The sequence below is a fragment of the Homo sapiens genome, chromosome 15, assembly GCF_000001405.40.
Source record: "Homo sapiens chromosome 15, GRCh38.p14 Primary Assembly".
NCBI lineage: Eukaryota > Metazoa > Chordata > Mammalia > Primates > Hominidae > Homo > Homo sapiens.
In genome coordinates, this window is record NC_000015.10 from 30,055,096 (window position 1) to 30,196,039 (window position 140,944).

A 140,944-nucleotide genomic window follows, 5' to 3' on the forward strand; every position below is an offset into this window, starting at 1 on the left:
TAAAATATACAACCACACTAACATTCACAAAAGTATTCTAAAATAAAATTATTCAGGAATGTTGAAAATTAAATGACAAAGGTAGTCACTTATTTACAAAATCTGTGAAAGATGAGAAATGTGAAATTAAAAAAATGGAATTTAAAGCCAAAAATATTCAATAGGACAGATTTTATATTTACACATAAGAATACGAAGACACTAGAAGAGCAATGAATCTTTATGCCTGAACAACATGCTATCAGAATATATAAAGAAAAATGAATTGATAAGTTAACAGTCAAAATGAGAGGATTTAGTAACTTTCTCAGGAAAGAACTGATTTAATAGACAAAAAGCAGTTTTAGATTTTGAGATCACAAGGCTGACTCTGTAGTAATATACAGAAATTTGAACTCAGTATAGAATATACACTCTTTGTAAGTACACGTATACTATCTACAAAAATTGACATAGTAATAAACCAAAAAGTCTCAATGAATTTCAAAAAGCGGAAAACATTTAGGCTAATTTTCTAACTACCATGCAATAAAACCAGAAATTAGAAATAACAAAGAAAAGAATATCCCCAATCAAAAAAAAAAAAAGAAAAAGAAAGAAAAAGTTATATGTATTTGGAGATAAAAACAAAGCAAAACAGAGAGGCTTTCTGTTATTTATGCGTAAACCAGGAAATCATGGTTGCGATTGCCAACAGTTTATGCTGGGACAAGGGCTCAGTGTAGTAAAGCCAGCAGGATGTGGCCAAAAAATGTAAGAAGACAAGGGAAAATAAATGAACTCTAAATATTAGGAGACAAAGCATAGAAAGTAGAAATTTTAAAATAAAAAAGCAGAAATTAATGAAACAAACAAACAGGGCAAACAACAAAATTTGTTAAGCCCCAAATCGAGTTCTTTGAAAAATAGCTAATACAACTGTGAAACTACTGGCAGACCTGACCCAGAAAAAAAAAAGGAAGAATTAGAAAAGAAATATAACTATAAATAGGGAAGAGATTTAAAACTTGTAATCAACTCTATAGAAATAAATTGGAAAATGTGTAAGAAATGAATATTTTTATAAAAATGTAAACTACCACAATTAACGAAAGAGTCAGAAGACCCAAATCCTTGCTGGTTCTGTTGAAGAAATGGAAAAGGTAGTCAGAGGTCCGGCCCTGAAACAGGCGGCAGATATAGGTAGTGTTATGGGGGATGCTAGTGAACCTTCAAGGAGCATGTGATTCCAGTTATTCAAACTGTCAGAGCACAGGAACAGATGGAAAGTTTTCCTTCTCCTTCCAAGTCTAGCAAAATCTTGATAACAAAACTCATTTGAACGATAAGTATATGAAGTAATGCATATGTTAATTAGCTTGATTTAGCCATTCCACAGTGTCTACATATATCAAAACATCATGTTGTACACCACAAATATATACAATTTTTATTTGTCAATTAAAAAAATAAAGTCAAAACAAAACAAATTTGCACTCAAGGGGTACAGAGGTTTGCATGGAAATGCTTCAAAAAGGCCTGGAAATAATCCAGATGCTAGCAGGCTACCTCCTAGTGGCTGGAGAAAGAGGGCTGTCACTTTTTACCCTACACACTTCTGTACAATTTTATCTTTTTTCTTTTTTTTTTTTTTTTTTTTTTTTTTTGAGACGGAGTCTCGCTCTGTCGCCCAGGCTGGAGTGCAGTGGCGGGATCTCGGCTCACTGCAAGCTCCGCCTCCCGGGTTCACGCCATTCTCCTGCCTCAGCCTCCCAAGTAGCTGGGACTACAGGCGCCCGACATCACGCCCGGCTAATTTTTTGTATTTTTAGTAGAGACAGGGTTTCACCGTGTTAGCCGGGATGGTCTCGATCTCCTGACCTCGTGATCCGCCCGCCTCGGCCTCCCAAAGTGCTGGGATTACAGGCTCTTTTTTCAATAAGTATGTATGAGTGGATTAACAATGGAATGATTGTTTAATGCATTCATTATTTTATTACTTTTTAAACCATAAGAAGAGGTAGGAAGTATTATCTACATAAGGGGTTGGCAAATTTTTTTCTGTAGAGAGCAAGATAGTAAATATTTTAGTCTTTGGGGGCCATGCGGTCTGTTGCAACTACTCAACCTTGGTGGCTAGCATGGAAGAAACCACAGACTATATGTAAATGAATGGATGTGGCTGTGTTCCGTTAAAATTTTATTTCAAAAACAGGCTGCAGGTTGGATTTGGTCCACTGCCATACTTTGCTAAATCTGATTTCTATATCAGTGGGGAAATTGGTATTTTGATATATTTTATTAAGCCTCAGTCCAATATTTTATTCATTTATTTAAAAATATTTACTAAAGACCTTTATGTTCCAGGCACTGCTGTAGGAACTAGGAGTACTGGGAACATACCAGTGAATAACACAAAGCCACTATCGTCATGGTGGTTGCATTCTATTCTGAGAAAACAGACAACAAGCACATGCAGAACAAAAACAACAAAACAAAACAAAACAAAAAACATGCTCAAGAGTGATCAATGCTATAAAGAAAACAAAGCAGGATAAGAGATAGAGGGCGCTGGAGTGGGGGTTGGTACAGTTTTAGAGGGGATGGTAAGAAAAGCCTCTGGGCCGGGCGCGGTGGCTCACGCCTGTAATCCCAGCACTCTGGGAGGCCGAGGCGGGCGGATCACAAGGTCAGGAGATGAGACCATTCTGGCTAACACGGCGAAACCCCGTCTTTACTAAAAATACAAAAAATTAGCCGGGCGTGGTGGCGCGAGCCTATAGTCCCAGCTACTCCGGAGGCTGAGGCAGGAAAATCGCTTGAACCTGGCATGCGGAGGTTGCAGTGAGCCGAGATCGCACCACTGCACTCCAGCCTGGGCGACAGAGCCAGACTCCGTCTCAAAAAAAGAAAAGAAAAGAAAAGTCTCTCTGAACGATATGTGACCATCAGGGAGTGTGAAGTCCTGAGCCAGAACCAGGAGAAGGCTGATGTGTCTACAGGGGGCTGAGAGGCGGGTGATGGGGTGACGGTGGTGCAGGGAATCCAGGGTCTGGGCAGTGACTCGGAGGAAGACAACATGGTGAGCAGTTGTAAGATCCTGAACACAGTTTGAAGGTGGAGCTGGCAGGAATACTGGTGGCTGGGATGTGGAGTGAGGGAAAGAGAAGGGCGGAGAATGATTCAAGTCTTTGGACAGAATGGCCATTTGCTAAGACCTGAGCAAGTAATGGGTTTGGTGGGGCGCTAGTTCTGAGTTGTTGTTGTTGTTGTTGTTGTTGTTTTGAAGACGGTGTCTCACTCTTGTTGCCCAGGCTGGAGTGCGATGGCGCTATCTCTGCTCACTGCAACCTCCGCCTTCCCGGTTCAAGCGATTCTCCTGCCTCACCCTTCCAAATAGCTGGAATTACAGGCGCCCACCACCACACCCGGCTAATTTTTTGTATTTTTTTAGGAGAGACGGGGTTTCGCCATGTTGGCCAGGCTGGTCTTGAACTCCTGACCTCAGGTGATCCACCCTCCTCGGCCTCCCAAAGTGCTGGGATTACAGGCGTGAGCCACCGCCTGGTTTTGCATGTGTTGTTGGGGCTGCCTGTTAGACTGCAAGTGGCTTCTGTGAATAAGCAGTGAATTGGAGGGTCTGGGGTTCAGGGAGGGGTCAGGCTGGAGAGGCAAATATGGTACTTATAGGGTAGAGGCCCATGAGATCATCAGGAAAACACTCGGAGAGTGTGCAATGAAGAAGACCTGGGGCCCCGGAGCAATATAAGGATACAGGATCCAGGATTCAGAAAAAGAGAGGAAAAGCTGGGCAAGAGAGCAAGGAGGAACAGGGGGAAGTGTGAGCCTCAGAACCCAAGAGAAATGTTAATGAAAGGCCAAAAGATGAGAACCAAGAAGGTTCTCACTGGCAACCTTAACGGAAGAGTGGGGTACAGAATAGGTTCAAGAAGGAATGTGATGTGAGGAAGTCAAATCCAGCGCTTGGAGGCCCCGGCTTTGGGACAGAGAATTGGTCCCTGCAGAGCACGGTCTGAGGCCAGTGTGACTTTCACCTCTGCTCACTGCAGGACAACCAGAGAGCTCCATCCCAGGCTGAGCTGGGCTCTGAAATTAAAAGGTGGATTGAAAAGGTTCCTTCCCCTTTTGTGTGTATGTCGGGGTAGGAGGGGGTGGAGGGTGAGGGCTGCTGGAAGAAGGTGAGGAATGAAACAAAAATGGGCAATACATTCTGATAAGCATGTAAACAGGGGCCAATGCAAGGGTGTATGGAAACAGAGGAGGCTCCCATCCCATTTGTCCAGGTCTGTTCAGTGGAGGACAAGGGGAGTTTGAAAATAAAATGCCCAAGGATTTAATCAACCAAAGAGCCAGGACCCTCCATACGTACGATGTTGCCATGATGACCATGCCCGTGTGGGTGGTAGTTTGGCCGTTTCCTATCCAAGGCGGACGCCCCGGTGGGCAGGGGTAGGTGGGAGGCCTGTGTTTCCATCCTGAAGCTTAAGAACCAGGCCGGCCCATCTCGGGTTTGTGTCTGGGCACATGCACCCTGTGGGTGAGATGCACCAGGTCATTGTAGGCCACAGGCTCTGGAAAGGGCACAGAACACGGGGCCTGAAGCAAGTCACTTCAGCTCAGAACCTCAGTTTCCAAGCCTGCCATTTTGGGGAACTGGGGTTCATGATACCAGGGAGTGAAAAATTCTAGGTATAATACATGACCAGCATTTCTTTCTACTTCTCCCACACGATTCCCTTTTCAGCAGATTAAATGTTTGTGAGCCAAAGCACAACGTGGGCTTCGCTTCTCTCTGCATGCTTCAGCCTTGTCCAGACATGGCGTGTCACCTGTGTCTCCGGCAGTCACCAGCTGTCCTCCAGGCTGCTGCTGTGGGCTTCTCATTGGTGGATCCGAGGTCCTGGATACTGTCGCCTTGGTGAATGCACAGTGATGCGTGTGGGGAGGTGCAGAAGCTCTTCCGAGTTATTCTCTGCACTTACAGATTGAGTTTATCCCGTGATGAAGCTCAAAATCAGTTATGCTTTTCTATCTCCTCTGTTGTATTTCTCCTCAACGTCCACTTCTGTGAGTGAGTAAGGTTGTCTGTTTTGACAGCTGAATGAACAGAAAAAGGAGGTTTTAAAAGCAAAAGTCTGCTGTGTCCCAGTTTCCCAGTTAACTCCATTCTCTCTAGCCATTCATGGCATGGAGACAGAAAAATCACAGAGCAATCAGAGTGCATTTTCTGAAATCAGTCTCAACTGCGGAGTGGGAACGTGCCACTCTGAGGAACTTCCTTCCGGCCCGGCTTTTGTGACATGTCGTGTGGTAGCGGTCGTATTCCATCCCACCTTGTCCTCCAATGCTGAGCTCAAGGATTTGGGAAAGCACATGGTCCCACCCCGAGGTCACAGGGAGGGCTTTCGCCACAGCAGATGTGTGTGCCGTTCACATGTCCTCGACAGCCAGCGGAGTCACAATTGATTTTGATGTTAATATGGCAAAATCCATTAGGGAGAAAAACTTTCCCCCATTCATTGACTCACAACCCAAGTAGAAATTGTTTTTTGACATTATCCACATTCCTGTTCTTCCCATGAGGCATATTTGAGGCGGGCAGATCACCTGAGGTCAGGAGTTCGAGACCAGCCTGGCCAAAATGCTGAAACACCGTCTCTATTACAAATACAAAAATTGGCTGGGTGTGGTGGTGCGTGCCTGTAATCCCAGCTACTTGGAGAAGCTGAGGCTGGAGAATTGCTTGAACCCAGGAGGCGGAGGTTGCAGTGAGCCGAGATCTCACCACTGCACTCCAGCCTGGGTGACAGAAAAAGACTGTCTCAAAAAAAAAAAAAAAAAAGAGCTGACATTCTAGGTGTTTAATAATACCATACTATCATATCTAGTGTGATAAAATAACAACATGCATTTTCCACAGGACTATATTTCAAAAGAGTATGAGATGATTATATTATATTTTTAGACCAAAGTTTCACTGATGCAGAAAAATCTGTAAGTTGCAGGTTTATTTTTAATAAACAAAATCGACTTTATGCACCTTGTAGGTTAACCTAACCGACATTATTGTAATTTATTCAGTAGGTAGGGAAGTTTGAACTCTACTCTTGAATTCATGGCGGGATATATTAATAGTAGGGAGCATGCGGGGAAGTACGCAGACATTGTTAGCAATAAGCAGTGAACACACAGGGAGTGGTGATATAAAGATAAACCAATACAGACAGAATGTCCAAATAAGGCCCCAGTAGGGCATGTTTTCCACGTTTCCTAGCAGGGTTGGGAATACCCTATTTAGATTTTCAGACCAGAAAAGGGTAATGAAGTCAGAGAGATTAGCCTGGGCAGAAAGGGAAGAATGGACCAGGGGCCATCCATTCTTCCCTGTGCTGGTGAGAGCACAGGTCACGGCTACAGAGAGGGGGGTCAACCTAAGGATGCAGGCAGGGTTGGCTATAACAGTTCCTTGGGAAATGGAAGTGTAGGAATATTGTTGGCTTAGTTTTAAACCCAGAAGAGGAAATAGCTCTGGAACTTAGGCTGGGGGATGGGGGCAGAAAGGACTCAGGTCTTTATTCCTAGACTACTCCAGTACATATCTTACCCCATGGGCACCTGTATCAACAGACTCTGAGGGAAAGGTTTGCAGCAGACATGGACCTTGAAAATGCTGGAAAAAGAGAAGGTGCTGATCCTCCCCAGGAATCAGAAGACCAAAAGCCTTAGAAACTCAAAGAAAGAAAGCTATAGCAGGGGGGCTACTTTGGCTCCCAGACTTCAGCTCTCAGGGCCAACATAGAGCTATGATTTGAGGACTGTTCTTTCCATCTGTATTAGTTAGAATTCCTCCAGAGAAAGAGAACCAACAGAATACAAACACACACACACACACACACACACACAAAGATATTGAGATAAACATCTCAGTATATATGTGTGTATATTTATATACACATATAAAATTTGATGAAATGTATTTTAATGAATTGGCTTAAGAGACTGTGAAGCAGTAGTAGATCCAAACTATGCAGGGTTGACCAGCAGACTGGAGACCCAAGGAAGAGTTACAGTTAGATTCCAAATGCAGTCTGTTGGCAGAATTCCTTCTTTCTCAGGAAGGGTTAGTCTCTGTTCTATTGTCTTTAACTGATTGAATGAGATCCCCCACATTTTGAATAGTAATCTGCTTTTACTCAAAGTTCACCAATTAATTTATTAAATTATTTATTTGAGATGGAGTTTTGCCCTGTCGCCCAGACTGGATTGCAGTGGCGTGATCTCAGCTCACTGCAACCTCCACCTCCCAGGTTCAAGAGATTCCCCTGCCTCAGCCTCCTGAGTAGCTGGGATTGCAGGCGTGCGCCACCACACCTGGATAATTTTTTTTTTGTATTTTTAGTAGAGACGGGATTTCACCATGTTGGCCAGGCTGGCCTTGAACTCCTGACCTCAGGCGATCCACCTGCCTCGGTCTCCCAAAGTGCTGGGATTACAGGCGTGAGCCACCGTGCCCAGCCCAAAGTTCACCAATTTAAATGTTAATTTCATCCAAAAAAAAAAAAAGAAACATCCAGAATAATGTTTGACCAAAGATCTGGGCACTGACCTGGCCAAACTGACACATAAAATTAATTATCACACCATCTTAACACTGTCCCTGGGTAAAGGACTAAAAAAGAAAAGACAGAAGGAAGAAGGAGCTAGGACCCAGGGATAGGTAGGATGTATCAAGGAATAAGAATCAGCATACTGTGTTTCCACAAAACACAAGAAAGAAAGTAAAAATCTAGAAAGATCTGCAGCACTGTTTAATTCAGTACATGTGCCTCAGGTATTTCTGGGGGCTGGTTGGGGGGCCAGTCCCAGGCAAACTGAAGGTGCGGAAGCGGTGGTGGGATTAGCTTAGTCAGCAGGCCTGGTACGCATGGACTAGTTGCATAAAGTACTGGAAGCCTTGGACCTGATGGTTGTCTTCAGAGTAAAAAAGGAGGTAAGCAGAAAAATGCAGTCTACAAGCTGCTGAGTCAGTTACCACTTAGCATGACTTGAGTGCCAAAGATATGACAGGCATAGAGTAGTTTGGGGCACAGAAGAACAGATCAGAGGAGGTTACAGGTTTTTGTGCATTTAATCCTTACGACAAATTTATGAGACAGGTGCTGTTCTTTATCCTCATTTTCCAGATGAGAATCTAAGGCATAGAAAGGTTTAGCAGTTTGCCCAAGGCTGCACAATACTTGTGATGCTTAATTTTGTCTTAACTTAGCCAAGCCGTGGTGCCCAGTTGTTTGGTCAAACATCAGCCTACATGTTGCTATGAAAGTATTTTTTTAGATGTGATGAACTTTTTTTTTTTTTTTATTGAGACAGAGTTTCACTCTTGTGACCCACACTGGACTGTAATGGCATGATCTTGGCTCACTGCAACCTCTGCCTCCTGAGTTCAAGCGATTCTCCTGCCTTAGCCTTCCGAGTAGCTAGGATCATAGGTGCCCACCACCACACCCAGCTAATTTTTTTGTATTTTTAGTAGGAACAGGGTTTCACCATGTTGGTCAGGCTGCTCTCAAACTCCTGACCTCAGGCGATCCACCCGCCTCGGCCTCCCAAAGTGCTGGGATTACAGGTGTGAGGAGTCATGCCTGGCCAGATGTGATGAACATTTATATCAGTAGACTTCGAGTAATACATATTTCCCTTCATAATGTGCATGGGCCTCATCCAATCAGTAGAAGGCCTTAAGAGCAAAGACTGAGGTTTCCTGAGGAAGAAGGAATTCTCTTTAAAACTGTCACATGGAAACTCTGCCTGAGTTTCTAGTCTCCTGCCCCATGGAATTCAGATTCAAGACTGACTGCAACATTGACTCTTACCTGAATTTCCAGCCTGTCAGTTTTCCCTACAGATTCTGGACTTGCCAGTCCCCATAGTTGTGTGAGCCAATTCCTTAAAATAGATCTCTTTCTCTCAGCATGTGTGCATATTACAGTTACATATAAATGAGGCTCTGTCTCTCTCTCCATACTGAAAGCAGGAAGTAGAAGAGGAAAAGAAACAGAAATCACATTTTTGTCAAATCCCAGAGGCACTTGCAGTCCAGAATCTTGTATTAGGAAGGGCAGTGGGTGATGGGGCAAACCTTACCTCCTGGATGGGGCTGTCAGGACTTCATGTCTCCATGGAGGGGGCCCACCCCAGAACCACCAGCTCAGCCCCAGCCAGCAAAAGCCTCCTGGCTCTTCAGGAGCCTGCTATCACAGGGAACCCAAGTCCACCCACGTCAGGCTCAGGGACCTTGGAGGGCTTTGTCCTGCGATTACATTGGTCTCTATCCAGCAAAAGAAAAGTTGGAAAGCAGTCTGTGTGCTTTCTAAATGAACACACTGTGATAATGGGGGCCCAAAGTACATATTTCTAATAACAAACCTGATTAGAGGTAAAATTAATTGTATATGCTATTTAAACATAGTATATGTTGAGTTGTATATTATATTTTTTTACAATACTTACTCATGGTTGTGCCTTGGATGCTTATATGCCATAAGCAAGTTAAAGAAAACATATGGCTTACATACCAACTATTGACATTCCATTCATGCCTTTATTTTTTATTGTTTATTTTTATTTTTTTTGAGACAGAGTCTTGCTGTGTTGCCCAGGCTGGAGTGCAGTGGTGCAATCTCAGCTCATTGCAACCTCTGCCTCTCAGGTTCAAGCAATTCTCCTGCCTCCACCTCCTAAGTAGCTGGGATTACAGACTCCCACCACCACACCCACCTAATTTTTGTATTTTTAGTAGAGATAGGGTTTCACCATGTTGGCCAGGCTGATCTCGAACTCCTGACCTCAACCGATCTGCCTGCCTTGGCCTCCCAAAGTGTTGGGATTACAGCATGAGCCACCATGCCCAGCCTCCATTCATGCCTCCAGAGGTGGGAAGGACACTGCATGGAGTAGGGACCATTTGGATCGTTGCTTTGTGTTCTCATTTTATGCAAATTCTTCCTATCAGACAGTCTGTACCTGCAAGGAATAGCCATGAAGGCTTACCGCAGTTCAAGTGTTACTCTAGCCCACAAAACACATAATTTATGAGCCAAAAGAGAAGCTGGAGGCCATTTATGTTGGAGCAACTTCAAAATGTCTCACCAGCAATTAAGACTATTTTTGTTTTCCTTTCGGAGAAGCATTAGCACACATTTTAGAGAATGACCGCTTAATTTATAACCTCTTACTCATATTTTAGAGGTTTACTACTGAAGGGCAGAGTTATTTGGAATGTTCGGAATGAGTTGCATCATCTTGTTTTAGGCTCCAGCAAAGAACAAAAACTAAGAACAGACACCAGGCACACACTTCAACGGCATCAAGTGCCCACAGTCAAATGGAGTCAAGTGCCCACAGTCAAATACCATTCTTCTCATACTGCGGAACAACCAAAAAAATCACACAGTGGCCTAAGTATGTCCTAGAAAATATTAGCATCAGCAAAACAACGTGTAAGTAGCCAAAGGACGCAGTGGAACAAGAACTATGAGGAGAGGAAGAAAATGAAAAGTAAAAAGACAGGCCTTTTTAAAGATTACAAACACACCGAGAATGTTAACATACTTGTTACATAATTGGAGACTTTGTTCTTGATCTTCAGTGTCAAAAGCACTGCTACGATCGGGTTGAGTTCCAACCCTTGCTTTTTCTTCTGCAGCAGATGCATTTTGTAAGGTCCTATGGGTTTATTCTGCATTATAACACAAATGGGTATCACATTTCTGGCAAGCTCACCCACTGGTTGCTTTTCTTTTTTAAAATTATAACAATATGTTGCTGGAGATTTAGCTATCCCAAATTGTATACAAAAGAACAAACATTATTCAGTTTACATTTCTCTAAACAAACATCCATTCATTCATTGAAAAATAAGTCATTACCAGTTGTTCAAAATAAATAAGTGCTTGTCTCGGCTAGGAATAGAGTGGCCCTTTTTCAAAAGTGCATGCTGCTATTTTTCTGAACATGCGGCTTTGAGAGGAAATACCCACATTCTTTTTTAATTTAATTTAATTTTATTTTATTATTATTATACTTTAAGTTTTAGGGTACATGTGCACAATGTGCAGGTTAGTTACATATGTAAACGTGCCATACTGCTGTACTGCACCCATTAACTCGTCATTTAGCATTAAGTATATCTCCTAATGCTATCCCTCCCCCCTCCCCCCACCCCACAACAGTCCCCAGAGTGTGATGTTCCCCTTCCTGTGTCCATGTGTTCTCATTGTTCAATTCCCACCTGTGAGTAAGAACATGCGGTGTTTGGTTTTTTGTCCTTGTGATAGTTTACTGAGAATGACGATTTCCAATTTCATCCATGTCCCTACAAAGGACATGAACTCATCATTTTTTATGGCTGCATAGTATTCCATGGTGTATATGTGCCACATTTTCTTAATCTAGTCTATCATTGTTGGACATTTGGGTTGGTTCCAAGACTTTGCTATTGTGAATAGTGCCGCAATGAACATACGTGTGCATGTGTCTTTATAGCAGCATGATTTATAGTCCTTTGGGTATATACCCAGTAATGGGATGGCTGGGTCAAATGGTATTTCTAGTTCTAGATCCCTGAGGAATTGCCACACTGTCTTCCACAAAATACCTAGGAATCCAACTTACAAGGGACGTGAAAGACCTCTTCAAGGAGAACTACAAACCACTGCTCAATGAAATAAAAGAGGATACAAACAAATGGAAGAACATTCCATGCTCATGGGTAGGAAGAATCAATATCGTGAAAATGGCCATACTGCCCAAGGTAATTTATAGATTCAATGCCATCCCCATCAAGCTACCAGTGACTTTCTTCACAGAATTGGAAAAAACTACTTTAAAGTTCATATGGAACCAAAAAAGAGCCCGCATCGCCAAATCAATCCTAAGCCAAAAGAACAAAGCTGGAGGCATCACACTACCTGACTTCAAACTATACTACAAGGCTACAGTAACCAAAACAGCATGGTACTGGTACCAAAATAGAGATATAGATCAATGGAACAGAACAGAGCCCTCAGAAATAATGCCGCATATCTACAACTATCTGATCTTTGACAAACCTGAGAAAAACAAGCAATAGGGAAAGGATTCCCTATTTAATAAATGGTGCTGGGAAAACTGGCTAGCCATATGTAGAAAGCTGAAGCTGGATCCCTTCCTTACACCTTATACAAAAATTAATTCAAGATGGATTAAAGACTTAAATGTTAGACCTAAAACCATAAAAACCCTAGAAGAAAACCTAGGCATTACCATTCAGGACATAGGCATGGGCAAGGACTTCATGTCTAAAACACCAAAAGCAATGGCAACAAAAGCCAAAATTGACAAATGGGATCTAATCAAACTAAAGAGCTTCTGCACAGCAAAAGAAACTACCATCAGAGTGACCAGGCAACCTACAAAATGGGAGAAAATTTTCACAACCTACTCATGTGACAAAGGGCTAATATCCAGAATCTACAATGAACTCAAACAAATTTACAAGAAAAAACCAAACAACCCCATCAAAAAGTGGACAAAGGACATGAACAGACACTTCTCAAAAGAAGACATTTATGCAGCCAAAAAACACATGAAAAAATGCTCACCATCACTGGCCATCAGAGAAATGCAAATCAAAACCACAATCAGATACCATCTCATACCAGTTAGAATGGCAATCATTAAAAAGTCAGAAAACAACAGGTGCTGGAGAGGATGTGGAGAAATAGGAACACTTTTACACTGCTGGTGGAAATACCCACATTCTTTGCAATATTTAAAAAAGGGCTTCATGGAATCAGGGGAGGAAGGAAAAGGAGGCACCAGAATCACTTTCAAATATGGCTTCTTCCTGAGCCTCTGACCGATGATGCGCACGACTTCCCCATCTTGGGCTTGGGTTTGGGCTTGGTCCCTCTTGAGCTTGGGAACCAGAATCAGAGGGGGTTCTGGCTGACTTCTAAGACTCACCAGTTGAACTCGTCTTGCTCTTCCTCGGGATCTGACCATGATTTCTGCCTCTGCCTGGACAGCACCTTCACAGCACACCTGGTTGAACGCTTCTGCCACTTGGTTCCCTCATAGGCCTTTCCACCCTGCTTCCCATCAGGCCCAAGAGGCAATGGTCCCCAGCAAAGAGCTGATAGCACATGGATTGAAACCTTCTGTGGGTCCCCTTTAACTCTCAAAGCCCGCCCCACGCACCTCTTCACCCACCCCTGCCCAAACCACCCTCCACCTTTGTTCACGTCTTCTGCTCCTCCAGCTCCTGAAGGCGGCGTCCATCCTCCCATCATCGTGTAGTCAGTGGCAGCCCTGTGCCTGCTGGTTGTAAACACATAAGCATGCAATCACACTGAATCACGTCACTGTGGAAAAGCCCATCCCAAGAGACAAGCTATGGGAAAGATGGTTTCGGGAACCACTTTCCCTGAGCTTTCCTGGTATGTTCACACTTCAATTGCCCTTCTAGCTCTAGCTCTTGCTCATCTTCCCAATGGGAGAAGGTCAGGAACAAAAGAAATGTGGTGGCCACTTTAAGAGGTGGGAAATGCTGTAGGGATGAGCCTCTTGCCCCTACTCCCCAGTCCCTGGGAGGTGGCTCTTCCCCTGTAATTAGAGGTGCCAGTCATTCTTTTTATGGTACAAGTGACCTGTTGCAACAACCAGTATTGTCCACAAACAACATTAAAATGTGGATATAAAACATGAAGAGACAGTATAGGACTTCCAGGCCCCATGAATATCACTAGCCATGATAGCGAAATACCGCAGGTTCTTGCCTTCAGCTTTGTGCTGAATTGATAATCCTGCCTTCTACGGAGCACTCTGCAGCCACACTGCTCACTTGGAGCTTTCTTGCTGTGCTACCCTAGGATGCAGTTATTTAATAGTCTGTGTTTCTAATCACGGCAGCTGATTGTTTTTGTATCACAAGAACTATAAGGCTTCCTCAGAATTTATATGAGCTGAGTCTACCCCATACAGTGAGAGGAAATGGATTTCCTTCTGAAGTTGGATGTCGTTATAACCGATCATAAATCACCCTCTTTGGGGGCACCCACAAAGGGTGAGCCCCATTGAACACAGATGGATCACCCAGTGCTGAGAGGGACTTGAGACTTTGCAAAGTACTTGCTTTATAGCCTGGGATTGATTATTACCCAGGGCATCACTTACAAACATTAGTCTGAAAGTCTACATTCTGACCACTGGTATGACATTCAGGTAGCAAAAGAACTTGAACATTTTCAGATTTTCTTTTTTCTCTCTTTCTTTTCTTCCTTCCTTCCTTTCTTTCTTTTCTTTTCTTTTTTTTTGAGACACAGGTATTATAAGGTATTATAATAATAATACATTATTATTATTATTTTTGAGACACAGCTTCGCTCTTATCACTCAGGCTGGAGTGCAATGGCATGATCTCGGCTCACTGCAACCTCCACCTCCTGGGTTCAAGTGATTCTCCTGCCTCAGCCTCTCGACTAGCTGGGATTACAGGCACCTGCCACCATGCCTGGCTAATTTTTGTATTTTTAGTAGAGATGGGGTTTCACCATGTTGGCCAGGCTGGTCTCGAACTCCTGACCTCAGGTGATCTGCCCGCCTCAGCCTCCCAGAGTGTTGGGATTACAGGCGTGAGCCACCACGCCCAGCTGAGAATTTTATTTTTCAAAAAAAAAAAAAAAAATCTCAAAAACAATCTCTCCAGTTAAACTCTGGTAATATAATTGCTATATCTTTTTTTAAAATACAACTTTTAAGTAGTTTTAGATTCTCATGGAAGTTGCAAAAACATGTAGCTTTCATTCAGCTACATAGATGAATAAATACTTCTCAGAAAAAAATTGTATTACATGACAGCCTAAAGTAACATAAGAAGCCATTCATAAGTATTCATTTTCACCAACTTGACTTTTTCAGGGGATTGATTATTTTATTCAATGTTATGGGGGCTGTGGAATGGAAGGGCTTGTAATTAACCCACAATTTGCCACAACTATCCTAAAAGCCAAGGGCAATTTTTCCAGAGACAAATCTTAAAATATATGATGTCAATATATTGTAAAATATAAAAGCTTAACTTTATTACAAAAGCTTAAAATATAAGCCTGGGCCCTTATGGTTCTGTCTTGGAGAAATGTAGGCAAATGAAGACCAGCAACCAAATGCTGCTTCAAAATAGTTCAAATCCTTTTCTTGCAATTCTCTAAAACCTGAATAGGTCCACATGCACACAGGCCATCGTATCACAAAATAGGAATTCCCTGTTCTTGCATCTGTCCCCGTTACTCCTGCAACTTTCCCAGAACATCCGCTGCAGTTACCTTCCCCAAACCCTTCTCTTCTGACCAGCCCTGTTCACCTTTTCTTTCTCACACTCTTCTTTCCCTCCCCCACTCTTCATTTCTTTATGACATTGGTCAACCCAAACCCTCTCCTAGCAAGAAAGAATCTTTTCTCTTGAGAAGGAAGGAGGTTGGGAAATTAGAATAGGCAATTATAGGTCTCTCTTTGGAAGGCTGGGAGAAGAGAAACAGTTGGGAAGACTTCCATGCCAGTTTTTTTTTTTTTTTGAGATGGAGTCTCACTCTGTTGCCCAGGCTGGAGTGCAGTGGCACCATCTTGGCTCACTGCAACCTCCGCCTCCCAGGCTCAAGCCATTCTACTGCCTCAGCCTCCCAGGTAGCTGGGGCTATAGGCATGTGCCACTACACCCAGATAATTTTTTTGTATTTTTAGCAGTGACAGGGTTTCACCTCAAATGATCCACCCGCCTCGGCCTCCCAAAGTGCTGGGATTACAGGCGTCAGCCACCTCACCCTGCCCCATGCCAATTTTTTTAAATGACAACTTTATTGAGATGTAATGTGCATACCACAGAAATCACCCTTTTAAATATATGTAACATATTTAATATATTTTAAAATATTTACTATATTAAATATTAACATATTTATATTTATATAGCATATTATATAACATATTTATTATATATTATATATTTATTATAATATATATAATATATAATATATTAATATAAAATATATACTATATATTATATTAATATATCATTATATATGATTACATATTATAATATATTAATACAATATATTATATTAATATATGATATTATATTATCATATATTATATAATATATGATATATCATATATTATATAATATATGATATATCATATATTAATATAATACTAATTATTATAATAATATATTATATAATGATATATAATAATAATATAATAATTATATTATATATTTATATATAATATTATATTATATTATTTTTATTATTTATTTTTTATTTTTTATTTTTTTATTTTTATTTTTTATTTTTATTTTATTTTATTTTATTTTTTAAATTTATTTTTATATTTTTATTTTATTTTATTTTATTTTTTTATTTTTTATTTTTATTATATATTATATTATATTATATTATAATATTATTATATAATAATAATGTAATATATTATATTATATATATTTATATCATATTATATAACATATTTATATTTATATAACATTATATAACATTTATATTTAATATTAACATATATTTAATATATTAAATATATATAACTATATATAAATATTTATATTAGTTCAGTAGTTTTTGGCATATTCACAGTTGTGTGCAAACATCATAATCTAATCTCAGAACATTTTCATTATCTCAAAAAGAAATACTGTATCTGTCAGCAGTCACTTCCCATTCCCCCACTACTTCTGCTCCTGGCAACCACTAATCTACTTTGTCTCTGTGGATTTTCCTATTATGGACATTTCATAGGAACGGAAACCTACAGATGTACGTTTTGTGATGGGCTTCTTTCTCTTAGCATAAAGTTTTAAAGGTTCATCTGTGTTGTAGCATGCATCAGTAATTCATTTCTTTTTACAAAATAATATTCTGTTGTGCAGAGAGACCATATTTTGTTTATCCATCTGGTTGATGGGCAATTGGGTTGTTTCTACTTTTTGGCTATTATGAATAATGCTGCTATGAACCTTCTTAGACCAGTTTTTCATGGACACATTTTCATTTATCTTGAGTTTAGGAACCAAGAATGGAGTTGGTAGATCATACGTCAACTCTAGCATTTTGAAGAACCATGATCATTTTTGTGCCTCTACGTGCAGAATGAAAGCTAAGTCCAGCTTCCTTAACCTATTAATATTTTATGTCTTGCACTTAAAAATCCTCATTAAAACAAGAAAGATATAAATATTTCTATAAGATGATTAGAAATCATCCCTCAGGTTGTGTCAGGAGCTGTGCACGGTTTTATTGGGCATCACAGATGCTTACTTCTATATCACGAGATTTTAGAGAGAAGCATTGGGTATTTTTATTAAAGTAAAAATCAATGCAGGGTTGAAACTCATGATTACATACTGTGGCTGGGTACCTGATATTTTGGTTAGATCATAATTAAGCTTACTACTTTTTAGAGCAAACTATGTCCTTACCTTTGTAATAAAGAAAAAAACAGGTGAGTAGGTAAGGGCAGAATTCCTCCAGATGAGAGCAGAAAGCACAGAAGGCACTTGCACCTTTGAAAAGGAGCTACAGGAGAAAAGCCTCCACTCTCTTGGGATAGCAATCCTGAGGGAGGATCTCTCGGTACTCCTTTAAGGAGAACAGCCATCAGACGCCAAGTGCGGGAGCGCCTGACTCACAGTGAATTCCTTCAGGATCTTCTCTTTATAACTCATCAGTATCCGAGAGCCACTTGTTCCTCTTCTCCTTTTCTCTCTGTGTTCTTGTCTCACTGTCATAAAACCAAGACTTGGCTCTTCTCTCAAACATCCTGGTGTGTGGAGAACTCGGGAAATATCTCCCTCCTGGGTCTTGCTGCTCTGTGCCCTCCGTGGGCAATGTCCACACCGCACCGACACCTACAACCAAAACCATACTGCCACCTGGAATTATTACAGATCTGCGGGAGGAAGGGAGGCTTCAGATTAAAGCCAGGAGCTGCCCAATGCTGACCGTCCTGTCCCAAGACAATTGTGCTGCACTAATCAACCCCTTGCCGCAGTAAACTTCAAAAGACGAAAAGAGATGCAGTCTGGCTAACCCCTGATCAATGTAAATCCCTCCTTTATCTCCAAATAATCATTTCCCCAGCTCCCCACACCCTCAAATGATGACTTTCAACACTTTGAATATAACAGGCTCACAGTCTGTATTCAATGGTCTCATCATAAGGCAGGAAGCCCTATCAGGAACTGCGCTGCTCTCCTATCCCTACACTTCCCACCACGTAGTTCGGGGTTAGGCAGGGAATTGCAGTAAAGCTATACACAGTAAAGAAAAGTTGGTTTGTGTGTGTGTGTGTGTGTTGTTTGTTTGTTTTTTGAGACCGAGTTTCGCTCTTTGCCCAGGCTGGAGTGCAGTGGGACAATCTCGGCTCACTGCAAACTCCGCCTCCCGGGTTCAAGTGATTCTCCTGCCTCAGCCTCCCGAGTAGCTGGGATTACAGGTGCATGCCGCCACAGCCAGCTAATTTTTGTATTATTAGTAGAGACGGGGTTTCACTATGTTGGCCAGGCTGGTCTCGAACTCCTGACCTCAGGTGATCCACCCACCTTGACCTCCCAAAGTGCTGGGATTACAGGCGTGAGCCATCTTGCCCGGCCGGCATTTCAGTTTTATTAAACTGTCTACTGCATGCCAGTTCTTAGTAGCACAGTCTCTTTTTTTGTTTTAGAAACTCAAAACCTTCTAAGTGATCACCTGGTTAAATAATGCAATCCCATAAATGACCCCTCTCTTCTGATCCATGCCTGGTGTCCATTTAATTAAACCAGATTAGAAAAAGGGATTATTGCTGGCTCAGGGAGGCTGCTGCCACAGACAATGCCTCACTTCGGATTGTGCAGATATAATATGATTGCTCCAAGCCAGCCTTCATGTTTACACCTGCCTGGAAGCTCTCAGGCCCTGGAGTAACCTCAGGACACTCCTGGCCCTGTCTGCGGGTAACCAGTTCTTCTCTCAGATGTGCGGTCTGTGCTGTTCCTCCCCATCTGCCAGTACAAGTAAGGTGTGGCACCTGGGCCCTTCTCCCACTCACATTGCCTGTGTCCTCTCTCTAAAAGTCACCTTAAGACCATGCGGGTAAAGAGGAGTGACTTAAAGGAGCTCAAATTCATCTTACTTTTTTCCAGTTGGGAAATTGGCAAAAAGTTCTGTAGTTATGGAAATATTCTTGCCAGTTTATAGAAGCAATTAGATCTTTTTCTATAGCATCTGTGTGGAAGATTTCCTTTTCAGGAAATCAAAACTCCTTTGAGTGGCCTGACAATAGTAACCATAAGAAAATAATTTTCCTGGAATTGCTTCTGAGCTCGTTTGTGAACTGGAGAGTATAACTTTGTGTCACTATACTCCATTTTACTAACCATGTGGTTCAGATGCTTTGTCATTTTGGAGCCTTGGTGACCCTGGAGAGACTGCGTCTTCCAGGGTTAGCCAGTTCCTAGAGATAGCAAAGAACTTGCCTGAAAGCCTGCCTTTCATACACAAATCAACCAATCCATTACAGACCAGCCTGGCCAACATGGTAAAACCCTGTCTCTGCTAAAAATACAAAAAATTAGCTGGACATGGTGGTACATGCCTGTAATCCCAGCTACTGGGGAAGCTGAGACAGGAGAATCTCTTGAACCTGGGAGGCGGAGCTTGCAGTGAGCCAAGGTCGCGCCACTGCACTCCAGCCTGGGCGACAGAGCGGGACTCCATCTCAAAAAAAAAAAAAAAAAAAAAAAAAAAAAAAAAATCAAGCAATCCAGTGCTCATACCCCAGCCCCCTCCTTTCTCAGACTCCTATACTCTGGGCCAGGATCCACCTGCCCTAGTCACCCCAGGGCCAGCTACCAGAATACTACGGACAGCCGTATGCCCCAGTCAATCATGCCCCAGAAATTATTCAAACCAGTCAGTGCTAAGTCTGCTTACCCTGCCTCACCTGTCCCTTCCCGTGGAAACCACAAGAAAGGCTCTTGCCCTCGTTTTCCTCCTGCTCTGTCTCCTGACCTACCTGGTGCCCCTTCCTCTTGGGAACAGTAAAAAACTCTCTTTCCAGCAGCAGTCATCTCCTGATCTGTTGGCCTCATCACACCTGAATCATAATAATACCTATCTTTAATAACAGCCATGGAAAGTATAAACCTGGGGTTGGGCTGGGACAACATTGTGAAGCTCTTTTAGCTTCATGAATAACGGGGCCGGGGGCAGTCACAATCCCTGCTACACTCTTCAGCAGTAGCAATTTCTGGAAATGCAGCCCTCATTGAAGCTTCCGAGAGAAAGAGTGCCATCTTGTGGTATTTTGTAGTTTCTTAGGCCATTTCCTTTCTCTCTCGCTCTCTTTTTTTTTTTTTTTTTGAGACTAAGTCTTCCTCTGTAGCCCAGGCTGGAGTGCAATGACACGATCTTGGCTTACTGCTCACTGCAGCCTTTGCCTCTTGGGTTCAAGCGATTCTCCTGCCTCAGCCTCCTGAGTAGCTGGCATTACAGGTGTGCGCCACCACACCTGGCTAATTTTTGTATTTTTAGTAGAGACGGGGTTTCACCATGATGGTCGGACTGGTCTTGAACTCCTGACCTCGTGATCCTCCCGCCTCGACCTCCCAAAGTACTGGGATTACAGGTGTGAGCCACCGCGCCTGGCCTCCTCTCTCTTTTAAATAGATCATTTTTAGAGCAGTTTTAGGTTCACAGCAAAGTTGAGCAGAAAGTACAGACAGTTCCCATATAGCTCCTGCCCCTACACATTCACAGCCTTCCCCACTACCAACATGGGCACCAGAGTGGTCCATTTGTTACAATCAATGAACCTATATTGATGCACCATTATTGCCCAAAGTCCATGGTTAACATTAGGGTTCGCTCTTGGTGTGTTGGATATTTTACGGATTTGGTTGAAAGTATAATAACATGTGTCTATAATTATTGTATCATAGAGAGTAGTTTCACTGCCCCCAAATCCTCTATGCTCTGCCTATTCATTCGTCCCTCCCTTCAACCCCTGGCAATGACTGATCTTTTCACTGTTTCCATAGTTTTGTTGCAGGCCATTTTTACTCCAAGATTTTCTTTGTTTGGCTGTCCACTTTGTGCTGGGTGTGTAATATAGACTCGTGATGAGTAAGAGAGACAGCCTGGAGCATCTTGGAGTCCATATTGGGATGGACTCATGAATTCCTGTATTTTCCTACTCCAGGAAAGAGGTGCAGGTAAGGATAGAAAAAAAAGTCAAGTAGACAAATAAAAATAATTAGGCTGGGAGCGGTGACTTACGCCTGTAATCCCAGCACTTTAGGAGGCTCAGGCAGGTGGATCACCTGAGGTCGGGAGTTTGAGACCAACCTGACCAACATGGTGAAACCCTGTCTCCACTAAATATACAAAAATTAGCCAGGCGTGGTGGTGGGCGCCTGTAATCCCAGCTACTCGGGAGGCTGAGGCAGGAGAATCACTTGAAGCTGGGAGGTGGAGGCTGCAGCAAGCTAAGATCACACCATTGCACTCCAGCCTGGGTGACAAGAGTGAAACTCTGTCTCAATAATAATAATAATAATAATAATAATAATAATAATAATAATAATAATGTATTATTTACAGGTAAAGTAAATTCTGTAGTGTTCAAGAGATAAAATAAATTGTCTCAAGCAAAAGTCAAACTAGGATGATTTTTTTTTGTTATTCAACTTATTTAGAAATTAGGTTTTTTTGTTCCTGTTGAATTGTTTTGTTCTGTCTTAGGTACTAAAAATAATCTTTCATTCTTTGGAGCTGCTGATATTTACTATGACAGGCAAACAATTGCCCTTCTCCATACCACCACATTTTTGTTGTTAATATTCCTGGTGTCCATAAATGTTTTTGCTTCTTTCTTTTTTTGTCTTTGCTTATTCAATTACCTTTACCTAGAAATGCCATCTCCTTACATCTGTCTATGCTTCTTAAGGACTCGCCCAAATGTTATCTCCTGCAAGCAACAGAAATCTCCACTAGCTCACCACCACCTCTAACTTCTTCCTGGATTTACCTATTTAGGCATCAGTTATTTACTTTTTACTAAAATACATGAGAATTTAGCTCTTATACCACCCACTTCCCCTTCCTCAAATATTATCTTTAGTCATATAAGTAATCTCTAATTATCATTAGGACTTTGTAGAATAAAGCCAAGTTTTCTAGAATATTTAGGATAGGATATTTCTTTTCTTGGCGCTGCTTTTTGTTTTGCAGGTCTTCCTCATAGTAGTAATTTTTAATTTAAAAAAATGCTGTTGTAGCCCTTTCTGTGAGATCTCCTTCTCTTTTGAAGCCTTTGGCTCCTCTGAGCCCATCTTGGCAGGTTGTTCTTTCGGTTGGCTGTGCAGATGCCATCTTGAGGTTTTTCACATCTCCTCTCCTAGAGTAGATCCATTGTTTCCTGGATCCCATGTCATCTTTCTTGGCTTAACCTTTCTCATTTTCCCTGACAACATCCTCAAATAAAACTCTAAGAAAGCATGCAGTGGTATCTTTTCTGAGCTCTAGCTTCCAAAAAAATATGACCCAGTGTTTGAGTTTTGGAGCCAGTCCGAGATAGGTTTGAATCTTGGTTCTCCTACTTATTAGCTGTATGTCCTTGGGCTGATTCCCTAATTGCCCTATGCATGAATTTTCCATTTGCAAAATGGGGGAACCAGTAATAGTAGTAGTACCTATGTTTTTAGGGAGCTATGAGGATTTATTGAACTGGTACATGTAAACCATTTAGAACAGTGCCTGCTGCATATCACATCCCCATCAGTATTCACGTCTCTCATATTCTACCCTCACACTTGATTGATAGTTTGGTTGATTATATATTTCTAGGTTGAGGATAATTTTACCTTAAAATTTCAAAGTCTGTGCTGTTGTCTTCTAACCAGTCGTGGTGGTGAAGCCTCATGCCATCCTGAGTTTCACTTATTTATGCATGACTTTCTCCCTGGAAGCTTTTAGGAGTTTGTCTTTTCCTTGTTGAGCTGAAATAGCACAACAGTGTACTTAGTGTGGGTCTTTTTTCATTCATTGTGCTGGGTACACCAAATGGACAGGCCTATGGATAGGCTCTTTCAAAGTTGGAGTCTTGAATCTTGTCATATTTTTGTTGTTAACTTTCTCTTTTCCATTTTATTTGTTCATTTTGAAGTGTCTGTTAATTGGATTTTAGACCTCTTGTCTTGAGTCTGGTATCTCACATTATTTCTAAATTTTTTTTAAATTTTAAGTTCTGGAATATTTTTCTTATCTTTCGACTTTCAGGAAATTTTATTTGGACTATCATAACTTTAAGTTTTGTTTTGGTTATTTATTGTTGCTTAACCAATTATCCCAAAACTTAATGGCGTAAAACTACACATATGTCTATCTGTCACTACTGTATGGATTAACTGGGGCTAGCTGGACAGTTTTCTTGCTGGTCTTATTTGGCAGCTCTCACTGTGCGGTCAGACAGTGTTAGGGACTGGTCATCTGGATGCTCAGCTGCAGTGGAATGTCTGAGACGGCTTCTTCACCCACAGGTCTGCTGCTTTGGTGTTTCTTCATGTGGCCTTTCTCTCTGCATAGCATCTCATCCTCTCGAATCTCTTCATGTGGCTTTTCTTTCTCCAAGAGGGTAGCCAATTCTTATTTTTGGCTTCCAGAAGCACAGAAATGGAGCTGCCAGGGGTTCTTAAGGCTTAGACCTGGAACAGGTCCAGTGTCATTTCTACCACATGCTATAGGTTAAAGTGAGTGTTGGGGCCAACCCAGATTGACTATGGGATGGGCCTGTCTAAGGACATGATGACAGGAGGTATGGCTCATTGGAGACCAACTCCCAAGATGGAGCATGAGTTCTAAGAACTTTTTCTTCTCTGATTATTTCTTATTCATATTGTTTTGTTTTATACATGTAATATATTCACAAGTGTCTTTATGAAGTGATTTTGATACTCTTTGTCTTCTCCCTGGCATCTCTTTGTTCTTTAATAATTTTTTTTCTTAGTTTATTTTGGTCTTATTTTTCTTTTTAAAGCCTTTCCTTAAATATCTATTCTATGTTGCTTATCATTTGTAGTCTTTTTTTTTTTTTTTTGAGACCCAGTTTCGCTCTTGTTGCCTAGGCTGGAGTACAATGATGTGATCTCGGCTCATCACAACCTCTGCCTCCCAGGTTCAAGCAGTTCTCCTGCCTCAGCCTCCCAAGTAGCTGGGATTACAGTCATGTGCTACCACGCCCAGCTAATTTGTGTATTTTTAGTAGAGATGGGATTTCTCCATGTTGGTCAGTCTGGTCTGGAACTCTCAACCTCAGGTGATCCACCCACCTTGGCCTCCCAAAGTGCTGGGATTACAGACATGAGCCACCGCGCCTGACCTGTAGTCTTTTTCTCATTCCTTTATTTGCTCATTCATATTTGAGAGAGGTACTAAAAGACTGGGAGCCGGGGTGTGGTGGCTCACACCTATAATCTCAGTGCTTTGGGAGACCGAAGTGGGAGGATCACTTGAGCCCAGGAGCTCAAGACTAGTTTGGGCAACATAGTGAGACCCCATCTTTACAAAAAAAAAAAAAATAGCTAGGTGTGGTGACACCCATCTGCAGTCCCAGCTACTTGGGAGGCTGAGGCAGGAGGATTGCTTGAGCCCAGGAGGTTGAGGCTGCAGTGAGCTCTGATCATGCCACTGCATTCCTGCATTCCAGCCTGGGCGAAAGAGCAAGACCCTGTCTCAAAAAAAATAAATAAATAAAAATAAAAATAAATCAAAATTGATTGGGAGTTCTTTGTGGCCAAGACTTGTCAACTGATAGCTTTTAGGGGGAATGTATGCTGATTCCTAATTGTTATCCTCCATCCCTCTATCTTATCTCCTGGTGCAATCATAAATGATGGCTGGATGACTACTCCATTCCTCTGGATGTAAAATCTACATTGTCTTGCCTGAGGTGGATACGTTTGCTTGGGTTCTGTTTAAGGAGATGGGGCCAGCAGTGTGTTTCAGGGCCTGTGAAATGTGTTCTCTATCCGGGCTTTTGCTTAATCTCTGTTTTCAGTCTTGCCTATCAGTCCCACTGTCGGGGGTACCTCGTGTCTGGGTCTAGAACCTTTCCAGGTTGCTGTGGGACAGATTAGCCTCCTTGTTCTCAGTATCCCCCTGACCTCCACCTTTGTTTGCTTTGCTCCATGAATTAACCATTTTCCATGTACTGTCATTGTCTAATGAAGATGAATTCTCTTCTGTTGGTAACCCCATTCCTTTTTTGTAATTGTGTGCTTATACAATGTTTATTCTTCACTGTATTTCTATTGGAGCCTCAGGACAAAGAGCAGATGGTAAGAATATGTGTTCAGTGTTAAGTTTTCCTTCTGTAAGACATCTGCAACTTGTGTTTTTCACTGAATAGATCATGGACTTAATGCATATAGAGCTACTTTGCTTTTCATGATTTTGCCTTCAATTATATGTAGAAATATAATTTGTGAATTGCCTAATGAATTTTTCCTAATTTTGAATCATCTTTGCATTCCTATAATAAACACTGTTAGAATGGCTGTGGTAATATTTTATTTTTGCATTTTTACTTCTGTATTAAATAAGATTATAGTTTTGTTTGTTTCCAATAAGGCTGTTATTTCATTTCAGTATCAAGGGTATGCAGGGCTGAGTTGGGAAGCTTTACATCTTTTTTCTAAGATCTAGGATGTAGATCTGGTTTACACAGTAATTTTCAACTGCAGGAGTATTTTGCCTCCTATGGGACGTTTCGAAATATCTGGAGACATTTTTGTGGTTACAACTGGTCAAGGTCGGGAGGTCTTATTGGCATTCTGTGGGTAGAGGGAATGTTACTAAATGTCCGACAACACACCAGGAGAACCCTCCACAAAGAATTATCTGGCCAAATATATCAGTATTGCTGAGGCTGACAAATTCTGGTTTAAATAAATATCCAATTTGGAGGATGAGTCTTTGTCTTTTTCCTTCTTCTGCGTATTGGTCTCCAGATTTTCCACTTCTTCAGTTAGTTTTTGTGACTGTAGAATCTTAAAAAAAAAAATGAAAACTTTGGCCGGGTGCAATGGCTCATGCCTGTAATCCCAGCACTTTGGGAGGCCGAGGCAGGTGGATCACGAGATCAGGAGATAAAGACCATCCTGGCTAACATGGTGAAACCCTGTCTCTACTAAGCCAAAATACAAAAAATTAGCCAGGCGTGGTGGCGGGCGCCTGTAGTCCCAGCTACTCAGGAGGTTGAGGCAGGAGAATGTTGTGAACCCGGGAGGCGGAGCTTGCAGTGAGCCAAGATCGCGCCACTGCACTCCAGCGTGGGTGACAGAGCGAGACTCCATCTCAAACAAAAAAAAAAAAAAAAAAAAATGAACATGTCATCCATACTTCTAAGGTGTTGTAAAGATGTGTAAAGTTTTCACTTTTTGCATCATATTCACATGTGGCTATATGCCCTTTTCTCTTCAAAGTTTTCTTTATCTTGATTACTTATCAGAGGCTTGACTGTTTTATTATCTCAGTCTTTTGAAAGAATCCTCCTTTAGTTTTATTTTTTAAATCTAGTGGTTTTTCTTTTTCCTTTTTCCTTAGGTCTTAATTATTTCCCCCTTTTTGTTTGCTTTGCTTTTCCTAGTTTAGTGGATCAATGTAATTTAAATTGCTTTTTAAACAAACATGTAAGGGTATACATTTTCGTTGGGTGCTGTTTGACTTTGTTGCACAAGTTTTAAAATCTTTTTTTTAATAGCTTGTATTTTCTAAATTATTTTATTGCATCTTTTGTTCACATTGCTCTTACTATTAATTTTTTATTTTTATTAATTAATTAATTTATTTATTTAATTATTAGATGGAGTCTTGCTCTGTAGCCAGGCTGGAGAGCAGCGGCATGATCTTGGCTCACTGCAAGCTCCACCTCAGAGGTTCATGTCATTCTCCTGCCTCAGCCTCCCAAGTAGCTGAGACTACAGGTGCCTGCCACCATGTCCGGCCTTTTTTGTATTTTTAGTAGAGATGGGGTTTCACCGTGTTAGCCAGGATGGTCTCGATTTCCTGACCTCATGATCCACCCACCTTGGGCTCTCAAAGTCCTGGAATTACAGGCATGAGCCACTGCACCCTGCCCAAAAAGCTTTGTGTTTTTACAGATATTAGACATGTTTCTTGTTTAAGAAAAAAAATCTTAACGAAAACGTAGGAGAATAAGAGAAACATTTTTCCAAAAAAGAGAAATCATTGTGATTATTTTATCTTATTAGAATGTTGGATAATATAGTCTGCTTCATTAATCATCAAGCATGCTATGCATTTTCCATTTTTATAGGATCTGTATCTCAGTTAAGGTAATACTGGTAATTTTTGTACTGTAATCAAAGATGAAAAATATAGGCCAAAATCATGGACCTTGCATAGAAGCTGGATAATGAAGACAGCTATGGAGAAAAACATAGATACACACACACGGACACACATATATATAAAGTATACACACATATATTTTTTAAAGTTTTAAAGCTTTTAAAGCAAAAGCCGGCCCCTCTTCTCTTCCAGAGTGGGAGGCCTCTCCCCTCTCTTAGAGTGGGTGGGGAGAGCAGTTGCCATGGGCAGCTTTCCTTGTGAGCCACAGGTCCCTCTGGACACACTGCTTTCTGGCCACGCCCCCTTTCCTTTTCATCTTTCTCATTGACCAATGGGCTTGGAGCATTAAGGCCACGCCCCTATTCCGCATTCTACTGGGGCCCTGGTTACGCCTCCTCTGGCTCAGTCACACAGCTGCCTGGTAGGTGACTGGAGGCCTTGATCGGTTCTCATTGAGATTTTGCTGCTGTGACCCCAACCCTGCCTCCCTCCCCACCCTGCGATGGCAGAAGAAACTCAACACAACAAATTGGCTGCAGCCAAGAAAAAGGTAAAAACGCACTAGGTCATAGCCCCTCAACCCAGCCACAGATCCCCTCTGATGACAAGACCCCTGCCAGAGTCTATACGACTCCTGAGGCACACTGGACTGGTCCCCCCTACCCCGGTGCCTCTGGGCTACCCCCACCAAAGTTTTGTCAGTCAGCCCCACCCCTTCAGCAAGCAGCCCAGTCCTTGCCCTCGCCAATCACCCCAGGGTGACTTTGGGTGGGTGAGTCCTGGGGCTTCCCGCTCCATTACTGGGCCCTCATCTCCTGCCGCCCCAAGCTTGATCTCCCTGGGCTCTTTGGGCTCTCATCTCCAAGGAGCCAGGCCCCACCCTCGCCAGTCATCCCTGGGTGACTTTGGACTGGTGACTCCTGGGACTCCCTGCTGCAGACTGTGCCCTCCCCTCCTGCTGCCTCAAGGTCGACCTCCCTGGGTTCTTTGTGCTGGCGTCTCCAAGGAGCTGGGTCCCAACCCTGTGCTTCCCTCCCCCATCGTGGAGCAGCGACTTGGACATGGTGCTGACATGGTCCCTCCCCCCGACCAGGAGGAGTGGAATGTTGTGATGTCACAGTCCACCTAGTAACTGCTGTTACTGCAAGACTGGCCTTTGATCTTACGACCCAGTCCCCTAAGCGTTCTCACCCCGTTTCTGGTTCCTCTGGTCACAGCACAAATTTCCAGCTGGAAGGGGAATGGAGACTATGGGACCTAGGAGCAAGAGGTTCCAGGCTGCCTCACTCCCTTACAGATGTTGACGGTGGGAAAAGCCTACACTTCCCCCATGAACTCAAAACGTTGACAGTATCTCTGGGTGGCAATGAGAGAATGCGTTTGGTTTGGTTTTCTCCCAGGCTTCTACTTTCCAGAGAGATTTTAACATTTTTTTCTGAGTTCTCCACCTCATATTCTAATTCTCCATGGTTCTGGGACCAGACTCTCCTTCAGTCAGTGGTCTCTGAAGTGACATTTGCTCATCTTCTGTGGAATAGATCTTGGGAAACTGAACTTGACACCTTGAATCTTCCTCATATTATCTCAACCTTGGGTACTTTGAGTGCCACAGGATAAATGTGGGACATCTTTCTGAAGCATCAGTTTCCCTTGATTCTCTTGAGATCAAGAGAAAAAACATGAATGTACTTAGGGATGACAGTCACATAGGTTTCTAAGAGTATACCAGACCTCTCTCTGAAATGAGGCTTGGGTTGTCCTCTTTCTGATAAATTCTGATTTAAGAGAAAGGCTGCCTTCTGCCATGAGGACACATTGATATAAGAGTTTGAGAGGTACTGGTGCACTTCTTCACACTAACAGACGTGTGAGGATGTATGACTCTAAACCACATGGCATACAGTTCCTGCCTACTTAATGTTTACTTTTCTACCTCTGCCTCTGGTTTTGGTCCCTGGCAGCTGCTGATTCTTGGCAAAACCTCAGAGCTTGGAGTCAGAAGACTGAGTTTCAAAGTTCCAGTATTGCCTTTTTCTTTTTTTTTTTCTAGCCATGATATCAATCCTTCTCAGTCACTAAATGAGTGTGACAACACCTTGTACAGTTGTTGGTGTCATTAAATCAGATGGTGTGTAAGTGTATTTTGTAAAAACTGTAAAGGAGGATGTGGCTGTAGGGGCTGACGGTTCTCATGAGTATTACTGCTCTTCTTTCCAACAGTTAAAAGAATATTGGCAGAAAAACAGCCCTAGAGTTCCAGCAGGAGCGAACAGGAACAGGAAAACAAATGGCAGTATCCCTGAGAAAGCCACTTCTGGTGGTTGCCAGCCACCTAGGGATGTGAGTCTTGGCTGACCAGGCTTCTGGGGACAGGGGGCCCAAGGGGCAGTAGAGGGTAATTGTTAAGATTGTGGATGGACTGCTGGGTACTGGTTAAGAATTCTGGCTTTAGCCGGGTGTGGTGGCCCACGCCTGTAATCCTAGCACTTTGGGAGGCCAAGGCAGGCGGATCATGAGGTCAGGAGATCGAGACCATCCTGGTTAACACGGTGAAACCCTGTCTCTACTAAAAATACAAAACATTAGCCAAGCGTGGTGGTGTGTGCCTGTAGTCCCAGCTACTCAGAAGGCTGAGGCAAGAGAATGGTGTGAACCTGGGAGGTGGAGCTTGCAGTAGCCAAGATTATGCCACTGCACTCCAGCCTGGTGACAGAGCAAGACTCTGTCTCAAAGAAAAAAAAAAAAAGGAATTCTGGGTTTGAATCCTGCCTCTCCATCTGCTCTGCTAGGGATATGATTTAGGGCAAGTTGCTAGACCTCATCGGGCCTCTCTTTTCACATCTGTATAATAGAGGTGTTATTGTTTCACTTCCATTTGTGAAGTTTAAATGAGATTTGTTATTGTTGTTTTTATGTTAATCCCTAGTACATGGCCTGCTGTAAACACTCAGGACACCCAGGATATGGTTTGATTTTCCTCATCCCCAGTCTCAGGGGGAAACCAGGACAATGAGAACAGCCACTTGCCATCAGGAGTCACTGAAGGGGCCCCAGGATGGGATGGTGGGGAGATAAGAACCATGAGAGAAGTTGGCACAAAGGAGTTATGGGACAAAAGGTCCAAGATAGGCAGAAAAGAAAATGTTGCCAGTTGATGGGGAAGAAAGGAAGTCAGAGGGCTCAGACACTGTGGGGGACAGAACATCTCCATGTGCACTCTCATCTCTTGTAGTCAGCAACAGGTTTCCACAGGGAAGGCCCTACATCATCTGCTACCCTGAAAGATCTGGAGGTAAGAGGCTCTGGGCGGAGGTGCAGTGACCCTTCGGGTCAACCCTCCAACCTCCTCCTCCAGGTGGGACTGGGTGCCCCTCTGCCAGCTGAGACAGCCCACACACCCCAGCCCTAATGATTGTTCTCTCTACCTCTCCCCCCACTCCTGCTCCACCTCCTCCTCTCTGCATGCACCTCAGAGCCCGTGCCAAGAACGAGCAGTAGTCCTGGATTCAAGGTCCGTAGAAATCAGTCAACTGAAGAACACCATCAAATCTCTGGTAAGAGTCCACTGGGGTCCCCTGATTCCACGCTGCCAATCCTGGGCTCCAGTTTCCCCTTGGGGCCCTGAAGAAAGGGGCTGGGGGTCCCTGGTGCCTGGGACAAATAGGGAGCTTGGGTGCCCAGGCCTCACCTGGAGGGACCCCAGAGCATGCAGCATGGCTCTTCTTTTGCTGCCCTCTTTGCCGACTCTCTCCTCTCCAGACACCCCTGCTCGAGTCCTTGCTACACACGCCCTGGGGTTGTTGCCTCTTGGGGAAGTGCTAGCCTGACTGGTTGTCAAGGGCCCCGTATTTCTGCCATGACTCAGTCCCTAATTTGCTCTTTGATTCTGGACAAGCCACCTCTCCTTTTTGGGCTCGTGTTTCCAGAGGAGGTAGTGAGTATCAAAGGTCTCTGTTAGCTCTCGAGTCTGAGATTTAAAGGCCCCCTAGAACGGAAACCTCAGGGCTAAGGGCTCCTGTCTGTCCTTTTCCATCCTATATCTGCTGTAAAGAACCGTACCTGGCCCATACATGCTCAGTAAATGTTTATTGAATGAACCCACTTCTCTAAATCACAAGCTGCCAGAAGGAGGGGCCTTTCTGAAACTCCATCTCTAGAGGTTTATATTGCTGTCCTCTCAAGAGATTCCAGATTCAGACTTTGAGTTCTGTGGCTGTGGGCAAAAGCCAACAAAGACCCAAATCCTCTGTCCTTGGGAGCTTGAGGAGAGTTTACCGGTTCGTGTTCCCATTATGTCTGAGAACTTTGCCTTTAAAATCCATTCCTGGCCCCTGCCTACCGCTTCCTGGTCTGGGGAATAGAGTTGAGGGGGCCACCCTCCATCACCTTATTTGACTCTCCCCACAGAAACAACAGAAGAAACAAGTGGAACATCAGCTGGAAGAAGTAACGTGATTTCGTTTCCTCGCAACATGACTGCTGGGTTTGGGGGGCACTCAGACATACAGGCCCCAGTCTCGTCTCACCCACTCCCAGCCTGGGGATGAAGGCTCACCCTTCAGATTCCACCCCATCCCCACAGGGCCCCTGATAACCTGGTCCCATGGGTGGGCCTGTCCTGGGGCATTGGTGGCATTCTGGGGGCATGTCTCTTGCTGTGCCATCTCTGCCTCCCCCTGGTAAGAGCTCTGTCTTCCTCTTCCTACAGGAAAAGAAAGCAAACAACAAGAAACAGAAAGCCAAAAGGGTGCTAGAGGTGAGTGGAGGGTGTGCAGTTTCCTCCTGTCCTCCGGAGAAGGTTTCTTTCCTTCTCTTTCAGCACTTGCTTGGCTTTTCTCCCAAAGGTTCAAATCCAGACATTGAACATACAGAAAGAGGAACTAAATACGGACCTGTACCACATGAAACGTTCTCTCAGATACTTTGAAGGTGGGAATCTGGGCACCCTGTCATCCTTCAACCTGGCACTTTGACAGGTCTTCAGGGGGAGTCCTTTGGGCCCCATCTCAACTCTCTCATTACAGAAAAGTCCAAGGATCTGGCTGTCCGCCTGCAACATTCATTGCAGCGTAAAGGAGAGTTAGAGAGTGTTCTCTCTAATGTCATGGCCACACAGAAGAAGAAGGCAAACCAGGTGAGTCCAACCACCTGCCCCATCCCCTGGGAGCCTGGCTTTGCAGATGGAGGAGTGAGCCTAAAGGTCCCTTCTGCAGGATGGAGTGTCCTGCCCAGAAGGCAGCATGGCCATTTCTTGCTACTTTTTTGTATGGTTTTTAATGGCAGCCTGGGGCTGAGTCAGCTGCTGTGGGTGAGTTGGGGGTCACTGTGTGGAGTGAGCACTGGACGCAGAGCTTGGAGGCCAAGTGCCTGCCCCGCCCTTACCTGTCTGTGGTCTTGGGCAAGTCCTAGTCCTAGGTGGGGTATTGGGTACTTGTACTGTGAAGGTACAGAAGAGTACCTTTAGTATGTTACCATTTCTGTAGAAAGAGGAAACGTGTGTGCGTGTGTGTGTGTGTGTGTGTGTGTGTGCATACTGTGATAATATACATAAAACATGTCTGCAAGGGTTCATAAAAAATTCAGGAGAGAGCAACAAGATGGCCGGGAGATACTTCCCTTCTGTACCTTCTGAGTTTTGGACTATGCAAATGTATCATCCTTTCAAAAAGTGAACAAAAGATTAATTTTCCCCTTCCTATCTGTGCCCCCATCCCCAGCAAGAAAAACGGGCTTAGAGAATTGGATAGACCTGGGTGTTTATATCCCAGCTCTGCCTAAGTGAACTTAGGCAAGCACTTAACCTCAAATACTCCATGTTTTTTCATCTCCACAATAGAGGGAATCATAGTAACTGTCTCCTATGGTGGTTGCGAGGATTAAATGGGATTGTTAGCACGGTACCTGGTGAAGCATTCCACAAAGGTTCAAACAGTGGTAATAATAACAGTAATAACAATAGCAATATTATCTGATCTCTCTGGGCCTCTGTTAGCCAGCTATAAACTCAGTCTCATTCCCTGTCCGTTCCAACTTTACTGAGTTCTTTTAAAAACCAGACCACGGGCTTGGAAATGCCTTGATCTTTACTGACCGAGTTGTATATTGGGCCTAGCCCTAGCCCTTTTAAGGGGCACTGTGTGGAAATGCCCAGGCTCTCCAGATTGAAACTTCTCACTCTTCACCATCCAGTTGTCCAGCCGCAGCAAAGCACGTACGGAGTGGAAGTTAGAGCAGTCCATGCGGGAGGAGGCACTACTGAAAGTGCAGCTGACACAGGTGAGGTTTTCTGAGGGAGTTATGTGGAAGGAAGATGACCCCAGGTGGCCAGGAGCAGGTGAGGACCAGTGACAGCCCTTCCTAAGTTCTGTGCCCATTCTTGCAGTTCAAGGAGTCATTTCAACAAGTCCAATTAGAAAGAGATGAGTATTCTGAACATCTAAAAGGAGAGAGGGCCCGGTGGCAGCAGAGGATGAGAAAAATGTCGCAGGAGGTGAGATCTGACCCTTCAGCCCCCCCACATTAGATAGGTCACTGGATCTTTCTGGTCATCTGTAAAATGGGAATAGTAGAGCCAGAGGTGGTCATGGGTCTGGGCTTTGTGGAGGTGGGGGCAGAGAGGGAGAGGGCAGCCTGTCCAGCCTCCAGCCCCTCTCTCCAAGGCCCTTTCCCCTTGTGCTTTGGGCAGATTTGCACATTAAAGAAAGAGAAGCAGCAAGATATGCGTCGGGTAGAGAAGCTGGAGAGGAGCTTGTCCAAACTCAAAAACCAGATGGGTAAGATGGGGCTGGCATGACCTGGGAGCAGGACTGGCATCAGAGGGCTGTGAGGGTGGCTTAGAGTGCCCCAGGGAGGTGGGTGGATGGAAGGGCTTTGAGGCAGAGGGAAAGAGATCTGTGCCAGGAGACGGCGAGTCTTGTCATCTCAATGAGTCTCAGTGTCTCAGTGTCCCCATCAGCAAAGAGGGCCCATTGTCAGCCACCCGCAGTGCTCTTTCTCTGAAAGTGCTTTGGAAGACTGGCTACCATCTGGGTGCGAGGAATCATTAGCAGTGAGGCCAAGTTTGAGGAGCCTGAGAGGAGCTGTGCGCCAAGAGGAGGGTTTTTCTTTTCCGAGAATCCAGAGGCCCTTATTATCTGCTTCCTTTGTCAGCTGAACCCTTGCCCCCGGAGCCCCCAGCAGTGCCCTCTGAGGTGGAGCTGCAGCACCTGAGGAAGGAACTAGAGAGAGTGGCAGGAGAGCTCCAGGCCCAGGTCAAAAACAATCAGCGCATAAGTCTCCTGAACCAGCGACAAGAAGAGAGGATTCGGGAGCAGGAAGAGAGGCTTCGGAAGCAGGAGGAGAGGATTCAGGAGCAGCACAAGAGCCTTCAGCAGCTGGCCAAGCCACAGAGCGTCTTCAAGGAGCCGGTGCGTTGCCCAAACTGGGGAGCTTGCCCTCCTCCCTAGACCTCCGGGCCTTTGTTTCCCCACCTCTAAAATGGGGCAGTGTAGCCCTCACATGAAATGTTACTTCTAAAGGCACCTGTGAGCCAGGTGGCTGTGGGAGAGAGGGGGTGATTTTTCTAACCTGCCTCCAGCCTTCCCAGTGCCATGGGAGGCAGACACCAAGTTCTGGGGTCTCCAGCTGCAGTGGGTGGCTGCTGATTGCTTCTCTCTGTCCAGAACAATGAGAACAAGAACGCACTGCAGTTGGAGCAGCAAGTAAAGGAGCTACAGGAGAAGCTTGGCGAGGTGAAGGAGACGGAAACCTCCACCCCATCCAAGAAGGGCTGGGAGGCGGGCAGCAGCCTCTTGGGAGGGGAGGTGCCAGGCCAGAGGCAGCTTCCAGCCTGGGGGCTGGTGACCACAGCACCCCCCAGGGCAGTCCTGTGACTGTTTCTTGCTTCCTGCCTCTGACTTTTAAAGGTGGGTAGCCCTGGGCTCCTCTAAGGTCTGGACATCATCATCCCAGCTAGAGGCATGGAGCCCCCAATCACAGGGGAAGAGACAGTGCTATAACAGGCTCCTTATACCAGGTGCAGTGGCTCATGCCTATAATCCCAGCACTTTGGGAGGCTGAGGCAGGAGAATCACTTGAGGTCGGGAGTTTGAGATCAGCCTGGCCAATGTGGTAAAACCTCATCTCTACTAAAATTACAAAAAAAAAAAAAAAAAAAAATTAGCAGGACATTGTGGCGCATGCCTGTAATTCCACCTACTCGGGAGGCTGAGGCACGAGAATTGCTTCAACCCAGGAGGTGGAGGTTGCAGTGAGCTGAGATTGCACCACTGCACTCCAGCCTGGGCCACAGAGTGACACTCTTGTCTGAAAACAAAACAAAAAGACTCCTTAGATTGAAACTGGATTCCAGCCTCGGTTCCACTGGTCACCATTCAAGTACTTTGCATCTCTAAGTCTCTGTTTCTTTAACTTCAAAGGGAAGTTAGCATTTTCCTTACAGAGGTGCTGAGGATTAAATGAGAAGAGGGTATGAGATTTGAGGCTGGGGAAGGAGGCATGGGGTTCTAGGAAAGGGAGGCAGTCACTTAGGCCTGGAGTAAGGGGACAGGGGCCTGGGCAGCTGACAGAGCCCCACAGTGCCCTCGCTACCCTATTAATGGGCCCAGAATCTGGAAACCAGCCACCACGTGCCCTCACACCCAGGGTCTTCCTGCAGGTGGAGCTGAAGAGCCAAGAGGCTCAGAGTCTGCAGCAGCAGCCAGACCATTACCTGGGTCACCTGCAGCAGTACGTGGCCACCTATCAGCAGCAGGTGGCCGCCTATCAGCAGCTGACCTGTGAGAAGGAGGCGCTGTACAGGCAGTGACTGCAGCAGACCCAGCTAATGAACCAGCTGCAGCAGCAGGAAGCTTGGGGCAAAGCGGTGGCTGAGATGGCCTGCCAAAAGTTGCAGGAGACCCAGGGGAGGGAGCTGCCGAGGATGGGGCTGTGAGGGGGATGACCTGGCAAACTCCACCCCTTCTCACTCTGTCCTGGCCCCTTAGGAGCACCTGGAAGCTGCCAGCCAGCAGAACCAGCAGCTAACGGCCCAGCTGAGCCTCATGGCTCTCCCTGGGGAAGGTACGGGAGACTGCTCAGAGGAAGAGGAGAGAGCCCCAGGAGGAAGGGGGGACTGCTAGCAGCATAGGATTGAGGAGTTGGAAGAGACCTTTAGAACAGCTGGTCATTATGCCGACCGGGTGCCTGCACTAAGTTCGGCATCAGTGTGGTGACCTCCTGTGAGCGGGGGGTCACCAAGTTGCCTAAGGATGGCTGAACTGGCCAAGGTCAGAAAGGGAGCAGGTCAGAACTCCCACATCGACCAGTAGTGGGAGTGTGCCTGGGCGGAATAGCAAGATCTTGATTCTTAAAAGTAAAAATAAAGAACAACAGCTCATTCCTCTCTGGGGAGGGGCAGGCTCAGGGTTACACAGTGAGGGTGGAGGTAGAGGTGGGCCCACAGTACCTCCCTTGTTGGGTTGTCTGAAGACCCGTCTGACCACCCCCCACAGGACACGGAGGAGAACATCTGGACAGTGAGGGGGAGGAGGCACCTCGGCCCATGCCGAGTGTCCCAGAGGACCCGGAGAGCAGGGAGGCCATGGTGAGCCTGACTCCCCCTGCACCCATTTTGCCACCTTTCTCTGTGGTCCCTCCAAGACCCCTTTATGCTCTTCGTTTCCCTGCCTTCTGATTTCTCTGGACCCTCACCCCTTCCGAGAGCCAGTGGTCAGACACCATTTCACCTGTGGCCAACAGGTGCACTCTCTGAGGCCCCAAGGGAAGGGGTTGCGCTCCACCTCTCTGCCCCATTTCTTCTGTGTATGCCCCTAGAAGAATGCTCACATCTTGCCCTCAGGTGGCATTTTTCAAGTCCGCTGGAGCTAGTGCCCAGGAGAAGCAGGCACAGTTACAAGAGCAGGTGAAAGAGCAGAGGGTGTCCTGCCAGCGCCTGGCTCACCCGGTGGCCTCGGCCCAGAAGGAGCCAGAGGCAGCCAGAGGCCCTGGAGCCCCAGGGCCTGGGGGCGAGTCTGTGAGTGGGGAGACCCACTGGGCCCTGCAGGAAGTCACGGAGAAGCTGGCCCATGCCAGGACTCACCTCCACCTTCTCCATGACTTGAAAATGCCACCTGAGGGCAGGTCGCTGCCGAGATGTGACTGCAATATTTTGGCTCCAGAGCAGCTTTATGGACCACCTGGAGGAGAAGGCAGACCTGAGTGAGCTGGTGAAGAAAAAAGAACTCTGCTTCATCCACCACTGGCGAGAGAGATGCCATCAGTGAGTGGGAGGCCAGGGCACGGCAGGGGGAGCTACAGGGCCGTCGGAGGGGCCCCAGCGTCTGAGCCCTGTCCTCCCGCAGGAAAACCCATCACCTTTTATCAGAACCAGGGGGCCGTGCCAAAGATGCGGCACTGGGAGGAGGACACCATCAGGCTGGAGCTCAGGGAGGAGATGAAGGTAGGGTGTGCAACATTTCTGTGGGGGTGGGGGTGGGGGTGGGTGTGAGGGTGGGCGCAGGCAGCGGCATGGCAGCTGAGCACCCCTCCCTCCAGGTGAAGCTGCTGGAGCTGCAGCAGATGGTATTGCGGCTTACAGCAACTACAACAATGGGCACAGAAAATTCCTGGCCGCTGCCCACAACTCTGCTGATGAGCCCGGTCCAGGAGCCCCAGCCCCCCAGGAGCTTGGGGCTGCAGACAAGCATGGTCGTGAGTAGAGCCCTCAGGTGGGGTGGGCAGGCAGGAAGAGGGGGCTCCCACTGTGCTCAGATCCCTGCCTCCCTCTCTCCAAAGATCTTTGTGAGGTGAGCCTCACCTCCTCTGCCCAAGGAGAGGCCAGGGAGGATCCTCTCCTTGACAAGCCTACTGCACAGCCGATCGTGCAGGACCACCAGGAGCACCCAGGCTTGGGCAGCAACTGCTGTGTGCCATTCTTGTGCTGGGCTTGGCTGCCAAGAAGAAGGAGATAAACATCACCATCCTCAAAGAGCTGCTCAAGAAATTTTTAAATAAGAAACCAAGTTATGGGGTTAATCTCCTACACAATTCATTTACTTCCTTTGAATGTTAGAGTCACTCATGATTATTTGTTTTTCTAATTTATAGTTTTAAGTTTATTTGTAAAAAGTTAAAAGAGAGTGGGTGTCTGTGGCTCTCACTGATGTTCACTCTGGCATCCTTTAGCATTTTTCTTTTTTAATTTCATAATTGTAGGTCATTAGCGTGCATATCGAGTTTGCCCTTACGTGGTGGGAGTTCAAACACACAAAGACCCACTCTTTGCCCAAAACTGTTCTCTTTGGTTTGGAATAGGCTGCCATGCTTTTTTAATGTTATTGCAGCATGTATATTCACTACAGAATTCAGACAAAATTTGCCTATGTTCTGCTGTTGTTTGATCTAATCTTAATCACAGTGAGCTCTTCATTAGCTCAATATGTAGTTTGCCCCCAAGTGTGCACTGTTTATTACTTTGTAATATGCCACTATGAGTACTGACATTTAGAGTTGTTTAAAGGCCAAGAACTGGAAACAGCCTTTCCTCCATTTTCTGTGTGTTGGTGATGGGAGTGATAACCTTTTGGGGGAGCTTTTTAAATCTCACAGAAGAGGAAAGTGGCCTCCTCTGGCAGGTACGTGCAGGATAGAGTGTGTTTCATCTGTTCCGGTGCCCGGAATTAGCAGTGTATTATGGTGGTTCCCTTAGGATTTGTATGTGCTCTGGGCTCATGAAGATACTGCATCATGAGCTGCAGCAGTTGTACTCTTTTTCGATGACCTAAAAAGGGCTTATTTCTGAGGAATGAAAGGTTCCCATCATTGACTGTGGATGTGGGAAACCTTTCCTAGCTTAGAGCATTTGTATCTACAATACATTTTAAAGTCAGAGTTCATGTTACCTGTTTTAATCACATGACTACATGTCCCAGTACACAAAAGGGCACTGGTTGGCATTCTTCTTAATGTATTTAGTGAAGATCATAAGAAATCCTTTATGAGTTCAAACGTTCCTGGAACAGGCATACAGGCTCTAGTCAAGAATGAATTAGAGTGAAGGAAAGCTGTGTGACACCTGGCATTCCTCTCTGTTCACGGAGATTCTTTGAGGCTTGAAGATTGATTTTACCATCTAGACCTCTTTGGCTAATACCTATTCTTCAACCACCTTGGTTACTCTGACATAGGAATTTACTTCTTTTTCTTTGAATGGAAAACACTTTAAAAAATAATAGAAACATTATTATAAACTAATATATGTGAGATACTTAGTTGAAACAAAAAGGAGTTTTAGTAGACGGTATTGTACTCTCTTTGAAAATCAAGGAGAAGTTTATGAAACTTAAAATGTGTACAAACTGCAGTGCAATCTACTGTTCGTGAATGTCAATGTATTATCAGGAAACGTGTCTATACAATCACAGAGTTATATTTTCTCACAGACTTCTTTACAAAGTGAAATATGTTTTTGTACCTCTGGGTTTCTGTTCGGGACATATTTTGTGCAATATTTATGTGATTGTGCCTATGCATGATGAATGAATACATTTCAGTTATATATTGCCTAAATCATAACTTGATGATGCTTGGGAAAGACTCAACAGTTAAAACTTCATGAAGTTCTAATGTCTGTGTTCCAAAACACATCACATTGTTAGGATGCAGGGAGATAGGTGTGTGTGCTCCCTGCGGTGGGGATTTCTAGTTACTAGATCATCTCCATTTTTAGCATTTGGCATCCTCATGATACTTCTATAAATATGACATTAACAGGAGAGCAACAATACGATTTTACCGATGGAATAACAGATTTGCTGGCATTCACTGAAAGAGTGCAAATATTCGGTCCTTGTGACTTCCACTGACTCTTCCAAATTTTATGAATGTATCAATGTATTAGATAAACCCAGTTTCAGAATGATAAAGAAAAAATTTAGACCAAATAATGCAGCTAATTAACAGTGGTACGATTTGTAGCCCGTGGGTTTAAAATGCACTTAAAGTCCTGTTCTCGCCTTTTATTTTCTGAACTTGCCGCTTTTGCATTCTTTGAGTTCAGTTTAAAGACAGTTACTTTAAGAGCATTTTAAACCCTCGGGCTAGAAATCGGACCACTGTTAATCAGCCACATTATTTGGTCTAACGTTTTTTCTTTTATCATTCTGAAACTGGGTTTATCTAATACATTGATAAATTATTGCAAAGGTACTTTTATCGTTGAAATCACTTCACTTTTACCCTGATAAATATCAGTGACTAGGAATGACCTTCGGATAGCGTTTAGCATCTGTAACCAATCTGACAATAATGTGTTCATGAGGTGCCTATGGATTAAATCACACACTGGCATATTTAAGCTGAAGGTCAGTCTGGAAAATAAATTTACTATATTGACTGAAATACCACTCTTTGTGTAGGTATTTGTCATATATTTAAGAAAAAGTTAAAAAGAATGGAAATTGTATGACAATAACTCAAGTCTTTCTCCAAAGTGCATGCAGTCTTTTGCGATACCTCATTCAGCCGAGTATTTGTGCTCTTCCTCATTCAGTATAAGGCAGCTTTCAGTTTGCTTAGAAGGCAACATTGGAATGTTAGAGTTCATCAGAAACATAGAATTTTAAACTGTGAGTTCCACTGAATACATTTTAATGTCTGTAGGAAGAATCAAAACACCTATTTAAAGATGGCAATATATAATAATCATTTTAAAAGTATTTGATTCAACCTGATAATTTTCCAGAAATGAAAAAAAAAAATCAGCTCTAAAACCAAAGCTGATTTTAGAAAATTTGAAAATGTAAATCAGCCCTATCCATAATATAGTTTCTCTAAAACTTTATTTTAAAGAGTCATTTTAAAATAATATAACTATTAAAAAATGTAACTGCTATCTTAATGTTCTGAAATAATTTAAAACATTTTAAAATATGAATACTGTAGTATAAAAGAAAGAAATGGTGGGAACGAAAAGCAGAGAAAGAAATGCCAATTCCAGTCCAAAGTTTTATTTGCCAAGTTTTCTTAGAATGAATTTTACCAGTTTATGAATTATTGTAAAGAGAATGTGTCGTGGAAATACTGAAAGATTTTTCCCTAGAGTGGCCTTATTGACTGCTGGTGTGATGCCACTGTAATGTAATAAATTATTAAGTTGTTTCAATGTGTTGTTTTTGTCTTAAAATTTTATTTTGCGTTTCTTGAAAACTATAGTATTAAAGGTATTGATACTGTGCAAATGCTGGGCATGCTTGGCATGAGATAATGTGTTTCATTTTTACAAAGTTGTAATATAACTATGCAAGTGTTTCTTAAAAGAACACAAGATTTTAAAAGTTATGGGATTAAAAAAGTTATGGGGTGAAAAAGTTATGGGATAAAAAATGTAAAAACGTTGTGGCAAAAAAACTTGTGGGAACAAAGTAGAAAACAGTATTATGAAAAGTTACCAAAAAAGTTATGAAAAAGAAGTTACGGGATTCTTTTTTAAAAAGTCATGGAATAAAAATAAAAATTAAAAGCAGGCCCCTGTCAGCAAAGCCTGGAGAAGTGGGGCTGGGGTCTCCACCGCCACCATGTCCCTACCACCCCTTCCCAGGCACCCCTTTACAATTAGGGTAGCAGGACAAGACCTCTGTCTAATGGGGAAAGACAAACAGACCCTTTGCCACCCTGACCAGGGCTGAGTCCCTAAATTTCTGGATGATGATGATTGTTATTTAAGAGCCAGAGGCTGGTGGAGTTGGTTTGTTTGGAGGAGGCCTGATGTCCCCCTTACTCTCACCATAGCAACTTTTCCCTCAGGGGGGCTCCCTTCTTATTCAGAGAGGCAGGACAGTGGGGCTAACTGTGGACCAGGCGAGGGCACGGGCTGCTGGGGTGGCCCCCGTTCCCCGGTGTACACATTGTGTCTGTGTAAGGTTTTGTATATTCCAGAGGGTAGGGCCACCCCTGTGTCATACCTAGCTGAGGTTGGAGCCGGCACATGGGGAGGAGGTTGTAATAATTATTTGTGGCTGGGAAACTTATTTATTGCTAGCATAGGACAGAGGAAGGAGGCGGGGATGGGGTCATGGCTCCCTGGTGATGCGACTCCTGTTTATTTTGCTTTTTATTTTGGAATAAATGGATTTAGCCATACTGCTCGGCCTGGTGTGTTTCCGTTTCCCTCACTGGGTCCTGGAGTTTGTGCCACCAAACAAGGAGTCCCAGAGTGTCTTGAGCATGTCCAGCTAGGCTGTTGGGGACCTTCCAGGCGTGTTACCTGTATGCTGCCTGGTGGCGCCTGGGGGATTCCAAGGGGACTGCCATGTAGTCTATGGGGCGCAGTCTGGCCCTGACAGCCAACAGGCTCAGAAGCCTGATCTAGCGGTGGCCGGGAAGACAGGTACCAGCACCTAAGGGCACTGACTTCCACCCAGCCCCGGCATCTTCCGTTCTATCCCCTTGTCTCCCTCTCCTGTCTGCACCTGGTGGCCTGTTCTGTCTGTGCCTCCAGAGTGCCGGCTGCCCTGCAGGCTCCCTCTGGGCTGAGTTCATGGCCCTGCCCCCTGGTGGCCAGAGCCGGCTTCACAGGATAAGAGCCCGCTAAGCTCCAGGGGCTTTCCAGGAAAAGTGTCCCTTGGAAAGGGCATGGCCTTTTCACTGCTCCCAACAGCACCCTAGAAATGGCTTGGCCTTTCCCCTCCCCTGAGCTCCACAGAGAACACAGCCAGCAGAGGACACACTTCCCCGCCATCCAGAAGCGGGTTTGATTCTCAGCCAAGGGACAGCAGGACTGGTAGAGACTGTCAGGCCACACAGCTGCCTGCACAGCACTCCCATGCTTGGTGGGGGGGGGGGGGGCGGGAGGGATGGCGGGGTGTGTCTCTCCATAGGCTGGGCGTGACAGGGAGGCTCACTGAAGGTAGCGCACTTTGGAGGGGCAATGTCAGGGGTTAGCTTTCTCTTGTTTGGCCACAAGACTCCAAAAGGACAGCACGGTGACTGATTCCCAGCGCTAGAGGCGAGGCGGTTGGCCACATGTAGGTGTGTGTGTGTGTGTGTGTGTGTGTGTGTGTGTGTGTGTATGTATATGGGTATTTGTAGATATTTCTAGAACAGGGCAGGGGCATACCACAGAGGGGGGCACAAGTTTTCAGCAACGGTCACACCTGGATGTGTCAGCTCACCGCAACAATAGACGAAGTCACAGATGAAGGGGGCTGCCTTTGGGGCTGGGGGAGCCACTGCCAAGTCACAGAACAGCCGCCCAGGCAGGCTTGGAAAGGGAAGTCTCTGAGAAGAGGAGGAATCTGTTTAGAGGTCAAAGGGGGGCCTGGGGCTCTCAGGATGGGATGGACTTGCCTGAGCCGATTGGCTGGCAGTTGGAGAGAAAGCAGAGAGAAGACAGGAGAGAGAAAAGCGAGCATATCATCTCACACCAGTTAGAATGGCAATCATTAAAAAGTCAGGAAACAACAGGTGCTGGAGAGGATGTGGAGAAATAGGAACACTTTTACACTGTTGGTGGGACTGTAAACTAGTTCAACCATTGTGGAAGTCAGTGTGGCGATTCCTCAGGGATCTAGAACTAGAAATACCATTTGACCCAGCCATCCCATTACTGGGTATGTACCCAAAGGACTATAAATCATGCTGCTATAAAGACACATGCACACGTATGTTTATTGCGGCATTATTCACAATAGCAAAGACTTGGAACCAACCCAAATGTCCAACAATGATAGACTGGATTAAGAAAATGTGGCACATATACACCATGGAATACTATGCAGCCATAAAAAATGATGAGTTCATGTCCTTTGCAGGGACATGGATGAAATTGGAAATCATCATTCTCAGTTAACTATCGCAAGAACAAAAAACCAAACACCGCATATTCTCACTCATAGGTGGGAATTGAACAATGAGAACACATGGACACAGGAAGGGGAACATCACACTCTGGGGACTGTTGTGGGGTGGGGGGAGGGGGGAGGGATAGCATTGGGAGATATACCCAATGCTAGATGACGATTTAGTGGGTGCAGCGCACCAGCATGGCACATGTATACATATGTAACTAACCTGCACATTGTCACATGTACCCTAAAACTTAAAGTATAATAATAATAATAAAAAAAAAGCGAGCAGAGAGCTGGTGAGGCAAGTGCAGAGCACAGGTGTGCCACAGCAGCTGTGGGAGGGCCAAGGAGTAAAGGGTGCACGTGCGGGTGTGGCAAGGTTCCTGGAAAAGAGGGGCTGGAAGGGAAAGGGGAGGAAGACAGAGGGAGGAGCCGGAGTTTCACAGGTAGTGCCTGGGGGCTGTGGCAGCCCTCCCCACCCCACACGTGCTGGCCTCTTCCACGGCACCCAGTGCACCCACTGTTAAGACTGATGCTCAGCCCCTTTGGGCTTCCCTCTTCTCTGGGCACCGTGTCTTCCAACCCACTTGTCCAGGGCCACCTCTCGCCTTGGGGAGCCCAAAACAACAGCCACCAGGCCTGATAGAGAAGAAACACTGCTTGAACCAGGATGATGAAGCTAAAAGGGATGGATGGGTGGAGTGATCGCCGGAGCCCCCTCTGGGGGGTCAGAAAGCCCAGGAACCCTTGAAGGGTCCCTGGGGGAGGAAAGGAGGGCATGCAGCTGGATGCCACTGGCTATAGACTTATAAGTCTAAGAGGGGAGCCTCAGCTTGTTGGGGGTTGCAGGTCGGATAGGTGAGGCTGGGCCCTTCCTGCTGGGAAAAGCAGAAGAGGGAGAGTCTATGGCAGGGGAGGTGGGTGGGCTTGTGGGGCGGAGGTCAGCTGGGCCAGCAGGCACTGTGGTCCCCTTGGCTGAATAGCAGAGGTGACCTCTAGGAGCAACACTCCAAGGTGCGTGAGCCTGCTGGCCAGCAATAGTGCTTCAGCGGGGGCCAGGGACCCTGCCTTCAGTCACACGCTAGCAGCTATGATGGTACCTGGGAGGGAGGGAAGGGGCCTGTGTTTCCTGCCTGGCCTGTGAGGTGTGTTGTGGGTTGACCGTGTGTATGGGACTCTCAAGGTTTTATCCTATCTCACCACTGCATTGCCGACAGATAGAGGAGGTGGGACTCTGACTATCACCCCTGCTCTGCAGTGGATTTGGCTCTCAGCACTCCCAGGCTGGGAGCTGGATGCCCTGCCCTGGCAGCATGACTCAGACTGCCCAACAGGTGCGGTGTGCACAGGAGGACTATCCTAGGACTCTGGCCGCCTCAGAGTACAGCCCCACACACCACCCCCTCTAAGCTCTCAGCCCTTACACCATAAACCACGAGCTCTGTGACGGCTCCAGGGAGCACCCATGTCTACCAGCGTGGGCACGGAGCCTGTTCCAAGAGTCCCCAGGCTCAGCCATGGGGGCTGGGGGGCTTTGGGGCCGTGGGAGCCAGCCTTGGTACCTGCATCCGGCAAGGACGCTCTGCACCTGCAGGCAGGAGTTGTCCACGGGCCCCCATGTGCGTGCTGATGGTGGTCGTGTTGATGTCGCCGATGATGCCGAGTGCCTCCTTCAGCACGTGGTACATGCGCAGCATCTCGTCGCGCCACTGTGCCTGCTCTGCCGACTCTTCCATCAGCGTTTTCTGGTCCCCACGTGAGTACAGGTTGGACAGCAGCTCCGAGAAGATGAACTCCTTGGTCTGAGAGCGGGCAAAGAGGGAAGGAGGTTGGGACCTGATGCCTTTGCTGCCCTGGCCTCCTGCCGGGCCCTGCTGGGACTGTGTGCTGGACTTGGAGCCCTGAGTATGGCTTTTCAGACGCGGCTTCTACACCGCTTAGACTCAAAGATCTGCCTCCCCACCGCCCTTTTCTCACTCAGATAGGGACACTGAGGTCCAAAGGAAAAGTCACCTGTCCAAGGTCACACATCTGGGAGGGGACCCAGGACCTATCATGCCACCAGGACACCGGTCTACTCAGTTTCTTAAAAATGTTTTTTGGAGATAGGATCTTGCTCTGTCGCTAGGCTGGAGGACAGTGGGCGAGATCACCACTCACTGTAGCCTCAACTTCTTGGGCTCAAAGTGATCCTCCAATGTCAGCCTGTCGAGTAGCTAGGACTATAGGTACGTGCCACCACCAAGCCCAGCTATTTTTAAAATTTTAGTGTAGAGATCAGGTCTCACTATGTTGCCCAAGCTGGTCTCGAACTCCTGGGCTCAAGCTATCCTCTTGCCTTGGCCTCCCAAAGTGCTGGGATTACAGACATGGGCCACTGTCCCCAGTCCCACGTTATATTTCTATGAGACAGCTCTGGTCTGGACTGTGCCTCCCTCCCTGGACCTTGGTCCCATAGGGCTGGTCAGCATCTCCCCCAGGCCAACATGGCCACCTGCATCCCCAGTGCTACAGGAGCCCCCTGCCCCTATGAGGCGGTGCATGCACGTTGTTGATCATGACGTGCATGATGGTCTTGGGCATGACACCAACCATGAGGTCCCACACGGTCTTGTTGACAATGGCCATGTAGGAGTCCACAAGGTTCTGGGTGGTTTCCATTTGCCGCTCCAGCTATGGGTCCATGGAGTGCATGAAGCTGTCGGAGCCATTCTCCTCAGCCTTGCTGTCCTGTCATGGAGAACACAGTGGCATCAGGGTGGCCAGGCCATGCAGCCAGGCTCCAGGAATCCCTAGGATCTCAGCACCTCCAAGGGTACCTGGAACATTGAGGCACAGAGAAAAACAACTGGCGTGAACATGCACCGAGCTCCCCACACGCTCTAGACGGTTTCAGGTATCTGCCTCTCAGGACCCCAGACTCCCCTGATTCAGTCTCCTCTTAGTTCTGACTCTAGTGCCCAGAATCTGCCTCAAGTTACCAATCCAGAAACTGGAAAAAAACATCTCCAGGTCCCCTGTTGGAGACCTGGCCAGAGCTTGTGCCAGGCTGCAGACGCCTGGCAGGGGGCAAGAAAGGGGCATACTCACTTTCCCCTTGTCCTGGGAGGCCCATGCACCAACACTGCCACCGCCGCCGCCACCAGGGAACACGGCAAAGTAGACACACACAGAGAGGAAAACGGGAAGGGTTGAGTGAACCTGGGACACTGCACCCCAACTTTAATGTGTTGTGGAATTCAGTTAGCTAATATTTTATTGAGGATTTTTGCATCAATATTCATCAGTGATATTGGCCTGTAGTTTTCTTTTTTGGTCTGTGTGTTTGATTTTGTTATCAGGGTAATGCTAGCCCTGTAGAATGAGTTTGCAAGTATTCCCTCCTTCTCTATTTTTGGAATCGTTTGGGTAAGGTTGGTATTAGTTCTTCTTTAAATGTTTGCTAGAATTCAGCAGTGAATCATCAGGTCCCAGGCTTTTCTTTGCTGGGAGACTTTTTATTACCACTTTGATCCCATTATTTGTTATTGGTTTGTTCAGGTTTTGGGTTTCATCATGGTTCAATCTTGGTAGGTTAGATGTGTCTGGAAATTTATCCATTTTTGGTAGGTTTTCCTATTTATTTGCACACAGTTGCTGACCACTAGTGATCCTTTGAGGTTTTTTTTCTTTTCTTTTTTTATATGGAGTCTTGGTCTGTCGCCCAGGCTGGAGTGCAGTGGCGCGCTCTCAGCTCACTGCAAGCTCTGCCTCCCGGTTTCACGCCATTCTCCTCCCTCAGCCTCCCAAGTAGCTGGGACTACAGGCGTCCGCCACCACGCCCTGCTAATTTTTTGTATTTTTTCCGTAGAGACGGGGTTTTACCGTGTTAGCCAGGATAGTCTTATCTCCTGACCTCCTGATCCACCCGCCTTAGCCTCCCAAAGTGGTGGGATTACAGGCGTGAGCCACGCCCCCTTGGGACAGGGACACACACACACACACATAGACACACACACACACACACACACACACACACACACACACACAGAGTTGGTTGTTGTGCCGTCCAGTCGCGAGTGTGAGGAAGGGACCAGATCGGTCGGGCAGAAAGGTGCTGGGTCAAGAGAGGAGGGGGCAGCCGGTAGCGCGGGCACGCCGGGTGCGCGCGGGGCGCGCCGGGTTGAGGGGTGAGGGGTGAGGGGTAAGAGGTGAGGGGCGACGAGGACCGGGGCGGGGTAGGGGCAGCCCTTTCCCAGGCGGTAGCGGGGGCAGTGGTGCTGTTGCCCTTTTAAACTGCGGCTTGACGGGAGCCGCGCCTCCTGTCGGTGGAGTCGGTTATAAAGGGAGCAGCCCCGCAGGCCGCCACATAGCTCCCGCCAAGTCCTCGGTGCCCCTTGCCATTTTCCAGCCGCGCTCCCACGAGGGTCACGGCGGCGGGGAGAGGTGGAGCCGCGAGAGCTCGGCCGGGGGCCCCGCCTGGTGGTCGCGGCCATGACAGCGGCTCGGGACTGGCTCCTTTTCCGCGCCCCTCCCGCCGGAGGTGAGGGGAAGATGTCCATGTCCGGGTTCAAGGGCAAACCGAAGTTACTGGCCTCTATCTTCCAGGAGAACCAGGAGCCACAGCCGCGGCTCACGCCCCACCGCAACATTAAGGTGAGTCGCCGGGTGGCGGCCTGGCGGGGCAGGGCGAGGGCGGAAAGCGGGTGCCCAGAGTCCCAGGAGAAAGGGGAAGCTGCCCCAGAGAGGCCGCGGTTCCCCGCCCCTTTCTCCCGCAACTGGCCCGCCCGGCAAGGCAGAGGCTTGGGTGGGAGAAGGCGGAGGGCGCGTCTCTCCAACTCCTAGCGCGGGGCTGGCTTGGGGGCTGCTGGCCCCTCTCGGCCCCTGTCGCTGCGCCTCGAGGTGGGAGCCCGCGGCTGCGGGAGCTCTCTTGGGACCCATGGTCGCCCTCAGTCAGCCCACCTGCTCTAGGGACCGCGACAGGGCGGGGCAGGGCGGCTCCCGCGTTGTTGGAGCCCAGGCGGGGAAGGGGAAAGGCCTTTAAGATTTTCGGTTTTTTGGCCGGGCGTAGTGGCTCACGCCTGTAATCCCAGCATTTTGGGAGGCCAACCGGGCTGATCACTTGAGGTCATGAGTTGGAGACCAGCCTGGCCAACATGGTGAAACCCATCTCTACTAAAAAATAGAAAAATTAGCCGGTCGTGTTGGCAGGCGACTTAATCCCAGCTATTTGGGAGGCAGAGGCAGGAGAATCGTTTGAACCCGGGAGGCGGAGGTTACAGTGAGCTGAGATCGAGCCATTGCACTCAAACCTGGGGGAGAAGAGCGAGACTTCTCTCTCTCTCTCTCTCAAAAAAAAGTTTTCTTTCTTTTTTTCTTTTTGTTGAGACAGAGTCTCACTCACTCTGTCGCCCAGGCTGGAGTGCAGTGGCGCGATCTCGGCTTACTGCAGCCTACCTCTCTTGACAGTCCACTGGTTAAAGCGATTCTCCTGCGTCAGCCTCCCGAGTAGCTGAGATTACAGGCGCCCGCCACCACGCCTGGCTAACTTTTGTGTTTTTAGTAGAGACGGATTTTTTAGTAGAGACGCGGTTTCACCATGTTAGCCAGCATGGTCTTGATCTCCTGACCTCATGATCCACCCGCCTCAGCCTCCCAAAGTGCTGGGATTACAGGCGTCAGCCACCGCGCCCGCCCTCTGTTTTGTTTTATACATGTAATATATTCACAAGTATCTTTACGAAGTGATTTTGATACTCTTTTGTCTTCTCCCTAGAATCTCTTTGTTCTGTAATAATTTTTTCTTAGTTTATATTGATCTTATTTTCCTTTTTAAAGCCTTTCCTTACATATCTATTCTATGTTGCTTATCATTTGTAGTTTTTTTATTTTTTATTTATTTATTTATTTATTTATTTATTTATTTATTTTTTATTTTTTTTTTTTGAGAGGGAGTCTCGCTCTGTTACCCAGGCTGGAGTGCAGTGGTGCAATCTGGGCTCACTGCAAGCTCCGCCTCCCAGGTTCACGCCATTCTCCTGCCTCAGCCTCCTGAGTAGCTGGGACTACAGGCGCCAGCCACCACGCCCCAACAATTTTTTGTATTTTTTAGTAGAGACGGGGTTTCACCGTGTTAGCCAGGATGGTCTCGATCTCCTGACCTCATGATCTGGCCACCTTGGCCTCCCAAAGTGCTGGGATTACAGGCGTGAGCCACCGTGCCCAGCCCTGATTCTATATTATAGTGAGTTGTACAATTATTTCATTATATGTTACAATGTAATAATAATAGAAATAAAATGCACAATAAATGTAATGTCCTTGAATCATCCCAAAATCATCTCCCCCAACCTTGTCTGTGGAAAAATTGTCTTCTGCAAAACTGGCTCCTGATGCCAAAAAGTTTGGGGACTGCTGGCATAAGTGGTCTCATATAGTAGTTGTCCTTTTGTGCCTGGCTTATTTCACTTAGCATAATGTCTTTAACGTTCATCCATGTTGTAGCATGTGCCAGAATTTCATTTGTTTTTAAGGCTGAATAATATTCCCTTGTATGTATTTAATATGCCTTTTTATCTTTTCCTCTGTTGATGAATACTTGGGTTGCATCCACCTATTGGCTATTGTGAATAGTTTTGCATTGCCTGTCTTTCTCATGATCGCCATCCTATTTCGCATCTAGCAGGTGTGAAATTCCATTGATTGAGTGATTGATTGAGACAGGGTCTGACTCTGTCGCCCAGTCTGGAGTGCAGTGGCATGATCTTGGCTCACTGCAACCTCCATCTCCCAGGCTCAAGCAATTCTTCTGCCTCAGCCTTCCGAGTAGCTGGGATTATAGGCATGCACCACTACCAGCTGGCTAATTTTTGTATTTTTAGTAGAGACAGGGTTTCACCATGTTGGCCAGGCTGGTCTCGAACTCCTGACCTGAAATGATCCACCTGTCTCCGCCTCCCAAAGTATTTGGATTACATGTGTGAGCCACTGCGCCCAGCTAGTAGGTGTGAATTTCTATGTCTTAGTGGTTTTGATTTGCATTTACCTGATGGCAAATGATGTTGAGTATCTTTTCATGTGTTTATTGGCCATTTGTCTGTTTTTTTGGGGAAATACTTATTCCAAAATTTAACTTATTTTTAATTGGGTTATGTATCTCTTTATTATTTAGCTGTAAGAATTTTTTACATATTCTAGATAGGAGTTATAACAACTTTCTTCCTTTTTCTGGATTGTCTTTTTTCTTTCTTGATGGTGTCCTTTGAAGCAGAAAGATTTTAAATTTTGATATAGTCCAATTTATCTTTTTTCATTTGTGTTTTTTTGCTCCTTGTGCTTTTGGTGTAATATCTAAAAAAACGTTGCTACTCCAAGGTCACAAAGGTTTCTGCCTATGTTTTTTTCTATGAGTTTTATAGTTTATCAATATCTCTTATATTGAGCTCTTTTATCCATTTGAATTAATTTTTGCATGCGGCATGAAGTAGGGGGGTATAGCTTCATTGTTTTGCACCTAGACATCCAGTTATCTCAGAACTATCTGTTGAAAAGCTTATTCTTTCCCCATTGAATTGTCTTGGAACGCTTATTGAAGATCAATTGACTGTATATGTGAAAGTTTATTTCTGGATTCTATTCTTTTCTCTGTTCATCTGTCCTTATACCAGTAGCACACTCTTGATTACTGTAGCTGTTTAGTAAGCTTTGAAATCAGAAAGTATGAATCCTCCAGAAAGTTTTTTAAGGTGGGTTTGGCTGTTCCGGGTCACTTGCATTTCCATATGAATTTTAAGATCAGCTTGTCAGTTTCTGCAAAGGAGCCAGCTGGGATTTTAATCACAGTCGCATTGAATATGTAGATCAACTTAGAAAGTACTGCCATTTTAACAATATTAAGTTTTCCTCCATGAACACAGGATGTATTTGTACTAATTTAGGTCTTCCTTTAATTTCTTTCAATCGTAGTTGTGTTGAATGCAGACCTACTTTGAATTAATTCTAAGTAATTTTTATGCTACTTATTGGTTGACAAATATAATTGCTTTTAGTTTTTAACTGTAGTTTTGATGTAATGTGAACTGTATTTGGACCTTGTGAAGCTTATTTCTGCTTTGAAATTTAGTATAAATTGGTTATAATAAAATCTGACTGTGCTAATTTTTTGGTTATGTGAAATAGAAAATCAATGTAAATTTAAAAATTTATTCTGGGCCGGGCGCAGTGGCTCACACCTGTAATCCAAGCACTGTGGGAGGCTGAGGAGGGCAGATCACAAGGTCAGGAGATCAAGACCATCCTGGCTAACACAGTGAAAGCCCATCTGTACTAAAAATACAAAAAATTAGCCGGGTGTGGTGGTGGGCACCTGTAGTCCCAGCTACTTGAGAGGCTGAGGCAGGAGAATGGTGTGAACCTGGGAGGCGGAGGTTGCGGTGAGCTGAGATCGCACCACTGCACTCCAGCCTGGGCGACAGAGTTAGACTCCGTCTCAAAAAAAAAAAAAAAAAAAAAAAAATTCATTCTGAAATGCGATAGATGTTGAAGCTCTTCTGGCAGATGGTTATAAAGAGGAATATATAATCATTCTATTGAGAAAATATAATCAATAATGTGAATACCTAAGGTAGTTTATTTTACATATATATCTCGGTATTTATTTATTTTTGAGACAGAGCCTCACTCCTGTCACCCAGGGTGGAGTGGAGTGGCACGATCATGGCTCATTGCAGCCTCAACTTCTTGGGCTTAGGTGCTTATCTCATCTCATCGCAGCCACCTGAGTAGCTGCGACTACAGGTGTGCGCCACCATGCATGGCTAATTTTTTGTATTTTTAGTAGAGGTTTCCCCATGTTGTCCAGGCTGGTCTGAAACTCCTGGACTCAAGTGATCTGCCCGCCTCGGCCTCCCAAAGAGCTGGGATTACAGGTGTGAGCCACTGTGTTGGCCTTATGTTTTATAATTTTTAAATGATACTTTTTATTCTATTACAAAACATATATAATTGTAAAAAACTTGTAAAATATAAAAGAGGACAAAGACAGTAGAAAAATTATTTACAATGTAATTCCCAAGTAAACACTGATTACCTTTTTTTTTTTTTTTAGAGCCTGTTGCTCAGGCTGGAGTGCAGTGGCACCATCATAGTTCACTGTAACCTCATACATCTCATACATTTTGATATTACTACTTCTGGTTTTATACATAATGTGTTCACTTTGAAGCAAGAGAGTATAATTTTATAACGATTATTTTCATTTAATGATCGTGATCTCATTGCAATTATTGATCATTTAGTTTATTCCTGAACATTTTGTTTTATATATTTTTGCTATTGTGAGTGGGATATTTGTTATAACTTGGCATTTGTGCCTACACTCAATTTACCTATAGGAAACTAATTTTTGCATACAATTGTTTTAATTGGTGCAGTGGCACAATCTCAACTCACTGCAACCTCCGCCTCCCAGGTTCAGGTGATTCTCCTGCCTCAGCCTCCTGAGTAGCTGGGATTACAGGCACATGCCACCACACCCAGCTAATTTTTGTATTTTTAGTAGAGACAGTGTTTCACCATGTTGGTCAGGCTGGTCTTGAACTCCTGACCTCGTGATCCACCCGCCTTGGCCTCCCAAATTGCTGGGATTACAGGCTTGAGCCACCGTGCCCGGCCTCGGCCTCTTTGTGTGTTTTCGTATATCTTTCATCTGAGTTGCAAGGGGCACCTTGGGTTTCCAGGAATTTTCTTAGCTAACTCTGTTCCTTTATCTATGACCCTTCCTCACTAGTTTTGGATAATTTATTTTCCTTCTTCCTTACTTCACTGATTTACTTTTCTATTTTATTTAGTTTGCTAGTCATTGTTTCTTTTAAGGTTCTTAAGCATAAATCCTTTTTTTTTTCTGATGGGAAATACTGGGGCATAGCACTAGGAATACAAATTATGTTTAAATAGAGCACAAAGAACCATCTCAAAGGAATAACTGATGGTGAATGTCTGGTGATTGATTTTATTATGTATCATCTCTAATGAGGCTTAATAAATAATTGAGGTTTAACACTTAGGTAACCGGTCTGTATTTAAGTCTGAAAATTTTTGTATGTTACAGTTTCAACTTCACATTGAATATTCTGTAAAGCAGAAATAAATTGATCAGCATTCTATGAATGAAAAATAAAGCCATGGGTCGGGTGCAGTGGCTCACACCTATAATCCCAGCACTTTGGGAGGCCGAGGCAGGTGGATCACCTGAGGCCAGGAGTTCGAGACCAGCCTGGCCAACATGGTGAAACCTTGTCCTAGCTACTGGAGAGGCTGAGGCAGGAGAATGACTTTAACCCAGGAGACAGAGGTTGTGGTGAGCTGAGATCGCGCCACTGCACTCTAGCCTGGTGACAGAGCAAGACTCTGTCTCAAAAAAAAAAAAAAAAAAATTAGCTGGGCATGGTGGTGCACACCCGTAATTCCACTACTTGGGAGGCTGAGGCAGGAGAATCACTTGAACCCAGGAGGCAGAGGTTGCAGTGAGCCAGGGTTGCACCACTGCCCTCCAGCCTATGTGACAGACTGAGACTCCATCCCTAAAAAAAAAAAAAAAAACAAAAAAAAACCATGCTGGTAATCGAAAAAGCAGTTTGCCTCATCAGAGTTTAGAACGTTGAATTGTAAAGATCTTTTTTGTAGTCCTAGCCAGTTTTAATGGTAACATGAGCAATTCAGTTACTTTCTCAGAGTTTTATATTTTTATCTGTAAAATGGAAATTATGGTACCTACAGTTTAGGATTTTTGTGAAAATCAAGTGAGACTGCAAGTGTCTTGAATAGCAGTGGAAGTACATTGATATAGGTGATATTTTACAGTGGTGTCTTCCTCAGCATCATATTAGTTCAGTGTTTTAAAGCTCTATATTAGTCACAGAAACAAAGTCAAATTTTTGTTCTCATTTCAGATTACAAGTGGACACCTGAGTCAGCAGGACCTGGAATCCCAGATGAGAGAGCTTATCTACACGACTCAGATCTTGTTGTCACCCCCATTATTGACAATCCAAAGGTGCAGAAAGCACTCTGACAAGTGAGTTGTAGACTTTACTGAGATCTGAAATCTGCATAAGATTTTCATTCAGAATATTATTTACTGTCTAATCTTTCCTGTTTCTCTTGTCCGCTACTCTTTCATTTGTGCTGCATGTCTGCATTTCCAGCTCCCGCTCTGTCTGCAACCCTTTCCTCTGCCTTCACTTCCGCTTCACTGGAGTTCTAAGTTTTCCCCCCTCTGTTTTGAATGAGTCAGCTCTGCTTCTCACTACTGCTTTCTTCCACATGCCACGGAGGGGTTGCCAGCCTCTTGACCTCAGACCTTAGCTCTCAGTCCCATCGTTTCTCCATCTGCACTAATGTGAATCACTCTAAGTATTCTAGTCTCTGATGTGTTTTGAAGGCAGAAGCAGTCAGAGGGCACTGCTCACCAGGCTGGGCTGGGCAGGCAGATCACACGGAAGCCCTGCCCTGTCACAGGTTGTTAATACTGCAGGGGAGATGGTGGGGAGACACTATGGGAACTTGAGGAGTCATGGTTCACAATGTACTTCTAAACCACTGTGAGTTTTTTTGCTTCTTGTCTTTTGGAATATAATACTTTATTGCTGGGGGATAATGAGTATTTACTTTAAAAAACAGATGCATTTCTAAGTCCCTCTGTTTTGTCTTGACTTCCAGCTCCCCAACATACTCACATTCCACTACTTATTCTCTATTTTAACTTTACTGCTTCTTTTACTTTTTTTTAGTTTTACTTTTATTTTTTATTTTTTTGAGACAGAGTCTTGCTCTGTCACACAGGCTGGAGTGCAATGACGCGATTTTGGCTCACTGCAAGCTCCGCCTCCCAGGTTCATGTCATTCTCCTGCCTCAGCCTCCCAAGTAGCTGGGACTACAGGTGCCCGCCACCACGCCCTGCTAATTTTTTGTATTTTTAGTAGAGACAGGGTTTCACCATGTAAGCCAGGATGGTCTCGATCTCCTGACCTTGTGATCCACCCACCTCGGCCTCTCAAAGTGCTGGGATTACAGGCATGAGCCACCACACCTGGCCTTCTTTTTCTTTTTTAAATATCTTTTTCTGTATTAATTCATGACTGTTTTTTTCTTGTCTCATTGGGAACATTAGTGTGGTTTAGAACAATGTAAGGGTTTTTGGATTCATGTTTATTTTCTAGATAGACAGCATTTTATATAGATGATTTAGCTGTTTTTCATAATGGAGCTAATTCTTTTTGTGAGTTCATATGTCTGGCAGTGTAACTTTATTATGCTAAGTTTGATGTGCATTGGCGCATTTTCAAAATGGGCTTTCTAGAACAATTTGTGATATCTTTCCCAGGGGTGTCCAGTCTTTTGGCTTCCCTGGGCCACACTGGAAGAAGAATTGTCTTGGGCCACACATAAAATACACTAACAATAGCTGATGAACTAAAAAACCAATAAAAAAAAATTGCAAAAAAATTCTTACGATGTTTTAAGAGAGTTTATGAATTTGTGTTGGGCCATATTCAAAGCCGTCTTGGGCCGCATCCAGCCCACGGGCTGCGGGTTGGACAAGCTTGCTTTACACAATATTCTGTGTTTCCTTTTTTCCTCTTATAACCATATTTGATAGTTTATGGGAAGCCTTCATCAGTGGAAATTTTTGTGTTTAACTTTTAATTCTAAACTACTTTTAGAGAAAAGATTAAAAAATAGTTGAGAACTCCTGTATAGCTTTTGCCCAGCTGCTCTTAATGTTCACATCTTATAGGTCTATAGTATAGTTAGCAAAACCTGGGAATTAACATTGGTATAGTGTTAGTCAGGCGGGATAATCCTTACCTGTGCCTCCTTTTGGAGGGCAGCAGAATGTGGTAGTTGGAATTGCATGATACTTGATTCATATCTCTGTGTAATGATGGCATGCAATACCCTGACTGCTCCTTTCGAATTCTTCCTGAAAAGGGAAAAATAAAACATGAGAATAGTGCTGCTAACTACCAAATGCATTTGAATTTTACCGGTTGCCTCTAATGTCCTCTTTTTTTTTGTTCCAGGATCCCACATTACAGTTAGTTGTTATGCCTTCTTAGTCTCATATAGTCTGTCCTAGTTTTTCACGGTTTTGTCAGAATTTCTCAGACTTTGCTTGTCTTTCATGACCTTGACAGTTTGTCTTTTATTTTGTTTTGTTTTGTTTTTTGTCACCCAGGCTGGAGTGTAGTGGCGCGATCTCAGCTCACTGCAACCTCTGCCGACCGGGTTCAAGCTATTCTCCTGCCTCAGCCTCATGAGTAGCTAGGATTACAGGCACCTGCCACTGCACCTGGCTAAGTTTTGTAGTTTTAGTAGAGATGGGGTTTTACCATGTTGGCCAGGCTGGTCTTGAACTCCTGACCTCATGATCCACCTGCCTAGGCCTCCCAAAGTGCTGGGATTACAGGCGTGAGCCACGGCACCTGGCCTTTGTATGTTTTTGTAATACATGTTATAAAACGTATGACTCAAGTCCTTGACACTTTGAAGAGTAACTGGTTGGGTGTTTTGAAGAATGTCCCTTAATTTAGGTTTGTCTAAGGGTTTCTCATGACTCGAATGAGATTATGAATTTGGATTATGAGATTAGAATGAGAATATGCATTTTAGTAAGAATACTACAGTAAATACAGTAATGCTGGTTACTTAATTAGTAAAGGTTTTAAAAATATTACATATAGAAGTTTTGCAGAAGTTAGGTATAGAAATGATGGTTGAATTTTTAATTAAAAGTCTCAAGATGCAGTATCTGGCTGTCCTAAGCTCATGGATCCAACTACATGGTTTCTTCACATTTCTCAAATAAATTATGCACTTTCCAATTCATGCTATTATGGCTTCCTTGAATGGTGTCTTCTCTGATATAATCATAAAGTTCTAGCCATCCTTCAAGACCGCAACCCACCTTCTACGTCTTCCGTAAACCCGGTGTCAAGTATATCAAGTAAAGTGCTTGCTGTATTCTCTAAACTACTATTTACAAAAAAAATTCTTTCTGTCCAGGGTTTTGTCTGTAGTTATGTCCTGCCTCTTTTGAATTGTGAAATATTTTCTTGTTTATCAAATGTTTGTCTCATCTTCCCAACCAGAAAGTCAGCTCGCTGAAAATAGGATTGTGTCTTTTATATCTTTGTATCCCCCTTAGCACTTGACATAGAGCCTTACCTTGGCAGGTAAGCAATAGATATTTGTTGAAAGACTGAATTTCTAATTAGACGTAAATTACCTAAAAAGTAAGCCAGGATGGGGTGAATTTTTTCTTTGAAGCTTTATTTTATTACAGATATCAATTGAAATGATTTTAAAAAATAAATTATTATCTATATATGTATGTTTTAATCTGAAAAGGCATCGTTCTTTTTGTTTTTGGTAACAAATTTTACACATTCTTTTTTTGTCCTCATTGATTTATTATCTGATATAAGGGACATATAAGGAGACAGATATCCATCTTTAAAATTGCCTCAAAAGTTTTTTTTTTTTTTAACCACAGATAAGGAAACAACCACCATCGGTTAAATTTGATGCAAAAATATTGCATCTACCAGCATTTTCAGGTAGGATCATAAAGGACTTATCGAACATGTAGACTGTCTGTATACAGATACGAATATGAAATTTATTCACAAATGGAATATTTGTATGTGAACAACTAAATTTATTTTGTCTTGACAATTGGTTATATTCTTGGGTCAGTGTTATGTGAATTGTAAATAATCTGTAATTCATTTGTGCCAGCTGTTGACATTTCTCAGCTGAGTCTGGGCTGCCCTGTCCTCTTGTGAGTGGGGAGGTTCCTGTAGATCTGGGCAAGTTTTCCTGTAGAGTGGGTGGGGGGCCTCCTCCCTTCCGTTCATAGAGCTGGTTGAATTTCCACCATTTATGGCAGGTGTAGGTGCACAGGGTTGGGGACAACAAGGAAGGATTGGGATTCTATTGGCGGGACCAGGACATTTGAGAACGGGACTAGGTGGTTCATGACTGTGGAGATGGTGTGGGAGTGGAGATACTTAAGGGATAATTATTACATTTCTGTTGAGCTAATGAAAATCTTATTTACGGTGAAAGTCAGAAATTTTTACATACCTTAAACTTTTTTTTTTTTAACAAATTATATTTTAAGCTGTTAAACTCAATTTGGGGAAAATTATTCATTGTGGCTAGAGTAGAATCTATGATTTGAAGTAAATTTAAAATATATTTAGGTTTAAATAAACCAGCTAAGGGTTTATATCAGTCAACTTAATTAGTGATAAAAACAACCAAAAAAACCTGTGTAGAAGGACGTTTTTGAAAGACCAAAGTGAAGCAAAATATTAATAGTGCTTTCAGTGCCAAGTAGGTCTATTTATGCAAACCTAGAGAATTATTATCGGGAAATACTATTTCCTTTTTCTTCTTTGAGTTACTTAGGAAATTATATTTACAATTTCTTTGTCTAAAGATTGAGATCAGCAAAAACATGTTAGCAAAAAATTTTAGGGAGTATCACATTTCCTAGATTTTGCCCTTTTTTTATAGGGATTTGGAGGTAGGAATTTCAGGTGATTTTAGCTATCATGTTATCCTCGTTATTTTTTTACAGTAATTTCATTGGAACTTTTTAATAACTGTGTGGTTTGTGCTTTTCTCAATATCTGAGAGTTGATTTATTTATACAAAGGCTTTTTTGTCTTTTACTCCAGTTGTATTGAACTTTGCATTTTGTTATAATCTAGGTTGTGAGACAATTCTGCTTTAGACATCTGCTTGGTTTGAAAGCATAGTTTTCCATTGAAGTGTTTAAAAAGTTTCCATGGATAGATAAAGAGATGAGGAATATAGAAGGACAAATAGAAGTAGTGTCATCTTTGGAGTATTTTTGGTGTTGACAGAGTAATGTTTTCTTTGTCCTCATCTTAGCTGTCGTAACTCTGTGTTTATTTCTCATGTAATGTTTCCAGCAGTTGTTTTTCTCATCATCATACTTTTGTTATTTTCTTTCCTTGGCAATGGATAAGTTATAATTTCTGAAAGACCAAGATTGGAATGACTTTTTGTAACAAGTGTGCTCGCAGATCGACTCCAGTGAGAAGAGCTCGGGGACCTCCTGAGCCAAGCTTAATCTCCTTTGCTGTTTGTGAGTGGTGGCTGGTCACCAGGAGGTGGCCACCAGGCTCCTCCTTTCCCCGCTGGTAGGCCTCTGTGACATGACTTATGCATTTAAATTTATGTTTTTTATAGAGGCTCAAACAAGTGCTAAAATAGCAATTTGATTTAACTACCATGAAAAAACTGATTTATCACGATTTTAGGTTTATGCAAATTATCCTCTGCTTAATCCTTACGTCTTAAAGTAGATAAGAGTAGACGGTGATTTTGAACTTTTTGTTGTTGTTGTTGTTTGTAATACTCAGGTTTCCATTTTATGTTAACTTGTAAGATTTTTAAAAAATATGTGAAATCAGGCCGGGCGTGATATCATAAGACAGACCTTTTACCTTCTCATCAGTGACTGGAATGAACGCCTGTAATCTCAGTACTTTGGGAGGCCGAGGCAGGTGGATCACCTGAGGTCAGCAGTTTGAAACCAGCCTGGCCAACATGGCGAAACCCCATCTCTACTAAAAATACAAAATTAGCAGGGCGTGGTGGTGCACTCCTGTAATCCTAGCTACTTGGGAGGCTGAGACAGGAGAATCACTTGAACCCAGGAGCCAGAAGTCGCAGTGAGCCGTGATCATGCCATTGCACCCCAGCCTGGGCAAAAAGAGCGAAACCCCATCTCAAAAAATAAAAACAAAAAACAAACAAAAAAAAATGTGATATCATAAGACAGACCTTTTCCCTTCTCATCAGTGACTGGAATTAACTGCCCATGTGGAACGGGTTGTGGGTGTTGGTTCCTTTACTGGGTCATCTGGTAAACTGCAAGGTTTCTGCTGTGACATTGAAGGCAGACATCAACCCTCTAAGACATTTTTTTCCTATCCTCTGGGAATATTACTTTTTGGACAATCTTGGTCCATTGGTAAGCTCATGGGAATTTGTCAGAGTTTTTTTGTTTCTTTTGGCTCATGTTTAGCATCGATTGGCAGAGTGTTTGGAGTCATCCTCAGAAAGGAATTACAGTGGTTCGGAGGTGTTTTCTGTAGTGGGCCCTCATTTGGGAATTGGCTTGAAAAAAATGTAAGTTCACTTGCTTCCAGGATGGTATTAAGATTGCTTTTTTTGATAGTTGGCGTGTGTCTATCAGGTAAGGGCTGTCATTTAGAGAATATAAAGTGGTAGGAGAAACTAAAAGTACTGTTCTTAGTTTTTATTTTAATCTTATTCGTATACAAGTGCCTTTGTAATTTAGCAAATATCATTTTTGGTGTACAGTATAAATTTCCTTTTTATAAAGATCTGAGTTTTTAACTTTGCTGTCACTTTCTGTGTTTCATGACTTAAATATTTTAATTTTTTCTTTTTTTACATTTACATTTTTTATTCTAGTTCCAATTGCTAATCCAGCATTTGTGGATAGCTGCAAACTGCGATATGTAAGTAACATTTACATTTTAAAAATTATTTCTCATGGTTTTATTAAGTAGTTACAGCATACATATTTATCAAAAGCAGAGTCCTAAGTAATTATCATAAATTTTCCTGATGTAATGATGAATTTACTCATAGGCAATTTTTATGGGCATTCCAATTATAAACTTTAGAATATTTAAAAATAGCCCTTCTCCTAATATAGATACGATTCTGGGATTATCTAAGCTACTCCTGGAAACTTTATTAACTGTTGTTGTTTTTTTATTTTCGTAGAGACAAGGTCTCTCACTATGTTGCCCAGGCTGGTTTCCAACTCCTGGGCTCAAGTGATTCTCCCATCTCTGACTCCCAAAGTGTTAGGATTACAGACGTGAGCCACTGCGCCAGGCTAACTGTTACTGTTTTGAGTATTGGTTATAAAATACTTCAACCCTGATCCCTGTGTATTAATTTAGTTATACTTCCTCAAAGTTTCCCTTGGGCACCCTTATCTGTCCCTATGTAGCACATAGCTTCCCTATGATGTTATTTATAATCTAATGAGATTAATTATGATTTATAAACTCCCGATGGAAGGAAGTGTCCTTACTTTTTATAGAAGCAACATACCAGGTGGAAAGCACCGTAGATCAAGTGTTAGAAGGCTCTGGGTTCCTGTTGCCTATAAGACTTGGCCAAATGATTATCTTTTTCTCAATCTCTGTTTCCTGGGGAGTGTGGGTGGGACAAGGAAATGGCATAGGTTTAGGATTCAGACAGACCTGGGTGTGGATCAAAGATCCGCTTTCTGGGCCAATTACTTTAATTGCTGAGCCGCAGTTTCCTCATCTGTAAAATTGGGATGGGATAACTACTTCATAGATTTTTGGTAATTATTCAACTTTGAATGTGGTAAATATGTGAGATACCTGGTATAGTGCCTGTTTCTTTCTTTCTTTTTTTTTTTTTTCTGAGTCGGCATCTCCCTCTGTCACCCAGGCTGGAGTGCAGTGGTGCGATCTCAGCTCACTGCAAGCTCCGCCTCCCGGGTTCACGCCGTTCTCCTGCCTCAGCCTCCTTAGTAGCTGGGACTACAGGCGCCCGCCACCACGCCCGCCCGGCTAATTTTTTTCACCGTGGTCTCGATCTCCTGACCTCGTGATCTGCCCACCTCAGCCTCCCAAAGTGCTGGGATTACAGGCATGAGCCACCGTGACTGGCCGTATAGTGCCTGATTCTTAGTGGGTATTTCATTGACAGTGGGGTTGGGGTTGTAGAAGTTGTAGTTATTATCATGAAGCTTGCTTATCTCATGATTGTTAGGACAGGCACATGAAAAAACGGAGGTGAAAGGATTTTGTGAATTGTGGCAGTGGTATAATAATTATTCTTCTATGCTGGTGAAATATGGGTGAAACAATAGGAGTTTAGAAAATGTTTAATAATAAGGGTAATTCTTATTATACGTCTTCTAATGTTACTCTCGCAAAATAAAATCTGGTAATAGAAAGTAGGATTTTTAGGTAATGGTTGAGCATTTAATACTTTGAGAAGGCTTATGGTATGCTCATTAAAAATGAATCAATGAAATATGTATCTAAACACTTTTATTTAAAACGTGTTATATACCTGAATGGGGTGCTCCCTGCTGACATTTTCAGACAGACATTCCAAATCATTTCCGAGAACAGTCATCCCTCTGTATCAGCCAGGAGAATGGTTCTAGTATCCCCTTGGATACTAAAATTAACACATACTGTTTTTTCCCCCACTGTTAAAAATTGAGGTTTGATTGTAAAACAGTTTTAATTTGAATAAAATGATACTGAGGTAGACAAGTTCTCTGGTAGGAATCTTCTTTTATTCTCTTTCTCCATCCAAAGCCACTTCCAGCGAGGTTTTCTCTGACCTCAGGTTATATTACCTTGATAGCATATGATAAAGGGTCCTTAACTTAGTCTGGGAGATAATTATTATTGAAGTAGATACTTAGTTTTGTTTTGCTTATAAAAAATTAGAATCACATGATATAGTTTTTTATGTTTGTTTTCCCCCATAACATATATATTATGTATTTTAAATGTTATCAACATTTTAAAATAAAATACATAATACTTAAGGTAAACGTTTTATATGTTGTGAATATCTGATCATTTTGTTTACTATTTTTGGATAGTATTATAATGTTGTAAACAACATTTTGATGAACATTTTTGAGATTAAATCTTCGTGCCCGCTTTTTCTTTTTCCCTTTAGGAAAGATTCATAGAACTAGAACAAATGGGTAGAAGGCAGTAAATATCTTTGTGACTTCTGAAAAATTGCTGAAATACTCTTAAAAAAACATTGTATCAATAGATAATCCCAGTCAATGTGTTTAAAATGCCTTTTGTTAGAACTTCCAACGTTGAGTATTTATCAAATTGTATATCCTTTTATCCTTGCCAATCAACTTTATGAGGTATAATTCATATATAGTAATAGTGTAATACTGTAACTTTAAAATGTGTTACTTGTAAATTACACATAATTTAAAATGTTCCATTTTAGCTATTTTTATGTGTACAGTGACATTTAGTTCATTCCCATTGTTGTGTAACCATCACCACTATTCATTTCCAGAACTTTTTCGTCATCTTAAACAGAAGCTCTTTACCCGTTAAACATAACTTCCCCTTTCCTTTCCCTTCCCCAGTCCTGGTAACCTATACTCTACTTATTCTATCTTGGTAAATTTGCTTATGGTGAGTACCTCATATTGCTACTGAAACATCGAGGGGTTTGGTCTAGGTCCTGTTGCTCACAGCGCAGAAAGCCAATCACGGAGACGATGAGTGTTGCTAGGGAACAAGGCTTCAATTGGGTGCTGCAGCTAAGGAGATGGGAGATCAATCTCAAATTTGTCTCCTCGACTGACTAAAACCACAGGTTTATTTAGCAGGGAAGAAATGTAACCATGTATGGGAAAACAGGAGTTAGGGAAGGGTGAGGGAGAGGAGTTGGTCGACAGGAAGCAGGTAGTTGGTTAGGCAATTGTGATGGGTGAGGTGGTCTGGTGTCTTATGGTCCAGATGTGGTGATCTGGTAAGTTTCAGTTCCTTGATAACTATCTGGGAGGCCTGATGGTTGGTTTCCCAAGAAAGGAACTCAGATAAGACAAATGTAACTTTCTCAAGTTTTAAGACTGGGAGGGTCAATTTCTATCTTTATTTTAAAAGACTGTAAACATCAGTTCTATAGGACAATTGGGCTGGTTTCATTTGCAAGGTTTATCCATGTTGTAACTAACATGTGTCAGCATTTCATTCCTTTTTAAGGCTGAATAATATCCCTTTGTATGTAATATACCACAGTTTATCTTTTCATCTGTTGTTGGGCACTGGCTTGTTTATATCTTTTGGCTATTGTGAACAATGCTGCTATGAACATTAGTGTTTTCACACCTGATGGGTATGAAGTTAGTATCTCATGGGTTTGATTTGTATTTTGTGACTAGTGATGTTGAACATCTTTTTTTGTGATTGTTGGCTATTTGTATATCTTCCTTGGAGAAAGGTCTAGTCAAGTCATTTGCCAATTTTTTTTTCTTTTTTTGAGATTGAGTCTCGCTCTGTCGCCCACGCTGGAGTGCAGTGGCGTGATCTCGGCTCACTGCAACCTCTGCCTCCCAGGTTCAAGCGATCATTCCATCTCAGCCTCCCAAGTAGCTGGGATTACAGGCACCTGCCATCATGCCCAGCAATTTTTGTATTTTTGTAGAGACGAGGTTTCACCGTGTTGGCCAGATGGTCTTGAACTCCTGACCTCAGGTGATCCACCCGCTTTGGCCCCCCAAAGTGCTGGGATTATAGGTGTGAGCCACCGCACCCAGCTGGTAGATTTTTTGTTTTGTTTTGTTTTCAAGAAGGCCTCTCAGTGGCTTACCTCTGTGCCATGCTTTGGAGTTTGAGCTGTCTTCTCTTTACTAACTGTAGCTCTGTAGGACTTGGGAGTCAACCTTACCTTCTTTTTTCCTCCCTATTTTGTAGGTCTTGTTTGAGTTAGCTTTTCTTTTTATTCCAGGCCTGTAAATTTTACTAGATTGTCTCTAGGAATTTCATTTTACTAATTTGCTTCAGCCTGCCTGCCTGCCATCTCTTTTTACTAATTTGCTTCTGCCTGCCTGCCTGCTTCCTTCCTTCCTTCTTTCCTTCCTTCCTTCCTTAATTCCTTCCTTCCTTCCTTCCTTCTTCCCTTCCTCTCTCTCTCCCTCCCTCCCGTCCCTTCCTTCCCCCCTCCCGTCCCTTCCTTCCCTTCTTTTCTTTCCATTTATTTTGAGATAGAGTCTTGCTCTGTTGCCCAGGCTGGAGTGCAGTGGCGCAATCTTGGCTCACTGCAACCTCCGCCTCCCGGGTTCAAGCAGTTCTCCTGCCTTAGCCTCATAAGTAGCTGGGATTACAGTTGTACGCCACCATGCCCAGCTTATTTTTGTATTTTTAGTTTAGAGATGGGTTTTCACCATGTTGGCCAGGCTGGTCTCGAACTCCTGACCTCATGTGATCCTCCCGCCTTGGCTTCCCAAAGTGCTGGGATTACAGGTGTGAGCCACAATGCCCAGCCTCCTCACCCCTCCTTTAGCTATTATATTACTTCCTAGATTTCTTCCTCTCTATTTCACCCTTTTTCTGTTCCTGAAACCCCTACAGGATGGGTGTGGGAGTTTGTGTCTCATGACTCTTCTTTCAAATTTTCTTTTGCTTTCTCACTTTCTCTTGTTTATTGAGATATAATTCACATACCATAAAATTCACCATTTTAATGTGTACAGTTCAGTAGGTGTCAGTATATTGAAAACTGTTCAACCATTGCCACTATCTAATTTGAGAACAGTTTTCTCACCCAGTGAAACCCAGTACCCATTCTTCTCCAACCCCTGGCAACAACTAATCTACTTCTTGTCAGCTGATTTGCTATTCTTGATATTTCATATAAATGGAATCATACAGTGTGTGGCCTTTTGTGTCTAGCTTCTGTCATTTAGCATAATGTTTTCAAGGTTCCTCCGTATGGTGGAATGTGTGAGTACTTCATTCTTTTTCTAGCTGAATAATCTTTGTATGGCTATTCCACATTTTGCTTATGTGGTCTTGATGGACATTTGGGGTTGTTTCCACATTTGGCTATTATGAATAATGGTGCTCTGAACATTTGTCCACAGGGTTTTGTGTGAACATATACGTTTTTATTTCTCCTACAGTGGTGAGATTGCTGGATAAAATGGTAACTCTGTGTTGAACCTTTTGAAGAACTGCCAAAGTCTCTTTGTTAAACTTTTATTTTAGGTTCAGGGGTACACATGCAGGTTTGTTATATAGGTGAACTCATGTTATGGGGGTTTGTTGTATGAATTATTTGGTCACCCAGGCACTAAGCTTGGTAAGGACCAATTGTTATTTTTTCTGATCCTCTCCCTCCTCCCACCCTCCACCCTAAATAGGCCCCCGTGTCGATTGTTCCCTCTTTGTGTCCATGCAAACTTTCTTCTTTTATTGCTCTTCCTTGACTTTATCTTTGAGCTCTCAAACTTGATATTTATCCCCACTCATTTTATTATTTAGGATTTCCAGTTAATTTTTTAATTTCAACAATCATATTTGAAAGTTTTTGTTCATTTTCTTTTTCTCTGATTGGTCCTTTTTCCTAGCTGCCTATATTTGGTATATAATATACTTTTGAATTTGAGGATAAATATTAGGATTATAAAAATCCTCATCTTGGAGCAGAATTTAGAATTAAATATTGTTATTAATATTTAAGGCTAAACATTAGGATTATATAATATAAGCCTGGAACCTGGACTTTGAAAAAAAGGGAACAAAATTAGGATTATGAACATTGTATTCTTATCTCTTGAACTTGCAGGTCACTTCTTTTTCATCATGGTCCTGCTTTTTAATGCTGTTTATTTCTCAAATGCCTGGTGATCTCTGGTTCTTCATTTATATTATGAATAAATGATTAAATTGATTGGTATAGAAGTTGGCAATATGAGTTTCCTTTATTCTTGCCTAAGTCTCTTTCTCCAATAGCTTCTCCTTTAAAGAAAGGGCTGGTATGTGGGTAGGTGAGGCCTGTTGACTGGTTGACTTTAATTTGGGATTCCAGCTGGCTGAAGATCAGTAGGCAGGCTGGAGGCCTCTGCAATTGCCAGGGTGGGTTTTTCTTTGCAGTGGAGCTGGCTTTCCTCATTTATTCCCTTCCCCGCTTCGGTATCTGGAGGACCACAGTTGCTGCTTCCCACATCCATCCATCCAGTGAGCAAGGTGGATTGCTCACTGTAGGAATGATTTTCCACATTTACTCAGGAGGCCAGGGCTGCAGGGTTTATTCTGTGTACCAGGGAAGGGAGATGGAAAAGAGACAGGACCTGATTGGCTCTGCTGTTCCTTGTACAAGGACACAATTTTTCCTTGTGCAGTTGTTTAATCTGATTATTGTCCTGTGGCTCATTCTTTCTTTTTGTCTTTGTTTATTCCAAGTCCCTGAGGCTTCCTTGGGAACGTCTGTCTACCTGTGGTTCTTAGACAGGGGATTCCTTTGTTGATTCTCTGTCAGTCTTAATTCTATTTGTGCATGTCATCTGAGATTTTCTCAAACTTTCTAGTCCACTTTTAGCCCTCCTTTTTGTTTCCAATTATCATTTAATAAAAAGAGCTTGTATTTTAGAGACTCTGGAGGGTTCAGAAAAGTGAGTGTCAAGTGTTCAGTGTGCAATCATTAAAGACAGAGAATATCTCATAAGTTTGCATCTGTGTTACTTACACGATTGTGATTTACGGATGCTTTATTTCTTTCCCTTTCCCTTTTATTTTTCCTTTTGTTTCTTTTATGTATTTATTATTATTATTATTTTTAGAGACTCACTCTAAAAAAAAATAGGGTCTCACTGTGTTCCCCAGACTGGAATGGGACTACAGGTACATGCCACCATGCCTGGCTAAATTAAATTTTTTTTTTTTTTTTTTTTTTTTTTAGAGACAGGGTCTCACTTTGTTGGCCAGGCTGGTCTTGAACTCCTGGCCTTAGTGATCCTTCCATCTTGTCCTCCTAAAGTGCTGGGGATTACAGGTGTGAACCACTGTACCTGGCCAAAGTTTTTATTTTTTAATATGATGTATAAGGTTTAGAAGTGCTTTATTTTATTTATTTATTTATTTTTGAGACGGAGTCTCACTCTGTTGCCCAGGCTGGAGTGCAGTGGCACGATCTCGGCTCACTGAAACCTCCACCTCCTGGGTTCAAGCGATTCTCCTGCCTCAGCCTCCCAAGTAGCTGGGATTACAGGCGCCCACCACCACGCCTGACTAATTTTTGTATTTTTTAGTAGAGATGGCATTTCACCATGTTGGCCAGGCTGGTTTTGAACTTCTGACCTCAAGTAATCAGCCTGCCCTGGACTCCCAAAGTGCTGGGATTACAGGCGTGAGCCACCATGCCCAGGAGAAGTGCTTTTAACTCCACACGTGTTTAGGTTTTTTGGTTTGTATTTGTTATTTTTACTTTTTTCCTTTTACTACATCAAAATGAGTCCTTTATAATTTCTGCCCTAGGGAATTCTAATAATTTTTCTTTGTGGTCCAATATAAAATCATTTTTAATGTATGCCATGAATGTAGTCAACTATTGATAATAATGTAGTACTAGTAGTTTGCTCAGTCAGCACAAATTGTCAGGACACAGTGGTAATTTCTGCATGTGGATTATCTCCTGATTCTTAGAACAACATGAAACCAGGCTCATGAAAGATGAGTAATTATCCCAGGGTACTGTCTCCCTCACCTCCAATGGTGGGCCAGAGCTAGGTCCAAGACTTTGAATTCTAGAGTGTTAGACACCATCCTATGCAGCCTCCCACTGAGTAAGGGTGGTCACTGTTTGTAGGGTGTAGAGTTTGATAGATACGTCTGTTACTTTGACTTCATTAGTTTTATTTAGAATGCTTGAATGTGTGAATGTATTGATTAATATATTCGTTATTGCCTTCTCTCTGTGCTTGGAAGAGAAGAAAATTGAAGTTTACCACTACCATGGGTTTACTTTGCGTGCTTTGTTATTTGGTGTATAAAGATTCACATCTTAGATCTTCTGTAGGTCATATGGTGTTTCGTTTAAAGGGAATCTTCTTCTGAAGAGTTTAGCCTTGAATTCTGCTGAGATTTACATTGGCAATCCTGTTTGCATTTTGTTTGCCTTGGACAGCCATACTTTTATGCACTCCTTTCCTACTAATGTGTTTATTTTGCTTTTGATGTTGATATATTTGTTCAACCAACATTTTTAGATGCCCGAGTGCGCTCCAAGCACTGTCTAGGTGTCACAGTGGCGATTGGGATACAGTCCTGCCTTCATGGATCTTCTGGGCTGGTCGAGGAGACAGACAATAAACCAGTCAATGAATGAATAAGTAACTGCAAAATTTTAGTTCTGCTCTAATGTGGTAGCCATTCACTTCATGGGGGTTATTTAAATTAGTTAAATTAATAGTAGCTTACTCATTCAGCATGTATTGTCGGACACAATGGTACTTTCTGCACATGGATTATCTCCTTTGATTCTTTTAACAACATGCGGTATGTATTGTTATCGGTCCTACTTACGAGGTAACCAGGACTAGGCACATGAAAGATGAGTAATTACCCCAGGGCACTGTCTCCCTCACCCTCAACTGTGGGGGTAATTTTTAAAATAAAAATTAAGGCCAAATACAGTGGCTCACGCCTATAATCCCAGCACTTTGGGAGGCTGAGGTGGGCAGATCAGTTGAGCTCAGGAGTTCAAGACCAGCCTGGACAACATGGTGAAACCCTGTTTTTACTAAAAATACAAAAATTAGCCAGGTGTGGTGACACACACCTACAGTCCCGGCTACTTGGGAGGCTGAATTGGGAGGATTACTTGAGCCCGGGAGGCATTGCAGTGAGCGGAGACTGCGCCACTGCTCTCTAGCTTGGATGACCCTGTCTTCCAAAAAAAAAAAAAAAAATTAATTTGAATAAAATTTGTTGTTCCTCACTTGCATGTGTCATATATTATGTGCTTGATAGTCATGTGTCTAGTGGATACTGGATTGAACAGTGCAGATGTGGGACATTTGTCAGTGCACGAAGGTTTGGTAGACAGTGGTGCCTTAGATGCCGTCATGGAGATGGGTTGGTTCTGAGGTACAGTGTCAAGTCACTGGGGGCACCTGGAGTGGTGACCTGAGAAAACCTGAATTTTGAGAAGGAACCTGTACTGTGAGGGTGTTGTCTATGGGGCATGTGGTACTTGTATTTAGGATTTTGGTAAAAAGTGACTATTCATAAGCTATTTAAAGTTTCTATTTTAAAAGTATAGGGTTTTTAGGTAGTGTGTTTTCTTTTGTTCTAATAGGAATTGTTTTGGTCATATTAGGGAAAATAATTGGCTTGTTGATACATTTTTATTTCCATTGATTAAATCTGGTAGCCATTATTTACTTTTATAGATTGAAAAATGGTTCAGTGTTTCAAAAGTATTTTGAGCTTGTCTTTGAAAAGAGATAGACAGGCAGGTGCAGTGGCTCAGACCTGTAATCGCAGCAGTTTGGGAGGCTGAGATGGGAGGATTGTTTGTCAGGAGCTCAAGGCCAGCCTGGGCATCATAGCGAGACCCCATCTCTACAAAAAGTAAAAAAATTAGCTGAGCGTGGTGGTGCACGCCTGTAGTCCCAGCTACTTGGGGGGTTGTGGTGGGAGGATGGCTTTTCCAATTATCCTACAGATATTTTTCAAAATGATTACTTTTAAACTATAATCTTTTTATTCAGAGGTAGGATGCTAGTTCTACAATTGCCTAGGTCTTCTTTAATTTGTATATGTTAAGAAATTTTAATGGGCAATTTAATAAGTGTTGAAATTTCTAAGAATTATTTCTGTATGTTAGAGTTGTGATAACGCAGACATTTTCCCTGAAGTACTTCTCTGAGTCTGATTTGTTTTCCTCCATGGGTGCCACATAGGTTTCTTTTAAGAAGGTAAAAAATAAAAGCTGACTAAGGTACATATTGATTATTCCAGACAACATGCAGACATCACTCAATGAGTGCAGTTCTCATCAACTCACCATTTGTTTCAATTAGAAAAAATTCTCATCAAAACTAATTTTTCTGCATGAAATACCTTTTCAAATCACACTGAATGTGATTTATTAATTGTGATTTATCAAATTCAGTTTTCTGCTGGATACTAAAGGCACACCTCATTAAGACTAGTGATTATGGAAATAGTACAATATTTTAGAAACTTTTGATTGTAAAAATTTCTTTTAAAATGAATACATACAGATATGTTATTGTTCAGATATTTAACACTTACGTAGAAACTCACTGATCTACTAACAAGTAGAAAAGAGACCTTTAGCCAAATGCCTCTGTACTCAGCAATAAAATGATTAATTACTGTGTTGCTCTTTTCTCTGGTTAAGGCTTTTAACAAATTTTGTTTTTCCTTTTACTATTACACCATAACTTGTTTAAATTTTGTTGCTGTTGCAGAATTACAGCAGACATTACAGTTCATGTCTCCCTGTGTATACGAGGGAGAGTTTCTCTGGGCTGTGTACATGGGGGAGTGTGGGCCTGACCTGTCACATTCAATTTTTATTTCACAGTCTTATATCTAATGCTCATCATTGCATAATGTAACTAGCTGGGGTTAGTTTCCTCAGTCCCTGACTCTTCTCTTCAGAGCCTGTTTTCTCTCCGTTTACAGATGGGCCAAGGTTGCTCGGGTGATTGGTTTACTGGCTTCGCACAAAACTGATCTCCAGGAAAATACACCTGTTGTTGAGGTAATGTCTTTTATGACTGAAATGTGATGAATGACAAGAAATACTGTTGTTGATTCTGTAATTTAGAACATGTGGCTTTCCTTGACCTTCACTTGACTTTTCTTTGTGGGATTGTGGAAATTGTTCAAAAACTTATCACCTCAACAGACCTTTAGGCTTAAACATAGCGGCTCATTTACAATGTAGTCCATCATTAAAATGGCACAGCAGAGTTAACAAGGCTCGTGAACCCTACTCATCATTATTTCATTTGTTTTTGAATAAGACTTGTTCATTTCCCGTTTTCTTGTAGTCTGTCCAACATTTTGTTACAGCTAATGTATTTCCTAATTAAATCATAGCTTATAATTCAAAATTCAAATTCTTCTGGCTTTTAGTGTTTTCGTATGAAAGATTACTTTCTACCTATTCTGTTAATGTATATTACACTTTATTGGTAATAGAGTGTTATACCTTGAACTGGGAGAGGCTCAAGAGTCAGTGTAGGTGAAAAGAACCAAGGCTTTTTAGGGGAAATAGCAAGAGGTCCTGAAGGAAGTTAAAAAGGGTAAGGGAGAGAGGATTTTGTAGAGCTGAAGCTGGTTGTGTGGTATTTGGGGCTTTAAGAGGAATTGGAAAACTTTCTATGTCTGTGTTGTCCACTATAGTAGCCAATTGGTATTTGGAGCCTCAAGAGGAATTGGAAACTTTTCTCTCTGTGCCATTCACTGCAGTAGCCAATTGCTGGGATAGTATACCAGCTGGCCTTACAGTGTCTGGGTGGAGATTAATATAATTTCACTGTATTTCCCTTGCTTACAATTACATCTCTATTTCCTGCAAACTGTTGGATCTCTGAGCTACTAGTAAAATGCCACTAAGTCTAATTGTTTCCTTTTTTGGGGGGCCTAAAATAAATGAATTGTGACCTGTGTGATTACTGATGGTACCCAACTTGGTTCTCAGAGATGTGTCGAGTAGATTTTTATCTAAAAGATTGAGCATATAGGGCAGTATTACCAGGAAGATGAGAAGGCTTAGGATCTTAAAAATGGGGGTTCCTTCTGATGGCTCAGAGCAAAAGGTCTCCAGTGAGATGGAGTAGCTGTAGAAGATGGGAGAGAACATAAAGTCCAAGACAAAGTCCCAAGATTTTAGAGGATATTCATGCATCGTCAGAGCAGGCATTTGTTGCTCAGAAGCTGTGAAGAAAGAGCCTCTGAATATGTAAAATATGACTGTTGAATTAAATGATTCAGTAGTTGCAGTAGATTATGGATACTTTAGGAAGCTGAGTTAGTGAATTTGAAGATCAGTTGGATGAATTCTCTTAGGATTCAGAAAGAAAGAGGATAAAGATTGTGAATTAAAAAGGCATGGATGATAGTTTCAGATGTGTTCCACTATCCAGTATAGTAGCCACCAGCCACTGTGGCTATTGAGTGCTTGAAGAACAGCTAGTCTGAATTGAGATGATCAACTTATAGAAAAGAATACTATGGGCACCCTGTAATTTCCAAACCCCTTGTTCTACTTGATCTTTTTCACAGCATATATCACCACCTGGCATTTTATGTATTTATTTCTCTTTCCATACTAGACTACAAGCTCCATTGGAACAGGGATTGTGAATTGTCTTGTTCAACACTCCACCCCCGTGCCTAGACAGTGTCTTGTGTATATCTAGATACTGACAAATATTTTGAAATAAGTGAATGAAAGTGTATCAGTATGCTTGGGACTCCCTGTAGCAGTGCCTGGAAGATGGTATGTTTTGCTGCTGCAGGAATTCTCAAGGGACTGGGCAGAGGGCATGTGAAGTAATCTGGGACCTGCTTGTCACCCTGGGTGATGTGCTGCCCTTGTTCTACTGGTACTTGCTGTTGCGGCTGCTGCACTCCCACTTGGAGAGTTTGGCCCAGCAGTTCCTGGACCATATTTGTTACTTGTGCTCACTCAGGTTGAGTTCTGTGGCCAGTTTGTATTCTCAAAGTATTTCTGCTACTCCAGTTATACTTTGTCAACGTTGTATTCCTGGTCCTGCCTCAACTGAGAGGAAAGGGTGGGTGTTAATTCCCGAGGTTCTTGTATCTTTGATTCCGGTACTGTTCTCTTCATGGGTGTTTGCTGATGCTTTATTAATTTGAAATGCAAGACCTTAGGGAAAATCATACTTATTTCATTTAAAAAATGGTGTGTACTGAACTATCTGGTGAACTGTTTTGAATTACACACACTGTATTGTGAACTACATTTGGTTGGATAGTAGGGAGCTTATATAATAACTTGAAATTGAGCCAGGTGCTCCTTTGTGATGCCATCTTAATTTTATTATTTCTCCACACCTTTTAGTTCTTTAGTTCGTTACTTTTAATGGCAAAATCTGTGAATTTCTTTTACATCAACCTATTTCCTGCTGTGAGCAATTGGCTGTGATAATTTAAGGAGCCACTAGAGGTCATTCAAGCACTAGAAAAAAAGTTGTGCAAGTTTTAAGAATTTGTTTCAACTTCTGGAAGCAGGATCTGTAGAGGCTGAGCAGGTACATGGTACCACGTTTCATCTTTTTCCTGGTTTTTTAGAAGTTTCTGCTACAGGATGTGTGGCTCCATTCCACTGGTGATTTTTACCATTTGAGAGGAATCAGATGAATGAAAACCATTATAGCCTCTCCAGAAAAATGCAGTCAGCACCTAGCACATGATTTCAGGGGATCTGAAAACTCTGCGGAGTCCACTGGTGAATCTTTGGTTCATAACTCCTGAGACCAGGTTTCTGTAAAACTCACAATTGGGTGCTTGTAGATAATTTTTCAGTAATCAGTAACAAAATTTCAAGTGTAAGATAAATCCTGAATTCTCTATTAGATTTACTATCAGTGAACAAGAAAAATTGTGGTTGAAGTTCCTGTAAGCATTTTATTTTTTATTTTACTTATTTATTCATTTATTTTTTGAGACAGAGTCTCGCTCTGTTGCCCAGGCTGTAGTGCAGTGGTGTGATCTCGGCTCACTGCAACCTCTGTTTCCCAGGTTCAAGAGATTCTCAGCCTCAGCCCCAGCCCCACAAGTAGCTGGGACTGCAGGTTCATGCCACCATGCCCCGCTAACTTTTGTATTTTTAGTAGAGACAGGGTTTCACCATATTGGCCAGGCTGGTCTTGAACTCCTGGCTTCAAGTGATCCACTTGCCTTGGCCTCCCAAAGTGCTGGGATTACAGGTGTGAGCCACTGCACCAGCCTGGTACTTTCTAATATTTTGGATGCTTTCTTACTTGCTAAGCACTTTCTCTTACCTGGAATGTTTTTTACATTACCCCCTCCCCCAGTGATCTAATTTCTACTTTCTCTTTAAAGCCCAGCTAACATTCCATTTTCTCCATCAGGCCTTCCCTAACAGTCCCAGAACTCCTACATTGCCTGGTGTGCTGACCTAAAGCCCTCATTAAGACCAGTAACAAATCAAGCCTATCTTATCAACTGACAACACATTCTGGAACCATGGCGTGTCCATGGATAAGACATGAAGTCCTTCTTTCAAGACTTGGTTTTCTGGTCCTGGAAAATACCAATATGGATAAAAGACCTTCAAAGCTGCTACGATGGGTAAGGAACAATGCACACAGTATACCATTAAGGCAAAGAAGATAGTCTTAATCCTGTATGAAATGCCAATGAAGATGTAATTAATGAATAGACATTTCATTGAAATGAAATCAAAAGACATTTTCCTTCTCTGACATAACAGAGTAGAACTCTCTAGTAAGAACACAAAACTGACCAGCCTGACCAATGTGATAAAACCCCCTGTCTCTACTAAAAAGACAAAAATTAGCCATGCATGGTAGCAGATGCTTGTAATCCCAGCTACTCAAGAGGCTCAGGCATGAGAATCTCTTGAACCCAAAAGGTGGAGGCTGCAGTGAGTCGAGATCGCACAACTGCACTTCACCCTGGGCGACAAAGCAAGACTTTGTTTTTTAAAAAAAAGAAGAAGAAGAGAAAAAGAAAAAGAACACAAAACTCTGGTTACTGCTCTATGAGAATTAAGTGAATGTGAAGGAGAAGTTGGAATAATATTACAAGTTGGTGAAATATTGGAATTCTGGTCTGTTGGTGATTGGTCTTCATCTTTCCTATAAGAGATAGCTCATTACACAATGTATTCTCATTTGTCTGAACGGGATTATTTCCCTTAAGGCGATGGCCTCTTCTGCATCTTTATGTCTCTAATGTCTAGCATGGGAACTACTCAATATATATTTCAGGTTGTTGACAATGATTGCTGCTGTCTATTCCATCTAGGTAAGGGTTTTTGCATTCAAAAGGCCCTTTGCCTTAAGACCTAAAGAGGTTTTGGAACATCAGCAAGCATCCATCTCGAGGTAAATAACTGGAATCCCAATGGGCTGTGTGTGTGTGTCTGTGTGTGTGTGTGTGCGTGCTAACTGGAATCCCAGTGGGGTTTGTGTGTGTGTGTGTGTGTGTGTGTGTGTGCTAAATGGAATCCCAATGGGGTTTTGTGTGTGTGTGTGTGTGTGCGCTCATGCCTGCATACACATGCGTGCACTTCTGGTACATTTTGAACAGGCATCAGATTATGTTCCCACAGCCCCTCTTCATCAAAATGAAGACCTTGTACGTCTGAAATACAGTTTGTGAAAGTCAAATTGTTATCCCTGTGACATAGAACAGCCGTTAAAAATGTATTTCACTGGAATGTCATTCTAAATGAATATTTTTAAATAGATATCCAAAAATAAGAAAATACAGTGATTTTAGTGTAATAAAACTGATTTCACAATTGTTTCAAGAAACTCGGAAAATAAAACTTCAAACTGGAAAAATGTGGCCATAAGAATGCATGGAGCCGGACGCGGTGGCTCATGCCTGTAATCCCAGCACTTTGGGAGGCCGAGGCGGACAGATCACGAGGTCAGGAGATCGAGACCATCTTGGCTAACACGAGGAAACCGCGTCTCTACTAAAAAATACAAAAAATTAGCTGGGCGTGGTGGTGGGCGCCTGTAGTCCCAGCTACTCGGGAGGCTGAGGCAGGAGAATGGCGTGAACCTGGGAGGCGGAGCTTGCAGTGAGCCGAGATTGAGCCACCGCACTCCAGCCTGGGCAAAAGAGGAAGACTCCGTCTCAAAAAAAACAAAAACAAAAACAAAAAAAGAATGCATGGAGTTAGTTCATTCTTCTCGCCCCCTGGAACTTCTGATCAAAAGTCAATACCTTTGTGACCTACAAGTCTCTTTATTTGCCCTCCATTATAGACTGAGCTGTTAATAACATTTAATGAGCTCACATGGATTCACTGGCTAATAAAGAAGAATAGAGTTGAGGACATTGCTGCCCTGTTTATGCCCAAAAATTACCCTAAACTGAAAGTTGCTTTGTGTTCCTTCACTCCCCTCTGCTGGTAAATTTTAATATAGTTCTTAATTTTTTTAAGTCAAATTGATAGAAACATCAATTGTGTTTTTAAAACTGTAAGAAAAAATAATGTTGAACATCACAAAAATGTACTCAATCTTTCCCAAAACCCATTTCTTTCCAGTTAGTTTTCATAACTGTAGGTTCTTAAAAAAAAAAAAATGAACACTTTGGCCGGGTGCGATGGCTCATGCCTGTAATCCCAGCACTTTGGGAGGCCGAGGCGGGTGGATCACGAGGTCAGGAGATCGAGACCATCCTGGCTAACATGGTGAAACCCCGTCTCTACTAAGCCAAAATACAAAAAATCAGCCAGGCGTGGTGGCGGGCGCCTGTAGTCCCAGCTACTCGGGAGGTTGAGGCAGGAGAATGTTGTGAACCCGGGAGGCGGAGCTTGCAGTGAGCCAAGATCACGCCACTGCACTCCAGCGTGGGTGACAGAGCAAGACTCCGTCTCAAAAAAAAAAAAAAAAAATGAACATGTCATCCATACTTCTAAGGTGTTGTAAAGATGTGTAAAGTTTTCACTTTTTGCATCATATTCACATGTGGCTATATGCCCTTTTCTCTTCAAAGTTTTCTTTATCTTGATTACTTATCAGAGGCTTGACTGTTTTATTATCTCAGTCTTTTGAAAGAATCCTCCTTCAGTTTTATTTTTTAAATCTAGTGGTTTTTCTTTTTCCTTTTTCCTTATGTCTTAATTATTTCCCCCTTTTTGTTTGTTTTGCTTTTCCCAGTTTAGTGGATCAATGTAATTTAAATTGCTTTTTAAACAAACATGTAAGGGTATACATTTTCGTTGGGTGCTGTTTGACTTTGTTGCACAAGTTTTAAAATCTATTTTTTAATAGTTTGTATTTTCTAAATTATTTTATTACAACTTTTGTTCACATTGCTCTTACTATTAATTTTTTATTTTTATTAATTAATTAATTAATTTATTTATTTATTGAGATGGAGTCTTGCTCTGTAGCCAGGCTGGAGTGCAGCGGCATGATCTTGGCTCACTGCAAGCTCCACCTCGGGGGTTCATGTCATTCTCCTGCCTCAGCCTCCCAAGTAGCTGAGACTACAGTTGCCTGCCACCACATCCGGCCTTTTTTGTATTTTTAGTAGAGATGGGATTTCACCGTGTTAGCCAGGATGGTCTCGATCTCCTGACCTCATGATCCACCCACCTTGGGCTCTCAAAGTCCTGGAATTACAGGCATGAGCCACTGCACCCGGCCCAAAAGCTTTGTGTTTTTACAGATATTAGACATGTTTCTTGTTTAAGAAAAAAAAATCTTAATGAAAACGTAGGAGAATAAAAGAAACATTTTTCCAAAAAAGAGAAATCATTGTGATTATTTTATCTTATTAGAATGTTGGATAATATAGTCTGCTTCATTAATCATCAAGCATGCTATGCATTTTCCATTTTTATAGGATCTGTATCTCAGTTAAGGTAATACTGGTAATTTTTGTACTGTAATCAAAGATGAAGAATATAGGCCAAAATCATAGACCTTGCATAGAAGCTGGATAATGAAGACAGCTATGGAGAAAAACATAGATACACACACACGGACACACATATATATAAAGTATACACACATATATTTTTTAAAGTTTTAAAGCTTTTAAAGCAAAAGCCGGCCCCTCTTCTCTTCCAGAGTGGGAGGCCTCTCCCCTCTCTTAGAGTGGGTGGGGAGAGCAGTTGCCATGGGCAGCTTTCCTTGTGAGCCACAGGTCCCTCTGGACACACTGCTTTCTGGCCACGCCCCCTTTCCTTTTCATCTTTCTCATTGACCAATGGGCTTGGAGCATTAAGGCCACGCCCCTATTCCGCATTCTACTGGGGCCCTGGTTACGCCTCCTCTGGCTCAGTCACACAGCTGCCTGGTAGGTGACTGGAGGCCTTGATCGGTTCTCATTGAGATTTTGCTGCTGTGACCCCAACCCTGCCTCCCTCCCCACCCTGCGATGGCAGAAGAAACTCAACACAACAAATTGGCTGCAGCCAAGAAAAAGGTAAAAACGCACTAGGTCATAGCCCCTCAACCCAGCCACAGATCCCCTCTGATGACAAGACCCCTGCCAGAGTCTATACGACTCCTGAGGCACACTGGACTGGTCCCCCCTACCCCGGTGCCTCTGGGCTACCCCCACCAAAGTTTTGTCAGTCAGCCCCACCCCTTCAGCAAGCAGCCCAGTCCTTGCCCTCGCCAATCACCCCAGGGTGACTTTGGGTGGGTGAGTCCTGGGGCTTCCCGCTCCATTACTGGGCCCTCATCTCCTGCCGCCCCAAGCTTGATCTCCCTGGGCTCTTTGGGCTCTCATCTCCAAGGAGCCAGGCCCCACCCTCGCCAGTCATCCCTGGGTGACTTTGGACTGGTGACTCCTGGGACTCCCTGCTGCAGACTGTGCCCTCCCCTCCTGCTGCCTCAAGGTCGACCTCCCTGGGTTCTTTGTGCTGGCGTCTCCAAGGAGCTGGGTCCCAACCCTGTGCTTCCCTCCCCCATCGTGGAGCAGCGACTTGGACATGGTGCTGACATGGTCCCTCCCCCCGACCAGGAGGAGTGGAATGTTGTGATGTCACAGTCCACCTAGTAACTGCTGTTACTGCAAGACTGGCCTTTGATCTTACGACCCAGTCCCCTAAGCGTTCTCACCCCGTTTCTGGTTCCTCTGGTCACAGCACAAATTTCCAGCTGGAAGGGGAATGGAGACTATGGGACCTAGGAGCAAGAGGTTCCAGGCTGCCTCACTCCCTTACAGATGTTGACGGTGGGAAAAGCCTACACTTCCCCCATGAACTCAAAACGTTGACAGTATCTCTGGGTGGCAATGAGAGAATGGGTTTGGTTTGGTTTTCTCCCAGGCTTCTACTTTCCAGAGAGATTTTAACATTTTTTTCTGAGTTCTCCACCTCATATTCTAATTCTCCATGGTTCTGGGACCAGACTCTCCTTCAGTCAGTGGTCTCTGAAGTGACATTTGCTCATCTTCTGTGGAATAGATCTTGGGAAACTGAACTTGACACCTTGAATCTTCCTCATATTATCTCAACCTTGGGTACTTTGAGTGCCACAGGATAAATATGGGACATCTTTCTGAAGCATCAGTTTCCCTTGATTCTCTTGAGATCAAGAGAAAAAACATGAATGTACTTAGGGATGACAGTCACATAGGTTTCTAAGAGTATACCAGACCTCTCTCTGAAATGAGGCTTGGGTTGTCCTCTTTCTGATAAATTCTGATTTAAGAGAAAGGCTGCCTTCTGCCATGAGGACACATTGATATAAGAGTTTGAGAGGTACTGGTGCACTTCTTCACACTAACAGACGTGTGAGGATGTGTGACTCTAAACCACATGGCATACAGTTCCTGCCTACTTAATGTTTACTTTTCTACCTCTGCCTCTGGTTTTGGTCCCTGGCAGCTGCTGATTCTTGGCAAAACCTCAGAGCTTGGAGTCAGAAGACTGAGTTTCAAAGTTCCAGTATTGCCTTTTTCTTTTTTTTTTCTAGCCATGATATCAATCCTTCTCAGTCACTAAATGAGTGTGACAACACCTTGTACAGTTGTTGGTGTCATTAAATCAGATGGTGTGTAAGTGTATTTTGTAAAAACTGTAAAGGAGGATGTGGCTGTAGGGGCTGACGGTTCTCATGAGTATTACTGCTCTTCTTTCCAACAGTTAAAAGAATATTGGCAGAAAAACAGCCCTAGAGTTCCAGCAGGAGCGAACAGGAACAGGAAAACAAATGGCAGTATCCCTGAGAAAGCCACTTCTGGTGGTTGCCAGCCACCTAGGGATGTGAGTCTTGGCTGACCAGGCTTCTGGGGACAGGGGGCCCAAGGGGCAATAGAGGGTAATTCTTAAGATTGTGGATGGACTGCTGGGTACTGGTTAAGAATTCTGGCTTTAGCCGGGTGTGGTGGCCCACGCCTGTAATCCTAGCACTTTGGGAGGCCAAGGCAGGCGGATCATGAGGTCAGGAGATCGAGACCATCCTGGTTAACACGGTGAAACCCTGTCTCTACTAAAAATACAAAAACATTAGCCAAGCGTGGTGGCGTGTGCCTGTAGTCCCAGCTACTCAGAAGGCTGAGGCAAGAGAATGGTGTGAACCTGGGAGGTGGAGCTTGCAGTAGCCAAGATTATGCCACTGCACTCCAGCCTGGTGACAGAGCAAGACTCTGTCTCAAAGAAAAAAAAAAAAAAAGGAATTCTGGGTTTGAATCCTGCCTCTCCATCTGCTCTGCTAGGGATATGATTTAGGGCAAGTTGCTAGACCTCATCGGGCCTCTCTTTTCACATCTGTATAATAGAGGTGTTATTGTTTCACTTCCATTTGTGAAGTTTAAATGAGATTTGTTATTGTTGTTTTTATGTTAATCCCTAGTACATGGCCTGCTGTAAACACTCAGAACACCCAGGATATGGTTTGATTTTCCTCATCCCCAGTCTCAGGGGGAAACCAGGACAATGAGAACAGCCACTTGCCATCAGGAGTCACTGAAGGGGCCCCAGGATGGGATGGTGGGGAGATAAGAACCATGAGAGAAGTTGGCACAAAGGAGTTATGGGACAAAAGGTCCAAGATAGGCAGAAAAGAAAATGTTGCCAGTTGATGGGGAAGAAAGGAAGTCAGAGGGCTCAGACACTGTGGGGGACAGAACATCTCCATGTGCACTCTCATCTCTTGTAGTCAGCAACAGGTTTCCACAGGGAAGGCCCTACATCATCTGCTACCCTGAAAGATCTGGAGGTAAGAGGCTCTGGGCGGAGGTGCAGTGACCCTTCGGGTCAACCCTCCAACCTCCTCCTCCAGGTGGGACTGGGTGCCCCTCTGCCAGCTGAGACAGCCCACACACCCCAGCCCTAATGATTGTTCTCTCTACCTCTCCCCCCACTCCTGCTCCACCTCCTCCTCTCTGCATGCACCTCAGAGCCCGTGCCAAGAACGAGCAGTAGTCCTGGATTCAAGGTCCGTAGAAATCAGTCAACTGAAGAACACCATCAAATCTCTGGTAAGAGTCCACTGGGGTCCCCTGATTCCACGCTGCCAATCCTGGGCTCCAGTTTCCCCTTGGGGCCCTGAAGAAAGGGGCTGGGGGTCCCTGGTGCCTGGGACAAATAGGGAGCTTGGGTGCCCAGGCCTCACCTGGAGGGACCCCAGAGCATGCAGCATGGCTCTTCTTTTGCTGCCCTCTTTGCCGACTCTCTCCTCTCCAGACACCCCTGCTCGAGTCCTTGCTACACACGCCCTGGGGTTGTTGCCTCTTGGGGAAGTGCTAGCCTGACTGGTTGTCAAGGGCCCCGTATTTCTGCCATGACTCAGTCCCTAATTTGCTCTTTGATTCTGGACAAGCCACCTCTCCTTTTTGGGCTCGTGTTTCCAGAGGAGGTAGTGAGTATCAAAGGTCTCTGTTAGCTCTCGAGTCTGAGATTTAAAGGCCCCCTAGAACGGAAACCTCAGGGCTAAGGGCTCCTGTCTGTCCTTTTCCATCCTATATCTGCTGTAAAGAACCGTACCTGGCCCATACATGCTCAGTAAATGTTTATTGAATGAACCCACTTCTCTAAATCACAAGCTGCCAGAAGGAGGGGCCTTTCTGAAACTCCATCTCTAGAGGTTTATATTGCTGTCCTCTCAAGAGATTCCAGATTCAGACTTTGAGTTCTGTGGCTGTGGGCAAAAGCCAACAAAGACCCAAATCCTCTGTCCTTGGGAGCTTGAGGAGAGTTTACCGGTTCGTGTTCCCATTATGTCTGAGAACTTTGCCTTTAAAATCCATTCCTGGCCCCTGCCTACCGCTTCCTGGTCTGGGGAATAGAGTTGAGGGGGCCACCCTCCCATCCACCTTATTTGACTCTCCCCACAGAAACAACAGAAGAAACAAGTGGAACATCAGCTGGAAGAAGTAACGTGATTTCGTTTCCTCGCAACATGACTGCTGGGTTTGGGGGGCACTCAGACATACAGGCCCCAGTCTCGTCTCACCCACTCCCAGCCTGGGGATGAAGGCTCACCCTTCAGATTCCACCCCATCCCCACAGGGCCCCTGATAACCTGGTCCCATGGGTGGGCCTGTCCTGGGGCATTGGTGGCATTCTGGGGGCATGTCTCTTGCTGTGCCATCTCTGCCTCCCCCTGGTAAGAGCTCTGTCTTCCTCTTCCTACAGGAAAAGAAAGCAAACAACAAGAAACAGAAAGCCAAAAGGGTGCTAGAGGTGAGTGGAGGGTGTGCAGTTTCCTCCTGTCCTCCGGAGAAGGTTTCTTTCCTTCTCTTTCAGCACTTGCTTGGCTTTTCTCCCAAAGGTTCAAATCCAGACATTGAACATACAGAAAGAGGAACTAAATACGGACCTGTACCACATGAAACGTTCTCTCAGATACTTTGAAGGTGGGAATCTGGGCACCCTGTCATCCTTCAACCTGGCACTTTGACAGGTCTTCAGGGGGAGTCCTTTGGGCCCCATCTCAACTCTCTCATTACAGAAAAGTCCAAGGATCTGGCTGTCCGCCTGCAACATTCATTGCAGCGTAAAGGAGAGTTAGAGAGTGTTCTCTCTAATGTCATGGCCACACAGAAGAAGAAGGCAAACCAGGTGAGTCCAACCACCTGCCCCATCCCCTGGGAGCCTGGCTTTGCAGATGGAGGAGTGAGCCTAAAGGTCCCTTCTGCAGGATGGAGTGTCCTGCCCAGAAGGCAGCATGGCCATTTCTTGCTACTTTTTTGTATGGTTTTTAGTGGCAGCCTGGGGCTGAGTCAGCTGCTGTGGGTGAGTTGGGGGTCACTGTGTGGAGTGAGCACTGGACGCAGAGCTTGGAGGCCAAGTGCCTGCCCCGCCCTTACCTGGCTGTGGTCTTGGGCAAGTCCTAGTCCTAGGTGGGGTATTGGGTACTTGTACTGTGAAGGTACAGAAGAGTACCTTTAGTATGTTACCATTTCTGTAGAAAGAGGAAACGTGTGTGCGTGTGTGTGTGTGTGTGTGTGTGTGTGTGCATACTGTGATAATATACATAAAACATGTCTGCAAGGGTTCATAAAAAAGTCAGGAGAGAGCAACAAGATGGCCGGGAGATACTTCCCTTCTGTACCTTCTGAGTTTTGGACTATGCAAATGTATCATCCTTTCAAAAAGTGAACAAAAGATTAATTTTCCCCTTCCTATCTGTGCCCCCATCCCCAGCAAGAAAAACGGGCTTAGAGAATTGGATAGACCTGGGTGTTTATATCCCAGCTCTGCCTAAGTGAACTTAGGCAAGCACTTAACCTCAAATACTCCATGTTTTTTCATCTCCACAATAGAGGGAATCATAGTAACTGTCTCCTATGGTGGTTGCGAGGATTAAATGGGATTGTTAGCACGGTACCTGGTGAAGCATTCCACAAAGGTTCAAACAGTGGTAATAATAACAGTAATAACAATAGCAATATTATCTGATCTCTCTGGGCCTCTGTTAGCCAGCTATAAATTCAATCTCATTCCCTGTCCGTTCCAACTTTACTGAGTTCTTTTAAAAACCAGACCACGGGCTTGGAAATGCCTTGATCTTTACTGACCGAGTTGTATATTGGGCCTAGCCCTAGCCCTTTTAAGGGGCACTGTGTGGAAATGCCCAGGCTCTCCAGATTGAAACTTCTCACTCTTCACCATCCAGTTGTCCAGCCGCAGCAAAGCACGTACGGAGTGGAAGTTAGAGCAGTCCATGCGGGAGGAGACACTACTGAAAGTGCAGCTGACACAGGTGAGGTTTTCTGAGGGAGTTATGTGGAAGGAAGATGACCCCAGGTGGCCAGGAGCAGGTGAGGACCAGTGACAGCCCTTCCTAAGTTCTGTGCCCATTCTTGCAGTTGAAGGAGTCATTTCAACAAGTCCAATTAGAAAGAGATGAGTATTCTGAACATCTAAAAGGAGAGAGGGCCCGGTGGCAGCAGAGGATGAGAAAAATGTCGCAGGAGGTGAGATCTGACCCTTCAGCCCCCCCACATTAGATAGGTCACTGGATCTTTCTGGTCATCTGTAAAATGGGAATAGTAGAGCCAGAGGTGGTCATGGGTCTGGGCTTTGTGGAGGTGGGGGCAGAGAGGGAGAGGGCAGCCTGTCCAGCCACCAGCCCCTCTCTCCAAGGCCCTTTCCCCTTGTGCTTTGGGCAGATTTGCACATTAAAGAAAGAGAAGCAGCAAGATATGCGTCGGGTAGAGGAGCTGGAGAGGAGCTTGTCCAAACTCAAAAACCAGATGGGTAAGATGGGGCTGGCATGACCTAGGAGCAGGACTGGCATCAGAGGGCTGTGAGGGTGGCTTAGAGTGCCCCAGGGAGGTGGGTGGATGGAAGGGCTTTGAGGCAGAGGGAAAGAGATCTGTGCCAGGAGACGGCGAGTCTTGTCATCTCAATGAGTCTCAGTGTCTCAGTGTCCCCATCAGGAAAGAGGGCCCGTTGTCAGCCACCCGCAGTGCTCTTTCTCTGAAAGTGCTTTGGAAGACTGGCTACCATCTGGGTGCGAGGAATCATTAGCAGTGAGGCCAAGTTTGAGGAGCCTGAGAGGAGCTGTGCGCCAAGAGGAGGGTTTTTCTTTTCCGAGAATCCAGAGGCCCTTATTATCTGCTTCCTTTGTCAGCTGAACCCTTGCCCCCGGAGCCCCCAGCAGTGCCCTCTGAGGTGGAGCTGCAGCACCTGAGGAAGGAACTAGAGAGAGTGGCAGGAGAGCTCCAGGCCCAGGTCAAAAAGAATCAGCGCATAAGTCTCCTGAACCAGCGACAAGAAGAGAGGATTCAGGAGCAGGAAGAGAGGCTTCGGAAGCAGGAGGAGAGGATTCAGGAGCAGCACAAGAGCCTTCAGCAGCTGGCCAAGCCACAGAGCGTCTTCGAGGAGCCGGTGCGTTGCCCAAACTGGGGAGCTTGCCCTCCTCCCTAGCCCTCCGGGCCTTTGTTTCCCCACCTCTAAAATGGGGCAGTGTAGCCCTCACATGAAATGTTACTTCTAAAGGCACCTGTGAGCCAGGTGGCTGTGGGAGAGAGGGAGTGATTTTTCTAACCTGCCTCCAGCCTTCCCAGTGCCATGGGAGGCAGACACCAAGTTCTGGGGTCTCCAGCTGCAGTGGGTGGCTGCTGATTGCTTCTCTCTGTCCAGAACAATGAGAACAAGAACGCACTGCAGTTGGAGCAGCAAGTAAAGGAGCTACAGGAGAAGCTTGGCGAGGTGAAGGAGACGGAAACCTCCACCCCATCCAAGAAGGGCTGGGAGGCGGGCAGCAGACTCTGGGGAGGGGAGGTACGAGGCCAGAGGCAGCTTCCAGCCTGGGGGCTGGTGACCACAGCACCCCCCAGGGCAGTCCTGTTTCTTGCTTCCTGCCTCTGACTTTTAAAGGTGGGTAGCCCTGGGATCCTCTCAGGTCTGGACATCATCATCCTAGCTAGAGGCATGGAGCCCCCAATCACAGGGGAAGAGACAGTGGTATAACAGGCTCCTTATGCCAGGTGCAGTGGCTCATGCCTATAATCCCAGCACTTTGGGAGGCTGAGGCAGGAGAATCACTTGAGGTCGGGAGTTTGGGATCAGCCTGGCCAATGTGGTAAAACCTCATCTCTACTAAAATTACAAAAAAAAAAAAAAAAATTAGCAGGACATTGTGGCGCATGCCTGTAATTCCACCTACTCGGGAGGCTGAGGCACGAGAATTGCTTCAACCCAGGAGGTGGAGGTTGCAGTGAGCTGAGATTGCACCACTGCACTCCAGCCTGGGCCACAGAGTGACACTCTTGTCTGAAAACAAAACAAAAAGACTCCTTAGATTAAAACTGGATTCCAGCCTCGGTTGCACTGGTCACCATTCAAGTACTTTGCATCTCTAAGTCTCTGTTTCTTTAACTTCAAAGGGAAGTTAGCATTTTCCTTACAGAGGTGCTGAGGATTAAATGAGAAGAGGGTATGAGATTTGAGGCTGGGGAAGGAGGCATGGGGTTCTAGGAAAGGGAGGCAGTCACTTAGGCCTGGAGTAAGGGGACAGGGGCCTGGGCAGCTGACAGAGCCCCACAGTGCCCTCGCTACCCTATTAATGGGCCCAGAATCTGGAAACCAGCCACCACGTGCCCTCACACCCAGGGTCTTCCTGCAGGTGGAGCTGAAGAGCCAAGAGGCTCAGAGTCTGCAGCAGCAGCCAGACCATTACCTGGGTCACCTGCAGCAGTACGTGGCCACCTATCAGCAGCTGACCTGTTAGAAGGAGGCGCTGTACAGGCAGTGACTGCAACAGACCCAGCTAATGAACCAGCTGCAGCAGCAGGAAGCTTGGGGCAAAGCGGTGGCTGAGATGGCCTGCCAAAAGTTGCAGGAGACCCAGGGGAGGGAGCTGCCGAGGATGGGGCTGTGAGGGGGATGACCTGGCAAACTCCACCCCTTCTCACTCTGTCCTGGCCCCTCAGGAGCACCTGGAAGCTGCCAGCCAGCAGAACCAGCAGCTAACGGCCCAGCTGAGCCTCATGGCTCTCCCTGGGGAAGGTACGGGAGACTGCTCAGAGGAAGAGGAGAGAGCCCCAGGAGGAAGGGGGGACTGCTAGCAGCATAGGATTGAGGAGTTGGAAGAGACCTTTAGAACAGCTGGTCATTATGCCGACCGGGTGCCTGCACTAAGTTCGGCATCAGTGTGGTGACCTCCTGTGAGCGGGGGGTCACCAAGTTGCCTAAGGATGGCTGAACTGGCCAAGGTCAGAAAGGGAGCAGGTCAGAACTCCCACATCGACCAGTAGTGGGAGTGTGCCTGGGCGGAATAGCAAGATCTTGATTCTTAAAAGTAAAAATAAAGAACAACAGCTCATTCCTCTCTGGGGAGGGGCTGGCTCAGGGTTACACAGTGAGGGTGGAGGTAGAGGTGGGCCCACAGTACCTCCCTTGTTGGGTTGTCTGAAGACCCCTCTGGCCACCCCCCACAGGACACGGAGGAGAACATCTGGACAGTGAGGGGGAGGAGGCACCTCAGCCCATGCCGAGTGTCCCAGAGGACCTGGAGAGCAGGGAGGCCATGGTGAGCCTGACTCCCCCTGCACCCATTTTGCCACCTTTCTCTGTGGTCCCTCCAAGACCCCTTTATGCTCTTCGTTTCCCTGCCTTCTGATTTCTCTGGACCCTCACCCCTTCCGAGAGCCAGTGGTCAGACACCATTTCACCTGTGGCCAACAGGTGCACTCTCTGAGGCCCCAAGGGAAGGGGCTGCGCTCCACCTCTCTGCCCCATTTCTTCTGTGTATGCCCCTAGAAGAATGCTCACATCTTGCCCTCAGGTGGCATTTTTCAAGTCCGCTGGAGCTAGTGCCCAGGAGAAGCAGGCACAGTTACAAGAGCAGGTGAAAGAGCAGAGGGTGTGCTGCCAGCGCCTGGCTCACCCGGTGGCCTCGGCCCAGAAGGAGCCAGAGGCAGCCAGAGGCCCTGGAGCCCCAGGGCCTGGGGGCGAGTCTGTGAGTAGGGAGACCCACTGGGCCCTGCAGGAAGTCACGGAGAAGCTGGCCCATGCCAGGACTCACCTCCACCTTCTCCATGACTTGAAAATGCCACCTGAGGGCAGGTCGCTGCCGAGATGTGACTGCAATATTTTGGCTCCAGAGCAGCTTTATGGACCACCTGAAGGAGAAGGCAGACCTGAGTGAGCTGGTGAAAAAAGAACTCTGCTTCATCCACCACTGGCGAGACAGACGCCATCAGTGAGTGGGAGGCCAGGGCACGGCAGGGGGAGCTACAGGGCCGTCGGAGGGGCCCCAGCGTCTGAGCCCTGTCCTCCCGCAGGAAAACCCATCACCTTTTATCAGAACCAGGGGGCTGTGCCAAAGATGCGGCACTGGGAGGAGGACACCATCAGGCTGGAGCTCAGGGAGGAGATGAAGGTAGGGTGTGCAACATCTCTGTGGGGGTGGGGGTGGGGGTGGGTGTGAGGGTGGGCGCAAGCAGCGGCATGGCAGCTGAGCACCCCTCCCTCCAGGTGAAGCTGCTGGAGCTGCAGCAGATGGTATTGCGGCTTACAGCAACTACAACAATGGGCACAGAAAATTCCTGGCCGCTGCCCACAACCCTGCTGATGAGCCCGGTCCAGGAGCCCCAGCTCCCCAGGAGCTTGGGGCTGCAGACAAGCATGGTGGTGAGTAGAGCCCTCAGGTGGGGTGGGCAGGCAGGAAGAGGGGGCTCCCACTGTGCTCAGATCCCTGCCTCCCTCTCTCCAAAGATCTTCGTGAGGTGAGCCTCACCTCCTCTGCCCAAGGAGAGGCCAGGGAGGATCCTCTCCTTGACAAGCCTACTGCACAGCCGATCGTGCAGGACCACCAGGAGCACCCAGGCTTGGGCAGCAACTGCTGTGTGCCATTCTTGTGCTGGGCTTGGCTGCCAAGAAGAAGGAGATAAACATCACCATCCTCAAAGAGCTGCTCAAGAAATTTTTAAATAAGAAACCAAGTTATGGGGTTAATCTCCTACACAATTCATTTACTTCCTTTGAATGTTAGACTCACTCATGATTATTTGTGTTTCTAATTTATAGTTTAAGTTTATTTGTAAAAAGTTAAAAGAGAGTGGGTGTCTGTGGCTCTCACTGATGTTCACTCTGGCATCCTTTAGCATTTTTCTTTTTTAATTTCATAATTGTAGGTCATTAGCGTGCATATCGAGTTTGCCCTTACGTGGTGGGAGTTCAAACACACAAAGACCCACTCTTTGCCCAAAACTGTTCTCTTTGGTTTGGAATAGGCTGCCATGCTTTTTTAATGTTATTGCAGCATGTATATTCACTACAGCATTCAGACAAAATTTGCCTATGTTCTGCTGTTGTTTGATCTAATCTTAATCACAGTGAGCTCTTCCTTAGCTCAATATGTAGTTTGCCCCCAAGTGTGCACTGTTTATTACTTTGTAATACGCCACTATGAGTACTGACATTTAGAGTTGTTTAAAGGCCAAGAACTGGAAACAGCCTTTCCTCCATTTTCTGTGTATTGGTGATGGGAGTGATAACCTTTTGGGGGAGCTTTTTAAATCTCACAGAAGAGGAAAGTGGCCTCCTCTGGCAGGTATGTGCAGGATAGAGTGTGTTTCATCTGTTCCGGTGCCAGGAATTAGCGGTGTATTATGGTGGTTCCCTTAGGATTTGTATGTGCTCTGGGCTCATGAAGATATTGCATCATGAGCTGCAGCAGTTGTACTCTTTTTCGATGACCTAAAAAGGGCTTATTTCTGAGGAATGAAAGGTTCCCATCGTTGACTGTGGATGTGGAAAACCTTTCCTAGCTTAGAGCATTTGTATCTACAATACATTTTAAAGTCAGAGTTCATGTTACCTGTTTTAATCACATGACTACATGTCCCAGTACACAAAAGGGCACTGGTTGGCATTCTTCTTAATGTATTTAGTGAAGATCATAAGAAATCCTTTATGAGTTCAAACGTCCCTGGAACAGGCATACAGGCTCTAGTCAAGAATGAATTAGAGTGAAGGAAAGCTGTGTGACACCTGGCATTCCTCTCTGTTCACGGAGATTCTTTGAGGCTTGAAGATTGATTTTACCATCTAGACCTCTTTGGCTAATACCTATTCTTCAACCACCTTGGTTACTCTGACATAGGAATTTACTTCTTTTTCCTTGAATGGAAAACACTTTAAAAAATAATAGAAACATTATTATAAACTAATATATGTGAGATACTTAGTTGAAACAAAAAGGAGTTTTAGTAGATGGTATTGTACTCTCTTTGAAAATCAAGGAGAAGTTTATGAAACTTAAAATGTGTACAAACTGCAGTGCAATCTACTGTTCGTGAATGTCAATGTATTATCAGGAAACGTGTCTATACAATCACAGAGTTATATTTTCTCACAGACTTCTTTACAAAGTGAAATATGTTTTTGTACCTCTGGGTTTCTGTTCGGGACATATTTTGTGCGATATTTATGTGATTGTGCCTATGCATGATGAATGAATACATTTCAGTTATATATTGCCTAAATCGTAACTTGATGATGCTTGGGAAAGACTCAACAGTTAAAACTTCATGAAGTTCTAATGTCTGTGTTCCAAAACACATCACATTGTTAGGATGCAGGGAGATAGGTGTGTGTGCTCCCTGCGGTGGGGATTTCTAGTTACTAGATCATCTCCATTTTTAGCATTTGGCATCCTCATGATACTTCTATAAATATGACATTAACAGGAGAGCAACAATACGATTTTACCGATGGAATAACAGATTTGCTGGCATTCACTGAAAGAGTGCAAATATTCGGTCCTTGTGACTTCCACTGACTCTTCCAAATTTTATGAATGTATCAATGTATTAGATAAACCCAGTTTCAGAATGATAAAGAAAAAATCTTAGACCAAATAATGCGGCTAATTAACAGTGGTACGATTTGTAGCCCGTGGGTTTAAAATGCACTTAAAGTCCTGTTCTCGCCTTTTATTTTCTGAACTTGCCGCTTTTGCATTCTTTGAGTTCAGTTTAAAGACAGTTACTTTAAGAGCATTTTAAACCCTCGGGCTAGAAATCGGACCACTGTTAATCAGCCACATTATTTGGTCTAACGTTTTTTCTTTTATCATTCTGAAACTGGGTTTATCTAATACATTGATAAATTATTGCAAAGGTACTTTTATCGTTGAAATCACTTCACTTTTACCCTGATAAATATCAGTGACTAGGAATGACCTTCGGATAGCGTTTAGCATCTGTAACCAATCTGACAATAATGTGTTCATGAGGTGCCTATGGATTAAATCACACACTGGCATATTTAAGCTGAAGGTCAGTCTGGAAAATAAATTTACTATATTGACTGAAATACCACTCTTTGTGTAGGCATTTGTCATATACTTAAGAAAACGCTAAAAAGAATGGAAATTGTATGACAATAACTTAAGTCTTTCTCCAAAGTGCATGCAGTCTTTTGCGATACCTCATTCAGCCGAGTATTTGTGCTCTTCCTCATTCAGTATAAGGCAGCTTTCAGTTTGCTTAGAAGGCAACATTGGAATGTTAGAGTTCATCAGAAACATAGAATTTTAAACTGTGAGTTCCACTGAATACATTTTAATGTCTGTAGGAAGAATCAAAACACCTATTTAAAGATGGCAATATATAATAATCATTTTAAAAGTATTTGATTCAACCTGATAATTTTCCAGAAATGAAAAAAAAAATCAGCTCTAAAACCAAAGCGATTTTAGAAAATTTGAAAATGTAAATCAGCCCTATCCATAATATAGTTTCTCTAAAACTTTATCTTAGTCATTTTAAAATAATATAACTATTAAAAAATGTAACTGCTATCTTAATGTTCTGAAATAATTTAAAACATTTTAAAATATGAATACTGTAGTATAAAAGAAAGAAATGGTGGGAACGAAAAGCAGAGAAAGAAATGCCAATTCCAGTCCAAAGTTTTATTTGCCAAGTTTTCTTAGAATGAATTTTACCAGTTTATGAATTATTGTAAACAGAATGTGTCATGGAAATACTGAAAGATTTTTCCCTAGAGTGGCCTTATTGACTGCTGGTGTGATGCCACTGTAATGTAATAAATTATTAAATTGTTTCAATGTGTTGTTTTTGCCTTAAAATTTTATTTTGTGTTTCTTGAAAACTATAGTATTAAAGGTATTGATACTGTGCAAATGCTGGGCATGCTTGGCACGAGATAATGTGTTTCATTTTTACAAAGTTGTGATATAACTATGCAAGTGTTTCTTAAAAGAACACAAGATTTAAAAATTATGGGATTAAAAAAAGTTATGGGGTGAAAAAGTTATGGGATAAAAAATGTAAAAACGTTGTGGCAAAAAAACTTGTGGGAACAAAGTAGAAAACAGTATTATGAAAAGTTACCAAAAAAGTTATGAAAAAGAAGTTACGGGATTCTTTTTTAAAAAGTCATGGAATAAAAATAAAAATTAAAAGCAGGCCCCTGTCAGCAAAGCCTGGAGAAGTGGGGCCGGAGTCTCCACCGCCACCATGTCCCTACCACCCCTTCCCAGGCACCCCTTTACAATTAGGGTAGCAGGACAAGACCTCTGTCTAATGGGGAAAGACAAACAGACCCTTTGCCACCTTGACCAGGGCTGAGTCCCTAAATTTCTGGATGATGATGATTGTTATTTAAGAGCCAGAGGCTGGTGGAGTTGGTTTGTTTGGAGGAGGCCTGATGTCCCCCTTACTCTCACCATAGCAACTTTTCCCTCAGGGGGGCTCCCTTCTTATTCAGAGAGGTAGGACAGTGGGGCTAACTGTGGACCAGGCGAGGGCACGGGCTGCTGGGGTGGCCCCCGTTCCCCGGTGTACACATTGTGTCTGTGTAAGGTTTTGTATATTCCAGAGGGTAGGGCCACCCCTGTGTCATACCTAGCTGAGGTTGGAGCCGGCACATGGGGAGGAGGTTGTAATAATTATTTGTGGCTGGGAAACTTATTTATTGCTAGCATAGGACAGAGGAAGGAGGCGGGGATGGGGTCGTGGCTCCCTGGTGATGCGACTCCTGTTTATTTTGCTTTTTATTTTGGAATAAATGGATTTAGCCATACTGCTCGGCCTGGTGTGTTCCCGTTTCCCTCACTGGGTCCTGGAGTTTGTGCCACCAAACGAGGAGCCCCAGAGTGTCTTGAGTATGTCCAGCTAGGCTGTTAGGGACCTTCCAGGCGTGTTACCTGTATGCTGCCTAGTGGCGCCTGGGGGATTCCACGGGGACTGCCATGGTGCCTATGGGGCGCAGTCCAGCCCTGACAGCCAACAGGCTCAGAAGCCTGTTGTAGCGGTGGCCAGGAAGACAGGTACCAGCACCTAAGGGCACTGACTTCCACCCACCCCAGGCGTCTTCCCTTCCGTCACCTTGCCTCCCTCCCCTGTCTGCACCTGGTGGCCTGTTCTCTCTGTCCCTCCAGAGTGCCGGCTGCCCGGCAGGCTCCCTTCAGGCTGAGTTCGTGGCCCTGCCCCCTGGTGGCCAGAGCCGGCTTCACAGGACAAGAGCCAGCTAAGTTCCAGGGGCTTTCCAGGAAAAGTGTCCCTTGGAAAGGGTATGGCCTTTTCACCCCTCCAAACAGCACCCTAGAAATGGCTTGGCCTTTCCCCTCCCCTGAGCTCCACAGAGAACACAGCCAGCAGAGGACACACTTCCCCGTCATCCAGAAATGGGTTTGATTCTCAGCCAAGGGACAGCAGGACTGGTAGAGACTGTCAGGCCACACAGCTGCCTGCACAGCACTCCCATGCTTGGTGGGGGGGCGGGAGGGATGGCGGGGGCTGACTCTCCATAGGCCAGGCGTGACAGGGAGACTCACCGGAGGTCTTGCACTTTGGAGGGGCAATGTCGGGACAGCTTTCTCTTGTTGGGCCACAAGACTCCAAGAGGACAGCACGGTGACTGATTCCCAGCACTAGAGGCGAGGCCGTTGGCCACATGTAGGTGTAGGGGTGTGTGTGTGTGTGTGTGTGTGTGTGTGTATGGGTATTTATAGATATTTATAGAACAATGCGAGGGCATACCACAGAGGGGGGCACAAGTTTCACAACAGTCACACCTGGACGTGTCAGCTCACCACTACAACAGACTAAGTCACAGATGAAGGGGGCTGGCTTTGGGGCTGGGGGAGCCACTGCCAAGTCACAGAACAGCCGCCCAGGCAGGCTTGGAAAGGGAGGCCTCCGAGAAGAGAAGGGATCTGTTTAGAGGTCGAAGGGGGGCGTGGGGCTCTCAGGATGGGATGGACTTGCGTGACCTGATCGGCTGGCAGTTGGAGAGAAAGCAGAGAGAAAAGAGGAGAGAGAAAAGGGAGGAGAGAGCTGGTGAGGCCAGTGCAGAGCACAGGTGTGCCACAGCAGCTGTGGGAGGGCCAGGGAGGGGAGGGCGCAGGTGCGGCTGTGGCAAGGTTCCTGGAAAAGAGGGGCTGGAAGGGAAAGGGGAGGAAGATGGAGGGAGGAGCCGGAGCTTCACAGGTAGTGCCTGGGGACTGTGGCGGCCCTCCCCACCCCACACATGCTGGCCTCTTCCATTGCACCCAGGCAGTGTACCCACAGGTCAGACCAACGCTCGGCCCCTTTGGGCTTCCCTCTTCTCTGGTCACCAACCAACTTGTCTTCCAAGTCGTCTTCCAACCTGTCTTCCAACCAACTGGTCTAGGGCCACCTCTCACCTTGGGGAACCCAACATAACAGCCACCAGGCCTGACAGAAGGAAAATTGCTCGAACAAGGATGATGAAGCTAAATGGGATGGATGGTTGGAGTGATCGCCGGAGCCCCCTCTGGGTGGTCAGGAAGCTCAGGACCCTCTGAAGGGACCCTGGGGGAGGCAGGGTGGGCAGGCAGCCAGATGCCACTGGCTATAAACTTATAAGTCTAAGAGGGGAGCCTCAGCTTGTTGGAGATTGCAGGTCCCATAGGTGAGGCTGGGTCCTTCCTCCCAGGGAAAGGAGACGGAGACCATGGCAAGGGAGGTGGGTGGGCTTGCTGGGCAGAGCTCAGCTGGGCCAGCAGGCACTGGGCTCCCCTCGGCTGAATAGGAGGGCCAATCTCTAGGAGCAACAAGCCAAGGTGCGTGAGCCCGCTGGCTGGTGGTAGTGCTTCAGCGGGGCCCAGGGACCCTGCCTTCAGTCACATGCTAGCAGCTGTGATGGTACCTGGGAGGGAGGGAAGGGGGCTGTGTGCCCCTACCTGACCTGTGAGGTGTGTTTTGGGTTGACCATGTGTATGGGACTCTCGAGGTTTTATCCTAGATCACCACTGTTTTGCCAACAGATAGAGGAGGTGGGACCCTATCACCCCTGCTCTGCAGTGGATTTGGCCCTCAGCACTCCAAGGCATCCAGGCTGGGAGCTGGATGCCCCACCCTGGCAGCATGGCTCAGACAGCACAAAAGGCATGGTGTGCCCAGGATGACATTCCTGGGCCTCTGGCCACCTCAGAGTACAGCCCCACACACAACCCCCTCCAAGCTCTCAGCCCTTACACCATAAACCACGAGCTCCCTGATGGCTCCAGAGACCACCCACATCTGCCAGCTTGGGCACGGAGCCTGTTCCAAGAGCCCCCAGGCTCAGCCATGGGGGCTGGGGAGACTTGGGGCCATAGGGGCCAGCCCTGGTACCTGCGTCTGGCAAGGACGCTCTGCACCTGCAGCCAGGAGCTGTCCACGGGCCCCCATGTGCGTGCTGATGGTGGTTGTGTTGATGTCACCGATGATGCTGAGCACCTCCTTCAGCACGTGGTACATGCGCAGCATCTCATCTCGCCACTGTGCCTGCTCTGCCAACTCCTCCATCAGCGTGTTCTGGTTCCCATGCAAGTACAGGTTGGACAGCAACTCTGATAATATGAGCTCCTTGGTCTGAGAGGGGGCAAAGAGGGAAGGAGGTTGGGACCTGATGCATGTGCTGGCCTGATGCCTGTGCTGGGACAGTGTGCTGGACTTGGAGCCCTGAGTATGGCTTTGCACACGCGGCTTCTACACCGCTTAGACTCAAAGATCTGCCACCCCACCGCCCTTTTCTCACTCAGATAGGGACACTGAGGTCCAGAGGAAAAGTCACCTGTCCAAGGTCACACATCTGGGAGGGGACCCAGGACCTATCATGCCACCAGGACACCTGTCTACTCAGTTTCTTAAAAATGTTTTTTGGAGATAGGATCTCGCTCTGTTGCTGGGCTGGAGTACAGTGAGCAAGATCACCACTCACTGTAGCCTGAACCTCTTGGGCTCAAAGTGATCCTCCAATGTCAGCCTGTCGAATAGCTAAGACTATAGGCATGTGCCATCACTAAGCCTAGCTATTTTTAAAATTTTTGTGTAGAGACCAGGTCTCACTATGTTGCCCAAGCTGGTCTCGAACTCCTGGGCTCAAGCTATCCTCCTACCTTGGCCTCCCAAAGTGCTGGGATTACAGGCATGGACCACTGTCCCTAGTCCCACATTATAGTTCTATGAGACAGCTCTGGTCTGGACTGTGCCTCCCTCCCTGAACCTGGTCCCATAGGGCTGGTCGGCATCTCCCCCAGGCCAACATGGCCACCTGCATCCCCAGTGCCACAGGAGCCCCCTGCCCCTATGAGGTGGTGCATGCACGTTGTTGATCATGACGTGCATGACGGTCTTGGGCATGAAACCAACTATGAGGTCCCACACAGTCTTGTTGACAATGGCCTTGTAGGAGTCCACAAGGTTCTGGGTGGTTTCCATTTGCCGCTTCAGCTGTGGGTCCATGGAGTGGACTTAAGATTGAGTCTAGACCTAGACTGCTGCCGGGCTTTGCAAAACCCAACTGGAGTTGGGTCCTGGGCTGCTCTCTGTGGTTCTGAAGCACCATCTCCCACCAGTGTGGCTGGTTCCCCTTAATCTGCATCTCTGGTGTCTCCTATACAGCCTCTGCCAGAAATTCAAAAGCAGAGAGGGCTTTTATTTTCTATCTTCCAAAATAAATTTCAAAGTATTATTGGCAAACTTGAATAGTGACTTCTGTTTCATAATTTTTCATCGCCTTTTGGTTTCATCTTTAGAAAGTTTTTTAAGTTATGAGAATTTTTCTTTCCCTTAGAAGTTGATGCACATAAATCCCCTTGTTTGCCACATTAATGGCAGACCTTACTTTCCCCTCCCCGATTCCTGCAGGGGATCTCCAAAAATCTAAGCGTTAGGAAAGAGCCCAGCCAATCGCATCCCAGTGGTATCCCCACCCTTCTTCACCTCTCCCAGACTGTAGCCTTGCCCCACCCTCTCAGCCACCAGGGACACTCACAGGGAATCTTGTTAATCTCATTGAAGAACTTCTCCTTCAGTTTGGCAAACATGTCCTCCTGGCTCTCCCCAGCACTCCCACTCTCGGTGGAGTTGTCCACGGGTCCAATGGGCATCGTGACGGTGGTGGTGGCAGGAGCCACAATAGGCTCTTGGTTCCTCTTGAAAATGTTCCTCATGGTGGCAGAGGGGACAGATGGGGATGAGAGGGGAAGAGGGCAGGGTGAGCATCCCAGAGGTTGTCTTCCCCTCAGAAAGCCATGCCCAAAGGACCAGGAGAAGCTCTTTATCGATCAAAGATATTTTGCATAATATTAACAACTGTAGTAAACCAATAATAATAGACATCATCCAATTAGTACACAGTCAGCCTGGGTAGCATAGCAAGACCCTATCTTTAGAAATTTTTTTTTTTTTTAATTAGGCATGGTGGAGGCTGAAGTGACAGAGGATCACTTGAGTCCAGGAGTTTGAGGTTACATGAACTATGGGTGACTAAGTAAGGTTCTATCTCTTAAAAAAAATAGTAGTACATATATGTGCCAAGCACTATGCAAAGCACTTTCCATGCATTATTCATCTAATCCAAAAAATAACCTAATGGTTTTTATTGTTTCCATTTAACAGATGGGGAAACAGGTTCAGAGAGGTTAGAAAGTTTTTCCAAGGTCACTTAGCTGTAAGTTCTGAAACTGAGGTTTGAACTGGTCTACCCAACTCCAGAGCTTGTATAGCTAATCACTCTCCTATATCTCATTTAAATCTAACCTCACCACTCTAGGAAGGAGACAAGGTTTTACACTGAGGGCTCCTCTTTCAACCTCTCTCCTTGACTTCCAAGGATTTCTAGATATTACTCTGCCTAGAATCTCTGCCCAGCTCCATGACACTTGAACTCTCCACATCCCTGACTCCAATTCCTCCTCCTGCCCTCCAAGACTCCTCAGCCCTCTGTAGTTTCTTCATGGGCTCCCTCAGTGCCCACTCAGGGTTTGTTTTGACCTCTCCTGTAGGAAGACGGCACCCACATCTCCATCTCTAGCCCTTCCTCCCGGGTCCACTCTGTAGCCCCTACTCCAAGTTCATCTCTAGCCCTGCCCCCACATGCAGCTGCACATTAGCCTTCCTGCATCAAAGATGTGATGTTTATTAATAACATAACCCAGACTTACTGTAGAAAATTTGGGGAGAGAGAGAAATCCCCCCATAATTCTACCCTCCAAAGTCAACTAGCATTTGGGGCATTCTATGCTGGTATTTTTTCTGAGTATGTTTTACATGTTGAGGCCATGCTATGCATAGTTTTTTTGAAGATTTTTTACATAAAATTTCATCATAAGCCTTTTCCTTTATTGTTTTGTATTATTAAATAGCTACAGAATATCGTACTACATGGTAACACCATAATTTGTTTAGCCATTCCACTATTAGACATTTAGGCAGTTTTCAACTTTTTGCTAGTAAAACACTGAGCATATATGTTGGTCTTCATTTAAGGCAATGTTCTTACGAGCTTCCAAACTCTGCCCCCCCATAATTCTGTCCTCTCCACCGAGCTCTTTTTGCTCCTCGGGGCTATGCACTCATTTCTCAACTGAAAGTCCTATGAGGGAAGATCCTGTGTTGGCAACAGCACCCCTCCTGCCAAGCACACAGTGGGCACTCAGGGTATTTGTTGATTGAGGTCCTCTGAGGCAACATAGCAGCATACACCCACAGGTATTCCAGGATGCAGGAATAAACAGCACAACTCCCTGAAGCATCCGTTTTACTGAATGGCAATTTACAGTATTTTTAAATTAAAACAAGCTGGAAATATAGAGTAGGATGCATACAGCACAAGAATTTAAAGAAAAAATGTGAGACTTTTCTTACTGCATGTTAGGGATGTGTTAACTCTCCTCTGGACTCAGGGTTCTTCTGAAGGAACATTTTAGAAGCTCTTAGGTTCTGTCCCTTCCTTTCAAAACCTGCTGAGATCCCCTCCCCAGCCCTGGAGACTGCTCCAGCCTTAAGTACTTTTGGTGACCTGCACATTGATGCAATGTAGGTTCATTCACCAAGCATTTATTAAACTCTTACTACCTGCCATGTTGAAATAGCCTTGACCCCAAAACTGGTCTTGAAGTGAAAAACCAAGGTCCACTGGACTTCACCTCTGGGGACAAAGAGATGGGTGCAGTTTGGCGGGAACTGCAAGTAGCCACACAAGGGGATAAATATGTGTCCAGGGCCTTCCGCCATGTCCATCTCCCCTCACTTCTACAAAACTGTTAAGGGCTCTGTGACCTTTTTTTCAAAAAACAGCTTTATTGAGATGTAATTCATATATAAGTCACCCATTAAAGTATACAGTTCAGTGCATTTTATTGTATTCACAGAATTGTGGAACAATTTGCATAACCTAAGTAGAACATTTTTGCGACCTCAAAAAGAAACCCAGTCCCATTAGCAGTCACTTTTCGTTCCCATCCTCTTCCCAGCTCCAGCAACCACTAATCTACTTTCTGACTCTATAGATTTGTCTATCCTAAACATTTCCTATCAATGGAATTATAAAATATGTGGTCTTTGTGACTGGCTTCTTTCATTTAGTATGATGTTTTCAAGGTTCATCCATGTTGTAGCATGTATCAGTATCTCATTCCCTTTTTATTGCCACATAATATTCCATGGTGTAGGTAGAACACTTTTTTTTTTTTTTGAGACAGGGTCTCACTCTGTCGCACAGCTGGAGTGCAGTGGTGCAACCATGGCTTACTACAGCCTCCACCTCCAGGGCTCAAGTGATCATCCCACCGCAGCTTCCTGAGTAGCTGGGACTACAGGTGCATGCCATCACACCAGGCTAATTTTTTAATTTTTTGTAGATATGGGGTCTCCCTATATTGCCCAGGCTGGTCTCAAGCTCCTGGCCTCAAGCAATCCTCCCACTTCAGCCTCCGAAATTTTGGCATTACAGGCATGAGCCACCGCACCTTGCCTAGAACACATTTTATATTTATCCGTTCATCAATTTATAAACATTTGGGTTATTTCCACTTTGGGCTATTTTATAACTAAATATGGCTAATAATATCCCACTTGTGGGGTATTATGAATAATGCTGCTGTGAACATCCATGTATGTTTTTGCATGGACATACGTTTTCATTTCTCTTGGGTATATACGTAGGTATGGAATTGCTGGGTCATAACTATGTTTGACATTTTAAGGTGCCAGCACCAATTTATGTTCCCACCAGCCATGTATGAGGGTTCCAAGTTTTCCACATCCCAGACAACACTTCTTTTTTTTTTTAATTATACTTTAAGTTTTAGGGTACATGTGCACAACGTGCAGGTTAGTTACATATGTATACATGTGCCATGTTGGTGTGCTGCACCCATTAACTCATCATTTAACAGTAAGTATATCTCCTAATGCTATCCTTCCCCCCTCCCCCCACCCCACAACAGGCCCCAGTGTGTGATGTTCCCCTTCCTGTGTCCATGTGTTCTCATTGTTCAATTCCCACCTATGAGTGAGAACATGTGGTGCTTGGTTTTTTGTCCTTGCAATAGTTTGCTGAGAATGATGGTTTCCAGCTTCATCCATGTCCCTACAAAGAATATGAACTCATCATTTTTTATGGCTGCATAGTATTCCATGGTGTATATGTGCCACATTTTCTTAATCCAGTCTTATCATTGCTGGACATTTGGCTTGGTTCCAAGTCTTTGCTATTGTGAATAGTGCTGCAATAAATATACGTGTGCATGTGTCTTTATAGCAGCATGACTTATAATCCTTTGGGTATATACCCAGTAATGGGATGGCTGGGTCAAATGGTATTTCTAGTTCTAGATCCCTGAGGAATCGCCACACTGACTTCCACAATGGTTGAACTAGTTTACAGTCCCATCAACAGTACAAAAGTGTTCCTATTTCTCCACATCCTCTCCAGCACCTGTTGTTTCCTGACTTTTTAATGATTGCCATTCTAACTGGTGTGAGATGGTATCTCATTGTGGTTTTGATTTGCATTTCTCTGATGGCCAGTGATGATGGCATTTTTTCATGTGTCTTTTGGCTGCATAAATGTTTTCTTTTGAGAAGTGTCTGTTCATATCCTTTGCCCACTTTTTGATGGGGTTGTTTGTTTTTCTCTTGTAAATTTGTTTGAGTTCATTGTAGATTCTGTATATGAGCCCTTTGTCAGATGAGTAGGTTGCAAAAATTTTCTCCCATCCTGTAGTTTGTTTTGCTGTGCAGAAGCTCTTTAGTTTAATTAGATCCCATTTGTCAATTTTGGCTTTTGTTGCCATTGCTTTTGGTGTTTTAGATATGAAGCCCTTGTCCATGCCTATGTCCCGAATGGTATTGCCTAGGCTTTCTTCTAGGGTTTTTATGGTTTTAGGTCTAACATTTAAGTCTTTAATCCATCTTGAATTAATTTTTGTATAAGGTGTAAGGAAGGGATCCAGTTTCAGCTTTCTACATATGGCTAGCCAGTTTTCCCAGCACCATTTATTAAATAGGGAATCGTTTCCCCATTTCTTGTTTTTGTCAGGTTTGTCAAAGATCAGATGGTTGTAGACATGTGGCATTATTTCTGAGGGCTCTGTTCTGTTCCAGTGGTCTATATGTCTGTTTTGGTACCAGTACCATGCTGTTTTGGTTACTGTAGCCTTGTAGTATTGTTTGAAGTCAGGTAGCATGATGCCTCCAGCTTTGCTATCTATGACAAACCCACAGCCAATATCATACTGAATGGGCAAAAACTGGAAGCATTCCCTTTGAAAACTGGCACAAGACAGGGATGCCCTCTCTCACCACTCCTATTCAACATAGGGTTGGAAGTTCTGGCCAGGGCAATCAGGCAGGAGAAGGAAATAAAGGGTATTCAATTCAGAAAAGAGGAAGTCAAATTGTCCCTGTTTGCAGATGACATGATTGTATATCCAGAAAACCCCATTGTCTTAGCCCAAAATCTCCTTAAGCTGATAGGCAACTTCAGCAAAGTCTCAGTATACAAAATCAATGTGCAAAAATCACAAGCATTCTTATACGCTAATAACAGACAGACAGAGAACCAAATCATGAGTGAACTCCCATTCACAATTGCTTCAAAGAGAATAAAATACCTAGGAATCCAACTTACATGGGACATGAAGGACCTCTTCAAGGAGAACTGCAAACCACTGCTCAATGAAATAAAAGAGGATACAAACAAATGGAAGAACATTCCACGCTCATGGGTAGGAAAAATCAATATCATGAAAATGGCCACACTGCCCAAGGTAATTTATAGATTCAATGCCATCCCCATCAAGCTACCAATGACTTTCTTCACAGAATTGGAAAAAACTACTTTAAAGTTCATATGGAACCAAAAAAGAGCCCACATTGCCAAGTCAATCCTAAGCCAAAAGGACATTTGCTATTATGTCTTTTTGTTTACCGTGATCCTGGTGGAGGTGAAGTGGCATTTCATTGTAGTTTTGATTTGCATTTCCCTGATGTCTAATGATGTTGCATATCTTTTCATGTGCTTAAGGGCCATTTGTGTGTCTTCCATAGAGAAATACCTATTCAAATCCTTTGGTCATCTTAAAATATTTTGTCTTTTTATTATTGAGTTGTAAGAATTTGTATATATTCTGCATACCAGTTCCTTGTTGAACATATAATTTGCAAATATTTTCTCCCATTCTAGGGTTATATTTTCATTTTGTGTGTGTGGTGTTTTTTTGTTATTTGTTTTTGAGATGGAGTTTCACTCTTGTTGCCCAGGCTGGAGTGCAATGGCACAATCTCAGTTCACTGCAACCTCTGCTTCCCAGGTTCAAGTGATTCTCCTGCCTCAGCCTCCCAAGTAGCTGGGATTATTATAGGCGCTCACCAACATGCCTGGCTAATTTTTGTATTTTTAGTAGAGACGGGGTTTCACCATGTTGGCCAGCCTGGTCCCAAACTCCTGACCTCAGTTGATCTGGCCTCCTTGGCCTCCCAGAGTGCTGGGATTACAGGCATGAGCCACTGTGCCCGGTCATATTTTCAGCTTTTAATGGTGTCCTTTGAAGCAAAAAAGTTTTCAATTTTGATGATGTCCAATTTAGCTATTTCTTTTGTTGCCATATTTTTGGTGCTATATCCAAGAAACCATCACTAAACCTAAGGGCACTAAGATTTACTCCTTTGTTTTCTTATGGGAGTTGTATAGTTTTCAGTCTCACATTCAAGTCTACAATCCACTTATTTTTTAAGACACGGTCTCACTCTGTCACCCAGGCTGAAGTGCGGTGGCACAATCATGGCTCACTGCAGCCATGGCCTCCTGAGCTCAAGTGATCCTCCAGCCTCAGCCTCCCGAGTAGCTAGACTACAGCTATGTGCCATTACACCTGGCTAATTTTTAATTTTCTTCTAGAAATTAGGTTTCACTATGTTTCTACAATCCACTTTGAGTATGGCATAAGGAAGGCGTTCACATTCATTCGTTTGTATGTGGATATCCATTTGGTGTATAACATTTGTTGAAAAGACTATTCTGTCCTCCATCCAATTGTCTTATTCCCTTGTAAAATAGCAACTGACCACAAATATGAGGGTTTATTTCTGGACTCTCAATTCTATCTGTATGTCTAACCTCATGGCAATACCACACTGGTTTTATTTTTTATTATTTTTTTAATAGCACCTGCCTACTATTGACCATACTGTCTTGATTACTGTAGCTTTGTAGTAAGTTTTGAAATCAGGCAGAATGGGTCTTCCAACTTTGTTTTTTGTTTGTCTGTTTTTGAGCCAAGGTCTCACTCTGTCACCCAGGCTGGAGTACATGGCGTGAACATGGCTCACTGCAGCCTTGACCTCCCGGGCTCAATTGATCCTCCAACCTCAGCCTTCTGAGTAGCTAGGACTACAGCCCCATGCCACCACAACTGGCTAATTTTTGTATTTTTGTAGAGAAGGGGTTTCACCATGCTGCCCAGGCTGGACTTGAACTCCTGGGCTCATGCAATCCACCCGCCTTGGCCTCCCAAAATGCTGGTACTACAGGCATGAACCACTGCACCAGGCCTGTTCTTCTTTAATCAGGATGTTTTGGCTATTCTGGGTTCCTTGCATTTCCATATGAATTTTAGGACCAGCTTGTTAATTTCTACAAAATAGCTGGAATTTTGATAGGCATTGTGTTGAATCTGTAGATCAGCTCAGGGATCATATCAACAATGTTGAGTTTTCCACTATTTTCCCACTTATTTAGACCTTTAATTTCCTTCAAGATTGTTTTGTAGTTTTCAACTACAAATCTTGCACTTCTTTTGTTCCTAGGTATCTTACTCTTTTTGATGTCATTATAAGTGGAACTGTTTTCTTAATTTCACTTTCAGATTGTTCATTGCTAGTGTATAGAAATATAATAGATTTTTGTATCTCAGTCTTGTACCCTGCCATATTGCTGAACTCATTGGTTCTTTTTTTTTTTTTTTTTTTTTTTTTTCAGACAGAGTCTCACTCTATCGCCCAGGCTGGAGAACAGTGGTGCAATCTCAGCTCACTGCAACCTCTGCCTCCTGGGCTCTAGCAATTCTCATGCCTCAGCCTCTCTAGTAGCTGGGATTATAGGCATGTGCCACCATGCAGGGCTAATTTTTGTATTTTTAGTAGAGATGGGGTTCCACCATATTGGCCAGGCTGGTCTTGAACTCCTGACCTCAGGTGATCCGCCTGCCTCCACCTCCCGAAGTGCTGGGATTATAGGTATGAGCCACTGCGTTCAGCCTGAAATCATTTGTTCTAATAATTTGTGTGTGTGTGCGTGTGCGTGTGTTGGTGGATTCCTTAGGATTTTCTAGATATAGAATCATGCAAATGAAGACAGTTTTCCATTTTCTTTTTCTTCCCTAATTGCCGTGACTAGAACTTCCAGTCCACTGTTGAACAGAAGTGGTGACATTGGGAATTCTTGTCTTTTTCCTGATCTTTGGGGGAAAATCTTTCAATCTTTCTTCACTTAACATAATGTTAGCTGTTAGCTGTGGGCTTTTTGTAGATGCCATTTATCAGGTTGAGCCTAGCTCCTCCATTCTACCCTTGCCCCTGGATTGGCAGTCCTCCTCCCCTTTCTGCAGACAGCTGCCCACAGCCGGTCCACGGTCCCTACAGCACCCCACCCTCTCACTCTCCACTGCAGGGTGGGCAGGAGGCAGCACGGGCTGCGGGAAGAGGCTGAATGTAGTCCCAAGAATGCCAACCACTTGTCATTTGACTCCAAACAAATCCCTTTGTGAAACTTGATTTCTTCAATATACAATTGTGGAAAATAATACCTAATTTTCAGAACTGCTGTGAAAAATTTAAAAATAAATTTGGTTGTGTCTGGCACATAGAGGGCATTCAATAAATGTGGGTTGGATGTGAATCTGAGAAGTGTTCATTGAACCTTATCTGAGGCACCTGGAAGTGGCCCTGGCACTGTAGAGGGACCCAAGGTTCATGGTGGATGCGGGCTTTCTCTCCAAGACTGACCATCCAGAAATGGTCCTGTAGCAAAGTAAAGCTGCTTGGAGTGAAATGAACCAGCCAGGAATGAAGATGTTTAATGCTCCAGAGGTTCAGGGAACCTGCAGGCCAGGAATGAAGGGGGAGAACTGCATTTCAGGAGTGTTGGAGTCCAAGAAAAGGAGATTAGACTTCCCTCTATACCCAGCAGGAACCACTGAAGGGTGCTGAGCAGTTATAAGTGGGGTTTGTGAAGTTAGCTCCATGGGGAGTGGAGCAGGGAGGCTGGTTCCACAGACCAGAAATGGTAAAGACCTGCACTAGGATGGGAAGGTAAGGAATGGAGTAGAGAGAACAGATGTGAGAGACACATTCATTCATTCATTCATTCATTCATTCATTCACTCACTCAAGTATTTACTGAGCTCATATCCTGCTTCCCTCATGGAATTTACCATGCACTTCACATAAGTGCATATGAAATTGTAATTATGAGAAGTGCAAGAAAGGAGAGCCATCTGGTGGTGGTGAGCATTTATAAAGGGGCATACCTGAACTAATCTGGGAAAGCAAAAGTGCTTTCTTGAAAAATTGATGATTGAACTGAGACCCGAAGGGTGGGTATTTATCCAGGTAAAGAGGAGATGAAAGGGCAGCCTAGGCAGAGAGCACAGCCTATGCAAAGGCCCAGAGGTGGGATGCAGTGTGGTGAGTCCAAAGCCTGAGGGAAGGCCAGGGCAGCTGGAGTGGATGGAGCATGGTTCAGGGTGAGGCTGGCAGGCCGGGCAGGGCAGAATCAGGGGCACCATAGGCTGCGTCAAGGAGTTTTGTCCTTCGCAAAGAGGAATGAGAAGCTGTGGGAGGCCTTTTAGGGTGGGGGCAGGGGTAACATGTACAAATGCATATTTTGAAAGTTTCACTTTGGCTGTCATAAGTAAAAAGACTAGGATGGAGCATAACTCCAGAGGAAAGGGGGGAAAGAGTTGAAAACAGCCAATAACAAATGTCATCCCCGAGCTCTTATGAAAGACAGACAGTGTTCCCGGGGAACCTGCCAGAGGAAGATGACTTAGAGCTGCAGAGAGGGAATGTGGGGAGTCCATGAAGCAGCAGCAGCAGATTCGAGGCTTTTCCAGACTCCAAAAAAACCAGGAGGCTATAGCTGCCCAGACAGCAAGGGAATAAAAGATGCCTGAGAAGGAGGCTCTCGGTCAAAGGCAGGCATGGGCAGTGGGCCCAGAGAGTGGATGGGGTGGATTCAGGGCCCACCTCTCAGTTATGCACCCAGTACATGGCACCAGGTGCTGAGACCAGAAGCCTTGGGGTCATCCTTCCCATCCATGTGGGGTCACCCCCCACATCCCAGGTGTCTGCAAACTCATCAACAACCCACAGTGCCTTCCAAATCTGGCCGCTTTCCACCCTCCACCTGGAGTACCACAGTAGCCTCCAATCTGGAAGCTTCCACTCCCCTCCACTCAGCCTGATCTCCACACTGCAGCCAGACTGATCTATTTAAAACCCTCCTGTGGCATCTTGTCACATTTAGAATAAGATCCCTGCCTGGCCTGGCCCCTGGCTGGCTCCCACAGGCATCTCCTGTCCCTGCTCTCAGTCACTCAGTTCCTGCCATGCTGGCCTCTTGCTACCAGCCACAAACCCACCAAACAGACCCCCAGCCCACAGCCTCGGCACTTACTCTCCCTCAGCCTAGAATGCTGTTCCTGGAGAAATCTCCCTGACCTTCCCGGGCCACCATCAGCCCCTCTAGTCTTCTTTTCCCACCATGGTCTGTGGTGCCTACAACTTGTTCACAATTCCCTGCACTCCCTTGGCATTTTTGTGGTATTCACCTGGCAAAGCGCCAGCCCTGGAGAAATCCCACTGACAGCTTTCTCCTTCTCCATGGCTACCCCTGACTGCTGAGCCCCCTGGTGAGAGTCTCCCCACAGTACGAGGGCAGCCCGTGCCCCATCAGTCCCCAGGATCATCCAGGCCCTCTGCACTGCACAGAAACTGCAGGAAACGCCTCCCCACCAGCTTTGCCTCCTCCTCCAGTCTCCGCAGGCCTGTGGCTCCCTCACACCCCTCCTGTCTCTTTCCTGTTGTTTTAAAGAAAAATAAAAGTGAGAAATCTCTCAAAATGTCCCAGCCTCGGGTCAAACCACAGACCTTTCCTCCTGACCCCTTCTCAGTTGAGGGCTTTTCCTCTGGTTAAGCCAGTTCCCGCTCCTGCACAGGATCCCTCCTGACTTCTCAGGAAGTCTTTGCCATCCCTGCCCTTTCTTGTGCCTAACATTTCCCCCTTCCCTCGGCTGAGGCTGGACCAGTCCAGTTTATCACATCACCCACCAAAAATGAGCTCCACCTGCTGCCTTGTTCTCCCTTTCCCTTTGTGACCACACACACACACACACACTTGCGCACACACATACACACATGCACACACATACACACACGTGCACACACACACACATACACGCAACACATGGTCCCCATTTCATCACGTCCGCCTCACTCATCAGCCCCTCCGTTGTGGCTTCTGCCCCATCCCTCTGCTGAAGTAGTTCTTTGTAAAGTCATGGATGATGAACACAAGGTCACTAAACCCAGGCCACATTTTCATTTTCCTTGAGCTGGACCCCTGAGCTGTGGTCACCAGCTGGCCGCTGCCTGCTTTCATCATAACTGTGACTACTCCTCCTTCGGTTGCCTCAGGCTTGCCCTTGGGGTCCTTCCCTTCTCAGCCATGGTGTCTCCCTGAGTGGTTCCTTCCACACCCTGGCATCAGTGCCATCCTCTTCGGTCAGATTCAAGCCACTTCTGAGCTCCAGGCCCACAGGTCAACTGGCCCCCGACATAGCCGCCTGATCTGGGTCTCCTCTTGCTCACCTCCAGTCAGTTCCGTATTTGCCACCAAGGCAATCTTCATAAAATGCAAAGCCGGTCATGTCGCCGTAATGAAAAGCCATCCCAGGGAGACAGGCCAAAAGCCCTAGCGTCGCCTACAGCCCCTCATGCTCTCCATCCAGCAGCACCTCGGCTTTCCCTCCCTGGGTTGCTAACACCAGCCCATACTCCTTCTTTTGTTTCCCCTAATACACTGTATTACCCTCCTCGGGGCCTTTGCACATGCTGTGCCCCCTTCATGGAGCTAAATCCTATGATACAGTTTGGATCTGTGTCCCTGCCCAAATCTCGTGTCAAATGGTAATCCCTGATGTTGGAGGTGAGGCCTCGTGGGAGGTGATTGGATCACAGGGTCAGATCTAGTGATAGTGAGTTCTCATGAGACTGGTCATTTAAAAGTGTGTAGCACCCTCCAACCCCCACTCCCCTGCCTCTTCCTCCTGCTCTGGCCATGTGAAGTGCTGGCTCCCTCTTCACCTTCCGCCATGATTGTAAGTTTCCTGAGGCCTCTCCAGAAGCCGAGCAGATGCCAGCATCATGCTTCCTGTACAGCCTGTGGAACTTCGAACCAACCAAACCTCCTTTCTTCATAAATTACCCAGTCTTAGGTGTTTCTTTATAGCAGTGCAAGATCAGACTAATACAGTCTACACATCTTTCTCAGCTCAAACAGCACTTCCAAGTGCACCTTCCTCCACACACCCATGGCTCCCTCCTCCCCTACCCAGCATCAAGGCCCCAACCACCTACTTTCCCGGCTCTCCATTCTCATCCCCATGGTACTCATGCAGCTTGTGACTGTATAAGCAGCCACCTCATTTGTCTTGCTCACTGCTGCTGCTCTAGTGCAGGTGTTGGCCAACAGCAGTCCAGGGGCTAAATCCAGTCCCCCACCTAATTTTTGTAAGTAAAATTTTGTTGGGACGCTCACTTGTTTACACATTTGTTGTTGTTGTTGTTGAGACGGAGTCTCGCTGTCTGCCAGGCTGGAGTACAGTGGCATGATCTTGGCTCACTGCAACCTCTGTCTCCCGGGTTCAAGCGATTCTCCTGCCTCGGTCTCCCAAGTAGCTGGGATTACAGTTGCCCACCACCACGCCCAGCTAATTTGCTGTAGTTTTGTACAGAAGGGGTTTCACCATGTTGGCCAGGCTGGTCTCGAACTCCTGACCTCAGGTAATCTGCCCACATTCAATAAATATGTGGGTCTGTAAATGATCAAGCAGGAAAGACTTGAGATTGGGTCACATTATGTCATTTCACAGAAGACACTGAATTCTGTGGGGAAGTGGCCTTCCTAGGGTTCCCCCGTGCAGTACAGGCTGGCTCTGGGCCCGGGGCTCTTTCCACAAACCATGTTAAGACTCAGTCGTCATCAGGCTGTATCCAGGGGCACCCACTCAAGCATAGATTGGGAAGGAACCAAGGCCTGGTGTGAGAGTGTGTGTGTGTGTGTGTGTGTGTGTGTGTGTGTGTGTGTACAGTGAGACCCCAAAGCTGGCATGGGAGGTAGGGGCATTGCGCACAGCTTTGGGAACTGCCCACCCTTCCTCTCCTCTTGCAGCAGGCCTAGGACTATAGAGAGTCAGACATACCCCGTTATGAACCATTTCACCTCATGTGGTTTCTTTCACCTCTCTGAGTGTCAGACTTCTAAACTATTGGAATGCAGCTTTTATTCCTAAACCCTCGAGTTGAGGCTGGGATTAAATGAGACGTTGCATGGGTGGAGACCACATGTCCTTCCCACAGCCCACGTCTACCCAGCATGTAGAGAACCACTGCTTATTTTTCCCAGGCTGCCCTTGGGTTGCATTTCCATTTTCCCTGGGAGACATGCCAGTAGCTGAGAGACCAAGATTCCCTCGGCTGTCTCTCCTTCTGATGTGACCCCCTATCACCTGGCTCTGCTGTCCCTTGTAGAGTCAGAGAAAAAAAAATGTAGAAAGAAGGAAAACAGCAGGAGCCCTTTCATACCCCACATGCCACCCCCAAGACTCCTGGAGGCCCGGAGAAGTGAAGCCAGTTGTCCAGGGTCGCACAGGCATTTGGTGGAGGAAGAATCTAAATCCCTGGACCCCCAGTCCAGTGCTTCCTTCCACAGCCCAGCAGCCTCCTCCGCCTCCAGGACTATTTCCCCCACTCTAGGAGGCAGGGCTCCCATGGCTGTGGAGGAATGGCGGTGAGAACGGTGTGAGGGAGAGCCAAATTATCGGGAACTCACAGCTGCCTCGCCTCCCGCATGGCTGGGAGCTGCAGTCCCTGGGAGAGCAGCCAGCTGGAAGACTCAAGGACGATAAATGGATCTGGGTGCCAGGGCTCCCAGGACAGAGTGAACTCCTCTGTCTGGTCAGAATCACCCGAGCAGGAAAGCATGAAATGGCACCATTAGGTGAAGGCTGCAGCTGTCCGGGGAGGGAGGCTGGGGGTGTGGAGAGATGCCTGCTCCCAGCCTGCTGGGCCACAGGTCAAGGTCTGAAGAGGAAGGGGCCTGGGAGGCCCCAACAAGGGAGAAGACACACAAGGGAAGGGACTGAGGAAGGGTCTCTCAGGCTTGGCCTGCATCAAGCCCCCCTGGGGAGTTTGTTAAAATGTAGACCCTCTGCCATCGCACCTGTCTCCCAGAGCCTAACTCAGAAAACTCAGTGGACTGGAATGTGCCCAGGGATCTGCATGGTAACAAGCACCCCCATTTCCTCTCATGCAGGTGATCTGGGCACCACACTTTGAAAAAATGAGGTTCTAAGTAATTCAGAAATTCTTGCCAGAGAGGTCAAAGTCCAAGCCCAGTTGCTGGAAGTAAAATAAGCCTCAGAGGCACTGCGGACCTGGAGGGCATCAAGGCAGGGCAGGCAGGAGGACATTGGTGGCAACAACAGGTTCAATCACCATAACTCTGTTTGGTGAGCACACAGATGTTCTCATCTAACCCACCTGGGAGGAGGGCACAATTACCAGCATCATTTCAAAGACAAGGCAAATTCTGCTCAGACAGGTCGTAAGTGACCTGCCCAAGGTCACACAGTTGATCAGAATAAAGAACCGGGTCTAAATTTGACTGAGGCCAGGTCTCCTGCTCAGGAGCAAGGTAGGGGGCCCAGTCCTCAGGGAAAGCTCAGGAAGGGGGAGTCTCCAATAGTGGGAAATGATGCTGGAGAAGCAGGGGTGGACCAGAAGCAAGGTCACTAAACAGAATCCACGCAGGAATTCCCTTCTCTCCCTGGTCCACTGGCCACTGTCCTTCTGTCTGCCCAGGATGGCCACTTGGCCCCTGTGACAGTGTCAGTCCCAAGCACTCAGGCCTCTGCAAGTGGCCCCAAGGCTGGGAGCAATGGGTCCAGGAGGAACCATGCTTGGCATGCATATCCCAGCACAGACCCTAGAACATGCCTGGGTCTCGGAGTGCTAGTTAACTGCCTCTGGCCCCCTTTGCTGGGGAGAACAGCCACATTTGGCCTGGGTTGGGTGAGGAGTTGGGGAGCAGGTGACAACCTGGTTGGCTTATCCTTTATCTTATCCTTTTCTTTCTATCATGTAGAGAGCTGTCAGGGCAGAAAGCAGGACTTCAGGTGAGTATCAAAAAGAATGCTCTCAACAGAGAGCCTAGGGATACACCAGGATGGGGAGTGCAGGGGGAAGGGGCCACCATCTCTCCCCCTATTATGAGCCCTCTTATAACAAGCAGAAACAGCATGTCTAGAGGCTCTCTCTTTCCTTAACTCCAAATGCCCAGATGTGCTCAGAGCTCAGCCACAGTTCTTGTACCTAAACTAAAGAGAGACTTGATTGACAATCAAGTTGAGTAGGAGGGAAGGGGAGCTAGGCTGGAGGAGGAAGGTGGGGTGAGACGACCTCACACACTCACCCTCACACTCTCAGTAGTTCTGGGATGTTCTGCTTTGAGGGTCTTTACTCTGCCCATGGTCAGCCCACGTGGGAGAATCACAGAAGACCCAGATGCCCTGGAGCTTTGCTCTGTGTGGGTGAACAGGGAATGATCTCCAAGGGAGATAGTGGAAGAATCAGTGTGCAGGGGAGTGAGCAAGATACCTGTGTAAAAGGGTGGGGGAGAAGCATATGTATGCTTGTATGCTTCTATATTCACAGCACGGCTCTGGAAAAGTGCATAAGGAATCGATGACATTAGCTGTAGTTGCTTTTGGGGAGCAGAGTTGGGAAAGCAGGAGCTGGAAAATATTTCACTGGGTATCTTTCTGTATCTTTAAAATTTTGAAGCCCATGAAAATCTGCCTGTCTCTTCCACCCTCTGGTACTTCAGAACCCTGGAGCTGGATCCTCAGCCTTGAGAAGGAGAAAACAAACGAGGGGGGTTTGTGTGTTTTTAAATTTATTTAATTTTATTTTATTTTTTACAGACAGCGTCTCACTCCCTTGCTCAGGCTGGAATACAGAGGCGTGATCATAGCTCACTGCAGCCTTCAAACTCCTGGGCCCAAGCAATCCTCCCACCTCAGCCTCCCAAGGAGCTAGGACCACACACATGCATCACCATGCCTGGCTAGTTTTAAAATTTTTTGTAGAGACAGGGTACCACTATGTTGCTCAGGCTGGTCTTGAACTCCTGGCCTCATGCGATCTTGCCGCCTTGACCTCCCAAAGTGCTGGGATTATAGGCATGAGCCACTGCGCCCGGCCAAAAGAGAGAACAAATGAGTGGGTTTGTGTAGCTCACCCGGAAATCGCCTGACCTGCTCCAGGTGGGAGGCATGCTGCAGGGAGAATGCCACCAGGACCTGCCCCCCTCACCCTCAGAGGACACCTGGACTCTCACTTTGCCTCTTCTTCCCTACAAAAAGTCGGGAGACTAGAAGCCCTGTTGTCTCCTCTAGCAGGCTTCTGGGATTCCCTTGGTGTGCCCCCAAATGAGACTGCCTCCAAAATGGGATCCTGATGCCACATCAAAGATGAGTAAGTTCGATCCTCACCCTCACCAAAAGCATATGTGTGTGTGTGTGCACACATGTACACACACTCACCATCAACTGCCACCCCAAATCAATTAAATATGATCTGGGGACTAGGCACTTCTGTGGATTATCCCACTCAGTACTGGCCTCGATTAATGCAGATAATGGAGAGCTGACTGGATACAGCTTACAGTATTTAATCTTTCCCGGCATTGTATTTGCAGAAGCCAAAGTAATGAGATGGAAATAGGTTAACCAGCAAGACACCTGTCGCCGAAGCTCGTAGGCTAAAAAGATCAATACTTAAGGAGAAATGTTTGTCTTTATGTTTTGCACCAGTGCTTCAGTCCAACATTTGGTCCTGGGAGGCTGAGGATAAAGTGTTAATGAATTAATTTTCTAGCTCATTCTGAAAATAAATTACCCATTTCTTTGAGTTCCTTGTGTACCGAGGTCTGATGAGCCTTCTTGGTCAGTCCACGCACACCTCCACTTTGGAGCAAGGTTGTCATTCTGCACACATAGAAGCAGAGTCTGTTCTTGACTGGCCCTGGGGAAGCTAACAACTCCCAGGTTCCTGAGAGTTGGAACGTCCTTCTAGTGTCTAACTTCAATCTCTCCTGCTGCGGCAACACTCATTTTCCTTCTCTTGCATCTATGCTGAGATCAGCAATCCCAGGCCACCTGATGGGCACCTCAGAATCCAATGGCTGAGGATTGAGCCCTTCCTGCATCAATCTTGGGCTGGCCTGTTAGCCTCCCTGCGCTTGTGCAGCTGTGTGTGAGGGTTAAGCATCCCTGCCCTCCCTGCCTTAAGGACTGCTTCCATGATCAAAGGTGAAGTTTCCTGAGTAAGGCTCTGCAAATCTGCAGCACCTCACGCCTGCCTCGGATTATTTCTCTCTGAACCTAGACCCCAGGCATGGATACCCTTAAATCACAGACAAATATTAATAAAACCCAGCCTGTGAGGGCTGAAGGACTCTTACAGACAATGCAGTCCACAGCCTCTTTTCGAAAACAAAGAAATCGAGGCCCCAAAGGGAGGTGGCTTACCTCCATCACACAAACAACACCACTAAATGGTGGCAGAACTGCCTGAGTTGTCAATTCCTGGATTCCAGGCCTTTGTAGCTCCTCAGGCCACCCCACCAAGCCCTGGCTCCATTTGATCCTTGGCTAACTCTTGTAGGGTGTAGGGGTAGCGGTGGTGAGGGGGCAGAGGGATGCCCTGGCCAGGCAGGCCCCTCAGCACACCCTCCGCTCTGCCACCCCAGCCAGGATCAACTTGAAACAGCACAGAGGAGCCCGCCATCCCCGTGGGAGAGAAGCTGGAGTCCAGGCTCCCTGGAGAGGGAGTTAATACTGCAGCACGGCGCACTCTAGCCAAGGCGGAGAAGCTGCTGAGTCACAGTCCAGCTGCCTGGCCAGCCCTGAGCTGCCTGCTGGGGCCCCCAGCTGCTCTCAGCCCAGGGGGCTGCCTCTGGCCCCCAGACAGGCTGCCTTCCCACCTCCTTCTCCAGAGACTCAGCATCTTGGGCCTCCAGGGTTCCCCACTCCCCAGCACCCCACAACATCTCCCAAACCCACAGGCAGCTGTCCTGGGGCGGAGGAGAGGGTCTTCCATTGGTTGAGTGTCAAGATGCTTGGGAGCACGCCAGGAAGGGTGGGGGACCCCGAATGAGTGATTGAGTGGGGACAGATGGAGGCTTGGGGACCAGTGGGCCCTGGGCTGCCTGGTGTAGGATACGGAAAGTGTGTGTGTGTGGGGGTGCACCCGTGGGCCCCAGGAGGTCTGTTGTGCGCATGCTCTGAGTGTGAGGGAGGACGGGTAGGACCGTGGGGGTCTGCCCTGGTCGTGCTCCCAAGAGAGGCACTGCTTTCTGCAGAGCGCGTGGGCAACTGTCAGCTGGGGAAGCGCTCACCAGGGGAAAGGGGAGCTCTCTGTGGCTTAGCAGTGATTAACCCACACAATCAATGGATCCTCCAGCCACAGTGTGAGCAGCTCTGCCTCATGTGAGGCACACAGCACCTTCCAGCACAGTCCCGATATCTTTCATGCCAGATGCACATCTTCAATTTCAGCTACAAACCATTACAAATTGATGCATTTTCTTTCTGACTAAATGTTACAAGGTTTGAACATACTATCTCTGCCGATCACCGCCCCTCTAAGGGATGGGTTTAGAGGTTTGGCACGAAAGCAAAAGCCTTTTAATAGGAGTGCGTGAGTGTGGTGGTGTGTGTGTGATGTGAGTGTGCATATGTGGTGTGTGTACGTGTGTGGTGGGTAGGGGTATACGTGGTGGTGTGTGTGTGTAGGATGTGTGTGCTGTATGTGTAGTGTGTAATGTGGGCTCTAGGGTGTGGGGGACAGTGGGGTGTGTGTATATGGTGTGTGTGTGTGATGTAGGGGGTGGTGTGGGTTAGGGGTGGAGGCTCTAGTGGGGTGTCAGGGGGTATGTGGGTAGTGGTGGGTAGTGGCATATGTGTGGTGTGTACATATGTGTGGTATGGGGGTATAGTGAGTTTGTGTGGGATGTGTGTGTCAGTGCATCTGTGGTGTGTGTAATATGTGTATGTGTTGTGTGTTGTGTGTAGTGAGGTATGTGTGCAGTGTGTAGTAGGGTGTGTGTGGTGTGTGTGTGGTGTGTGTTGTGTGGTGCATGTAGTGTGTAGTAGGGTGTGTATGTGTGGTGTGTGCATGTGGTGTGTGTGGTGTGTAGTAAGGTGTGTACGGTGTGTCTGTGTGGTGTGTAGTAGAGTGTGGATGTGTGTGTGGTGTGTGTGGTGTTTAGTAGTATGTGGGGTGTGTAGTGGGGTGTGTGTGATGTGTGTGGTGTGTGTGTGGCATGTAGTAGGGTGTGTGTGTGGTGTGTGTCTGTGTGGTGTGTGTGGCATGTAGTAGGGTGTGTGTGTGATGTGTGTGGTGTGTGTGTGGCATGTAGTAGGGTGTGTGTGTGGTGTGTGTCTGTGTGGTGTGTGTGGCATGTAGTAGGGTGTGTGATGTTTGTGGTGTGTGGTATGTGTGTGGTGTGTGTCTGTGTGGTGTGTGTGGTGTGTAGTAGGGTGTGTGTGTGGCGTGGACTGGGGGTGTAAGGGGAGGGGGTGTTGCCAGTGTGCGGGGAGGGGGAAGGGAGCAGGGGCAGGAGCCCGGGCTGGGTGGCAGGTGCCCCCGCTCAAGCTGCGGGAGAGTAGCTGGAGAGACCGCAGCCTCCTCCCCAGCCTGGAGGCCCGGCTCCTCCCTTCCTGTGGCCCGGCGAGGAGACCTAGTGGTGCCCCCTGCTGTCCGTCCAGGAGCCTGCCGCCTGCCTCCAGCCCCATCTCCACCCAAGCCAGGCCCATGCCCTCCGCACACAGCCGCACCCCCGCCAGGCTCACTGCCTCCCAGGCCCCCAGTCAACGCTCACACCCTGGAAAGGAGGAGGTGGGCAACCGGTGGGAGGCCGGAGGCAGAAGGAGGCTCCATCAACCCAGTAATGGAGCAGAACATCAGCACTGTGGCATCTGCTAGCCGGCAGCACCGGGGTGGGGGTCCTGTCTCCATCTCTCAGGCCCAGCTGAAATGGGTGACAGCAGCCAGTGCAGGGACGTGGCAGAGAATGCCAGAAAGGCTGTGTATGTGTATGTGGGTGCACGTGAGCGCCATGTGTATGAACACCATGTATGAATGTATAAACATGCATGAACCGGCACTGTGAACATGCATACAAACATTGCGTGCAGGTGCATTACACTGCCACATGTAGAAATGTGAGAAGCCCCAGGGAAGGGAGGGCTGGGGGTCTGGGGCCACAGGACTTGTCCCGGAAGCTGGGGTGATAGCTACAGGCCCCGTACTTGGGTAATGGGAGGGGGTGGACTACGGTGCAGGTCACCTTACAGCCTCGGGGTTGGAAGAGACCACAGGGTCACCAGCCCCCACCCTCCCTCTGCAGCGGCAACTCTTGCCAGACCCTCTGTCTCCAAAGGTGGCAAGAGGTCTGGGACCTGAAAGAGGCATCAGGAGACCTGGTTTCTCTCCACTTCTTTCCATCCTTTGGAAAGTGGCTTTGCATCTCCCAAGATAGCCTCTCAGCTTTCATTTTTTTTTTTTTTTTGAGACAGGGTCTCACTCTGTCACCCAGGCTGGAGAGCAGTGGCGCAATCACAGCTCACTGCAGCCTCGACCCCCACGAGTAGCTGGGACTACAGGCGCACCACCATGCCCGGCTCTTTTTTGTAGAGAAGGTGTCTCGCTATGTTGCCCAGGATGGTCTCAAACTCCTGGGCTCAAGCAATTCACCTGCCTCAGCCTCCCAAAGGGCTGAGATTACAGGCCTGAGCCACCGCATGCGGCCTAGATAGCCTCTCAGCTTTTAGAACCGAGCCTTCCGAGATGCTTGGAGAGTTCTACCTCTGAAGGCGAGCGGGCACAAAGAGTAGTGGGGTCATGAGAGAACTTGGGCTTTAGAACAGCCAGGGCTGCTTTCCAACCTGACACTTAGCAGCTCTGCAGCCCTGGGAGATGAGTTCATTTCCCTGGGATCATTTCTTAGCTACAAACCGAGGATCAGGTGCCTGTCTCACAGGGATGTTATGAGGATTGAAGAGGCCACATGTGCTGGCACAAAGTGGTCCCTAAATAAATACTCATTTCCTTTCCTCAGTTCTCCTCTCAGCGGGGCTAGGCCGAGTCCATGCTGACCATGGACTCAAGGACGGACCTTGTGTTACCCACAACGAGGGGTGCAGTGCTCGCCAAGTCAGGGACTCTGAGCCAGCCCCGGCTCTGTCCAGGAGGGCAAGGGTTGCTGCAGAGGTTGTGCGGCTGGGGAGCCTGAGGCCCAGAATTCTCTTCCCTGGCTCTGTGTGTTCCTCTTGCAGAGACTGCGTCACTTCTTCCTGGTGTCAAAGGTACTTGTATAAGCAGCTCAGCTCCTGGAGGATCACTAAGGCTGTGAGGTGGGAACGTGTCTTGTTCACGACTGCATTTCCTGCCAGCTCCCAGAGGAGCAGCCTGATTGCTGAGCCTGGTAGCAGGCAATGGAGGAGGTGGGGGATCTCAGCAGGCACTGCCCCCCCAACTCTGGCAACCTCTGTCCCATCAAGCTCCCTGCTAAAGGAGAGAAGAGAAACCCCAAAGCCGAAAGAGGCACCCTGTCTAGTTCAGACCCTGACACCCAGGGCCTGAGTGGTCATGGGTGGGGTGTGGATGGGCAGGCGCACTGCCTTGCGGTGCTCCACTATAGGTAGGCAGGCCCGTGGCTCCCCATGGGGAAAGAAGGTCCAGTGCAGCTCAGGTTCTCTGGAGAGTCATGCGCGAAGGAAGGGCATGAAGACCACTTCCCCAGTTAATGAGGGTTTGGCCAGGAGTTGTCTGCCTTACCCAACCTTGAAAATAACCCCTAGCATGTTTAATTGCTTAAAAATCCACTCTTTCCTCTGATCTTCACTTTCGTTTTCTCCAAATCCTATGTCAGGCTCCGTGCTAAGTGCTGGGAATACAAGAAGAATAAAACCCAACCCCATCCTGAAGCAGCTCACGGGGAGACAACAGAGCTCAGGCCTTTGGGAGGTGCAGCAGATGTGGTTCTGCCCCTTGACAGAGGAGACAGCTAAGGCTCAGAGATCAGCTTGCCCAAGGCCTCCCGGTGCACTTGAACCCTGACTTCCTAGCACTCAGCCCAGGGCTCTTTCCTTCCCAACAAACAGCCCCAGGGAGCTCCTGAAGCACACTGGGAAGGTGGGTCTAACGGGAAGACCACAAAGGCACCGGGCTCAGAGGTGGGTGCCGGGGGCAGGGAGGGAGACCTCCACTGTGCCCACTCCGTTCCAGCGGTGTATTTCATTTCATCCGGGCCCTGTGAGGTGGGGACTGTGATTCCCATTTTGTAATTGAGGAAACTGGGCCTCAGGCGGAGCGAAACAGGTCGCTCGCTCACAGCACCCTTTCCCAGAGGACGGAAACAGCTGTACTCCCAGGCAGCAGAGTAGCTCGCTTTGGGCCACACCGGGACCTGGGAGAGGTCATGAGACGTCTGGAGAGCCCAGCCTGCTCTCAGTGGGAGCTGGGAGCCAGCCAAGGAAGGTGCAGTCTGGTCCTCCCGTTTCCAAGAGCGCCTCCGTCCTTCCAGATGCTGGCCAGGCGCCAGGGACAGAGATGTACCCATCACTCTTCAGACAGAGATGCCCATTATCACCAACACCTATGACAGCTCGTGGTCTCCAGAAACTAAAGTGGAGCATGCAAGTCCCGGGGGCACAATTAGGTGCTCCAAAGAAGCCAGCTCTCTCCTGCCTGACCGGGAGCCGGGACAGACATGGGAGGTAGGGGCCAGGAGGGATGAACCATGGCCTCAAAACACCCATGGGCTGGAGGAGGGGAGCAATGAGGGGGAGAATTCCAAATTGGAAAGCCTCAACTTGGAATTCTATGTGGATCCAAACCTAGAAGACAGCTCTGCTGAGGAAGAGGAGCCAAGTGAAACACCAGGTGCAGCCAAGTGGGGTGAATTAGCACCTGGGCTCTGGACAGACTGACCTGGACTGGAGTCTCAGCTCTGTCACTTTTAGCCATGGGAACTTGAGCAGGTTGCTTAACCTCTCTTGGCCTCAGCACTCCATCTGCATAACGGGAATGATAATGGAAGCTGCTGTGCAGTGCTGCGAGGCTTAGGAGCACTGTATGTAAAGCATGGCATTATGTCCATGGCTGGTTCCTGAGCCAGGCTGGGCACAGGCCTGTCAGAAGCACACGGGGATGGCTCCAGTGGAGAGGTGGGGCAGCCTCTCTGCTAACCCCCTATTAAGGGCCAGATTAAGCCACCCCTTTTTAAAATTTCCTGGGATAATTCAGGCCTCTCTTAATCAATGGTCCTCCTTCTACCCATGCCTTTAGCTCCAGCCCAGACGGCCTTCTTGATGCCCACCTCTGGGCCAAGTCCTCTCTTCTGAGCCACTGCACTATCCCTGGCTTCTTTCCTGCCCCTGTGTCCAGATCCTGCCAAGCCTTTCCCCGTCCTCCAGCCCACCTTCCCCAATACTCAGGCCTCTCAGCAGCCATGGCTTCTCCAACCGTGGCTGCTGAGTCTCTATTTTGGTTGCTCTAATTTTCAAGTTCTCATTTGTGGGTATCTGACCACATCCTCCTCTCAGAAGTCAGCAGAGTCTAGCTGTTCTTCCTCTAGCTGCCACTCCCATCCTATAGATGACAACACTGGGATGTGAAGAGGTGAGGTTGCCCAGACTCCCCAAGGATGTCCCAGGCAAAACCTATCCCTAGTGTGGTGGCTCATGCCTGTAATCCCAGCACTTTGGGAGGTTGAGGCCAGCCTGGACAGCACAGTGAAACCCCATCTCTACAAAAAATTTTAAAATTAGCCAGGCATGGTAGTGCATGCCTGTCGTCCCAGCTACTCAGGAGGCTAAGGTGGGAGAATCACTGGAGCCCAGGAGTTTGACATTAGGTGAGACCTAGCCATGCCAGCAGACCAGCCAAGCGGCCATACCCAGCAGGCAGCTTGGAGGGGAGGGGCAGGTGTGTTGCTCAGAAGTGACTCTGGAAGTCACTAGCACAAAAGAATAATCCGCTGGGGAGAGTGTGGGCATAAGAAGAAATCCAGAGATGGGCTTCTAGAAATATCAGCATTTGGAGGATTTGTAGAGAAAGAGGAAAGCCAGGGAGATTGAGGAATGACCAGGAATCGGAGGAAAGCTCTGAAGAACAGAAAATGACTCCATGGCAATAGAGCGGTTACACCGGAGGGGCAGGCAGGGGCTGGGAGGGGACAGGGATCCTTCTGGGGAATTTCTTTGGTGATTATACTGGTGCATATATCCATAAGTTGTGCACTTTGCTGAATCTAAGTTATAACTTCATCAAAAAGAAAAACGAATGTGCAGAGCAGAAAGAGCTAGGGGTGGACCCCTGGCTCCCACACACTCTGGCTTGACCAGGTGCTGGAGGACACCATGGGTAGAGAGAGCATAGACCCTAATAGAGCGCCGTGCATCCCATCGCCAACCGGCTTTCCCATGATGCACAGGCGCTTCTGCTGAGAACCACAGGGCAAAGGCACCTAGAACCAGGGAGCCACTGAGGAAAGGCTTCCTGGAAAAGCAGCAGGGAGCCAAGGTTTAGGAGGAGATGGGGTGGGCTTGGAAGAGGCTGGCCAGTTTCCAGGCAAGAGACGTCCACCTGGGTGGGTGTCTGGCAACCACAGACCATGATGGGACCCCTCACAGCCACCACCCTGGAAAGCGCAGCGATGACAGCTGACTTGGGAAGGTGATGACACGGCAGAACACACCCCGGCTCCAGAGACGCCATCATCTGGGACCCTCTCCACAGAGCCTGACTTAGGGCAGGAGAGCCTCCCTGGTCCAGGACACCAGAGGCCTCAAGGTTTTCCCTCACAGGAGCCTCTTTCCACACCCCCGGCCCCAGCAAACATTTGAGAATGGGCCGTTGCCCTGCCTAGCAGTACACAGGGCTCTGGCCTCCCTGCTCTGGGCCAGAGGAGAGGGGAAATGGAATTGGGCAGAGGACTGTCCCTTCATATGACCACTGGTGACAAACACTGTGTCCTGCAGAGCACGGCCCAGGATGAAGCACCTCCACCCACACACATGGCATTCGGCAGCTGCAGGGCCCAGCCCTGCACCATTTCTGAAGGTCCACACATAGCACATATCACAGCTGAGGAAACTGACAGCCAGAGAGAGGAAGGGACTTGTCCGAAGTGACAGAGTAAGAAGCCTGCCTTACTGTGCTCTTCCAAGCTGGCTTGGAATCCAGTGCTCTTCCAAGTGCTCTTCCAAGCTTGGAATCCAGTGCTCTTCCAAATCATCCAGTGCTCTTCCAAACTGGCAAAATCCTGAGCCTCGGAGAGGCTTACTGAGCTCCCTGCCTACCAAAGCCAGCATGGGTGAGCATCTGTGGCTCTCTGGAACCGCAGGGAGTTCCAGTCACCCTGCTGATGACCCCTGCTTGGAGCTATAACTATAAGTGGAATACCTGGGGTGGCTCCTATTAGACCCTGACTCCCTGGAGCTGGCAACAGAGAACCAGCATGTAACAGTCCCCACAGACGGAGCTAGCCTGCATCAGGGTTTCTAATGTTCTGCTGCAGGTTCACTTCGCACTTGAGAAGGAGGAACGACTTCAGTTTTTTTCTAGCAGCTTCTTGGCTCTTCCCAGTGGCCCCTCCCCCAAGCAAAGTCCCCTGAGAGGAAAAAATCACACCACATCTTTGTGGATCAGTGGTGCCTCTGCCCCCACCCAAGACACCGGGCATGTTTCCTCATGAAGAGTGACTTGCGGCTCCTTCGCAGCACTGAGGGCTGGAGCCAGAAGAAGGATGAACCCACTGCGGGGGTCTTCTCTCTTCATGTTGGAAAACAGATTTAGGCTCAAAATGAAGGAGGGTTTTTGCACAGTCAGCACCACCCATTGATGAGTTCGTGGTCCCAGGAGGTAATGAGTGCTCCATCATCGGGAGCATTCAAGCTGAGGTTAGCCCACTATTGGGAGGGATATTATAGACAGGACTCAGGTAAGGGGACACAGCATTGACCTAGATGAAATTTGAGGTCCCCCTTCCAACCCTGAGAGCCTCTAAATCTCTGACATCTCCATCCCAGCCCTTGCTGCCAATTGGCCTCATTTGCCTGGCCCTGCTGGTTTGCCAGGCAGTTTGTCCTCAGAGAGAAGTAGCTGCCAATTATGTGGGGACCACAAGAGTTTCCTTTATGACATCACCACTCTGCAGGAAGGGGCTGAGGTGGGGTAAGAGAGGAGAAACAAGACAGAAGGTGGTACCAGAGAAGGAGTCAGCTCCCCAGGGCCTGGAATCTGCAGTGTTGCCACCACTAGGTAATTTGTGGGGCACACTGCTGTTGGGGTCTCAGGAAGCCAAGTCTGGGCCCAGAAGGGAAATAGCCCAGTTCTGGCCTCCTGACTGGGGTGGGGGACTGTCAAGGGAAAAATAAGCCCAGGCTAGCTCTCTGAGGCTCATTAGAGAAAAAGGTAAATGTCGAAGACGTGTCATGGCAGGCAGCTCATTAAGCCCACGGAGCTTAAAAATAGTGAGACACACAGATATTGGGGGATGGGGAGCTGGGGATGAGACGCCGGCTCATCACACTGCAGGGAAGAACAGCAAACCTGGGAGAAAGTGACTCTATAACCAGTGGAAGAAAGGCTGTGTAGCCATCACCGGATCTCTGGGTAAGCTTGGCGCACAGGGCTGCTGGAAATGTCAGACCCTGTTCTGTCGATGAGAAGACTAAGCCCAGAGGAGGGTGTTCCCAGGCATTACCCAACAGGCTCGACTGTTCTCCATGCAGGGGAAGAGAGAAGACACAGAGACACAGACCTGCCCCGGAGGAATCCAGAGCCCACCTGCCCAGAGAGGCTCCACCTGATTTCCCTGGCTCTGGGCACCCCCTTAAAAGCCCTTTATGCCATCTTTCCTTTCAGTCGAGTGATGCAGGATTTGGGACCAGACAGCCTTTGCTCAAATCCTTCCACAGTTATCTACCAGCTTGGTGGCCTTGGAGAAGTTATTTCCCTGTTCTGGATGTGCTTCCTCTTCTATAAACTAGAGACACTACAAATTCCCACCACAGAGGGGTAAATGCAGCATCCTGTACGTTATGTGTTTGGCACAGGACCTGGGATGCAGGAGGCACTCTGACCGGTGGCATCCAGGAAGTAAGGAATATGGACTAAAGGGAGGGCCAAGGAAAAGTTTACAGGCTGTGGCTGTGCAGTTGGAAGATGCAGAAGCGCCTCGCTGGGTGCTGCCAGGTTAGGTTTGCAGAATGCAGTGAATGCTCTTGCTGACAAAGGATGGGGATAAGTGAACTGGGTAATCATGACCTAGGGGAAGCCACTAGCTCAAATACTGATCCCTATTTAAGTCACCAAAATATGCTGGGCACCCAGTGGGTGCCCAGCGCTTTCCCATAAGTGATCCCAAACCAGGAGCTAGTCCAAGCCTCCAAAGGTGGCTGGGTAGTTCATTGGAATGAGGGCTGCAGTGACTCCAGAGGGAGCAGGACTCCAGAGGAGCAGGACTCAAGAGAAGGGGAGCCAGGGAAGACTGAGGGGATGTGTAGGTGAGGTGGCTCTTTTCTGGCTGAGAGAAGAGAAGGTCCCCAGCCCACACCAAGGGCTCCATAATGGAAGGGAGGCCTAGGGTGGGTCCTCCCCCTCCCCATCTTCATCCCACTCAGCCCCTACCTGGCCTTTAACACACTGGGTGGGAGAAGTGTTGCTGAGCACAGCAGTGACCTGAGGCCCTGGGCACTCATCCCAGTTTAGCTCCACAGGGGACTCCAGTTGCTGAGGAAGAATATAGAACTTATATAGGATGGGGGAGCTGGAAGGAAACTTAGGATCAATTGTTCCAGCCTCTAATTGAATGGTGGGGAAACCCAGAGACAGAGAAAGGAAATTACTACCCCTTCCAAGCCAGTGAGAGAGCCAGATCTAGAATCCAGGGCTCTTTCCATGATATTGCACCTCCCATCTCAGTCCTGTCTTTATGAAATGCCATATTGAAGCTTTATGTATTGGGGAAATTTAACTGAGGCTCAAACGGACACAAATTCCCTAAAGCCACATGGTGAGTCAGACAGCGAAATGCAAGGTGTCTGGTCCTTTCCCAGCATCCAACGAACGTTTCTTGGGCACCTACTACAGTCAGGCTGGGAGCACTTTCAGACGTTCTCTCACTTAAATCTCACATGTGGGAGCAAGTTGGTGGAAGAGCGAAGGGCCAGAGGCCAGGGTCCAAATCCTGGCTCTCTTAGCTGAGTCTCCTTGGACAAATCCCTTGATGTCCCTCAAATGATGCCTCCATTTCTTCACTTTATAAGAAGGGGATTCATAATAGTACCTACCTTGTAGAGTATTATGATAATTAAAGGAGACTATCCATATGAAATACTTAGAACAGAGCCTAGTAATATAAATATACCATTTAAAAATAAGTATACTGGCTGAGTGTGGTGGGTCACACCTGTAATTCCAGCACTTTGGGAGGCCCAGGCGGGTGGATCACCTGATGTCAGGAGTTCGAGACCAGACTGACCAACACGGAGAAACCCCGTCTCTACTAAAAATACAAAATTAGCTGGGTGTGGTGGTGCATGCCTGTAACCCCAGCTACTTGGGAGGCTGAGGCAGGAGAATCACTTGAACCCAGGAGGCGGAGGTTGCAGTGAGCCGAGATTGTGCCATTGCACTCCAGCCTGGGCAACAAGAGTGAAACTCCATCTCAAAAAAAAAAAAAAAAAAAAGTATACCATTTGACAATCCTAGGCATATACCCAAGAGAAATGAAAACACGTATCCTTACGAAAACCCTTCCACAAATGTTGATAGCGGCATTATTCAGAGTAGCTGAAAAGTGGAATCAACCAAATGTCCATCAACTGATGAATGGAGAAATAAAATGCAGTATATCCACACAATGGAATGTTATTTGGCAATAAAAAGAAATAAAGTACCGATACATGCTTCAATGTGGCTAAACCTTGAAAGCATTATGTGAGTGAAGGAAGCCAGGCACCAAAGACCATGTGTTATATAATTCCATCTAAATAAAATATCCAGAAGGTGCAATTTCATAGAGACAGAAAGTAGATGATTAGTTGGCTAAGGCTGGGAGGAATGGAAGAATCGAGGGTGACTGTTAATATGTATGGAGTTCCTTTTTAGGGGTGAAAAAATGTTCTGAAATTAGATCGTGGTGATGGTTGTGCAATTCTGTGAATATATTAAAAGCTATTGAATCGTGCCCTTAAATGGGTGAATTGTATAGTATGTGAATTATAGCTCAATAAAGCTGTTTTCAAAAAGTAAATATATATTTATAAACTTCTATAAGATAGTAAATCATATCCATTCCAATTTAATGATAAGGCTCAGAGCCAGTCAGCAACTTGCCCAAAGTCCCATGCCTAGGAGGCCGCAGGACCTGATTTTGGACTTTGTGTTGTCGAACTCCTGAAGCTCCTAAGACCTGATCCAGTTCAGACTCATGGAGAGCAGGCCTGCCCTTATGTATCTTGGGGAAAGCCTCCATTCCCTGTCCCAATGAGGCCACTCAGGAAGTTCTCCCCGCTCTCTAATCCAAACCCATACAACTTACAAGGGATGATATTCAGGGGGATATGAGGTCAGGAGCAGGGTCACAGGAGACAGGCACCAGAAGGGAAAGCTACATTTCTAGGCAATGCTGGATATCTTCTTTAGGGAAGCCTGGGGAATGGGGCAGATGAAATATAGTGGACTTCAAGACATGAGCTCACGGTTGATTTTGGGGGTGACCTTGGCCAAGAAACCTCATCTCTGGGGCTCTTGGTAAAATGATATTCAGGAAGAAGCTCTGAGGACAGCTCCAGAAGCAGACATTTCTAAGGCTATTTATAAAGTGGCCTTCCCTCTCCTTACACACAACTCACCCCAGATGATCAGGTGGGAAGTCTGTAGGGCAGTGGGCATCACTTGGTTGCTTGCTTGGGTATATACAACCTGGTCACCCCCATGGTTCTTGGCAGAAGATATTGGGGCCAAACCAAGAGGCCCTAACCTAACCATCACTCCAATACTGTGAGCAGGTCAGGTTGGCTCTCCCTCCCAGCCAGGAAGGAGGAAAGAGAAGGAAGCGACAAGGGCACTAACAACCAGGGTCCTTGTCTTACCTGGCAGGAAAGATGCTGAATGTGATATTGACTCAATGTGCTGCTTCTGATCAGCCCCCTGCCTGCCTCCCTGCACAGTGGATAGTCTGGCTGCAAGTGGTAGGGGGAAGGAGCTCCCACTTTTGACAACCCAGGAAAGGCATCACCTCAGTTTGTCTGGAGCTCATGGCCAGGGTGTCCCAGCTTGAAGGAGAGGTTCTCCTGCCCCCTTCTCTGCTTGTACAACTATACACTGCATTCAGAAACACTCCTTCTCCCTTGCTAAGGAGCATTAGGAGATACAAAACCACCATCCTTTTTCCAGGTGAAATAAGGAAGAACAGAAAATGAGGAGGGCCAGATTCAGCCCAGAGCCACCCAGAGTCCAAGTGGCCTCACTGGGAGAGCAGTACACTGGGTTTGGTGCCCTTGGTAGAAAGCCCAACATGCCAGGACCTCAGCCAGCAAGCCAGCATGTGCTCCAGAGCAGGGACAGGGAGAGGCCAACCTGTGCATCCGCTAGGCTCACTGGCTATTTCAGACCATCATCTGCCTCATTCGATCCCAGGACATCTTGGGAGAAGTGAGGAAGGCAGGCATCCCTCTCCACATTTTTTAATGGGGACCACTGAGGTCCAAGAGATAGGGAAAAACCGCTTGCCTGGGGCCATGTGCAGTAACTTAATAGTGGGTTCACTGGATTCTAGATTCTTCTCATCAAAGCCAATCATACCCCTGCCTCGCCCCACTCCCAGCTCTGCTGCTATGTTTCTTTACCTACAAAACGTCAGTCAGTTTTCAGAAACACCATAATAACACTCTTTATAGCACTTTATGGCAAAATCTTTATAGCACCGTGTGTCAGGCACTGCCTATTCTTAGAGCTATATGTAAATAGTCATACATCAAATCCTCATGCCAACCTGATGGCAAGCTATTTCATTTCCATTTTACAGATGAGGAAACTGAGGTAACAAGTGTTTAAGTAACTTAGCCAAAGTCCCACAGATAAAAAACTGGAGGAGCTGGCATTTGAATACAGGCAACCTAGCCCTAGCATCTGAGGTTTAACCACTGCACCACAGTGCCAAGCACATACAAGTACAAGGCTTCGCATATTCCAAGTCTCACTAAAACATGGACTAGGGGCTGGGCATGGTGGTTCACGCCTGTAATCCCAGCACTTTTTGAAGGCTGAGGTAGGAGGATTGCTTGAGCCCAGGAGTTCGAGCCCAGCCTGGGCAACATGGTGAAACCCTGTCTCTACCAAAACAACAACAACAACAAAACAAAAACAAAAACAAAGAAAAACCTTGCAAAACAAAAATTATCCAGGCACGGTGGTGCATACCTGTAGTCCCCGCTATGTGGGATGCTGAGGTGGGAGGATCACCTGAGCCTCGGGAGGTTGAGGCTGCAGTGAGCCGTGATCACACCACTGCACTTCAGCCTGGGTGACAGAGTGAGACCCTGTCTTAAAAAACCTGAAAACCAAAACCAAAACCATGGACTAGGGGCACACGACTAGGCTCAGGACGAAGTGTGTGTGCAGGAAGTCCACATAAGTCCAGAAGCTGGGCTGTGCTCTCACCCAGGTGCCATGTGCTGGGGGCGGGGATGGGGGACAGGCTGCAATTTGTCTCTGAGCAGCCAGCTGCCCTCAAGTCCCAGCCCAGCCGAGCAGTGGGGAGCAGGTTGAAGGCAGGCTTGGAGCTGGCAGGCTCCGTCTGCCCCACTGTGAGCAGCAGCTTTGAGACACTCTCCTGCCGGCTGCTGGTAGGTGCTGCAGTATCTCTCCTGGCTGCAGGGCTGGCTGGGCTGAGGCCAGGCCAAGGGCCTTCCTTCCCCCTTTCACCCTCTGCCCCTCCCTCAGTGCCCGGGGCCAAACGAAGGGCTTAGGAAGCTACTCTGGCTTTCTGGTCTCCAAGGACTGCCGGCCCTGATGATTAATTTGGTGGCTGTGGGACTAGGTTTAGTCTTGGGTGGCAGCACTGACCTCCAGGAATGTCACTGTGGCCCCTTCAGGGGCAGGTAACAAACCTGGCTCATTCCCAAGAGAGTAAGTGAGTCCGGTGGATCAACTCCCACGGTTTTCCACCTAGCATATTTGCCAACAGCGGGCAATTCCCAGGTAGGAAGTCCTTCCTTGTACCTCACATGAGCCCTTCCTGCTGCAGTATAGCCACATTACCTTCTACTAGAAACCCTTCTGCTTCCAAATGCACCCTTTGTTAAATTGCTAAGATGTGATTCCATGAGCAACACAGCAATCACAAAAGCCATTGAAGCAGACGGCAGCTGCTACAGGGTTCAAGCATTCCATTCCAGCTGGGGAAAGGCTGTGGGCTTTGCCCCTCCTTCCCCCCCCAGCCCCTCCCCAATCTCAGGACACAGAGAAAAGAGGAGCAACATGCGGAGAAGAAAAATGGAAAGGTAACAAAGCAAAGGCAGAAAAAAAATTCACAGCCTCCCTTGACCTGCCAAGGACTTCTTCCACATCTTTCCCTAGGCTTGGGGGCCCAGATAAGGAACTGAGACTTTCTTTTTTTTTTTTTTAATTTTATTATTATACTTTAAGTTTTAGGGTACATGTGCACAATGTGCAGGTTTGTTACATATGTATACATGTGCCATGTTGGTGTGCTGCACCCATTAACTCATCATTTAGCATTAGGTATATCTCCTAATGCTATCCCTCCCCCTCCCCCCACCCCACAACAGTCCCCGGTGTGTGATGTTCCCCTTCCTGTGTCCATGTGTTCTCATTGTTCAATTCCCACCTATGAGTGAGAACATGCAGTGTTTGTTTTTTTGTCCTTGAGATAGTTTGCTGAGAATGATGGTTTCCAATTTCATCCATGTCCCTACAAAGGACATGAACTAATCACTTTTTATGGCTGCATAGTATTCCATGGTGTATATGTGCCACATTTTCTTCATCCAGTCTATCGTTGTTGGACATTTGGGTTGGTTCCAAGTCTTTGCTATTGTGAATATTGCCGCTATAAACATACGTGTGCATGTGTCTTTATAGCAGCATGATTTATAATCCTTTGGGTATATACACAGCCTTTCTTGCAGCTTCTGCAGCCTCTGCCTGAGAGATCCGCTCAATGGGCCATCTGCTCGGAGGCCTTTCTGCAAAAGCTTTAAGAGTTCCATTTCTCCAGGGAGCTGGAAGCTGGGGAGGTGTCAGCTCCAAACAATAAGGGAAGTTTATTAGGGATCAGGGTTTCCAGGAGGATGGTGCCTGCTAATGGGGCTGGATGCACTCTGAGGTACAAAGGGTTATTTAATGCGGAAAATCCAAAAGCTCCTTTAGAAGTCAAGTGCTCACACCCGAGGCCCTACACACTGCAGCCTTCCTTTTCACTCAAAAAACCTGAAAACCAAAACCAAAAACCATGGACTAGGGGCACACGAGTCAGCTCAGGACTGCCAACAGCGGGCAATTCCCTGGTAGGAAGTCCTTCCTTGCACCTCACATGAGCCCTTCCTGCTGCAGTATAGCCACATTACCATCTACTAGAAACCCTTCTGCTTCCAAATGCACCCTTTGTTAAATTGCTAAGTTGTGATTCCATGAGCAACACGGCAATCACAAAAGCCCCATCACCCTACCCTGTTTGCCCCTACCCCGCCCCATCCCAAGTCACACTTATTCCCTGTCCTTTGCTACTGGGCAAATATTGACTTTCTTTCACTCAGCCTTGTCAATGGAAGTGAGACCAATGGGGCTGGCTATTGTCTCCCTCCTCTCTCCTGTCAGAGGGCAAAGCAAGCTGTCAGCCTCAACAGCGGGAGCAGGGCCAACTGAGACAAGCTGAGAAAGAAAAGTGTGGTCTTGGAAGTAATATTTCTGTCTTTTGGTCTTTTGTCTTTCTGTCCTCCCTCCCTTCCCCAAGCCCATCTGGGTTTATTTTTTTCACATTTGGCTATCCTGCTGCCCTGTCTGGCTCAAGAGCAGCAGCGTGGCATAGCTGGCATAACTGAGAGAGCTCAGGCCTGGGAATTCAAGTGTCTGATACTGGGTCACCTTATGCTAGTTCTTTAATTTTCTTGGGCTTCCATGTTCTAGTCTGCAAAATGGGAAGGTTGGACCCCATGATCTCAGTATCTAGATCAGGAAGTTCCTTCCTATCAGGACCCATGTCCTTTCTGCTGCAGTCAAGGCATTTTACCTTGTGCTCTGATTTCAGAAAAAATGGAAAATAACTGCTTGGTGCTTAACAGGGAGGAAGGAAAGAGCGTTGCATTGAGGTTCTACAAGGGCTGGCAAGCTCCATCGCTGGTACTAACATGCTGTGTGATCCTGGGCAAGGAGCTCCCCCTCTCTAAGCCTCAGTTTCCCCATAATCAAAACAGAGGGCTGGATGAGATGATCCCACAGCCCCTTTCAGTGCCTCGTCCTGCCGTGGCACTCATCTAACACATCCCTGCGGAAGGCGATGTCCCCCGCTCCTTCAGCTTTTCTCCAAGGCAGCATCTCACAGCCTTTCCTCATGACTAACCTTGAATGGAGGGATGCCATGCCGCTGGCTCGTGTTCCTTCATCATCAGGAGCCTTTTGTCAGCCACACTCCTCTCAGACTCATGCTTGCTTGGCCTTTGGCCTTTGTGGCTGAGCTCTTCCTTTCTCCAGGTCCCATGATGAAGACCAGAGCATGCAAACTCCTGGAGCCTGCGGCCAGTGCACAGCAGGAGGACGACACAGGACATTGGGGCATTTTGGGGGATTGTGTGCATGGTGACAACTGCAGGACTGTGAACTGTATCCCTGCTCTTCCTCTAACTTGAGCCCTCTCTGTGATAACACAGAACCTCAAAAACCCATTCCTTGTGCATTAGTCAGTATCACACTATGGACTTCCTATTCCAGGTTGGCAATATTCCCTTTTCACAGATGAGACAATTGAGGCTCAGAGAGGTTGGTAATTTGCCTGAATTCACACAGATATTAAGGAGCGAGCCAAGATGGGAACCTAGATGTATCTATCTGCAAAGACTTTGCTCTTAACCGTCAGCGCTCTTACTGAGAAGGGGAGGTCATCGCCTCTCCCCAAGCTGACTTACAGGACTGGAATCACAGGGCAGTGAACACCCAAAGCCTGAATGACTCCAACAAACCTCCCACCCCCTCCACCCCCACCCAGCCTCGGCAAAAGCAGAGCCAGCAGGGTCGTGGATCAACAAAGCCAGAAGGACTTTGGGTCATCTAAACCAAGCTTTCACTTCACATACAAGAAAACTGAGGTCCACAGTGGCGTGCGACTTGCCTAAGGTCACACAGCAAGTCTAGGGTAAACCTCGGTCCCGGCCATGGGGTCCTGGGAGTCCCCCTCCAGGTTGAGCCAGTCCCTTTGCCACTCCTTCCACCTGGGTGTAGACATGCCTTCAGCCACTCACTCCAGGGACATCTGGCCTTACCCCTCTCTGCTTCTCAGTTGGTCCCTTCCTAGAAGGTTCGGGGAATGGAGTAAAAGGCCCATTTTATCATAACCAGAGGTGTGGCAGAGAGTGGGGAAGGGAGAACCAAAGGAAAACAGGTGTGAGATTATTGGAAAGTCAAGCAGTCTCTCTGTTTCCCATGAAGTTTCTAATGCAGAATGGTCCTAATGATCAGAGAGAGAGAGAGAGAGACAGAGAGATAGTGCTGATGTTCCCATTTTGTAGGGAAGCTTTGAAGATGGTAGGGGAAGATCACACTGCAAATCTACAATCTTTCCCTGCTCCCCATGGCCACTGCTCACAGCTGCCCTGCCACCTGCTTGCTACACAGCTTGTATTATTATTATTAACAATAGCTACCACTCACTAAGGACTTAGCTCAGTACTGGACCAAGTATTTACATATGCTTCTTGTTTAATCCTCATAAAAACCCTAAAATACCACCACTATTCTCATTTTGTTTTGACTACTTAGTAACTGAAGCTCTAAGATATAAAGTAATTTGCTCAAGGTCACACAGCTAATAACCAGTAGAGCCAAGGTCTCCTGGGGACTCCCTCCAGGGGTGTGCCGGGCTTTGAAATTCATATACTGTATTTGTCTCAAGTTGTCTTGACTCTGGTGACAGAAGTGGGAGGGCAATGCATTGGGAATTCCTGGAGACCACCTGCTCCCATCACCCAGCCAAGCCCACTTCCTGCTACTCAGACACCAGCCCAGAACTGCAGCCACAGAATTGTGGGGTTGCAAGGGCCTGAGAAGTTAACTAGTTCTACCTTCTCAATGTACAGGGGAGGAAAGCAAGAAAGGGCCTTGCCCAAGGTCACACAAGGTCACAAAATTGGAGGCAGAGCCTGTAAATTAAACTCAGCTCTCTTGTCTCAAACTCGGACTCGTCCGCAACACCCTAATGCCCAGTATGAAGTTATTGTCTCATCTCAACTGAAGACAGAACCAGAGTTCATCCCAAAAAGGAGTTAGATTAGACTTTCCTATGGCAAGGACTGTCACATTGCACAGTGGGGTGCTCTAGGCTATTGTAGTGGAGATCTTTCTAAAACGAGACAATTCCTTCAGATCTTCCTTATCTGAGATGAATGCAGCCCTGTCTGGAGGTAGAGAGCAGACAGCATGACCTTGTGAGGTCCTTGACATCACCCTTTAACCTATGGTCATCTGTCTGTCACAGCGAACCTTTCCCTAGGAAAGAATCTGCCCTCTGCAAAGAGGATGTGTAATGCTGGAAAGCCCGCCTTTCTCCCCATCAGCTGGATTCTGAGAGTTGGGAGAGATGACCAATGAACAGGCTGAGGGTGTCACAGCCCTGCTACTTTGGGATGGGGGGTGCAGTAGGGGAGCTACAGTCTTCCCAGAGGCCAGGTCATTCTACCCAGCTGCACCCCATCCCCAACCTTTCAGTGGGCGACACCTGCAGGGTGTTGGGACTGGGAGAAACCTCAGATACCTTAAATTCCAAACCCCATTTTCCAGATGAAGATACTGAGGCCCAGAGTGGGTCAGTGAGTTGCCCAAGGTCATAGGACAGGTCAGAATGGAAGCTTTCCGACTCTCCCCGGGGCGCTGGGTTCACAGCTCCACCTTGCCACCCCCTGCCCCGGAAGTGAGCACTGAAGTCACTTAAGAGAGGCCAGTGACCAAAGGCAGCGATTCCCAGGTGCAGAGGCTGGGGCAGACGTGCCCATGAGCTTGTTCCCCCGCGCACCCTCCCCCACCTCGTCCCCATTCCTGTCTTGGTTACCATGTGCCTCCATCATCCTGAGATTCAGAGAGGTGCAGCGGCTTGTCGAAGGTCACACAGCACACTGAGTAGGGCCCTCGTTTCCACTGCCCAGCTGCCCCCTCCCATTGCCCACCCGGGCCTCTGCAAGCTTGCCAGGATCCCCGGGAGCCTGCTTCCTCCAATGCACAGAGCCGTGGCGCGTGTCAAAGTGTGGGAAAGTTCCTGGGAGAGGGAAGGGGTAGAAAATACAGCCGCTCATCTCAACCTTGGACGGCTGCGGCAAGGCAGGGGCGCTCAGAAAGGCAGCCAGTCCTGCGCACCGCCAGTGCCTCCGGCACACCCCACTCTGCGCCAGGGGCTCCCCAGGGTCGCGCGAGCATGTTCTTCCAGCTCCTCCTCAGCGAAGCAGGCGCGGCGGGGTCCCACGCGCCCAGCACCCACTTCTCTCCGCACGCCCACTTCATGCACCTCCCCGCGCCCTTCCCACGGCTTCTCTGCGGCGAGTCGCCTTTGCTTCCCCGCAGGTCCCCGGTCCCAGCGCTAAGGCACCGCGGCTTCTCTCGCCTTCTCTCCGCGTTGAACCCGGGCTCTCCGCGGGGAGAAATAGGTTGGGGGCGAGGGGTTCCCGAGATAATTCAGGACACCTCCCCGGGGTCTAGCCAGGTAATTCCGACGCCCATGGATTTCCGGATTACAGTTCCCACCGCGGGCTCAGTCCTACTCTTAGTTTATCCCGCGGTGAGCGCCAAGCCCCAAAAGTCGGAGTGTCACCGTTTGGTGACCCCGCGTCCGCCCGCGCCTCAGGCCCTGGAGGTGGCCACTGTCGGTCCAGGCACGGCTTCGCTCGGGACTACTGGCTGCCCTCGTGGGGTGCCCCGCCTGGGGTTCCCTCTTACCCTGGGACGTTCCAGGCGCGTTCAGCCTGAGCTGGTGGAGAGGGCGGGGGCGGGGGCGGCTGGGGTCCCGAAGTCCAGGTCCCTCTTCCCACTTCCCCGCCGGCCCTGCCGCTGCGGCCCTCGCTCCCGCGCTCGCTCGCTCTCGAGTCTCTCCCTCTCTCTCTTCTCTTCCTCTCTCTCTCTCTGCAGTAGTAACAACCTGATCCCGCTTCCCCCACCCGCCTCTTGAGATGCTCCTCACATCCGCCTGCACACAGCGCGTGCGGCCCCTCCGAAGGCGATCCCCGCAAACCGCGACGCAGGTCCTCCGCCCCAGGCAATCCCCGCTGCGGGAGAGGCCGCCTCCTGGCGCCCACGCCCCCCTTCTGCAGTCCGTACTGCCGGCCGAGGGGGAAATGGGCGACAGGGGAAGGGGAGGTGTGTGCGGGACGGACTAGGCTGGGGCAGAGGGGTTTAAACTGGCGCGGTCCTACAGAAGTTTGAGGAGGGCGGGGCCGGCTCCGAGCCCCCGGAGCCCTACGGGACTCCCCCGATTCTACTGAGGAGTCCCCGCCAGCTCCGTGCACTCCTGCAACACTCCCCACCCCACCCGCCAGCTCCGAGTTTACAGCCTCTCGGGTCCGGGGATTGGCTGGGGGAGGGGACGGGGGGGAGGGGACCCCCTGGCTGTAGGGAACGGCGTGCGGGCGGGGGTGGGAGGGAAACGATTTGCTTCAGGAGATAGGGATGAAGGTTTTCCTGAGTCAAGGGAGGGAGAAGAGAGGTGGAACAAAAGGCAGATGCTGGAGGGGAAGGGGAGCTGGGGAGCTCGCCCCGAGGGCTCCGGCAGCCCGCGGTCCCCTGCCTCAGTCTGTCCCAGAGGGTGAGGTCAAGGCTGGTGCCAGGGCTCTTCACCGGCCACCTGGAGAGGGGAGAAAGAGGGATGCAGGGGTACGGGGTTGGGGCAGAGGAGGAAGAGCGTCTGCTGGCACAGGACCCTCTGCCTGCTCTCAGATAGGAACCCAGCAGAAGGGCTCTGCCATGGACCCAACACCTCCCACCTCCGCAGATCTGCTTTCTCCCACTTGGGAAAAGCGAGGCTGACACCCACTGTGAGCACCAGGAGGGGCAGGAAGAACCGAGAGCCTGGGCAGCACTCCTGTGCCTCAGTCTCATCCTTGGGCCTCACCCTCAACCCCCAACCTCACCCGATAAGACCTCGGGGCCCCAGCTCGCCAGGTGGAATTTCTGCTGCTGTCTGGCCATTAACTGCCCCTGACCTTCCCAGCTCCACCTCACCCTCGCCCTCTCCCCTCAGCCTCTCCTTCACCCTCCATGCAGCTGCTTTCTGTTTGCCTTCTGCTCTGCACACTCAGGACCAGGACTCGAGTTTGGTGTTTGACCCAGGAAGTGACATTCCTCACCCACCAACCCACACACACAAAAATCCTGTGTGCATGTGTGTTGGGGGGGAGGGGCAGTCATTCAGGGCTTTCCAGGGCTTCTCATCCCCACAGAGTCTGGGGAACTGGGAAATTCCCAATACCCGCAGTGAATCCCCCTTCCTCCCCTCCTCCAGGCATCCCCCGCCCCAAGACAGAGACCTTACTCCAGAAGCCGGGGACTGCAGTGCTGCAGCAGCCGCGGCTCCTGGCCGGCATGGAGCCTCTCTTCAGAAGGGCAGCAGCTCGCTTGTCACAGACCCTGGACGGCAGAAAAGCTGATTCAGGGATTTCCGGGCGGCTCCTCCTGTGGGGGAGTGTGCATCTGCATACCTGGGTGTTGGGAAGGGTGTGTGCGTGTGTTCATGTGTGGGCTGGGGGAGAGGACCCATGCCTGAGACCCTCTAGTCAGGTCTGCTGATCCCTCACTGTTCTTCAGATGGAAAGGGGGAGCTGGGGTAAAGGGCTCAAGGTCAGATGCTCAGCAGGAGGGCACCAGGGGTTTCCCCCCACTCTGCTACACTCCGGTAACCTACCCCCACCACGTCGCCCCACACTGAGGAGGGGACCTGTCACCTGAGATGGGTGTGTGGGCTGAAGAGCAGTACCTGCTGCTCCTCTTCGGTTTCTCCCTGGGGAGAGAAGTGCTTCTGTTTTGAAATCTCCCCCAAACCTTCTTTTGCTAGAAGGAGGGAGGATGGGACTGAAATTTCATTCAGCAGGCTGGATTCAGGTTTGACTTTGGGGTTTCCTGATGCTAAGGGTCTGGGGCAGCATCCTGCTTGACAGGGAAAGCTTATGCCTTCACGATTGGAATGTAGTGCTGCTTAGATGAAAAGGGATGGATGAAATGACCCCCATGGTTCCTTCTGATAAAATGGACCAAGAGACGCCTGAACCTTATACAAAGCTGCCTCCAGTAAAACAAAATCTAGTTACAGAAAATAAAGCACTTCTGTAAGGTTATGTCTGCTCCTTCTGAAAATACCGTGTTTAATGTCTGTGCTGCCTCCAATGTGTCCTTTCCCCTCTTGGGTGGAAGTGGAATTCTGATGGCCTGTGGAAGGATTGGGTGACACTTGCACAGGCAGTGGCTGGGCCACAATGGCGGAGGATGGGAACACGGTGGGTCCCTGGAGAAAACACAGCTGTGCTTCACCCAAAGCCCCTTCAGGCCCCAGAGGACCCTTCCCCTGATAGGGATGACAATGACAGCCTGACAGTCTTAATTTCACTTGATTCTTATCAACTTTCCCAGGAGGCAGCAAGGCGAGGAAGGGATAATTCTTCACTCCACTGAGGCACAGGGAGCCCCCAAAGGGTGGATGACTCACCCAAGGTTCTCAGGTAGGTTCCTACCTTACCCTGGGGTTTTATGTTTCTATTCTCAACACTAACGTTTCTCATTCCTCCACAAGTTAAATTGCTCACTCCAGCCAACTGAAGCATGCTTTTCTTGACACAGTTAGCTCGAGGCACACGGTTGGTGTTAAAAAAAAAAAAAAAAAAAAAAAAAAAAAAAAAAAGAGCGTTATGTCAATTTCATTGATCAACAAAAGTGATGGCTCCACTGCAAATTCAAGTTGATAGTGCCTGGGCCTCTTGAGTTCAAGAGCCTTCTAGACAAAGGGCTCTGAGCTGAAACATGAGCATGCACACATATGCCTGTCGCTGGGTCTGATGAGATAATTTGCATACTTGGTTGTTATCCCTGAGCATTTTCCTGCCTCAATGCACGTGTAGCCAACACAATAATAATCATAGCTGATAAAGGCTAAAGCTGAGGACTTTCCTGAGCCAGGCAGTGGCTTTAAAACCTTTAAAGTGGCTTTTAAAACTTTAACAGCTAAAGCTGAGGACTTTCCTGAGCCAGGCAGTGGCTTTAAAAACTTTAAAGTTTTCACATAGACTCTCACTAAATAATTTCTGTTTTTCAGATCAACAAACTGAGACTATCACATTTGGGATTAAGTTAAAAAAAGAAAGAAAGAAAGAAACTGAGGCTTAAATACTTGCTTAAAGCAAGTATTTCACAGCCAGCAAGTGGCTAAGTTGGAACTTGAGCCCAGGCAGTCTAGCCCCGGGATCCTGTGCCCGGCAGAAAGGTGCTGGGTCAAGGGAGGAGGGGGCAGTCGGGAGCGCGCGCACGCTCTGGACTTGTGCACCCGCGGAAAAGGGTGCGCCGAGGGGGTAGGGGCGACGGGGATGGGGGCGGGGTAGGGGCGACGGGGACGGGGGCGGGGTAGGGGCAGCCCTTTCCCAGGCGGTAGCGGGGGCGGTGGTTCTGTTGTCCTGTTGCCCTTTTAAGCTGCGGCTTGACAGGGGCCGCGCCTCCTGTCGGTGGAGTCGGTTACAAAGGGAGCAGCCCCCCAGGCCGCCACACAGCTCCCGCCAAGACCTGGTGCCCCTTGCCATTTTCCAGCCGCGCTCCCAGGAGAGTGGAGGCTGCAGGAAGAGGCGGGTCTTTAGGCTCACAAGAGCTCGGCCAGGCGGCCCCGCGGGGTGGTCGTGGCCATGACAGCGGCTCCAGACGGCTCCCCTTCCACGCCCTTCCCGCCGGAGATGAGGGGAAGATGTCTGTGTCAAGATTCAAGGCCAA

At 46.4% G+C, this 140,944-nt stretch overlaps 2 protein-coding genes, 3 long non-coding RNA genes, 1 other non-coding gene and 5 pseudogenes across 12 annotated transcripts in view, besides 3 other annotated features; 8 read left to right on the top strand and 3 right to left on the bottom strand.

Annotated features, from left to right (window-relative positions):
• The first annotated feature begins 27,859 nt into the window (after positions 1–27,859).
• On the top strand, positions 27,860–41,595 carry GOLGA8J (golgin A8 family member J). 5 transcript variants are annotated; one of them, NM_001282472.2, is made up of 19 exons: positions 27,860–28,005; positions 29,676–29,795; positions 30,688–30,747; positions 30,929–31,009; positions 31,863–31,901; positions 32,164–32,211; positions 32,300–32,384; positions 32,480–32,589; positions 33,645–33,731; positions 33,838–33,945; positions 34,141–34,228; positions 34,605–34,861; positions 35,117–35,185; positions 36,440–36,515; positions 36,947–37,038; positions 37,613–37,713; positions 37,796–37,893; positions 37,989–38,144; positions 38,229–41,595. In NM_001282472.2, the coding sequence occupies exons 1-19, from the start codon at positions 27,958–27,960 to the stop codon at positions 38,402–38,404; spliced, it is 1,899 nt and encodes a 632-aa protein (NP_001269401.1). In that variant the 5' UTR covers positions 27,860–27,957; the 3' UTR covers positions 38,405–41,595. The 5 variants fall into 5 exon arrangements, 4 of the variants coding, with proteins under 4 accessions (NP_001269401.1, XP_011520252.1, XP_006720714.1 ...); XM_006720651.4 differs by lacking the exon at positions 27,860–28,005 and adding an exon at positions 28,673–28,761; XR_002957674.2 differs by lacking the exons at positions 37,989–38,144; positions 38,229–41,595 and having other exon boundaries at positions 37,294–37,713; positions 37,796–37,888.
• Positions 28,279–28,858: an enhancer, noted in NCBI's record as "H3K4me1 hESC enhancer chr15:30375577-30376156 (GRCh37/hg19 assembly coordinates)". NCBI's record gives its function as "activates a minimal SCP1, AML or CMV promoter by ChIP-STARR-seq in naive H9 embryonic stem cells {active_cell/tissue: H9 hESC(naive)}" and the evidence as "EXISTENCE:reporter gene assay evidence [ECO:0000049][PMID:30033119]".
• RN7SL673P (RNA, 7SL, cytoplasmic 673, pseudogene) lies at positions 36,567–36,803 on the top strand (annotated as a pseudogene).
• DNM1P28 (dynamin 1 pseudogene 28) lies at positions 43,160–47,006 on the bottom strand (annotated as a pseudogene).
• On the top strand, positions 48,637–76,653 carry ULK4P3 (ULK4 pseudogene 3; annotated as a pseudogene). Its single transcript, NR_026859.1, has 5 exons — positions 48,637–48,913; positions 55,207–55,331; positions 61,797–61,843; positions 72,590–72,668; positions 76,033–76,653. The product of NR_026859.1 is annotated as a ULK4 pseudogene 3 (transcript).
• Positions 57,103–57,235, top strand: LOC124900359 (U8 small nucleolar RNA). The gene has a single exon (XR_007064811.1). It is a non-coding gene; the product is annotated as a U8 small nucleolar RNA (small nucleolar RNA).
• Positions 62,897–63,397: an enhancer, noted in NCBI's record as "H3K4me1 hESC enhancer chr15:30410195-30410695 (GRCh37/hg19 assembly coordinates)". NCBI's record gives its function as "activates a minimal SCP1, AML or CMV promoter by ChIP-STARR-seq in primed H9 embryonic stem cells {active_cell/tissue: H9 hESC(primed)}" and the evidence as "EXISTENCE:reporter gene assay evidence [ECO:0000049][PMID:30033119]".
• A 3,302-nt stretch (positions 76,654–79,955) lies between the features above and the next one.
• Positions 79,956–93,653, top strand: GOLGA8T (golgin A8 family member T). Of its 2 annotated transcripts, none has more exons than NM_001355469.2 (19): positions 79,956–80,101; positions 81,771–81,890; positions 82,786–82,845; positions 83,027–83,107; positions 83,963–84,001; positions 84,264–84,311; positions 84,400–84,484; positions 84,580–84,689; positions 85,747–85,833; positions 85,940–86,047; positions 86,243–86,330; positions 86,707–86,963; positions 87,219–87,287; positions 88,511–88,586; positions 89,018–89,109; positions 89,684–89,781; positions 89,864–89,961; positions 90,057–90,212; positions 90,297–93,653. In NM_001355469.2, the coding sequence occupies exons 1-19, from the start codon at positions 80,054–80,056 to the stop codon at positions 90,470–90,472; spliced, it is 1,896 nt and encodes a 631-aa protein (NP_001342398.1). In that variant the 5' UTR covers positions 79,956–80,053; the 3' UTR covers positions 90,473–93,653. The 2 variants fall into 2 exon arrangements, with proteins under 2 accessions (NP_001342398.1, XP_024305800.1); XM_024450032.2 differs by lacking the exon at positions 79,956–80,101 and adding an exon at positions 80,692–80,857.
• On the top strand, positions 88,638–88,874 carry RN7SL469P (RNA, 7SL, cytoplasmic 469, pseudogene; annotated as a pseudogene).
• A 1,948-nt stretch (positions 93,654–95,601) lies between the features above and the next one.
• On the bottom strand, positions 95,602–98,313 carry DNM1P30 (dynamin 1 pseudogene 30; annotated as a pseudogene).
• Positions 112,013–112,514: an enhancer, noted in NCBI's record as "H3K4me1 hESC enhancer chr15:30459311-30459812 (GRCh37/hg19 assembly coordinates)". NCBI's record gives its function as "activates a minimal SCP1, AML or CMV promoter by ChIP-STARR-seq in naive H9 embryonic stem cells {active_cell/tissue: H9 hESC(naive)}" and the evidence as "EXISTENCE:reporter gene assay evidence [ECO:0000049][PMID:30033119]".
• LOC105370746 (uncharacterized) lies at positions 114,890–124,843 on the bottom strand. Its single transcript, XR_007064553.1, has 3 exons — positions 123,914–124,843; positions 115,614–115,677; positions 114,890–115,533 (listed from the first exon to the last, which is right to left on the bottom strand). It is a non-coding gene; the product is annotated as an uncharacterized LOC105370746 (long non-coding RNA).
• A 97-nt stretch (positions 124,844–124,940) lies between these two features.
• On the top strand, positions 124,941–125,893 carry LOC105370747 (uncharacterized). The gene is made up of 3 exons (XR_932053.2): positions 124,941–125,020; positions 125,297–125,374; positions 125,494–125,893. It is a non-coding gene; the product is annotated as an uncharacterized LOC105370747 (long non-coding RNA).
• Positions 125,894–140,940: 15,047 nt separating this feature from the next.
• The window catches only part of LINC02249 (long intergenic non-protein coding RNA 2249), an 18,505-nt gene continuing 18,501 nt past the window's right edge, over positions 140,941–140,944 (top strand). The window contains exon 1 of the long non-coding RNA NR_026771.1: positions 140,941–140,944. This exon is cut by the window's right edge and continues 75 nt beyond it. This is a non-coding gene — a long non-coding RNA (long intergenic non-protein coding RNA 2249).

Bases quoted from the DNA above. Each gene is read 5' to 3' on its own strand.
- GOLGA8J (NM_001282472.2), top strand. From the start codon at position 27,958: ATGGCAGAAGAAACTCAACACAACAAATTGGCTGCAGCCAAGAAAAAG. The intron at 29,796-30,687 runs GTGAGTCTTGGC...CATCTCTTGTAG, and splicing joins GTTGCCAGCCACCTAGGGAT to TCAGCAACAGGTTTCCACAG. The intron at 30,748-30,928 runs GTAAGAGGCTCT...CATGCACCTCAG, and splicing joins CTACCCTGAAAGATCTGGAG to AGCCCGTGCCAAGAACGAGC.
- GOLGA8T (NM_001355469.2), top strand. From the start codon at position 80,054: ATGGCAGAAGAAACTCAACACAACAAATTGGCTGCAGCCAAGAAAAAG. The intron at 84,690-85,746 runs GTGAGTCCAACC...TTCACCATCCAG, and splicing joins AGAAGAAGAAGGCAAACCAG to TTGTCCAGCCGCAGCAAAGC. The intron at 86,964-87,218 runs GTGCGTTGCCCA...CTCTCTGTCCAG, and splicing joins AGAGCGTCTTCGAGGAGCCG to AACAATGAGAACAAGAACGC.